The sequence below is a fragment of the Lycorma delicatula genome, chromosome 3 (assembly GCF_047948215.1).
Source record: "Lycorma delicatula isolate Av1 chromosome 3, ASM4794821v1, whole genome shotgun sequence".
Lineage (NCBI taxonomy): Eukaryota > Metazoa > Arthropoda > Insecta > Hemiptera > Fulgoridae > Lycorma > Lycorma delicatula.
In genome coordinates this window covers 126,551,132-126,695,310 of record NC_134457.1, presented here as the reverse complement: position 1 = coordinate 126,695,310, position 144,179 = coordinate 126,551,132, and the positions used below count along the sequence as shown (strand labels likewise).

At 30.2% G+C, this 144,179-nt stretch overlaps 9 protein-coding genes and 1 long non-coding RNA gene across 10 annotated transcripts; 3 read left to right on the top strand and 7 right to left on the bottom strand.

The window, feature by feature from the left end:
- Window positions 1–32,211: 32,211 nt before the first annotated feature.
- On the bottom strand, window positions 32,212–36,654 carry LOC142321984 (uncharacterized). Its single transcript, XM_075360550.1, has 3 exons — window positions 36,498–36,654; window positions 34,973–35,095; window positions 32,212–32,544 (listed from the first exon to the last, which is right to left on the bottom strand). Exons 2-3 carry the CDS (start codon window positions 35,087–35,089, stop codon window positions 32,311–32,313), a joined length of 351 nt encoding a protein of 116 aa, XP_075216665.1. The 5' UTR covers window positions 35,090–35,095; window positions 36,498–36,654; the 3' UTR covers window positions 32,212–32,310.
- Window positions 36,655–47,722: 11,068 nt separating this feature from the next.
- Window positions 47,723–51,693, bottom strand: LOC142321977 (uncharacterized). The gene is made up of 3 exons (XM_075360543.1): window positions 51,538–51,693; window positions 49,709–49,831; window positions 47,723–48,054 (listed from the first exon to the last, which is right to left on the bottom strand). The coding sequence occupies exons 2-3, from the start codon at window positions 49,823–49,825 to the stop codon at window positions 47,827–47,829; spliced, it is 345 nt and encodes a 114-aa protein (XP_075216658.1). The 5' UTR covers window positions 49,826–49,831; window positions 51,538–51,693; the 3' UTR covers window positions 47,723–47,826.
- A 12,131-nt stretch (window positions 51,694–63,824) lies between these two features.
- LOC142321983 (uncharacterized) lies at window positions 63,825–94,079 on the top strand. Its single transcript, XR_012755750.1, has 3 exons — window positions 63,825–63,950; window positions 85,453–85,610; window positions 91,949–94,079. It is a non-coding gene; the product is annotated as an uncharacterized LOC142321983 (long non-coding RNA).
- Window positions 65,953–69,868, bottom strand: LOC142321980 (uncharacterized). Its single transcript, XM_075360546.1, has 3 exons — window positions 69,713–69,868; window positions 68,081–68,203; window positions 65,953–66,265 (listed from the first exon to the last, which is right to left on the bottom strand). The coding sequence occupies exons 2-3, from the start codon at window positions 68,195–68,197 to the stop codon at window positions 66,032–66,034; spliced, it is 351 nt and encodes a 116-aa protein (XP_075216661.1). The 5' UTR covers window positions 68,198–68,203; window positions 69,713–69,868; the 3' UTR covers window positions 65,953–66,031.
- Window positions 87,472–90,187, bottom strand: LOC142321978 (uncharacterized). Its single transcript, XM_075360544.1, has 3 exons — window positions 90,031–90,187; window positions 89,351–89,473; window positions 87,472–87,798 (listed from the first exon to the last, which is right to left on the bottom strand). The coding sequence occupies exons 2-3, from the start codon at window positions 89,465–89,467 to the stop codon at window positions 87,562–87,564; spliced, it is 354 nt and encodes a 117-aa protein (XP_075216659.1). The 5' UTR covers window positions 89,468–89,473; window positions 90,031–90,187; the 3' UTR covers window positions 87,472–87,561.
- Window positions 94,080–96,553: 2,474 nt separating the features above from the next.
- Window positions 96,554–99,238, bottom strand: LOC142321979 (uncharacterized). Its single transcript, XM_075360545.1, has 3 exons — window positions 99,082–99,238; window positions 97,445–97,567; window positions 96,554–96,873 (listed from the first exon to the last, which is right to left on the bottom strand). The coding sequence occupies exons 2-3, from the start codon at window positions 97,559–97,561 to the stop codon at window positions 96,640–96,642; spliced, it is 351 nt and encodes a 116-aa protein (XP_075216660.1). The 5' UTR covers window positions 97,562–97,567; window positions 99,082–99,238; the 3' UTR covers window positions 96,554–96,639.
- Window positions 99,239–106,366: 7,128 nt separating this feature from the next.
- LOC142321982 (uncharacterized) lies at window positions 106,367–110,108 on the top strand. The gene is made up of 3 exons (XM_075360549.1): window positions 106,367–106,525; window positions 107,893–108,015; window positions 109,769–110,108. Exons 2-3 carry the CDS (start codon window positions 107,899–107,901, stop codon window positions 109,994–109,996), a joined length of 345 nt encoding a protein of 114 aa, XP_075216664.1. The 5' UTR covers window positions 106,367–106,525; window positions 107,893–107,898; the 3' UTR covers window positions 109,997–110,108.
- A 3,667-nt stretch (window positions 110,109–113,775) lies between these two features.
- LOC142321981 (uncharacterized) lies at window positions 113,776–117,516 on the bottom strand. Its single transcript, XM_075360548.1, has 3 exons — window positions 117,359–117,516; window positions 115,869–115,991; window positions 113,776–114,115 (listed from the first exon to the last, which is right to left on the bottom strand). The coding sequence occupies exons 2-3, from the start codon at window positions 115,983–115,985 to the stop codon at window positions 113,888–113,890; spliced, it is 345 nt and encodes a 114-aa protein (XP_075216663.1). The 5' UTR covers window positions 115,986–115,991; window positions 117,359–117,516; the 3' UTR covers window positions 113,776–113,887.
- Window positions 117,517–124,646: 7,130 nt separating this feature from the next.
- Window positions 124,647–127,329, top strand: LOC142321975 (uncharacterized). Its single transcript, XM_075360541.1, has 3 exons — window positions 124,647–124,802; window positions 126,316–126,438; window positions 127,010–127,329. Exons 2-3 carry the CDS (start codon window positions 126,322–126,324, stop codon window positions 127,241–127,243), a joined length of 351 nt encoding a protein of 116 aa, XP_075216656.1. The 5' UTR covers window positions 124,647–124,802; window positions 126,316–126,321; the 3' UTR covers window positions 127,244–127,329.
- Window positions 127,330–131,832: 4,503 nt separating this feature from the next.
- On the bottom strand, window positions 131,833–135,733 carry LOC142321976 (uncharacterized). The gene is made up of 3 exons (XM_075360542.1): window positions 135,581–135,733; window positions 134,125–134,247; window positions 131,833–132,162 (listed from the first exon to the last, which is right to left on the bottom strand). Exons 2-3 carry the CDS (start codon window positions 134,239–134,241, stop codon window positions 131,929–131,931), a joined length of 351 nt encoding a protein of 116 aa, XP_075216657.1. The 5' UTR covers window positions 134,242–134,247; window positions 135,581–135,733; the 3' UTR covers window positions 131,833–131,928.
- Window positions 135,734–144,179: the final 8,446 nt, after the last annotated feature.

The following is a 144,179-nucleotide window of genomic DNA, read 5'->3' as shown; positions in this document are numbered from 1 at the left end:
GCACCAGGGTCGGCACTGCAGAAGTAACAGTGCTCTCTCACCTTAAAGCCTCACGTGTTGCTTCCGAACCCCTTCTTTCAATAAACTGACCAAACAAAACAAAACATCTGCACAATATTAAAATATCACACTGCTGGAACTGTGGAGAGCACAGTTCCGCACCAGGGTCGGCACTTCAGAAGTAACAGTTCTCTCACTACCTTACAGCCTCTCGTGTAGCTTCCAAACCCATTCTTTCAATAAACAGACCAAAAAAACAAAACATGTAAAGCACATCAAAATAACACACTGCTGGAACTGTGGAGATCACAGTTCCATACAAAGATTTTTATATATTTTTCTAATAAACTAGGAGATGACTACTGTCATTAGGCTTAAGTATTGTATATAGTACAAGTATAAAGAAAGAATTAAAGAAAAAAAAAGATTTGTTATAGTAAATGTTATCGATAATATCTGGTAGAAGTACGGAGTGTTTCAGATAAGCAGTGACTTCACGTACACCGCCTCCGATTACTGAATAACTTAAAAAACCCTATAGTGTAACAGTTCTTAATTTAAATTTCTAGGTAAGTTTTTACTAATTATTACCTTGTCTTTCACCCTTCCAACACGTTTTCGGATATATTTCAGGTTCATATCGCCCTTGCTTTCCAACATCTTATTTCACAACTGAAAAAAAAACAATAAAACGCTTTAATATTCCTTTTGCCAACTAAACTAAAAATAAAGGGAACGTTCCAAACATGCAGAATAAAAAAAAATAAATCGTTAACCAGGGACGGCACTGCAGAAGTAACAGTTCTCTCACTACCTTACAGCCTCTCGTGTAGCTTCCAAACCCCTTCTTTCAATAAACAGACCAAACAAAACAAAACATCTGCACAATAACAAAATATCACACTGCTGGAACTGTGGAGAGCACAGTTCCGCACCAGGGTCGGCACTGCAGAAGTAACAGTTCTCTCACTACCTTACAGCCTCTCGTGTAGCTTCCAAACCCCTTCTTTCAATAAACAGACCAAACAAAACAAAACATCTGCACAATAACAAAATATCACACTGCTGAAACTGTGGAGAGCACAGTTCCGCACCAGGGTCGGCACTGCAGAAGCAACAGTGCTCTCTCTCCTTAAAGCCTCACGTGTTGCTTCCGAACCCCTTCTTTCAATAAACAGACTAAACAAAACAAAACATCTGCACAATATTAAAATATCACACTGCTGGAACTGCGGAGAGCACAGTTCCGCACCAGGCTCGGCACTGCAGAAGTAACAGTGCTCTCTCTCCTTAAAGCCTCACGTGTTGCTTCCGAACCCCTTCTTTCAATAAACAGACTAAACAAAACAAAACATCTGCACAATATTAAAATATCACACTGCTGGAACTGCGGAGAGCACAGTTCCGCACCAGGGTCGGCACTGCAGAAGTAACATTGCTCTCTCTCCTTAAAGCCTCACGTGTTGCTTCCGAACCCCTTCTTTCAATAAACTGACCAAACAAACAAAACATCTGCACAATATTAAAATATCACACTGCTGGAACTGTGGAGAGCACAGTTCCCCACCAGGGTCGGCACTGCAGAAGTAACAGTGCTCTCTCTCCTTACAGACTCACGTGTTGCTTCCGAACCTCTTCTTTCAATAAACAGACCAAAAAAACAAAACATGTAAAGCACATCAAAATAACACACTGCTGGAACTGTGGAGATCACAGTTCCATACAAAGATTTTTATATATTTTTCTAATAAACTAGGAGATGACTACTGTCATTAGGCTTAAGTATTGTATATAGTACAAGTATAAAGAAAGAATTAAAGAAAAAAAAAGATTTGTTATAGTAAATGTTATCGATAATATCTGGTAGAAGTACGGAGTGTTTCAGATAAACAGTGACTTCACGTACACCGCCTCCGATTACTGAATAACTTAAAAAACCCTATAGTGTAACAGTTCTTAATTTAAATTTCTAGGTAAGTTTTTACTAATTATTACCTTGTCTTTCACCCTTCCAACACGTTTTCGGATATATTTCAGGTTCATATCGCCCTTGCTTTCCAACATCTTCTTTTCACAACTGAAAAAAAAACAATAAAACGCTTTAATATTCCTTTTGCCAACTAAACTAAAAATAAAGGGAACGTTCCAAACATGCAGAATAAAAAAAAATAAATCGTTAACCAGAGACGGCACTGCAGAAGTAACAGTTCTCTCACTACCTTACAGCCTCTCGTGTAGCTTCCAAACCCCTTCTTTCAATAAACAGACCAAACAAAACAAAACATCTGCACAATAACAAAATATCACACTGCTGAAACTGTGGAGAGCACAGTACCGCACCAGGGTCGGCACTGCAGAAGGAACAGTGCTCACTCTCCTTAAAGCCTCACGTGTTGCTTCCGAACCCCTTCTTTCAATAAACAGACCAAACAAAACAAAACATCTGCACAATATTAAAATATCACACTGCTGGAACTGTGGAGAGCACAGTTCCGCACCAGGGTCGGCACTGCAGAAGTAACAGTGCTCTCTCTTCTTATAGCCTCACGGGTTGCTTCCGAACCCCTTCTTTCAATAAACAGACTAAACAAAACAAAACATCAGAACAATATCAAAATATCACACTGCTGGAACTGTGGAGAGCACAGTTCCGCACCAGGGTCGGCACTGCAGAAGTAACAGTGCTCTCTCTCCTTACAGCCTCACGTGTTGCTTCCGAACCCCTTCTTTCAATAAACAGACCAAACAAAACAAAACATCTGCACAATATTAAAATATCACACTGCTGGAACTGTGGAGAGCACAGTTCCGCAGCAGGGTCGGCACTGCAGAAGTAACAGTGCTGTCTCTCCTTAAAGCCTCACGTGTTGCTTCCGAACCCCTTCTTTCAATAAACAGACCAAACAAAACAAAACATCTGCACAATATTGAAATATCACACTGCTGGAACTGTGGAGAGCACAGTTCCGCACCAGGGTCGGCACTTCAGAAGTAACAGTTCTCTCACTACCTTACAGCCTCTCGTGTAGCTTCCAAACCCCTTCTTTCAATAAACAGACCAAACAAAACAAAACATCTGCACAATAACAAAATATCACACTGCTGGAACTGTGGAGAGCACAGTTCCGCACCAGGGTCGGCACATCAGAAGTAACAGTTCTCTCACTACCTTACAGCCTCTCGTGTAGCTTCCAAACCCCTTCTTTCAATAAACAGACCAAAAAAAACAAAACATGTAAACCACATCAAAATAACACACTGCTGGAACTGTGGAGATCACAGTTCCATACAAAGATTTTTATATCTTTTTCTAATAAACTAGGAGATGACTACTGTCATTAGGCTTAAGTATTGTATATTGTACAAGTATAAAGAAAGAATTAAAGAAAAAAAAAGATTTGTTATAGTAAATGTTATCGATAATATCTGGTAGAAGTACGGAGTGTTTCAGATAAACAGTGACATCACGTACACCGCCTCCGATTACTGAATAACTTAAAAAACCTTATAGTGTAACAGTTCTCTATTTAAATTTCTAGGTAAGTTTTTACTAATTATTACCTTGTCTTTCAACATCTTCTTTTCACAACTGAAAAAAAAACAATAAAACGCTTTAATATTCCGTTTGCCAACTAAACTAAAAATAAAGGGAACGTTCCAAACATGCAGAATAAAAAAAAATAAATCGTTAACCAGGGACGGCACTGCAGAAGTAACAGTTCTATCACTACCTTACAGCCTCTCGTGTAGCTTCCAAACCCCTTCTTTCAATAAACAGACCAAACAAAACATCTGCACAATAACAAAATATCACACTGCTGAAACTGTGGAGAGCACAGTTCCGCACCAGGGTCGGCACTGCAGAAGTAACAGTGCTCTCTCTCCTTAAAGCCTCACGTGTTGCTTCCGAACCCCTTCTTTCAATAAACAGACCAAACAAAACAAAACATCTGCACAATATTAAAATATCACACTGCTGGAACTGTGGAGAGCACAGTTCCGCACCAGGGTCGGCACTGCAGAAGTAACAGTGCTCTCTCTTCTTATAGCCTCACGGGTTGCTTCCGAACCCCTTCTTTCAATAAACAGACTAAACAAAACAAAACATCAGAACAATATCAAAATATCACACTGCTGGAACTGTGGAGAGCACAGTTCCGCACCAGGGTCGGCACTGCAGAAGTTACAGTGCTCTCTCTCCTTACAGCCTCACGTGTTGCTTCCGAACCTCTTCTTTCAATAAACAGACCAAAAAAACAAAACATGTAAAGCACATCAAAATAGCACACTGCTGGAACTGTGGAGATCACAGTTCCATAGAAAGATTTTTATATCTTTTTCTAATAAACTAGGAGATGACTACTGTCATTAGGCGTAAGTATTGTATATAGTACAAGTATAAAGAAAGAATTAAAGAAAAAAAAGATTTGTTATAGTAAATGTTATCGATAATATCTGGTAGAAGTACGGAGTGTTTCAGATAAACAGTGACTTCACGTACACCGCCTCCGATTACTGAATAACTTAAAAAACCCTATAGTGTAACAGTTCTTAATTTAAATTTCTAGGTAAGTTTTTACTAATTATTACCTTGTCTTTCACCCTTCCAACACGTTTTCGGATATATTTCAGGTTCATATCGCCCTTGCTTTCCAACATCTTCTTTTCACAACTGAAAAAAAAACAATAAAACGCTTTAATATTCCTTTTGCCAACTAAACTAAAAATAAAGGGAACGTTCCATACATGCAGAATAAAAAAAAATAAATCGTTAACTAGGGACGACAATGCAGAAGTAACAGTGTTCTCTTTCCTTAAAGCCTCACGTGTTGCTTCCGAACCCCTTCTTTCAATAAACAGACCATACAAAACAAAACATCTGCACAATATCAAATTATCACACTGCTGGAACTGTGGAGAGCACAGTTCCGCACCAGGGTCGGCACTGCAGAAGTAACAGTACTCTCTCTTCTTAAAGCCTCACGGGTTGCTTCCGAACCCCTTCTTTCAATAAACAGACCAAACAAAACAAAACATCTGCACAATATCAAAATATCACACTGCTGGAACTGTGGAGTGCACAGTTCCGCACCAGGGTCGGCACTTCAGAAGTAACAGTTCTCTCACTACCTTACAGCCTCTCGTGTAGCTTCCAAACCCCTTCTTTCAATAAACAGACCAAAAAAACAAAACATGTAAACCACATCAAAATAACACACTGCTGGAACTGTGGAGATCACAGTTCCATACAAAGATTTTTACATCTTTTTCTAATAAACTAGGAGATGACTACTGTCATTAGGCTTAAGTATTGTATATTGTACAAGTATAAAGAAAGAATTAAAGAAAAAAAAAGATTTGTTATAGTAAATGTTATCGATAATATCTGGTAGAAGTACGGAGTGTTTCAGATAAACAGTGACATCACGTACACCGCCTCCGATTACTGAATAACTTAAAAAACCTTATAGTGTAACAGTTCTTAATTTAAATTTCTAGGTAAGTTTTTACTAATTATTACCTTGTCTTTCACCCTTCCAACCCGTTTTCGGATATATTTCAGGTTCATATCGCCCTTGCTTTCCACCATCTTCTTTTCACAACTGAAAAAAAAACAATAAAACGCTTTAATATTCCTTTTGCCAACTAAACTAAAAATAAAGGGAACGTTCCAAACATGCAGAATAAAAAAAAATAAATCGTTAACCAGGGACGGCACTGCAGAAGTAACAGTTCTATCACTACCTTACAGCCTCTCGTGTAGCTTCCAAACCCCTTCTTTCAATAAACAGACCAAACAAAACATCTGCACAATAACAAAATATCACACTGCTGAAACTGTGGAGAGCACAGTTCCGCACCAGGGTCGGCACTGCAGAAGTAACAGTGCTCTCTCTCCTTAGAGCCTCACGTGTTGCTTCCGAACCCCATCTTTCAATAAACAGACCAAACAAAACAAAACATCTGCACAATATTAAAATATCACACTGCTGGAACTGTGGAGAGCACAGTTCCGCACCAGGGTCGGCACTGCAGAAGTAACAGTGCTCTCTCTCCTTAAAGCCTCACGTGTTGCTTCCGAACCCCTTCTTTCAATAAACAGACTAAACAAAACAAAACATCTGCACAATTTTAAAATATCACACTGCTGGAACTGCGGAGAGCACAGTTCCGCACCAGTGTCGGCACTGCAGAAGTAACAGTGCTCTCTCTCCTTAAAGCCTCACGTGTTGCTTCCAAACCCCTTCTTTCAATAAACAGACCAAACAAAACAAAACATCTGCACAATATTAAAATATCACACTGCTGGAACTGCGGAGAGCACAGTTCCCCACCAGGGTCGGCACTGCAGAAGTAACAGTGCTCTCTCTCCTTACAGACTCACGTGTTGCTTCCGAACCTCTTCTTTCAATAAACAGACCAAAAAAACAAAACATGTAAAGCACATCAAAATAACACACTGCTGGAACTGTGGAGATCACAGTTCCATACAAAGATTTTTATATATTTTTCTAATACACTAGGAGATGACTACTGTCATTAGGCTTAAGTATTGTATATAGTACAAGTATAAAGAAAGAATTAAAGAAACAAAAAGATTTGTTATAGTAAATGTTATCGATAATATCTGGTAGAAGTACGGAGTGTTTCAGATAAACAGTGACTTCACGTACACCGCCTCCGATTACTGAATAACTTAAAAAACCCTATAGTGTAACAGTTCTTAATTTAAATTTCTAGGTAAGTTTTTACTAATTATTACCTTGTCTTTCACCCTTCCAACACGTTTTCGGATATATTTCAGGTTCATATCGCCCTTGCTTTCCAACATCTTCTTTTCACAACTGAAAAAAAAACAATAAAACGCTTTAATATTCCTTTTGCCAACTAAACTAAAAATAAAGGGAACGTTCCAAACATGCAGAATAAAAAAAAATAAATCGTAAACCAGGGACGGCACTGCAGAAGTAACAGTTCTCTCACTACCTTACAGCCTCTCGTGTAGCTTCCAAACCCCTTCTTTCAATAAACGGACCAAACAAAACAAAACATCTGCACAATAACAAAATATCACACTGCTGAAACTGTGGAGAGCACAGTTCCGCATCAGGGTCGGCACTGCAGAGGTAACAGTGCTCTCTCTTCTTATAGCCTCACGGGTTGCTTCCGAACCCCTTCTTTCAATAAACAGACTTTACAAAACAAAACATCAGAACAATATCAAAATATCACACTGCTGGAACTGTGGAGAGCACAGTTCCGCACCAGGGTCGGCACTGCAGAAGTAACTGTGCTCTCTCTTCTTATAGCCTCACGGGTTGCTTCCGAACCCCTACTTTCAATAAACAGACCAAACAAAACAAAACATCTGCACAATATCAAAATATCACACTGCTGGAACTGTGGAGAGCACAGTTCCCCACCAGGGTAGGCACTGCAGAAGTAACAGTGCTCTCTCTCCTTACAGCCTCACGTGTTGCTTCCGAACCTCTTCTTTCAATAAACAGACCAAAAAAACAAAACATGTAAAGCACATCAAAATAACACACTTCTGGAACTGTGGAGATCACAGTTCCATACAAAGATTTTTATATCTTTTTCTAATAAACTAGGAGATGACTACTGTCATTAGGCTTAAGTATTGTATATAGTACAAGTATAAAGAAAGAATTAAAGAAAAAAAGATTTGTTATAGTAAATGTTATCGATAATATCTGGTAGAAGTACGGAGTGTTTCAGATAAACAGTGACTTCACGTACACCGCCTCCGATTACTGAATAACTTAAAAAACCCTATAGTGTAACAGTTCTTAATTTAAATTTCTAGGTAAGTTTTTACTAATTATTACCTTGTCTTTCACCCTTCCAACACGTTTTCGGATATATTTCAGGTTCATATCGCCCTTGCTTTCCAACATCTTCTTTTCACAACTGAAAAAAAAACAATAAAACGCTTTAATATTCCTTTTGCCAACTAAACTAAAAATAAAGGGAACGTTCCAAACATGCAGAATAAAAAAAAATAAATCGTTAACAAGGGACGGCACTGCAGAAGTAACAGTTCTCTCACTACCTTACAGCCTCTAGTGTAGCTTCCAAACCCCTTCTTTCAATAAACAGACCAAACAAAACAAAACATCTGCACAATAACAAAATATCACACTGCTGAAACTGTGGAGAGCACAGTTCCGCACCAGGGTCGGCACTGCAGAAGCAACAGTGCTCTCTCTCCTTAAAGCCTCACGTGTTGCTTCCGAACCCCTTCTTTCATAAAACAGACCAAACAAAACAAAACATCTGCACAATATTAAAATATCACACCGCTGGAACTGTGGAGAGCACAGTTCCGCACCAGGGTCGGCACTAAAGAAGTAACAGTGCTCTCTCTTCTTATAGCCTCACGGGTTGCTTCCGAACCCCTTCTTTCAATAAACAGACCAAACAAAACATCTGCACAATAACAAAATATCACACTGCTGAAACTATGGAGAGCACAGTTCCGCACCAGGGTCGGCACTGCAGAAGTAACAGTGCTCTCTCTCCTTAAAGCCTCACGTGTTGCTTCCGAACGCCATCTTTCAATAAACAGACCAAACAAAACAAAACATCTGCACAATATCAAAATATCACACTGCTGGAACTGTGGAGAGCACAGTTCCGCACCAGGGTCGGCACTTCAGAAGTAACAGTTCTCTCACTACCTTACAGCCTCTCGTGTAGCTTCCAAACCCATTCTTTCAATAAACAGACCAAACAAAACAAAACATCTGCACAATATCAAAATATCACACTGCTGGAACTGTGGAGAGCACAGTTCCCCACCAGGGTTGGCACTGCAGAAGTAACAGTGCTCTCTCACCTTACAGCCTCACGTGTTGCTTCCGAACCCCTACTTTCAATAAACAGACCAAACAAAACAAAACATCTGCACAATATCAAAATATCACACTGCTGGAACTGTGGAGAGCACAGTTCCGCACCAGGGTCGGCACTGCAGAAGTAACAGGGCTCTCTCTACTTAAAGCCACACGTGTTGCTTCCGAACCCCTTCTTTCAATAAACAGACCAAACAAAACAAAACATCTGCACAATAACAAAATATCACACTGCTGGAACTGTGGAGAGCACAGTTCCGCACCAGGGTCGGCACTGCAGAAGTAACAGTGCTCTCTCTTCTTATAGCGTCACGGGTTGCTTCCGAACCCCTTCTTTCAATAAACAGACTTTACAAAACAAAACATCAGAACAATATCAAAATATCACACTGCTGGAACTGTGGAGAGCACAGTTCCGCACCAGGGTCGGCACTGCAGAAGTAACTGTGCTCTCTCTTCTTATAGCCTCACGGGTTGCTTCCGAACCCCTACTTTCAATAAACAGACCAAACAAAACAAAACATCTGCACAATATCAAAATATCACACTGCTGGAACTGTGGAGAGCACAGTTCCCCACCAGGGTTGGCACTGCAGAAGTAACAGTGCTCTCTCTCCTTACAGCCTCACGTGTTGCTTCCGAACCTCTTCTTTCAATAAACAGACCAAAAAAACAAAACATGTAAAGCACATCAAAATAACACACTGCTGGAACTGTGGAGATCACAGTTCCATACAAAGATTTTTATTTCTTTTTCTAATAAACTAGGAGATGACTACTGTCATTAGGCTTAAGTATTGTATATAGTACAAGTATAAAGAAAGAATTAAAGAAAAAAAAAGATTTGTTATAGGAAATGTTATCGATAATATCTGGTAGAAGTACGGAGTGTTTCAGATAAACAGTGACTTCACGTACACCGCCTCCGATTACTGAATAACTTAAAAAACCCTATAGTGTAACAGTTCTTAATTTAAATTTCTAGGTAAGTATTTACTAATTATTACCTTGTCTTTCACCCTTCCAACACGTTTTCGGATATATTTCAGGTTCATATCGCCCTTGCTTTCCAACATCTTCTTTTCACAACTGAAAAAAAAACAATAAAACGCTTTAATATTCCTTTTGCCAACTAAACTAAAAATAAAGGGAACGTTCCAAACATGCAGAATAAAAAAAAATAAATCGTTAACCAGGGACGGCACTGCAGAAGTAACAGTTCTATCACTACCTTACAGCCTCTCGTGTAGCTTCCAAACCCCTTCTTTCAATAAACAGACCAAACAAAACATCTGCACAATAACAAAATATCACACTGCTGAAACTGTGGAGAGCACAGTTCCGCACCAGGGTCGGCACTGCAGAAGTAACAGTGCTCTCTCTCCTTAGAGCCTCACGTGTTGCTTCCGAACCCCATCTTTCAATAAACAGACCAAACAAAACAAAACATCTGCACAATATTAAAATATCACACTGCTGGAACTGTGGAGAGCACAGTTCCGCACCAGGGTCGGCACTGCAGAAGTAACAGTGCTCTCTCTCCTTAAAGCCTCACGTGTTGCTTCCGAACCCCTTCTTTCAATAAACAGACTAAACAAAACAAAACATCTGCACAATTTTAAAATATCACACTGCTGGAACTGCGGAGAGCACAGTTCCGCACCAGTGTCGGCACTGCAGAAGTAACAGTGCTCTCTCTCCTTAAAGCCTCACGTGTTGCTTCCGAACCCCTTCTTTCAATAAACAGACCAAACAAAACAAAACATCTGCACAATATTAAAATATCACACTGCTGGAACTGCGGAGAGCACAGTTCCCCACCAGGGTCGGCACTGCAGAAGTAACAGTGCTCTCTCTCCTTACAGCCTCACGTGTTGCTTCCGAACCTCTTCTTTCAATAAACAGACCAAAAAAACAAAACATGTAAAGCACATCAAAATAACACACTTCTGGAACTGTGGAGATCACAGTTCCATACAAAGATTTTTATATCTTTTTCTAATAAACTAGGAGATGACTACTGTCATTAGGCTTAAGTATTGTATATAGTACAAGTATAAAGAAAGAATTAAAGAAAAAAAGATTTGTTATAGTAAATGTTATCGATAATATCTGGTAGAAGTACGGAGTGTTTCAGATAAACAGTGACTTCACGTACACCGCCTCCGATTACTGAATAACTTAAAAAACCCTATAGTGTAACAGTTCTTAATTTAAATTTCTAGGTAAGTTTTTACTAATTATTACCTTGTCTTTCACCCTTCCAACACGTTTTCGGATATATTTCAGGTTCATATCGCCCTTGCTTTCCAACATCTTCTTTTCACAACTGAAAAAAAAACAATAAAACGCTTTAATATTCCTTTTGCCAACTAAACTAAAAATAAAGGGAACGTTCCAAAAATGCAGAATAAAAAAAAATAAATCGTTAACAAGGGACGGCACTGCAGAAGTAACAGTTCTCTCACTACCTTACAGCCTCTAGTGTAGCTTCCAAACCCCTTCTTTCAATAAACTGACCAAACAAAACAAAACATCTGCACAATAACATAATATCACACTGCTGAAACTGTGGAGAGCACAGTTCCGCACCAGGGTCGGCACTGCAGAAGCAACAGTGCTCTCTCTCCTTAAAGCCTCACGTGTTGCTTCCGAACCCCTTCTTTCATAAAACAGACCAAACAAAACAAAACATCTGCACAATATTAAAATATCACACTGCTGGAACTGTGGAGAGCACAGTTCCGCACCAGGGTCGGCACTGCAGAAGTAACAGTGCTCTCTCTCCTTAAAGCCTCACGTGTTGCTTCCGAACCCCATCTTTCAATAAACAGACCAAACAAAACAAAACATCTGCACAATATTAAAATATCACACTGCTGGAACTGTGGAGAGCACAGTTCCGCACCAGGGTCGGCACTGCAGAAGTAACAGCGCTCTCTCTCCTTAAAGCCTCACGTGTTGCTTCCGAACCCCATCTTTCAATAAACAGACCAAACAAAACAAAACATCTGCACAATATTAAAATATCACACTGCTGGAACTGTGGAGAGCACAGTTCCGCACCAGGGTCGGCACTGCAGAAGTAACAGTGCTCTCTCTCCTTAAAGCCTCACGTGTTGCTTCCGAACCCCATCTTTCAATAAACAGACCAAACAAAACAAAACATCTGCACAATATTAAAATATCACACTGCTGGAACTGTGGAGAGCAAAGTTCCGCACCAGGGTCGGCACTGCAGAAGTAACAGTGCTCTCTCTCCTTAAAGCCTCACGTGTTGCTTCCGAACCCCTTCTTTCAATAAACTGACCAAACAAAACAAAACATCTGCACAATATTAAAATATCACACTGCTGGAACTGTGGAGAGCACAGTTCCGCACCAGGGTCGGCACTTCAGAAGTAACAGTTCTCTCACTACCTTACGGCCTCTCGTGTAGCTTCCAAACCCCTTCTTTCAATAAACAGACCAAACAAAACATCTGCACAATAACAAAATATCACACTGCTGAAACTGTGGAGAGCACAGTTCCGCACCAGGGTCAGCACTGCAGAAGTAACAGTGCTCTCTCTTCTTATAGCCTCACGGGTTGCTTCCGAACCCCTTCTTTCAATAAACAGACTAAACAAAACAAAACATCTGCACAATATTAAAATATCACACTGCTGGAACTGCGGAGAGCACAGTTCCGCACCAGGGTCGGCACTGCAGAAGTAACAGTGCTCTCTCTCCTTAAAGCCTCACGTGTTGCTTCCGAACCCCTTCTTTCAATAAACTGACCAAACAAAACAAAACATCTGCACAATATTAAAATATCACACTGCTGGAACTGTGGAGAGCACAGTTCCGCACCAGGGTCGGCACTTCAGAAGTAACAGTTCTCTCACTACCTTACAGCCTCTCGTGTAGCTTCCAAACCCATTCTTTCAATAAACAGACCAAACAAAACAAAACATCTGCACAATAACAAAATATCACACTGCTGGAACTGTGGAGAGCACAGTTCCGCACCAGGGTCAGCACTGCAGAAGTAACAGTGCTCTCTCTTCTTATAGCCTCACGGGTTGCTTCCGAACCCCTTCTTTCAATAAACAGACTAAACAAAACAAAACAACTGCACAATATTAAAATATCACACTGCTGGAACTGCGGAGAGCACAGTTCCGCACCAGGGTCGGCACTGCAGAAGTAACAGTGCTCTCTCTCCTTAAAGCCTCACGTGTTGCTTCCGAACCCCTTCTTTCAATAAACTGACCAAACAAAACAAAACATCTGCACAATATTAAAATATCACACTGCTGGAACTGTGGAGAGCACAGTTCCGCACCAGGGTCGGCACTTCAGAAGTAACAGTTCTCTCACTACCTTACAGCCTCTCGTGTAGCTTCCAAACCCATTCTTTCAATAAACAGACCAAACAAAACAAAACATCTGCACAATAACAAAATATCACACTGCTGGAACTGTGGAGAGCACAGTTCCCCACCAGGGTCGGCACTGCAGAAGTAACAGTGCTCTCTCTCCTTACAGACTCACGTGTTGCTTCCGAACCTCTTCTTTCAATAAACAGACCAAAAAAACAACACATGTAAAGCACATCAAAATAACACACTGCTGGAACTGTGGAGATCACAGTTCCATACAAAGATTTTTATATATTTTTCTAATAAACTAGGAGATGACTACTGTCATTAGGCTTAAGTATTGTATATTGTACAAGTATAAAGAAAGAATTAAAGAAAAAAAAAGATTTGTTATAGTAAATGTTATCGATAATATCTGGTAGAAGTACGGAGTGTTTCAGATAAACAGTGACTTCACGTACACCGTCTCCGATTACTGAATAACTTAAAAAACCCTATAGTGTAACAGTTCTTAATTTAATTTTTAGGTAAATTTTTACTAATTATTACCTTGTCTTTCACCCTTCCAACACGTTTTCGGATATATTTCAGGTTCATATCGCCCTTGCTTTCCAACATCTTCTTTTCACAACTGAAAAAAAAACAATAAAACGCTTTAATATTCCTTTTGCCAACAAAACTAAAAATAAAGGGAACGTTCCAAACATGCAGAATAAAAAAAAATAAATCGTTAACCAGGGACGGCACTGCAGAAGTAACAGTTCTCTCACTACCTTACAGCCTCTCGTGTAGCTTCCAAACCCCTTCTTTCAATAAACAGACCAAACAAAACAAAACATCTGCACAATAACAAAATATCACACTGCTGAAACTGTGGAGAGCACAGTTCCGCACCAGGGTCGGCACTGCAGAAGCAACAGTGCTCTCTCTCCTTAAAGCCTCACGTGTTGCTTCCGAACCCCTTCTTTCAATAAACAGACCAAACAAAACAAAACATCTGCACAATATTAAAATATCACACTGCTGGAACTGTGGAGAGCACAGTTCCGCACCAGGGTCGGCACTGCAGAAGTAACAGTGCTCTCTCTTCTTATAGCCTCACGGGTTGCTTCCGAACCCCTTCTTTCAATAAACAGACTAAACAAAACAAAACATCTGCACAATATTAAAATATCACACTGCTGGAACTGCGGAGAGCACAGTTCCGTACCAGGCTCGGCACTGCAGAAGTAACAGTGCTCTCTCTCCTTAAAGCCTCACGTGTTGCTTCCGAACCCCTTCTTTCAATAAACAGACCAAACAAAACAAAACATCTGCACAATATCAAAATATCACACTGCTGGAACTGTGGAGAGCACAGTTCTGCATCAGGGTCGGCACTGCAGAAGTAACAGTGCTCTCTCTTCTTATAGCCTCACGGGTTGCTTCCGAACCCCTTCTTTCAATAAACAGACTAAACAAAACAAAACATCTGCACAATATTAAAATATCACACTGCTGGAACTGCGGAGAGCACAGTTCCGCACCAGGGTCGGCACTGCAGAAGTAACAGTGCTCTCTCTCCTTAAAGCCTCACGTGTTGCTTCCGAACCCCTTCTTTCAATAAACTGACCAAACAAAACAAAACATCTGCACAATATTAAAATATCACACTGCTGGAACTGTGGAGAGCACAGTTCCGCACCAGGGTCGGCACTTCAGAAGTAACAGTTCTCTCACTACCTTACAGCCTCTCGTGTAGCTTCCAAACCCATTCTTTCAATAAACAGACCAAAAAAACAAAACATGTAAAGCACATCAAAATAACACACTGCTGGAACTGTGGAGATCACAGTTCCATACAAAGATTTTTATATATTTTTCTAATAAACTAGGAGATGACTACTGTCATTAGGCTTAAGTATTGTATATAGTACAAGTATAAAGAAAGAATTAAAGAAAAAAAAAGATTTGTTATAGTAAATGTTATCGATAATATCTGGTAGAAGTACGGAGTGTTTCAGATAAACAGTGACTTCACGTACACCGCCTCCGATTACTGAATAACTTAAAAAACCCTATAGTGTAACAGTTCTTAATTTAAATTTCTAGGTAAGTTTTTACTAATTATTACCTTGTCTTTCACCCTTCCAACACGTTTTCGGATATATTTCAGGTTCATATCGCCCTTGCTTTCCAACATCTTATTTCACAACTGAAAAAAAAACAATAAAACGCTTTAATATTCCTTTTGCCAACTAAACTAAAAATAAAGGGAACGTTCCAAACATGCAGAATAAAAAAAAATAAATCGTTAACCAGGGACGGCACTGCAGAAGTAACAGTTCTCTCACTACCTTACAGCCTCTCGTGTAGCTTCCAAACCCCTTCTTTCAATAAACAGACCAAACAAAACAAAACATCTGCACAATAACAAAATATCACACTGCTGAAACTGTGGAGAGCACAGTACCGCACCAGGGTCGGCACTGCAGAAGGAACAGTGCTCACTCTCCTTAAAGCCTCACGTGTTGCTTCCGAACCCCTTCTTTCAATAAACAGACCAAACAAAACAAAACATCTGCACAATATTAAAATATCACACTGCTGGAACTGTGGAGAGCACAGTTCCGCACCAGGGTCGGCACTGCAGAAGAACAAGTGCTCTCTCTTCTTATAACCTCACGGGTTGCTTCCGAACCCCTTCTTTCAATAAACAGACTAAACAAAACAAAACATCAGAACAATATCAAAATATCACACTGCTGGAACTGTGGAGAGCACAGTTCCGCACCAGGGTCGGCACTGCAGAAGTAACAGTGCTCTCTCTCCTTACAGCCTCACGTGTTGCTTCCGAACCCCTTCTTTCAATAAACAGACCAAACAAAACAAAACATCTGCACAATATTAAAATATCACACTGCTGGAACTGTGGAGAGCACAGTTCCGCACCAGGGTCGGCACTGCAGAAGTAACAGTGCTGTCTCTCCTTAAAGCCTCACGTGTTGCTTCCGAACCCCTTCTTTCAATAAACAGACCAAACAAAACAAAACATCTGCACAATATTGAAATATCACACTGCTGGAACTGTGGAGAGCACAGTTCCGCACCAGGGTCGGCACTTCAGAAGTAACAGTTCTCTCACTACCTTACAGCCTCTCGTGTAGCTTCCAAACCCCTTCTTTCAATAAACAGACCAAACAAAACAAAACATCTGCACAATAACAAAATATCACACTGCTGGAACTGTGGAGAGCACAGTTCCGCACCAGGGTCGGCACTGCAGAAGTAACAGTTCTCTCACTACCTTACAGCCTCTCGTGTAGCTTCCAAACCCCTTCTTTCAATAAACAGACCAAACAAAACAAAACATCTGCACAATAACAAAATATCACACTGCTGAAACTGTGGAGAGCACAGTTCCGCACCAGGGTCGGCACTGCAGAAGCAACAGTGCTCTCTCTCCTTAAAGCCTCACGTGTTGCTTCCGAACCCCTTCTTTCAATAAACAGACCAAACAAAACAAAACATCTGCACAATATTAAAATATCACACTGCTGGAACTGTGGAGAGCACAGTTCCGCACCAGGGTCGGCACTGCAGAAGTAACAGTGCTCTCTCTCCTTAAAGCCTCACGTGTTGCTTCCGAACCCCTTCTTTCAATAAACTGACCAAACAAACAAAACATCTGCACAATATTAAAATATCACACTGCTGGAACTGTGGAGAGCACAGTTCCCCACCAGGGTCGGCACTGCAGAAGTAACAGTGCTCTCTCTCCTTACAGACTCACGTGTTGCTTCCGAACCTCTTCTTTCAATAAACAGACCAAAAAAACAAAACATGTAAAGCACATCAAAATAACACACTGCTGGAACTGTGGAGATCACAGTTCCATACAAAGATTTTTATATATTTTTCTAATAAACTAGGAGATGACTACTGTCATTAGGCTTAAGTATTGTATATAGTACAAGTATAAAGAAAGAATTAAAGAAAAAAAAAGATTTGTTATAGTAAATGTTATCGATAATATCTGGTAGAAGTACGGAGTGTTTCAGATAAACAGTGACTTCACGTACACCGCCTCCGATTACTGAATAACTTAAAAAACCCTGTAGTGTAACAGTTCTTAATTTAAATTTCTAGGTAAGTTTTTACTAATTATTACCTTGTCTTTCACCCTTCCAACACGTTTTCGGATATATTTCAGGTTCATATCGCCCTTGCTTTCCAACATCTTCTTTTCACAACTGAAAAAAAAAAATAAAACGCTTTAATATTCCTTTTGCCAACTAAACTAAAAATAAAGGGAACGTTCCAAACATGCAGAATAAAAAAAAATAAATCGTTAACCAGGGACGGCACTGCAGAAGTAACAGTTCTCTCACTACCTTACAGCCTCTCGTGTAGCTTCCAAACCCCTTCTTTCAATAAACAGACCAAACAAAACAAAACATCTGCACAATAACAAAATATCACACTGCTGAAACTGTGGAGAGCACAGTACCGCACCAGGGTCGGCACTGCAGAAGGAACAGTGCTCACTCTCCTTATAGCCTCACGTGTTGCTTCCGAACCCCTTCTTTCAATAAACAGACCAAACAAAACAAAACATCTGCACAATATTAAAATATCACACTGCTGGAACTGTGGAGAGCACAGTTCCGCACCAGGGTCGGCACTGCAGAAGTAACAGTGCTCTCTCTTCTTATAGCCTCACGGGTTGCTTCCGAACCCCTTCTTTCAATAAACAGACTAAACAAAACAAAACATCAGAACAATATCAAAATATCACACTGCTGGAACTGTGGAGAGCACAGTTCCGCACCAGGGTCGGCACTGCAGAAGTAACAGTGCTCTCTCTCCTTACAGCCTCACGTGTTGCTTCCGAACCCCTTCTTTCAATAAACAGACCAAACAAAACAAAACATCTGCACAATATTAAAATATCACACTGCTGGAACTGTGGAGAGCACAGTTCCGCAGCAGGGTCGGCACTGCAGAAGTAACAGTGCTGTCTCTCCTTAAAGCCTCACGTGTTGCTTCCGAACCCCTTCTTTCAATAAACAGACCAAACAAAACAAAACATCTGCACAATATTGAAATATCACACTGCTGGAACTGTGGAGAGCACAGTTCCGCACCAGGGTCGGCACTTCAGAAGTAACAGTTCTCTCACTACCTTACAGCCTCTCGTGTAGCTTCCAAACCCCTTCTTTCAATAAACAGACCAAACAAAACAAAACATCTGCACAATAACAAAATGTCACACTGCTGGAACTGTGGAGAGCACAGTTCCGCACCAGGGTCGGCACTGCAGAAGTAACAATGCTCTCTCTACTTAAAGCCTCACGTGTTGCTTCCGAACCCCTTCTTTCAATAAACAGACCAAACAAAACAAAACATCTGCACAATAACAAAATATCACACTGCTGGAACTGTGGAGAGCACAGTTCCGCACCATGGTCGGCACTGCAGAAGTAACAGTGCTCTCTCTCCTTAAAACCTCACGTGTTGCTTCCGAACCCCTACTTTCAATAAACAGACCAAACAAAACAAAACATCTGCACAATATCAAAATATCACACTGCTGGAACTGTGGAGAGCACAGTTCCGCACCAGGGTCGGCACATCAGAAGTAACAGTTCTCTCACTACCTTACAGCCTCTCGTGTAGCTTCCAAACCCCTTCTTTCAATAAACAGACCAAAAAACACAAAACATGTAAACCACATCAAAATAACACACTGCTGGAACTGTGGAGATCACAGTTCCATACAAAGATTTTTATATCTTTTTCTAATAAACTAGGAGATGACTACTGTCATTAGGCTTAAGTATTGTATATTGTACAAGTATAAAGAAAGAATTAAAGAAAAAAAAAGATTTGTTATAGTAAATGTTATCGATAATATCTGGTAGAAGTACGGAGTGTTTCAGAAAAACAGTGACATCACGTACACCGCCTCCGATTACTGAATAACTTAAAAAACCTTATAGTGTAACAGTTCTCTATTTAAATTTCTAGGTAAGTTTTTACTAATTATTACCTTGTCTTTCAACATCTTCTTTTCACAACTGAAAAAAAAACAATAAAACGCTTTAATATTCCGTTTGCCAACTAAACTAAAAATAAAGGGAACGTTCCAAACATGCAGAATAAAAAAAAATAAATCGTTAACCAGGGACGGCACTGCAGAAGTAACAGTTCTATCACTACCTTACAGCCTCTCGTGTAGCTTCCAAACCCTTCTTTCAATAAACAGACCAAACAAAACATCTGCACAATAACAAAATATCACACTGCTGAAACTGTGGAGAGCACAGTTCCGCACCAGGGTCGGCACTGCAGAAGTAACAGTGCTCTCTCTCCTTAAAGCCTCACGTGTTGCTTCCGAACCCCTTCTTTCAATAAACAGACCAAACAAAACAAAACATCTGCACAATATTAAAATATCACACTGCTGGAACTGTGGAGAGCACAGTTCCGCACCAGGGTCGGCACTGCAGAAGTAACAGTGCTCTCTCTTCTTATAGCCTCACGGGTTGCTTCCGAACCCCTTCTTTCAATAAACAGACTAAACAAAACAAAACATCAGAACAATATCAAAATATCACACTGCTGGAACTGTGGAGAGCACAGTTCCGCACCAGGGTCGGCACTGCAGAAGTTACAGTGCTCTCTCTCCTTACAGCCTCACGTGTTGCTTCCGAACCTCTTCTTTCAATAAACAGACCAAAAAAACAAAACATGTAAAGCACATCAAAATAACACACTGCTGGAACTGTGGAGATCACAGTTCCATAGAAAGATTTTTATATCTTTTTCTAATAAACTAGGAGATGACTACTGTCATTAGGCGTAAGTATTGTATATAGTACAAGTATAAAGAAAGAATTAAAGAAAAAAAAAGATTTGTTATAGTAAATGTTATCGATAATATCTGGTAGAAGTACGGAGTGTTTCAGATAAACAGTGACTTCACGTACACCGCCTCCGATTACTGAATAACTTAAAAAACCCTATAGTGTAACAGTTCTTAATTTAAATTTCTAGGTAAGTTTTTACTAATTATTACCTTGTCTTTCACCCTTCCAACACGTTTTCGGATATATTTCAGGTTCATATCGCCCTTGCTTTCCAACATCTTCTTTTCACAACTGAAAAAAAAACAATAAAACGCTTTAATATTCCTTTTGCCAACTAAACTAAAAATAAAGGGAACGTTCCATACATGCAGAATAAAAAAAAATAAATCGTTAACTAGGGACGACAATGCAGAAGTAACAGTGTTCTCTTTCCTTAAAGCCTCACGTGTTGCTTCCGAACCCCTTCTTTCAATAAACAGACCATACAAAACAAAACATCTGCACAATATCAAATTATCACACTGCTGGAACTGTGGAGAGCACAGTTCCGCACCAGGGTCGGCACTGCAGAAGTAACAGTACTCTCTCTTCTTAAAGCCTCACGGGTTGCTTCCGAACCCCTTCTTTCAATAAACAGACCAAACAAAACAAAACATCTGCACAATATCAAAATATCACACTGCTGGAACTGTGGAGAGCACAGTTCCGCACCAGGGTCGGCACTTCAGAAGTAACAGTTCTCTCACTACCTTACAGCCTCTCGTGTAGCTTCCAAACCCCTTCTTTCAATAAACAGACCAAAAAAACAAAACATGTAAACCACATCAAAATAACACACTGCTGGAACTGTGGAGATCACAGTTCCATACAAAGATTTTTATATCTTTTTCTAATAAACTAGGAGATGACTACTGTCATTAGGCTTAAGTATTGTATATTGTACAAGTATAAAGAAAGAATTAAAGAAAAAAAAAGATTTGTTATAGTAAATGTTATCGATAATATCTGGTAGAAGTACGGAGTGTTTCAGATAAACAGTGACATCACGTACACCGCCTCCGATTACTGAATAACTTAAAAAACCTTATAGTGTAACAGTTCTTAATTTAAATTTCTAGGTAAGTTTTTACTAATTATTACCTTGTCTTTCAACATCTTCTTTTCACAACTGAAAAAAAAACAATAAAACGCTTTAATATTCCTTTTGCCAACTAAACTAAAAATAAAGGGAACGTTCCAAACATGCAGAATAAAAAAAAATAAATCGTTAACCAGGGACGGCACTGCAGAAGTAACAGTTCTATCACTACCTTACAGCCTCTCGTGTAGCTTCCAAACCCCTTCTTTCAATAAACAGACCAAACAAAACATCTGCACAATAACAAAATATCACACTGCTGAAACTGTGGAGAGCACAGTTCCGCACCAGGGTCGGCACTGCAGAAGTAACAGTGCTCTCTCTCCTTAAAGCCTCACGTGTTGCTTCCGAACCCCTTCTTTCAATAAACAGACCAAACAAAACAAAACATCTGCACAATATTAAAATATCACACTGCTGGAACTGTGGAGAGCACAGTTCCGCACCAGGGTCGGCACTGCAGAAGTTACAGTGCTCTCTCTCCTTACAGCCTCACGTGTTGCTTCCGAACCTCTTCTTTCAATAAACAGACCAAAAAAACAAAACATGTAAAGCACATCAAAATAACACACTGCTGGAACTGTGGAGATCACAGTTCCATAGAAAGATTTTTATATCTTTTTCTAATAAACTAGGAGATGACTACTGTCATTAGGCGTAAGTATTGTATATAGTACAAGTATAAAGAAAGAATTAAAGAAAAAAAAAGATTTGTTATAGTAAATGTTATCGATAATATCTGGTAGAAGTACGGAGTGTTTCAGATAAACAGTGACTTCACGTACACCGCCTCCGATTACTGAATAACTTAAAAAACCCTATAGTGTAACAGTTCTTAATTTAAATTTCTAGGTAAGTTTTTACTAATTATTACCTTGTCTTTCACCCTTCCAACACGTTTTCGGATATATTTCAGGTTCATATCGCCCTTGCTTTCCAACATCTTCTTTTCACAACTGAAAAAAAAACAATAAAACGCTTTAATATTCCTTTTGCCAACTAAACTAAAAATAAAGGGAACGTTCCATACATGCAGAATAAAAAAAAATAAATCGTTAACTAGGGACGACAATGCAGAAGTAACAGTGTTCTCTTTCCTTAAAGCCTCACGTGTTGCTTCCGAACCCCTTCTTTCAATAAACAGACCATACAAAACAAAACATCTGCACAATATCAAATTATCACACTGCTGGAACTGTGGAGAGCACAGTTCCGCACCAGGGTCGGCACTGCAGAAGTAACAGTACTCTCTCTTCTTAAAGCCTCACGGGTTGCTTCCGAACCCCTTCTTTCAATAAACAGACCAAACAAAACAAAACATCTGCACAATATCAAAATATCACACTGCTGGAACTGTGGAGAGCACAGTTCCGCACCAGGGTCGGCACTTCAGAAGTAACAGTTCTCTCACTACCTTACAGCCTCTCGTGTAGCTTCCAAACCCCTTCTTTCAATAAACAGACCAAAAAAACAAAACATGTAAACCACATCAAAATAACACACTGCTGGAACTGTGGAGATCACAGTTCCATACAAAGATTTTTATATCTTTTTCTAATAAACTACGAGATGACTACTGTCATTAGGCTTAAGTATTGTATATTGTACAAGTATAAAGAAAGAATTAAAGAAAAAAAAAGATTTGTTATAGTAAATGTTATCGATAATATCTGGTAGAAGTACGGAGTGTTTCAGATAAACAGTGACATCACGTACACCGCCTCCGATTACTGAATAACTTAAAAAACCTTATAGTGTAACAGTTCTTAATTTAAATTTCTAGGTAAGTTTTTACTAATTATTACCTTGTCTTTCAACATCTTCTTTTCACAACTGAAAAAAAAACAATAAAACGCTTTAATATTCCTTTTGCCAACTAAACTAAAAATAAAGGGAACGTTCCAAACATGCAGAATAAAAAAAAATAAATCGTTAACCAGGGACGGCACTGCAGAAGTAACAGTTCTATCACTACCTTACAGCCTCTCGTGTAGCTTCCAAACCCCTTCTTTCAATAAACAGACCAAACAAAACATCTGCACAATAACAAAATATCACACTGCTGAAACTGTGGAGAGCACAGTTCCGCACCAGGGTCGGCACTGCAGAAGTAACAGTGCTCTCTCTCCTTAAAGCCTCACGTGTTGCTTCCGAACCCCTTCTTTCAATAAACAGACCAAACAAAACAAAACATCTGCACAATATTAAAATATCACACTGCTGGAACTGTGGAGAGCACAGTTCCGCACCAGGGTCGGCACTGCAGAAGTAACAGTGCTCTCTCTTCTTATAGCCTCACGGGTTGCTTCCGAACCCCTTCTTTCAATAAACAGACTAAACAAAACAAAACATCAGAACAATATCAAAATATCACACTGCTGGAACTGTGGAGAACACAGTTCCGCACCAGGGTCGGCACTGCAGAAGTTACAGTGCTCTCTCTCCTTACAGCCTCACGTGTTGCTTCCGAACCTCTTCTTTCAATAAACAGACCAAAAAAACAAAACATGTAAAGCACATCAAAATAACACACTGCTGGAACTGTGGAGATCACAGTTCCATAGAAAGATTTTTATATCTTTTTCTAATAAACTAGGAGATGACTACTGTCATTAGGCGTAAGTATTGTATATAGTACAAGTATAAAGAAAGAATTAAAGAAAAAAAAAGATTTGTTATAGTAAATGTTATCGATAATATCTGGTAGAAGTACGGAGTGTTTCAGATAAACAGTGACTTCACGTACACCGCCTCCGATTACTGAATAACTTAAAAAACCCTATAGTGTAACAGTTCTTAATTTAAATTTCTAGGTAAGTTTTTACTAATTATTACCTTGTCTTTCACCCTTCCAACACGTTTTCGGATATATTTCAGGTTCATATCGCCCTTGCTTTCCAACATCTTCTTTTCACAACTGAAAAAAAAACAATAAAACGCTTTAATATTCCTTTTGCCAACTAAACTTAAAATAAAGGGAACGTTCCATACATGCAGAATAAAAAAAAATAAATCGTTAACTAGGGACGACAATGCAGAAGTAACAGTGTTCTCTTTCCTTAAAGACTCACGTGTTGCTTCCGAACCCCTTCTTTCAATAAACAGACCATACAAAACAAAACATCTGCACAATATCAAATTATCACACTGCTGGAACTGTGGAGAGCACAGTTCCGCACCAGGGTCGGCACTGCAGAAGTAACAGTACTCTCTCTTCTTAAAGCCTCACGGGTTGCTTCCGAACCCCTTCTTTCAATAAACAGACCAAACAAAACAAAACATCAGATTAATATCAAAATATCACACCGCTGGAACTGTGGAGAATACAGTTCCGCACCAGGGTCGGCACTGCAGAAGTAACAATGCTCTCTCTCCTTAAAACCTCACGTGTTGCTTCCGAACCCCTTCTTTCAATAAACAGACCAAAAAAACAAAACATGTAAACAACATCAAAATAACACACTGCTGGAACTGTGGAGATCACAGTTCCATATGAAGATTTTTATATCTTTTTCTAATAAACTAGGAGATGACTACTGTCATTAGGCTTAAGGATTGTATATTGTACAAGTATAAAGAGAGAATTAAAGAAAAAAAAAGATTTGTTATAGTAAATGTTATCGATAATATCTCGCAGAAGTACGGAGTGTTTCTGATAAACAGTGCCTTCACGTACACCGCCTCCGATTACTGAATAACTTAAAAAACCCTATAGTGTAACAGTTCTTAATTTAAATTTCTAGGTAAGTTTTTACTAATTATTACCTTGTCTTTCACCCTTCCAACCCGTTTTCGGATATATTTCAGGTTCATATCGCCCTTGCTTTCCACCATCTTCTTTTCACAACTGAAAAAAAAACAATAAAACGCTTTAATATTCCTTTTGCCAACTAAACTAAAAATAAAGGGAACGTTCCAAACATGCAGAATAAAAAAAAATAAATCGTTAACCAGGGACGGCACTGCAGAAGTAACAGTGCTCTCAATACCTTACAGCCTCTCGTGTAGCTTGCAAACCCCTTCTTTCAATAAACAGACCAAAAAAAAAAAAAACATCTGAACAACATCCAAATATCACACTGCTGGAACTGTGGAGGGCACAGTTCCATACCAGGGTCGGCACTGCCGAAGTAACAGTGCTCTCTCTCCTTAAAGCCTCACGTGTTGCTTCCAAACCCCTTCTTTCAATAAACAGACTAAACAAAACAAAACATCTGCACAATATCAAAATATCACACTGCTGGAACTGTGGAGAGTACAGTTCCGCACCAGGGTCGGCACTGCAGAAGTAACAGTGCTCCCTCTCCTTACAGCCTCACGTGTAGCTTCCGAAAACCTTCTTTCAATAAACAGACCAAAAAAAACAAAACATCTGAACAACATCAAAATATCACACTGCTGGAACTGTGGAGGGCACAGTTCCATACCAGGGACGGCACTGCAGAAGTAACAGTGCTCTCTCTCCTTACAGCCTCACGTGTTGCTTCCGAAACCCTTCTTTCAATAAACAGACTTTACAAAACAAAACATCGGAACAATATCAAAATATCACACTGCTGGAACTGTGGAGAGCACAGTTCCACACCAGGGTCGGCACTGCAGAAGTAACTGTGCTCTCTCTTCTTATAGCCTCACGGGTTGCTTCCGAACCTCTTCTTTCAATAAACAGACCAAAAAAACAAAACATGTAAAGCACATCAAAATAACACACTGCTGGAACTGTGGAGATCACAGTTCCATACAAAGATTTTTATATCTTTTTCTAATAAACTAGGAGATGACTACTGTCATTAGGCTTAAGTATTGTATATAGTACAAGTATAAAGAAAGAATTAAAGAAAAAAAAAGATTTGTTATAGTAAATGTTATCGATAATATCTGGTAGAAGTACGGAGTGTTTCAGATAAACAGTGCCTTCACGTACACCGCCTCCGATTACTGAATAACTTAAGAAACCCTATAGTGTAACAGTTCTTAATTTAAATTTCTAGGTTTGTTGTTACTAATTATTACCTTGTCTTTCACCCTTCCAACACGTTTTCGGATAGATTTCAGGTTCATACAGCCCTTGCTTTCCACCATCTTCTTTTCACAACTGAAAAAAAAACAATAAAACGCTTTAATATTCCTTTTACCAACTAAACTAAAAATAAAGGGAACGTTCCATACATGCAGAATAAAAAAAAATAAATCGTTAACTAGGGACGACAATGCAGAAGTAACAGTGTTCTCTTTCCTTAAAGCCTCACGTGTTGCTTCCGAACCCCTTCTTTCAATAAACAGACCATACAAAACAAAACATCTGCACAATATCAAATTATCACACTGCTGGAACTGTGGAGAGCAGTGTGTTATTTTGAAGTTGTTCACATGTTTTGTTTTTTGGTCTGTTTATTGAAAGAAGGGGTTCGGATGCTACACGTGAGGCTGTAAGGCAGAGAGAGCACTTTTACTTCTGCAGTGCCGTACCTGGTTAAAGATTTTTTTTTTTTATTCTGCATGTATGGAACGTCCCCTTTATTTTTAGTTTAGTTGGTAAACGGAATATTAAAGCGTTTTGTTGTTTTTTTTTTCAGTTGTGAAAAGAAGATTGTGGAAAGCAAGGGCTGTATGAACCTAAAATCTATCCGAAAACGTGTTGGAAGGGTGAAAAACAAGGTAATAATTAGTAAAAACTTACCTAGAAATTTAAATTAAGAACTGTTACACTATAGGGTTTTTTTAAGTTATTCAGTAATCGCAGGCGGTGTACGTGAAGGCACTGTTTAACTGAAACACCCCGTACTTCTACCAGATATTATCGATAACATTTACAATAACAAATTTTTTTTTTCTTTAATTCTTTCTTTATACTTGTACAATATACAATCCTTAAACCTAATGACAGTAGTCATCTTCTAGTTTATTAGAAAAAGATATAAAAATGTTTGTATGGAACTGTGCCCTCCACAGTTCCAGCAGTGTGTTATTTTGATGTTGTTCACATGTTTTTTTTTTTGTCTGTTTATTGAAAGAAGGGTTTCGGAAGCAACACGTGAGGCTGTAAGGAGAGAGAGCACTGTTACTTCTGCAGTGCCGTCCCTGGTATGGAACTGTGCCCTCCACAGTTCCAGCAGTGTGATATTTTGATGTTGTTCAGATGTTTTGTTTTGTTTGGTCTGTTTATTGAAAGAAGGGGTTCGGAAGCAACCCGTGAGGCTTTAAGAAGAGAGAGCACTGTTACTTCTGCAGTGCCGACCCTGGTATGGAACTGTGCCCTCCACAGTTCCAGCAGTGTGATATTTTGATATTGTTCAGATGTTTTGTTTTTTTTGGTCTGTTTATTGAAAGAAGGGGTTCGGATGCTACACGTGAGGCTGTAAGGCAGAGAGAGCACTGTTACTTCTGCAGTGCCGTCCCTGGTTAAAGATTTATTTTTTTTTATTCTGCATGTATGGAACGTTCCCTTTATTTTTAGTTTAGTTGGTAAACGGATTATTAAAGCGTTTTGTTGTTTTTTTTTCAATTGTGAAAAGAAGATGGTGGAAAGCAAGGGCTGTATGAACCTAAAATCTATCCGAAAACGTGTTGGAAGGGTGAAAAACAAGGTAATAATTAGTAAAAACTTACCTAGAAATTTAAATTTTATGAGTGTGACAGATGGATCAGATATAAAAAGAGAACAGGCCTTGGATGGATAATGCCTGAAAACACTGTAAGCTATATGATGCAAAGGATGGTAGAATGGAATGCTATAGGTGGTTTTGCCACGGGAATTCTTCAGAGGAAAGAAATAGAGTTTCATGACTGGAGCAGGAAACAGCAAGTATAAACAAAAAGGAAGAAAGACCAAGACCCAGCTACTAGAGGGGATCTGGGAACAGGCAGACTTGGTTTCCCTTCCTGGAGATTTGAGGCAGGCAAGAGGCAAGACCAAGTCCCAGTTACTGTGGCTGGGCCTGGAAACGGCATAGCTAGGCCTAGTTACTCAGAGATTTGAGGCAGGTAAATGAGGTGAATAAAAGATCCACTCCCTGAGTTGAGTATTGCTTGAATGCTGATTCAACCCAGGGAAGCAGAAAAAAATAAGTATAAATATTCTAAATCAAAAATATTTTACTAAAAATTATAATGAAATTACTAAAACAGTTACAGAAAATCAATCAATGAATAAATAAGATAAACTGAAATTTTATACTAAATATTTATAGATTAAATTGTTTATATAACCCTTGATTTTATAAGTATTGATTTTTTTTTAAATGATTGACAATATATATATATATATATATCTATATATATCTATATATAGTTAAAACTTTGAGGTTCATTGATGTTTGCATTAATAAACATGTAACTGGCATCAGGTGATAATTATTTTCACATAATATTTCATGAATGGTAGTTAGGAAAATTAACTGCTAACAAAGTCTCTGTGTTCTGGTCCTGGAAGGAGAGTGAAAAAGTGAAATTATTAATAGATTATAACACAGAAGTTACATAGATATAAGTTTTTACATTTCTGTTTAAGTTTTAAACATTTTTCTTCAACTATTAATTTTATTTTAAATATATAAAATAAATTAGGAATACATAAAACTATTAATGTATAATTTCAAAATTGACTCTGATAAACTCATGCTCTTTACATCTGCTATCAATTGAGATACTTTGTTTTATATAAAACTTCTTTATGATTAATCTATAAAATTAAAAATTTAAATCCAGAGAAAAAAATTTGTATTCAAAAAAATAAAACTGGAGTGATGCAAATAATTTGTACTTACTGATAGAAGGGTAATGAAAGAGTGATAAAATATTAAACTAACAGATAGGGAGGGTGAAAAAGAGTGAGAGAGATTAAAAAAGGTAGGTTAGATTAGATTAATTATGTCATATGACAGAGTTTGATCCATTTTATTAACCTCTTTTTCACTGAAGCAGAGTTATAAAATTTATTATACATATTAATGATATAAAAACACTAATACTACTTTATAATATTCAAATTATGTAAAGCAAATTTAAAACAACTTATTTACTCATACCAAAACTACTATACTATCTCTTTATTCTACTGACAAAATGAAGAGTGCAATGTTATTCTACATAGACATAAAATATTATTATCTTTTGACAAACAATATGAATAAGTTCATATTCAATTAATATTATTTTTTTACTCCTTTATAATCTAATAGCAACATAAAAACCAATGGATTAAGCTTAATTAAAATGATATGACATAAGTAATATTAATATTAATATAGTGAAACATTAGTCATACTAATACTTTACAAGTCTATAATAATAAACAGTAGTAAAATTGATCGATATAACACTGTTTCACTGATCCACATGTTATGTTAAAACCTAAATTAATCATAGATATAGACATAATAATAATAATATAAAACTATTTTAAGTGAGATAAAGAAAGTAGAAAAAACTGCTCAAAAATCAAGAAGGAATGAATACACTACACGTTTACTGAAAATTTAAATATAAAAATAATTGATATTAATTATTTAACAAATTTTTCACAAGAAAATTTGAATCTCGCTCAGTTTTAAATATTTTAAATGCTGTAAAAAATTTTTCTCTCTTCACCATCTATAAATTTGAATGATTGATCACTTGCAGTTACTTAAAAAATAAATACATATATAATTATATAGCAGTAAGTGGCTGTTAAAAAGTAAATTGTGTATCTTGATTAGTAATTCCTACCAGTAATGACCAAACATATTTGTTAGCCATTTTCATAATTTTTTTTTAACTTTGCTAGTACAATCTTAAAGAGTTTCCAAACAAAGCAAAGACAAGTACAAACAAGTGACCAACTAAATTTCTTCCTGTCATTTTTAATAATTTAACGTGCACAATAATATCCCATCAATGCTATATTTACAAATAGTTATAAAGTCAAGTAATATTTAAAATAGTCAAAAAGTGTAAACTTGTTTAATGCTATATTGAGATTAAATTGCATGGTTTAAAAGAAAAGTAATAACGAAAAAAATTAAAACCATTAATATTATTTTACACCAGTATTATACAGCAAGTTAAAAATTATGTACATTACACTGTATAATACTTATAAAAAAAATTCATTGTTTTCTGAATTGTGTTTATCTTCACTAATTTATCTTGATGATAAAAAGCTTATCAATAAAGTTTTTTTTTGACATTAAAAAGCTTCTATCATTCTACAGTGAAACCAAACAAAAAAATCTATTTTTGCTGAAAATAGATCTGCTATACCAAAGATTTAGAAAATAGAAAGCAATTTTTAAATATAAAACACAGAACAAAAAATTCTTATATCACAACTGGTGGTGTTACATATCACAGCTGATTAAAAAGGATTATTTAACTGAACACAAAATGAGAAGGTTTTAATAAAAGCAGGAGAAAAAAATTTGTTGCTAGATGTAGTACGTACTATGAAAATTGAATCAAAGTATTGAGGGTTAGTGAATATGCTTCTAGAAGAAAGTGGTTCTAGAATAGTATAAATCAGAGTGATAATTATATGAGTCAGATAACTGATGGTAACATGATAGAGATAAATTGGTTATGAATAAAAATGAATGAAGTGAATTTAAATTTGTGAAATGGCAATTAACAAATTGTTTATTTTCATACGCATACTTTATCATAAAACCTAGTCTTTTGATAAAGTGTGTTACTTAAAAAAATGAAGTCTAGTTGGAAGAAGATTATGACAGCTATAACATAAAAGAACTTCTTGACGTTTAATGAAGGATGTCAAAAATATGATTTATATGAAGGATGTCGTGCACCGTATGTCAAAAATATCAGTACATGACAAATTTCAAAAATAAGTATAGCAATAAAAACGTTTAAAGGAAGAAAAATTTATGCACTTTCTTTACCATAATTTTATATTAAATTTATTCTTAATTACAGTTAATTGACGTTAGAAATTGTCTGCCATTGTTAATAAATTATTTTAACATCTACTTTAAATATCATTACACATTTTTTCATTACTTTCCATTAGACTGCAGCTGTTAAAAATTAGTCACTTTCAGTTTTAGTCATTTTCTCTATATACTAATTTTTTGGGTTCATATACCTGCAGATTAGAGTTGGCCCTTTCATTTTAGAAGTAGTGAACTTTGTTCACTTTATATTAATTAGAAATATATTCATAACAAAAATTTTATCGTGAACAGGTTGACACACACGGTTTTCCCTTTAAATATTTTTCAAGATAGAAGAATTTAATAATTTGTTGCTTATACCGATAACATTTAAACATAAAATCAACATTGTAAAATACTTTAAAAATTAAATTTATCAATGAACAAGATAATTATTTTATCAAAAAAAAACAATTTTTATGAGTTCTAAATAAAAAAATACTTGTTATTATGCAAATATAACCCTATTACATTAAATATATATAACTGTGTTATAAATAAATAAATTGATTTATAAAATCAAACATGAACAATAATTAAAGTAAATTTTCTGTATCTGGTGTATGTATAAAAAAATAATCAAGAAAATACAGAAGACTGCATATAACACATTTCAGTGAAACTTCAGACATTTTCATTATGCACTATTACAATGCAGATCAGTTGATTTCTTTTATTAAGTACATTGTTTTATTTTTTAATTTCTAAACAAAAATATAGTTGAAAACTGAAGAAGAAACCAATTGTTTATGAAGCATTACTTTCATGAAAGAAATAATGTTTTCAACATGAAACATTTTTTTTAAAGAAATTAAAGACCATTTCTGTAATGACTCAATTTTAATCACAGCCACATGAAATACAGATTTATTATCACAAAAGTGAACTATTGTAGATTACTTATAGTATTAATGGGTCTCATGATTGTTTGTTCATGTATAAACTAATATGCTTTACAAATGCTGTATTTATAAATACATCTAATCCCCATAAAAGTGCATAAACAATGTATAAATTAACATCAAATGAAAAATTTGAAGAAATAAGACAATAATTTTTAATAAAACTTTATTATAAAAATAAATAATTTTACATTATAAAAAAATAATAAATTAATAACAATAATAATATTAAAATGCAGGAACTTAATTTTTAGCCTCCGAAAGGAACTGAAAACACAACTCCACCTCCTCTGTCATGTTTAGGTCCTTGGCTGTTACCCCAGTTTCTTTGGTAGAAAGCATTAGCATCCAGTTTTGCACCATTCCTTCCGTGCCATAAATTGTAATTGTATTCACCTCTTAGGGAATTACCTTGACCTCGAGTATGTCCCCCTTGTACGACGATGCTTCCTTTCTCCTCCGGCGATCTTCTTTCTCTCAAAACCTTTAACATTAAAATATAATAATAATAGAACAGCTCAATTTATGAGTGTATATCACATGTAATAGTTAAAAGAATTTGTATTTTATAGAAACACTCAGTTATTTCTGCTGAAAACTGTTAAAAACAACACCACATTTTTCATAAGGAGAAAATTAGCTTACCTCCAACAGTATTAAAAATTTAATAATAGAATTTTAGAGCTTTGAAGTTGACTTTATATATATTAATAATTATTTATTCAAAATATACAATAAAAATAGAGCATGTCAAAATCTACCACTTAACAGCGTTATTTTACCTCAGTAAAATGTTAAAATTTAAATGGTTTTAAATTGAAGTAAACTGTTAAATTTTGTCATTTATTTTCTGATAAAGTTTTATTTTGCAAAATGCTTTATGTTTGCTGTATGCTTTATAAACGTTTATTTTAGATGTTTTATGAAATTCACTACTACTAACTTTCGTGCATATTATTTAATATGAAACTGCAACAATCATCCAAGATCGCCAACAATTCTGTCTTTATAAACAGTTGCAAAACAGCAAAAATTCTAAAACATGAAAGGTATTTCTGGTTAAGAAATACTATACTCAATTAATTAAATAATTTATAATAAAATTTGATGAATATGTCGTTTACATTTAAAAATATATAAATAGTAATGATTTTCATACTCAACAAAGATGTATAAAAAGCATACATGGCTTTAATATAAATCGTATGTCCTTATAAAATACTATACTGCAACTAAATTATTTTAATAAATAAAGCAACACTGTCTCTTTTAAACTTTATATATTATGTGACAGATAAATTAACTGAGTTTCAATAGATAGAAAAAACAGATTTTAGTTAAATTCTGAATTTTTTAAATCTTTTCATTATTATAACAACGTTTTAGCCTTTTTATTTCCTTATACGAAGTAAAGGAAGTATTGTGTTCGTGAAAAATTTCGGTTTTCAGGTTTCAACGGAACTATCCATTTTGACCATTTTTATCAATGAATCCAATTTGACTAGTTTCGGCGTGACGCTCTACGTACGTACGTAGTATTTAAGTATGTATGTATGTATGTATCTCACGTAACTCAAAAGCGATTAGCCAAGGATGTTGAAATTTTGGTCTTAGAACTGTTGAAACAACTAGTTGTGCACCTCCCCTTTTGATTGCAATCCAAACTGATTGCATTGACTTTTTCATTGGACCAAAAGTATCTAAAAATCCCAAAATCCAAAACATTTGAATTTTTGACTTTTTTTTAACTGCCGTAACATTGAGAGATTTTCAACGATATATCTTATATATACGTGGTAATTCTTTTCATTGGTTCCAGAGTTATAGCCAAATAAAATTTTAATTAATGAAATATTTGAATCTTACAAGGGGAAGGGGATCGGTTCGAATCCGATTTCATATCCTTTTTTTTAATTTAAATATATTGGTTTATTATTAAAGTCTGACTAAAAAAAAATTCAATAAATAATAATTCAATAATAAAAAAAGTATGAAAAAATATCACAAGTTATTAATGAAATAAAATTTTATGTACTTTTCATGTTAAAAAATGTGTATATCTAATTTAATAGGCGTTCAAGGAAGTCTTGTGGTGTCCACATCAGATTTTTTTAAATGAGAATTTATTTTAACTACAACCTATTTTTATTAGAATTGTGGAGGGATATTCTTGTAGTAGGTTATGTGCATTGATAAAAACATATCAAAATATGTGATCACTTTTTCTTTACACTAACAAAATATGTATATGTATTTAATTATAATTTATGTATATGTATGTATTTATGTGGGAGGTGCTGCGTGCGCACAATGGATGGGTTGATGTATGAACGATCTGCAATTATAAAAAATTATTCAGTTGTAATTTATTAATGTATATCAGTCATTAAAAATATATTGTTCAATATGTTATAGCACAATAATGTATAAAAATAAATAATTTGAAATTTAATTAAGAATACCACTTAGCCTCAATCAAATTTTTTTCACTCAAAATTCTAATAGCCTCAGTAAATTTTTTATTTATTTAAAATATTTGTGTATTTTTAATTAAGTAATAATTGATTTATTTTATATTAATACTCGTTTTTGGTTTCTTTTATCTGTTTACTACTCAACGATATTTGGATCCGTTTGGTCGATTTCTATTTTCCATACTTTCGCCCCGCACCTATCATTTTTTAATACTATAGAAGCTTCTTTGAAAAGGTCACTATCTGAATAAGTAATGATAATCATTTTCAGTTAAAATCTGAAAAGTTTAGAACAAGTATTAAGCGGTAAAATAATTATTAAGTGCTGTTAATCTTCAACTTTCTTGATTAGTAATGATTCTTTATTTGAACACAGAAAGATTAATTAAACATATCAACTAAAATGTTTAATACTATACGTAAAATATTTGAACTTACTGTTTCAAATGTATCCTCAGTCGCATACGGCATTTGTTCTTCGTATAACGGTATAGCTGTCGAAAACGTTGAAATGAGGCATACTAATAATGCTGCAGTGAATATTACCAGCTTCATCTTAACCTTGATTAAAAAAAATAAATAATAATAAGACTTTCGTTTACAAAATTCTACATAATCGAATAAACAAATAAATAAAAGTAAATAATAATAATACATTTTACATGTTAATTTTTGAAAAGAAAACAGAAAATAAATTTAAAAAATTATATTTAACACTGTAGTAATATTGTGTTATCAGTCAATACTATTATTCTAAAGGTCAAAACAAGTTACTTTGATTCTATTAACATTATAATAAAATATAGATAATTTTGTAAAGTATAATATAGCTAAGAATCCAGATGAGCAATGACTGTTTGCTTGGTTATAATAATAATGCATAACACAAAATAGAAAAAAGAGCAATCTGTTACACCAACTTAGCTTCAGGTTAACACAAGGGAATTGTCAATTTTCAGATTAACTATGTTTTAATTTACGATTAATTTGTAGATTAACAGTTAGCTACGTTTTGATAATATAGAATAATTCCCAAAGAAGCTCTGTAAAGTAGTCTAATAATGGAATAATTAAAATATATGGTTAGTTAGATAATATGGTAAATAATATAGATTTTTTTTTACATTTTTTAATACACTATGATTGTTTATTTTACGGCATTATTAATGTTCATAAATTGCAACATGAGACTAAAAAGAATTAAGACTAATGCAAAAATAAATAAGTACAACTAAACATAATACAGTTCCGTACGGCTCTAGGAGAACATAATACGTTCTTTGGATTACCTAGCATGATAATAGCTTATTCAATATTTAAAAGTGATTTTTAAGCAGAAACTACTAATAAATTTTGTTTTTTGTGTTTTTATCTTAATAAATTGTGTCCAATGTTAGATCTAATATCTTTATCATATGTTGTACATCTACATTCCACATTATTGTAAGAAAAAAGTTACAATTTGTATTGTACATCGTCATATTTTTAACAAACAGATATGGTAACACAAGTAGATTGAGTCAATTTAAAAATATACGTACAATATATGATTAATTCGATATAGTTATTTATACAAAGAAGTTCTTAATCATTGTTATTTTTATTTTATTAATAAAAATTTAACAAAACTGCAATCGATACTACCGTGAATATTCACGTTAAAAATAAATAAATTGAAGAATAAAAATCATTTATAGAATATAACACAATGTCAAGGTCGCGTATGTACTTTTGAACTTGATAGAACTGGTTATTTCTCGCAGTATTTTTTTTTCTTTAAATTTCCTTTTTAACCTATTAATAAGCCTACTTAATAAATGAATAAAATAAAATTTTTAATAAATAATAAAATGATATAATCAATACAATTTTTTATTTCAAAATATTTGTTTATTTAATCAGAAATTTTTCAGTTACTTTTAATAATTGTCTACTAATAAAAAATAGTATTTTTGCTACTTACGAAGAGATTTAGAGATGATATACAGATTATTCAATTAATAAAATAATACTGATTCACACAAAATACAAAGATGGAATGATATTAAAGCGTTCATTGCAGCCATTAATATACAAAACCAAAGCTTAAACAGTGATTCCCCGCCCTGTGCCAACCAAAGATCAGCGTCCTCCGTCACAATGCAGCATTGTTTAATATTGTCTGTTATTCCCCTAAACCGTTACAATCGCAGTAATTATTATGCTACCATCTTCTCATCCTAATTCATTAATACAGTAACAGTAGTAAGTTATCATAATAATCATAGTAAAAAAATATTTCCAAGTATTCATTGTCTTCACTTTCAACACAAATTCAGAAAAAAAATTAAATTAAATATAAAAACAAATAAGGTTGATCTTTTTAAATGCGTAATGTATTCTATGAATGGCGGTATTCCCCTTATTTTTTAAGAATAATCAAAGTAAGTTTTTATGCAAAGATATTTTGTTAATAATCAAAGAAGGCAGACGTTATTATTTAATTAAAAATAAAAACAGCAGATAGAAACATATAATAAAATCTACACATACAAATATATTACGTCTTTATTTAAATATAAACAATAAGGGGACATTTTCAAATCATATATCTTAAACCGTTTTTAATACAGACTCTTTCTTATTAAACATTTTCTCATTTTCAACTACTATAAACCTATTGTATTATTATTACACGTGCAACTATCCTCATAAAAACTAAATATAAATTATAGCAAATCCTTTTACTACGAAATTTAACGGTCTGTGGAAGTTGTATCTGTAAATATTCCTCGATAAATTAACTCTATATCCTGAACTTGTATTTCCTGTTTTACAACCCAAACTGCATTACGTGATTCACTATTTTGTTATAGCTCTGAACTAAATTTTTAAGCACGCTTTGATTCTTATGAAACTTTACTGAATATTTATATTGGTTGATAATGTTTAACATTAATCTTTAAGTATTGTGTATCTAAGAAATTAACTATATTTTCTTAAATATTAATTCATCTTTGGACGAATAAAATAAAAATACTTAAAACTTTTGAAAATAAATAACTTTTTCATTTTTTCGTTTTCACATTTATTTTATAAAGTGACAATCTTTTTCCAAAATAAATATCTTCCTTTATCTTCGATACTGTTGCTCTGCATTTCAGAATAACTTTTCTTTTCTTACAATCTTAATTCCTTGAACGATATCAAAGTTACCACGTATCGGTAATCCAATCTCAAATCAAGGTTTCCCTCACATTCCATATATCTTCCATAATACCAAAATACTGAATCAGTCCTCGAAATTTTAGCTTTGCAAGGATATTTGTTAGTTGCAACTCCATTTATCCCTCACAGTACGTTTCGGGCTCAATCAAACTCATTACATTAACAAGAAAAAATTACCTGTTCAAATTAATTTTCATATTTAATGACTTATAATTATTTTTTTCTTTTTTGTCTCAAAGTAAAAATCGGTTACACTATTACAGAAACCATAAGTAAATATGATCACATGCAATCACATATAGAGAGGCTTCCGTCGAAGCTCCTTAAAATTACATACTAATATTCCTACACGGAATGTTTAATTTAATTACACACATAAAGTTAAGTCAGAGAACAGTGCCGTTGTTAGTTTGACACAAAACAAAAACAATCACAAGATTTCCTACACTAGAGAAAAAATAAAAATTAAACTATAACTAATAATGAAAGAATAATAAATATATTGAACGGAGAGAAATGATGATATGATGGGTAACACTAAATTGATAGTTTCACATCATATAAAGTCACTTAGATCCAACAAGTGTAGTCGATTTAGCCATCTAACGTCTTCATTATTGTCTAGAAGGTTAATAGCTAAGTAGTTTACGTGGCTGTTTAACAATAATCTATATTTTGTACCGAATCGATGTATGCCTTCTCGAACATACGGTAAACCCAGATATTCGTGGATTTCACTGTTTCTTACGAACCAAAGAACCTCTGTGATGCTCCTCAGTAATTGGATTTGGAATCGTTGATCCTTGAGGAACTCCCAACTTAGCGTCAAAGAATAGAGAAAACTTCTTATTGTACTTCACGTGAGAAAAACGTCCTTCCAGGAAGCTACGAAAAACCAAGTAATACGGTTGAAGTAGGCTCCCTTCAACTTGTGTAACAGACCAAACAGTCAGACCATGTCAAGCCAGCTGAACATCCAAGAAAGTAGCCGAACTGTATTTCTTCTCTACAAAGCACTTGCTGATAACCTCAAGTCTATGCGTTTGCTCAGTAGTAGAGTGACCTCCTTGGAAGTGAACTGACGATCAAGAATAACATGACTATGTACAAGAACAGGTTACATCTCTGAAGATAAGCTCTCTCAAATATTTTAGAAAAATGGGTAATAAACGTTTTTGTCATTTCGAAGAAACCTCTTGTACGGTTTACCTGGTTTCGGAAGCATAACCATTTGTGAAACATTTTACTCCGTCGGGAAGCACATTGTGCGCAGGATGCCATTAAACAGGTGTATTATGTACATGATGGCGTTGAAAGGAAGCACAAGTAGCATTTTTTTAGTAATGAAGTCAAAGCCTGAAGCCTTCTGCGGATCCTGCTCCTTCCAGATTACTTTCAGAACCTCTGATTATTAAAATGGCTTAACAGGAATACTGAGAGGAATTGGGCTACCCAAAAATTCAAGAATTTGCTTCTCGCCTGTCCCTCGTATGTCGAGTGGCTCAAAGACTTTACTCAGGCAAGCAGCAAACTGGTCAGCCTTCTCTCAGTTGCTCTGATTCTATGGCTCATCCAACGCCTTCAAAGGAGGAAATGAAGGTGGAGGCCGAGGTATTATATGGTTTTGAATTTTATTTTAACTTCTGTTCTGTTTTTTTTATTATTTCAAACAAGTTTGTATAAAATATTCATATAAATAATTATTGTTGTTAAATAATTGATAATAGACGGTGGATATCGGTGTACTTTGGTGGTTGGGGTTCAATTAACCACACATTTCAGGTCGACCTGAATACAACATTACACATCATTTGCAAATCATACATATCATTCTCTTCTCATTGGCCAAGGGAGGGGGTTGTTTATTGTTCACTATTTGAACGTATTGCAACGTACACATTAGAAATAATAATAATAATAATAACAAATTTAAATAATACCAACTGTTGAATTCCGACGAATCATTATTTTTATATCTATTCCATTAAAATTACTGCAGCCATTATGCAACGATAGAGAACAAACGAACATCCACTTAAATACATAACCCTATTCTTAGTGTAGTCGGATAAAAATACTCCAGATTTATTCTAGACTATCAAGATTATAAATTGTATTTTGCAAAAATAATTCAAATTAGCTATTATCCTTAAAAAAAATATTTTAAACTAATTTAAAACATGATATTTTTAACTAACATTTGTATAAAAAGTAGTTAAAAATAACAGTTACAAAAAAAATCAAAGCTCAGTGGTTCCTTAGACAATCGTTCTTTCCAACGAACGTTTTATTACTGATAACTTATTTTTCAGCACAAGTATTTTAATCTATACAATTTTCTCTTTTACCTTTTTTTTTAATTTACATTACGTAATTTAAGAGTAAAGATGGAAGATGAGTGAAGACTGCCAGCTAAGTAACACAAAAGCGTTCCCGAATAGATAATCTATCGATTTATTGAACAATATGTCTAATTATCTGTTTTTTCCTCTGGGCTTAATCATTAGCGATTAACGAGATTTTAAGGATAAATACCCTTCCTGATGTATACCTACAAAAGTGAGTGTGATACGAGCATTATATCTTGTAATTATTTTTTTATTCATTATTCCGTACTATTTTCTACAAATTACTAAAAAGCAACATTAAATAAATCATTAAAACAATTTTTTATCTTGTTTAATATTCAAATGAAATTGATTTCTACTTCCTTTACGAAGTAAAGTATTGTGATCACGAAAAATTTCGGTTTTCAGACTTCAACGGAAATATCCGTTTTGACCATTTTCATCCCTGAACCCATTTTGACTAGTTTCGGCGTAACGTCTGTACGTATGTATAACGTACCTGCATGGTACGTACGTATGTGCGTATGTATCTTGCATAACTCAAAAACGATTAGCCGTAGGATGTTGAAATTTTGGATTTAGGACTGTTTTTGACTTTAGTCAAAAGGTGGTGGTTGTGCACCTCCCCTTTTGATTGCAATCGACTGGACCAAAAGTGACAAAAAAACCCAAAATCCAAATAATTTGGATTTTTGTTAACTGCAGTAATAAGCCCTAATTGAGAGTTTATTAACGATATAACATAAGTGGTACTTATTTTCATTGGTTCCATAGTTATAGCCAAATAAAATTTTAATTAATGGAATATTTGGATCGTGCAAAGGGAAGGCACATAGATTTGAACCCGACTTCATTTCCTCCTTTTTTAAACTTTTTTTTTAACTTAAATATATTGATTTATTAACCTCTGATTGTAAAGAAATTTTTACTTTTTTAACTATTTTTTTTTTTTACCTTTTTTTAATTTAAATATATTTATTTATCGATAATTATTAACCTCTGATTGTAAAAAAATGTGTATGTGTAATTTAATAGGCGTGCAAGGAAGTCATGTAGTTCTCACATCAGACTTTTGTGCAATGTAGTAATAAGGAAATATAATGATTTTTAATTTATTAATACTAATTATATTTATTAATAAAATTTAAATATTATTTAGTTGTAGAAGAAAGATATTTCTGGAATGGAATCGGTAGTTAAATTCAGATAGACGGCATGTAGTTGGTTTATTGTGGTGGGTCTGTTCAAATTGACGTTCTTGTAAACGGTTTAATACCGAGCTGATACTGGAAATTCTAGCATGGATCCTAGTATAATAATGAAGAAAACATGCATACTAGCAGTAATGGTAGAATGCTACGGTGATATGAGTAATCTTTATAATAGAATTAGCTTCAGCGGCAGCTTGTTCAAAGAAATGCCTTTGATGACGTCAGAACCACCTCTCTTACCTATCATTAACATCAAATTTCTATTTACATGAATATCTAAGACCGGACGGTTAACACTATCTACAGGTACAATCGCTTAACGTGATGTTTTCACTCGCCTCCCTCTCCTGTCACTCTGCCTTTATCTTTGTTACTTTATTATCGTTATTACCCGATCACAGATCTTTGACACGACTATTATTAGTCAATGTATGTTATAACAATATTCGTTAATTAATCAGTTTAACTTGTAATATAAAATATGTATATCGTCTATAACAGTTTGATGAAAACTCGGTTATCTGTATCAAATAATACGGTAAGATGTTTTCCAGTATACAGTATTTAATGTTTAGAATAAAAAAGTTACGATCATATAACATTAATTTGATTTTGATTTACGTTTAAATTTTGGCTTTAAGTTAACGTTTAAGTTTTTGCCTTATCTTCAGAAGCATGGTTTTAAAAAAGATTTTAAATGAATGCATCTATTCTCACAATTCTGTTATCAAATGATTAAAAAAACAACATGAATTCCATTTTTTTTAAATATATATAACTAATTAAAATTTTCGAAAACCGTTTACAAAAATATTATTTAAAATTTAAAGTAGATGACAATTATGATTGTTAACAATCATCATCTAAGAATACTTGGAAATTAACGAGAGAGATAACTCTGTAAGAATATAAGTAAATAAATAAGTCAAGAAAGAAGAAATAATAATTATAATAAAAATTAGTAATTTTCAGATATGTAGTTGTTGACCGGGTTGGTCTAATGGTGAACGAGTCTTCGCAAATCAGCTGATTTCGAATTTCAGAGTTCCAAAGTTCAAATTCTATTAAAGGCATTTACTTAAATACGGATTTGATTACTAGATCGTGGATATTGGTGTTCTTTGGTGGTTGGATTTCAATTAACCACACATCTTAGAAATGGTCGAGTGAGACTGTACAAGATTATACTTCACTTACACTCATAAATATCGTTCTGATTCATTCTATAAAGTAATACCTGACGGTGATTCCCGGAGGCTAAACAGGAAAAAAGATATGTAGTTGTTAATAAACTTTCGGTAGAGATAGCGCATCCGGTGGTTTATGTGGTTTATATTCTGTTGGAATGGCCCGAAACAGTTACTTTTTTACTGTTATTTTTAAACACTGTAATAAAGTTCCTTTTAAAAAGGAATAGTAAAAGTCCCAGTAATAATGTAAAGTTTATTATTTCATTCTTTCGAATGTCCTTTTTTCCGCCTACTTGTCCATGTTTTTCTAAACAAATTTTAAATATTTTCTTATTGTTCTATTATTGTCCATTCAGTAGTTTTAATCAAAGATTATTAAATGTCTTCTTTCTTATATATTTTTTCCGTGATTTTTTCTGTTTTGATAAATTTTCTTATTTAAATTTAATTTATATTTCCCATATTTTTGTTTTAGTCCGAGAAGCTTTCTTAAAATTGTTCTTTCTATTGTTTCAGTTTTGTTAACTTTAATGTTGCTAACACACTAACAAAAAACCACAAAAAAATTACTAAATACCATTAAAAAAATAAAAAGAAGGATAAATAGTAAAAATAAAAATTAAATTAATAGTAAACTTTAACAAAAAGATAAATATCAAATTAATCTTTTCTAGATCGAATTTCTTCTACTATGAATAAAAACATTCCAGTCGTATTATTGTTTAATAATGTTTTGTGGTAATAATGTAAATTAATTGAATGTAGATTACGTTAATGGTAGGTAATAATGTATTTTAATCTGTATGTTTACAGATATTGATTCTTTATTGTAGATGTTTTGGCAAAGTGTAAATACCATTGTTATTTTTCTCTATCTTCCTTACAACGCTAATTTTCAAAAAAAGATTTTCCAATAATTTCACATAAGTATTTAAAATGCTTCAACTTTATTGTGTTTTCAGTTTCTAATTTGTTCTGGGACATTTTTCCCAGGACTTGTTTTGCTTAAGGACGATGATTGGGAGGGGATTGTATAAGGCAAGAAAATAAGGAGTGTATCAACAACTACTATATCTGTTGAGTTCGCATAGTTATTGTAATACTGATCGGTTGTTAAGCGCTGCAAACTCTAAGACATTTCAGCCAAAGCAGAATCTGTATAGGAGATGTAATTTCGCCTCCCAGACTACCACTAAGAAAAGAACAAAAAGAAGAAGGAAGAAGTCCCCTTACCGGCCCAACGTGGGAACGCTCTGCGGATGCCAACTTCTCCGCCGGAGCAGTAGCCCCGACACTTCGTGTCGGGGTTTTTTTGCCGCGCCGACAAAAAACGAGCTAAACTGCAGAAGTCTGGGGCTATCACTGCCATGCGACAGTGAATACATCTGCTGAGGGGAAGTTCAGCTCAATTCCAACGGATGAGACAAGCCAAAATCTCCGGAGACCAGTGACAAGACATGACAGCCCTTTTCAGAGCTACCTTATAAAACGCACAAACGGTCCTGTTTAGGGCCACCACTATAGAACCCCGAACAGCCCTTTTCAGGGCTACCGTGTCGTTCATAAGGTTCATCGTGCCGTCGGAGCAATCCAGCGACATTTGATATTGATATATGCAGAAACAAACCTCACAATTGAATAATAGGGAATTTAAATGTAACAGAAGGAATATTTCTAAAAATAAGGGACTATTTTAGAAACAAATGTAAAGTTAGAATCAAAAATTTATAGAAGAAAGATAAGAAAAAATAGCAGTAGAGAAAAAAGGTTGTAGTTTTTACAAGAAATGGCTATAATAAATAAAGAAACTCAACGAGAGCAAAGCTTCTGTAAAGTAACACAGTGAGACAAAGATGTATCATATCTATATTCCTTTTGAATCTTTACGTAAATAAGAAGTAAACAAACTAAAGAAAAATTAGTGGAAGTAACAATATTGGGGGAAGAAATAGTTAAAATTAATTTTTTATATTATTAATTTGGTTGAAACTAAGAACGAAGAAATAATGAATGACATGGATTCATTTATGAAGAACAAATTATTTTGGAAGTGAATAATAGGAAAACAAATGTCATGAATTATGACAGAAAAGAAGATAATAAGAAAATAAATGTTAAGATAGACGAATTCAATGTACCAGAAGCTGCAGAATCTTATTATTTAGGTAGCAAAATACAAATAATAGAAATAATCAGACTGGTGTAAGAGCAAAGTTCTCTTTTCGCTAAAAATAGATATGCTGGTACCCAAATTATTTTTTTTTATTTTTTATTTTTTTGTTTAACTTCCAGGTCCACCATTAGGTATTGCTGCAGAGAATGAGATGAATGTTTTATAGCATGTGAAAATTCCCTGCCTGACCCGGAAAAAAACCAGGGACCGACGGATGGAAGGCCAAGATGCTACTACTCGTGCCACCAGAGGCCGGCACCCAAATTATTTAGAAAATAAAAAGAAAACTTTAATTGTAAAACAAATAATAAAATATCTTATATGGGATGTAACACACCAACACCGATTAAAAAGTTTATTTGATAGAACACAAAATTAGAAGGTTTAAAAAGGTTTTACAAAATGACAATGCAAAACAGAAGAAAAGTCTGTTCTTAGATGTAGTATATACCATGAAAAATTGAACTGAATCAAAGTATCCAGTAGGGTTAATGAATATGGTTCTAAAAGAAAGTAATTTTAGAATAGGGTAATACAGTTAGATGAATATAATGACAGAAACTGATATTACAGCATGCAAGAGATAGATGGGTTATGACTAAGAACCATTGCAGAAGTGAATTAAATTAGTAAAATGGCAGATAAATTGTACGTTTAAGTACTTTATCTTTTAATAATGTATATTAGGTAAAAAATAAAGTCTAGTTGCAAGAAATCTATGACATTACAAAAAAAAGTAGAATTTCTTTGACAAACAAAACTACTGTATGTCAAAGAAAATCATTAGTATATCAAATTTCAAAAATAAATATACCAATAAAAGAAAGTTATGAGGAAGAAAATATTCAATGTTTCTTTTTTTTTTTAATTTTGTAGTATATTTATTTTAGTTTTAATTAATTGATATTTGGAAATTATCTGCCAATATTAATAAGCTAATTTTAATAAGAACTACTGAAGATGTTAATCAATTTTTTTTTTCATTACTTTTCATTATTCTGCAAATGTTATAAATATAATTTTAGTTAAGTATGTAAAACATATATGCTGATGTACAGCTTATAAGAAATGTATTGGTTCTGAATAAAAACGAATGGAGTAATGAACTAAACTGGTAGGATGTCAAATAACAAACTTTACATTTTCATACTTTATCTTTTGATTAATTATATGACACTAAAATTTATGTTTAGCTGAATGAAGTCTACGACAGTTACAAAACAAAAGAGCTTCTTGATGTTTATTGCAGTTATTGTATGTCAAAGAAAATCATTTTTATTTATAAAACAAAGATTAAAAGCTTCTTATTTGTTATTTTACATACCACAACTGATTAAAAAGTTTATCTGTTAGAAAAGAAAATAAGAAGATTTTATTTAAAGCAGGAAAAAGGTTTGTAGCAAGATGTAGCACATAAAATGAAAAATTGTACTGAATCAAAGAATCCAAGATTAGTGTCTAGAGAAATAAGGTTCTAAAATAGATTAAATATAGAGACGAGTATATGAATGAATAGCTGATGGTAAGTATGTAAGAAATAGACTGGTTCTAAGTAAGAATGAATGGAGAAGTGAATCAGAACACATGGCATATAAATTGCACATTTTCGTACTTTATCCAAAACATATTTTATTATGTTTTGATAAAAAAAAAAATTACACTAAAAAATTACATCTAGTTGGAGGAAGTCTACGACAGTTATAAAACAAAAGAGATTCTTGATGTTAAATGAATGATCATGTATGTCAAAGACAATTATTGATATGTGACAAATTTCAAAAATAAATATACCAATAAAAAAAAGCTAAAAGGAAGTACTTTCAATACTTTTTTTTATATAATTTTGTATTAAATTTATTTTTAGTTTGGAAATTATCTGTCTATATTAATAAAATAACCCTCCCCCCTCTATTTTAACATCTACTTAAGATGTCATTTCGCTCTTTTCATTTCGTTCCATCAGATTATAGATGTGATAAATATAATTTTAGTCATTTCCCCTGATTAATTTTTTAGTTCATACACCAGGAGATTAGACTTGACCCTTTCATTTTAGAAAAAAATGAACTTCTTAGACTTTATTTAATAATAAATGTTAATAATAAAAATCTTATCTTGAATAGATTGACATGAAGGCCTTTTAATTTAAATAACATTTTTTCCAGATAGCAGAATTTAATAATAATTAGTTGCTTACACCGATAAATCTAAAATTTACAAAGCAAAATACTTTGAAAAATAAATTTATCATTGAACAAGATTTTATCAAAAAAATAGTAAATTTTATGGGTACTAAAGAAATAAAATACACATTATTATCCAAAGTTAAACTTATTTTCAAAAAATTGTAAATTTTGTATGTTAATATATGTATCAATAAAGAAAACTAACCATTAAAGCTTATTTCCCAAGTCTGCATTTTGAAAATACTTTATAAAGCATTCTAAAGCTTTTTATAAAAATTATGAAACTCATTTCAGAGAAGCTTCACTGAAATATTTCAAAGAAATATCTAATTTCTTTGTGCAGTTGAAGTCAAGAAGATCAATTAATTTCTTTTACAAGATACATTTGTTTTATTTTTATTATAAATAGAAGCTTTGTTTAAAATTGCAGAAGGAGAATCTGGTTGTTTATGAAGCATCACTTTCATAAAAGAGATTAACATTTTTAAAATAAACATTTTTTTAAAATTAAGATAAGATTTTAATCCAACCAACCAAATGAAGATTCCAAATCCAAAGATTTATATAATTACCATATGAAAATCAATAAATTCATTTCTGTACTAAGTTAATAATTTTGTTGATCATCAGACGTACATAAATTTAAGAAGAGTTTCATGAAAGATCAAGTAGTATCACAAAAAGGAAATTATTGTAGATAATGTGTAAGATTAGATGGTCTCAAACATGTTAGACCATGTATGAAACAGTAATATATGACACAAATACTACAAGTCGTCATCTGATTCCCCATAAAATGGTTCTATCTACGTGAAAATTTACACCACCATATAAAATAATATCAAAAAAAGAATATGAAGAAATAAGACTCAGTCATTTTTAATAAACTTTTATTATAAAAATATATAATTTTTCATTATAAATAAATAAATAAATAACAATAATAATATTAAAATGCAGGAATTTAATTTTTAGCCTCAAATAGGAACTGAAAACACAACTCCACCTCCTCTGTCATGTTTAGGTCCTTGGTTGTTGCCCCAGTTTCTTTGGTAGAAAGCATTAGCATCCAGTTTTGCACCACTCCTTCCTTGCCATAAATTATAATTGTATTCACCTCTTAAAGAATTACCTTGACCACGTGTATGTCCTCCTTGTAAAACAATACTTCCTTTCTCCTCTGGCGATCGCCTTTCTCTCAAAACCTATAACATCAAAAATGGTATTAAATTATAATAATAATAGAATTTACTTGTATGAGTATGCATTAAATATTATATGTGAAAGACTGGATGTTTATACAGTCCCTCAAATATTTTTGTTTAAAATCTTAAAAATAAATACCTCATTTTTCCTAAGAAGAAAATTACCATAACCCCAATAATATTAAATATCACATTAAAAATTTTACAATAAATTTTCATAACTTTGAATTTATAAAGTTTCAAACATCAGAAATCAAACATTCACTTTTAATATATTAGTTATTACGTATTCAAAATAGTATTAAATACTGGACATGTTACCAATTTTATGATGCCGTTAAGGCCCTATAAAATGTTAAACTTAAAATGTTTTTATATTGAAGTTAACCATTCAATTTTCTTATTTATTTTTTGATAAAGTTTGATTATACAATCTGTCATGGTTGTTGTACGTTAAACAAATATTTATTTCAGTTAATTTGGTTAGCCTATCACTTACTATAATTTAATCATATAATATTTTTAAATAAGCTTTGGCGATGCAAAATAGCTGAAAATTCTAAATTTTGGCATGTATTTTAGGTTATTAACAAATACTGCCCTCAGTTACTTAACTTATACCAAATTTGATGATCACATTCTTTATCTATAAAATATCTGAATAGGCTGTCGTGATTTGGTGATTTTTTTCAACAAAAAATATCTATATTTGTAAAAAGCATATAAAATATAAAATCGTATAAAATATTATACTGCAGCAAAATAATACCAATAAACAATGCATCACTATCTCTTCCAAACTTTATATTATTATGAAACTGATAATTAAATGTTTTAAAGGATAAATTAAAAATGATTGTAGTTTATAAACTATCATTTTTCCATTATTATAACAATTGTAAGCTTTGTTTAATGAGAATCTAGGTTAAATAGAACCCATTTTTGTTTGAAACATATTAGCTGGAAATTTCTGTAGCAGGTTACTTGTAATGAGAAAAAAAATCGTAGTAAAATAAGTTATGGATTTAGGTATCACAAATTAATATAGTTGTGTAATTACGTTTTGTTCAAACTAACAAACTGTATTATGTATTTTTATTGAGGAGGAGAGGCTGCGCGCGCTCGGTTGATGGGCAATCTACAGTTATAATATTTTTATTCATTTGTAATTTATGAATATATATATATCAATCATTAAAAATATCTTATTACACAAGAATGTATTAAAATAAGTTATTTTGAAATTTAATTAAGAATCACACTCTGCCTGATTCAAATATTTTTTCACTCAAAATTTTAAGTCTCAGTGAATCTTTTTATTTATTTAAAATATTTGTTCTATTTTCATATAAATACTCCTTTTTCGTTGCTTTTATCTGTTTACTACTCAGCGACATTTCTATTCGTTTTATTGATTGCTTGTTTGATAATTTCACCCCGTTCCTACCAGTTTTTAAGATTTCAGAGACTTTTTTGAAATGATCACAATCTGAATAAAGAGAGATAATCATTTTCAGTCAAAATTTAAAACAATTATTACAATTAATAAAAGAAATTAGAGAATATACTGTAATCTTGAAGTTTCTTGATAAAATTAAACACATCCACTGAAATTTGTAATATTATTTATAAAATATTATTTATTAGATCTTACAGTTTCAAATGTATCTTCAGTTTCATAAGGCAGTTGTTCTTCGTATAACGGTACAGCCGCTGATAGTGTTGAAATGATGCACACTAATAATGCTGCAGTGAATATTACAAACTTCATCTTAACCTTGATTAAAAAAAATAATAATAAGACGTTCATTTACAAAATTTTACATCATTAAATTAAACAACTAAATAAATATTAAATAATAATATATTTTAAACGTTCAAAAATTATATGAAATAAATTATTAAAATCTTCTTTATTACCACTGCTTGCATAATACTCGTACTTTTTTACATGTACAGTCTGGTCATATTATTATCAGAATTTTGTCAAAAGTCAAACAAAATCTTACTGGTATTCTTACAATCGTTTAAAACATTTTCCTACCTACTGTGCGCTAACCATATAACCAAAATAATATACTCCCCCACATAATAATTTTCATCTTTAAATATTCTCTTATATTTTCTGTTGATTTCGAATATATTTTTTACTTTTTAAAAATTCAGTAAACTCTTTCATTTCCTGGTTAAAAGCATAGTATATTTAATAATTAATTAAAATAAGATATAAGACAAAATCTACTTCGATTTGCATTGTATTAAGTATATAGATGATTTTAGAATTTAAACTCTACCTAAGAATCTAGCTGATCAATAGTTTTTTGTAGGTTACAAAAAAATGTAATTAAATTTCATATTAAAAATGTATTTTTTTAAAATTGGAAATACTCTTTATAATGGTATTCCCATCCTTTGTGAACAATGAATTGTGAATATACCCACATCATAGAAAGAGCGAGGTATCGGCCACACAACTTAGCTTCAGTTTTACACAAGGAAAATGTTACATTTAATTTTGATTTGGATTAATTTTGTTTTAACTTACAAATAATTTACAGATTAATAGTTTTGTTTTGTTAACATGGAATAAATTCCAAAGAAGTAACAGTAAGTACTCCGACCTTGTAATAAATAAAATATCTGGCTACTTAGATTATGTGGTAAATAATTTAGCTTTCCTTCATTTTATTAATACACTATATTTGTTTCTTTATGACATTATTTTTGTTCGTAAATTGCAATATAAATACTAAAACGAATTAAGACCGCATAAAAATGGAAAAATAAACAGGTAAAACTACACTTATTACAGTTCTGTACATTTCTGGACGAACGTAATGCAACACATTCGTGAGTTGCATACCATAAGTAAATTACTTAAACAATAATTTATTAGTGATTCTTAAGCAGAGATTTCTACTAAATTTTGTTTTTCGTATGCTTATCTTAGTAAATAGTGTGTAATGTTAAATTTAATATATTTATCACGTATTGTTTATTTGTTATACACCTTTATCATACATTCGTTAATACGTCGAAAACTAAGACAATTCTAAAATATACCTACGACATTCGAGATTTAGTTATATGCACTTTATATACCGTATTTTTAATCATTATTATTTTTTTTTATTATATTATTCCAAATTTAACAAAACTACAACCGATAAAATTTTGAGTAATCAAATAAAAAAATTGAATTGTAAAAAGAATTGATAGAATATATCGTATCAAGGTCGTGTATGTACCCTTGAACTAGACAGTACTGATTGTTTCTCGCAGTATTTTTTTTTTTTTTCTTTTAACTAGAATTCCTAGTTACAAATAAATAAAATTAAAGTTTTAATAAGTAATAAAACGATGTATTAAATTCTATTTTATTTTTCAAATATTTGTTAATTATTCAAATATTTGTTTATTTGATCAGTAATTATTATCGTTTATACCATTCAAAAAATAAAAAAATTATATTTTGGTACTTACAGAGAGATTTAGAGATGATATACAGATAAATTAATGTATAAAATAATACTGGTTCACACAAAATATAAAGATGCAATGATAGTAAAGTGTTCATTGCAGTTCATTAATATATGAAACCAAAAGCTTAAACAGTGATTCCCCGCCCTGCGACTACTATAGATCGCGACCTCCGTCACCAACCAGCATTGTTTATTATTGTCTGTTATTCCCCTAAAGTATCACAATCACAATAAATACCACGCTACCATTTCCTCATCCTATTTCATTAATACATTATTAGTATTAAGTTATCAAAAAACAGAAAAAAATATTTCCAAGTAATTGTTGCCAGTACTTTCATCACCAAAACACAAAAAAAATTAATTAAATTTCATATTAAAAATGTATTTTTTAAAAATTGGAAATACCTTTATAATGGTATTCCCATTCTTTGTGAACAATAATCAAACTACGTTTTTATATGAATATCTTTTATTAATATAATCAAAGAAGGCATTTTTCTTATTATTTAATGAAATAATAAAATCACAAATGTAAATACATAATAAAATTTAATATATATTTAATTAACTATTACGCCTTTATTTAAATATAAAAAACAAGCGATGTTTACATATCATATTTTTAAATGTTTTTAATCTAAACTTGTTTTTGTTAATTTTTGTCCCATTTTTATCTATTGCTACCCTTTTCATCGGTACTACTACTTTTCATACTACTACTATCTTTTATTAATAATACTGGGAAACAAAAAATAATTTTTTTTGTCTCAGGAAGAAAAATATGTGATTCTGATAGAAAGTTTTCTCCTGAATTAAAATATGATATCGGTTTTTTCCCATGACGCAAGGTTTCCAAGAGACAGGCATTTATAATTTCAAACATTTTAATATTTTCTGCATTCTTAATTACACAATATTCAAATATTTGACTCACCTAGGAAGTATTTTCTGCTATATTTCGCCTGTGGAAAATCCCTCTTGATGGTCCAACAATAATTGGCCAGCATATTAGGATTCCATTTGCCTTGATACCTCTTTTCCATAGCTGAAATCACCTGATGAAAGTGTTTCCCGTACTCATCGCTCACTGTGCTAAGATTTTCCAGGAAGAAATCTAGGTGTGAGTGCAGGAAGTGTACTTTTAAGGACATATAATTACCCAAATTTTCATAACATGTTATAAGATCCTTGACAATATCACGGTAATTTTCCTTCTTTTGATTTCCCAAAAAACTCCGAGTAAAATTTTTGAATGCTTGTCAAGGCGCTTTCTTCAGTGGATTCAATAGTTCCTCAAACTTTTCATCATGCATTAGTGATCGTATTTGTGGATCCACGAATATTTCTTCATTAATTTTTGCAACACTAATTTTAAAAACTTCTGTTTTAAGTACATGAAACCAGGAGTATTGTCCATGGCCTTGATGAAATTCTTCATTAATCCTAGTTTGATATGTAACAGAGGTAGATACACATTTTTAGGATTACACAGTGGGTCATGTTTCACATTTTTCTGTTCAGGAATGAATTATTCGGGTTTAGACCATTGTTTTCTAATGAAATGGTTTTTTCTGTTCCTACTATCCCATTCGCACAAAAAAAAACAACAGTACTTTGTGTAACCAAGCTGCAGATCAAGAATAAGTGCAATTACCTTCAAATCACCACAAATATTCCACTCATACACTGCATATTGAAGCTTTTCCAATATAAATTTAAAGTTTTTATATGTATTTTTCATACTAGCAGAGTGAGCTACAAGTACTGATGGGAATTTATTGCCATTATGCAGAAGCACAACAGCTTTTAAACTAACTTTAGAGGAATCAATGAACAAACGCCATTCTGTTGAATTATCTTCATTAAAAAGTGTCTCCATAAGAGAAGAAATTCATTACAAAACACTTAGCCATTTTCTTCAGAAAAATAGTTTTTTGAAGAGGATTCCATCCTTTTAGCCGGGAAGTAAGCATTTCAGACTGTTTTTTTAGATAATTTTAAATCTCGTATGAGTTAGTTAAGATTTTCTTGAGTCAGTAAATGAGGCTCAGATAAACTGCTTTATTCAAATCTTGTATTACCAGAATATGTTTATTTTTCTTCTTACTTCCGTCAGACTCTGAGCTCTCTCCATCTAATGTTACATGTTCTGGAGGCTTTGGTATGGCCAATTCTTCGCAGTGTGAAACTGGTCTCATTGTGGATTGCAAGTTAGGGTACACCACTGTATGTTTTTTTTTGACGTAATCCCTTTAATGTTTGTTTAACAGTCAAAAGAATGATCTTTGGGTTCCCTTCAAATCATAGGGATAGCAAATAGAATGTGGCATGTGCCATTTTTCCATGCATTAAGAACCCTACAACACGATAAACAACAGATATGTGAGGCCCAGGCCCTTGTTTGGTATCCGACTTTACACCCAAAATAAAGTTCATAACACTTTTTTACTAATGGAGTAAGGTTTCGCCTTTGGGACTTGAGCGTCCCCTCACCACATGCATAAAAACAATTGCTAGGATGATTTAATAAAACTCTAGGCATTTTGTACCTAACGACTAATTAAAAGAAATAAAGTTGTAAATATGTAATATATAATAATTCAGACACGCAAAGCACTCACAATGATATGTTTACTAGTTCACTACTATCTCACAACTGGAATCGTTCTGATGAATGTGTGTTACATTAGATCACGCTTGTACATGTCTATACACGTCTGAACCTGCACAAAAGTAGCAACGCTACCTTTTAAGTTAGCTCATTTGGTTCCATCATATTTACAATACTTTAAAAGCTTTGATTTAACAATGGACGAATGGACGAAAAACGTTCTAAAATATTTAAAAAGATTAAAATTACGAAAACATAGTGGCTGATGGAGAAATTCCTAAAACATATTTGAAAACAAGATAAAAACTGCATTAAGTACATCTATTGGTACTCGTGAGACAAAATAATGTTGACCAGTGTAATCAAAGAAGGCAGTTTTCTTATAATTTAATGAAGTAATAAAATCAAATGGAAATGCATAATAAAATTTAATATATATTTAATTAATTATTACGCCTTTATTTAAATATAAAAAATAAGCGACGTTTATAAATCATATTTAAAAATTTGTTTAATCTAAACTAGTTTTTGTTAATTCTTGTCGCATTTTCTTGTCGCATTTTTGCGACAAGAATGCTATCCTATCTAATGTTATTACCGATGAAACTTTTCTCATAAAAATGAAAATTAAACTTACAAAATTTAACTGTCTATGAAATTCGTATTTGTAAATATTCCTTGATAAATTAACGACATATCCTGAACTTGTATTGTCTGATTTACGTTCTAAATTACACTACACACTTCGCATTTTTATTACAGCTCTGAACTAAGTTTGTAATCTTAGTATCTTGATTTTTATCTAAATTTCCTGATTAAATCTTTAAGAATTGTATTTCTAAGAAATGAAATATATTTTCTTAAATACTAATTCATCTTTGGACGTATAAAATAAAAATACTTGAAACTTTTTAAAATAAATAACTTTTCCATTTTTTCATTCTCATATTTATTTTATAAAGTGACAATCTTTTTCCAAAATAAATATCCTTCTTAATCTTCAATATTGGTGCTCTGCATCTCAGAATAATTTTTTTTTTTCTTATAATTTATAATTTCTTGAACGATATCAATGTAATCATGTATCGATAATCCAATTTTAAATCAAAGTTCCCCTCCCTCAAACTCGATATATCTTCCAAAAATAACAAAATACCGAATCAATCCCCAAATTCCCATTTCTTCCCCACGGAAGGTTTCAGGCTCAATTAAACTATATTGAAAGATTAAATTACCTGCTGAAATTAATTTTCATTTTTGTAACTTAATATATTTATTTTTTTTTTCAAAGTAAAATTTACAATCTGTCACACTATTACAAAAATCATTAATGAACATGATCAATACAATATCATGTAGAGAGGCTTCCATCGAAGTTCCTTAAACATTACATATTAATCACGGAGTTCGTTAGAACTTCGTCGGTAAGAGGCGACGAAGTCAACGAACTACGTTTACAGTTCTAAACATGACCTAACCTAACAGTGAAATGAAAATGGGGGAAAAAATAAGCGTGGAAACATTATATTTCAGTTCAGTTAGGTTAGTAATAAAGAATACTTTCAAAATATACATCAAATTTTCTAAGGCAACTTTTTTTTCCATTTGATGAACCGCGGGACTCGAATATGTCATTTTATTCATTTTTTTACGGTGACTACGAATCGCTCCGCTAGGTAGCAGCACTTCATAGTACTGCTATCTAGCGCTAGCTTTGGTAGTTTTTGCTATCTAGTAGTTTTTGTAGGTAGCGTACAAAAACTTAATAATGTACTGAAAATAATAAAATTTAAAACAAAATTTACTGCAGCATGTTTTAGTAATAAATGCTGTTATGTAAATGAAAGTACTGAAGATGAAAAATTTTTTTTAATCCCCATCACTTCTTTAAAAAAAATAAAAGTATCAGTTTACAAGAGATTATACTAGTTTTATAAAAAAGGGAAAAATACGGTATGAAGTGAATGATATGACTATCAAAAAAACAAATTGGCCGTGAAATTCAATTTGTTCTAGAAAGGCAATAAATTTTAATAATAAATCCATAAGATAACAATCAGTAATTCATAAAAAATAATCTAACAAAACGCAGTGATATCCAAAAAAATTACAATGAAATTGTAAACCGTGCGGTAAGAGTCTCGCAGATACAATTTCTTCCGTTCAAAGAACAAAAATTTCTGTAATATAAATAAAACTGTTTTTAACAAAACGATACTGATATCAAAAAAGTAACGACACTATATTCCTATTATCAAAATCTGTTATAATTTAGAATTTTATTTTAAAATATACATGGTAAATATATGTAATAGACAAATATATACAATAATAAATAATAAACAATGTTTAAGCGTTCTACATAATAAGCAAAAAATATAAAAATTTGTTGCAAAACTCTTACTGGCCCGATTTCATTTATGAAACGACGAATAATACATATCACATTTACAGAAATAATACAATTCTTATGATTATTCGTTGTTCAGTAAGCATCATACTACCTGAAAATAGGAATGGTAGTTACAATAAAACTAAGCCAGATAGTAGAATTCTGATTTCATATTTAAAATCAGCATGAACAATGCTGTATTATTCTCTCTCATTTAGCAAAATCATTATTGGTCATTGTAACTGACTGCACGCCATTAAATGTTCCACTCATATGTGAAACTCCGTCATTTCCTTGCCCAATAAGATAATTCAAGTTAACTCCGTAATTCTGTTTCCAAAAGTTTCCATAAACTTTGGCCAAATTTTTTCCTGTTGTATTAATCACAGGGACAAATTGTAATAATTGTTCACATATATTTAAACTATCACAGTCAACCTAGCGGACACATAAAGAAAATTGTTCAGTATTAGAAAAATCGCAAGTTTCATCACCCATTAACTGGAATATTGTGACTCATTGATGTTTTGCACAATACCACCTTGTACAATTATTTTATTGCAAACACTAATTATCTGGTTTTGGAATTTCCAACTTATATACGTTGCAGTCTTAGCACATTGTTGAAAATGTTTAATCAAATTTTGATCACTAGACTGACTCTACTGTTCTCAAGATAGCTCTAAAATTTCCTTCTTTAAACCTGAGTGCGTTAGGTAAAGAAAATTCTCCATAATCTTTGTGCTCTCTTAAGGGGATGCATTGTCGGTTACAAAGTATAATTTTTGTTATTGGTTCCAACGTTTTTCTATTTTCGGCAGCCTGTTGAGGATTATTTGTGACAGTCTGATCAAGTACAGATTTATTTTTTTTTACTTTTGATGTCTCGAAGATTTTCAAATGTTAAAATAGAATTTTTATGATACTGAGTTACTTGATGACTTTCTAAATATTGAAGAGCATGCTTCCAATTTTAATATCCATATTCTACTAAACACCCAGCAGATTGTAGCTTTGTTTCTCCCACTCCAGTAAACGGAAATAAAAAATAATATTTACAGTAAACGCTGTTGTCTATTGTCGAATATGTTAGCCAATTAAATTTTGAAAACCAGGAATATTGAAAGGGATTTCTTTTGTTTTTTGGATTTGTCGGAAATTAAAACTGAAGATTTGATTTCCAACACTTATAAAATAAATTCAGTTTTTCGTCTGAAGTCAAATATTTTGTTTTATATGATCCAATATCGTGTAAATGTTTTGGTATTTCGGCGTCGTTAGTTAATGACGTTAAAGGAGCTGAAGAAACAGTTACAGCTGCGACATTATCATCATCCTCTTTATTCGTTCTTTTGCAGAAACTAAAAATTGAACTTTGTTTTCTTTTATCTGCCACTATTAGGGATACCTAAAACATATTAGAAATTTGAATAGTATATTGTTCAATAATTTCTGTGGCGTTTTTATGTTTTATGTTATTATGTCTGTGGTGTGTTTTTGTGTTGTAACACTGTAAACTGATGAATTGTTAAATGTACATACTACAATGTAAGTAAACTACACTCCTAAAAGTACTAAGGAAAATTAACTCTGGGTAAAATTATAAACTGTTTGACGCTTGATAGCTTAAACCAAACAGAGATCTACAGTTCGTATTTTACAGCGTTGTCAGATCTGGTTTAAGGACTGTCATACAAAACATTAAATATTATCCTACATTGCTACAAAACTATCGTACGCCAAGTGATGGACTGATTTTGAGAAATCTTGTCATTACAAGATTTCTCAAAATCTTGTAATGATAATATTTCAGATTTCAATTATATTTAAACATTTTTTTATGAATTATTCTTGGGGGACTCAAGGCCCAGAAGCTCCCCATGGGTGCGCGCCTTATCGAGGTAGGCTCTCATTCAACTTGTATAACAGGACAGGCAGCCAGACCTTGTCGAAGGCCTACTGAACATCCAAGAAAGTAGACGATCAGTATTTTCTTCTAATCAAGGGACTTGCTGATAAACTCAACAAGTCTATGCGTTTGCTCAGTAGTAGAGTGACCACCTCGGAAGTCGAACTGATGATTAGGAATAACATGATCATGTTCAAGATTAGGTCACAGTCTCTGAAATATTAAATAAATAAAATATTAAAAAAATAAAATAAAGCTTCTCAAATATTTTAGACAAAATGAGGTAACAAACTTATTGGCCTTTACAAAGATATCCCATATCAGGTTTATCTGGTTTCAGGATCATAACCATTGGAAATATGAAACTTTCCACTCCGTTAGGAAGCACTTGGGACATAGGATGCCATTAAAGAGTTGTGTTATATACAGGATGGCTTTGAAAGGAAACATAAGTAGCATTTTGTTAGTAATTAAGTCAAAGCCTGGGGCCTTCTGTGAATCCTGCTCCTTCCACATTACTTTCAGAACCTGAAAATTACTTTCAGATGAAAGTAATTCATTAGAAGGAAAGTAATTTCCTTCCATTACTTTCAGATGAAAATGGCTTAACAGGAAGACTTAGAGGAATCGGGCTGCTGAAGAATACAAGAATTTCCTCTTCGCCAGCCCCTCGTATGTTAACTGGCTATAATGTTAACTTATTCTGAGTTATTATGTGGTATTAAACTTTATTTTAACTTTGGTTTTATTTTCTTGATAATTTCAAAAATGTTTTTGTCAAATATCTATTCGTTTATATAATAATTATTATTAAATAATTAATAATAAACAGTGGATACTGGTGTACTTTGGTGGCTGGGGTTCAATTAACCACACATCTCAGGAATTTTTGGCCTGAGTCTGCACAAAACTACACCTCATTTATATCATCATAATACTCCTCTTCTCATTGCAGGTCAGATATATTTTTTCTCATTGGGCCATTGGAGGGATTGTTTATTGTTTACTGTTTGAACAAATTGTAACGTATACATTAGAAATAATAATTATTTATTTATTTGTTCAGCAGAGCAGCTACTTAAGTCTTGGTCTCATTGCAATTGTACATTGAACACAAAACAAAAAAATAACAAATTACCACAAATCAATATAATTGTCAAGTTACGCAAATAGTTACTTGAGGCTTTTAATGAATAATTATTCATTTTATACAAAGAAGTCAACCCTCCCATTATACTCATTAGCAATATCTGTGCATCTTGCATTCGGAGACAAATCAGATTTTCACTCAATTACAAAAGTTTGAAATTTCTTATTTTCATACAAGGAACGCGCAGCACCAAGCCAGAGCAGCCATCAAACTATGAAAGTGCAACAAGTTAAAAAATTTCTTTGTCATTTAAGCAAGGATAGCCAAGTTGTCTGCAAACTTCATTAGATAAAACTTCAAAAATTGACTTCAAAATTTATTTACAAAACTTCATTAGTAAAATTGACAGGAAAATGGAATTTGCACAAGAGCCGGATAAATTTTTCTTTTACAACCTCGATCATTGCAGATGTAAAATCTCTGCCTCAGTTCCGCACTACTGTAAGGTACTCCAGATGACAACGTACCAACGATTTATACAGAGTGAGACAGGTGAATACCCCTCTAAAATTCCTTGCCAACCATCAAACGAGACCAAGAATACGTCTTGCCTTGCTGACCATCCCCTCAACATGCCTGACCATAGAAAGTTTTTGACCCAAAAGTTATGCCGAGACCAACTTGCAATTGTAACCGCATTAATAGTGTATTGGAAATATGAAGAGACTGTCTGTCTTGAGAACAACAAGATTTTTTTTTTGTCAATAATAATAGGCAGCAAGTTGGTTTGGGCCCAAGAATACACTGTACAGATATTATCCTGAAGTTTTAAATGATCAGCATGACTTCCAATAACAATATACAGTTTTAAGTCACCTGCGTACAGTAGAAAATTATCATCAATCACATGAGAAATTTCATTAATAAATAACAGGAATAACAGAGGGCCAAGGTTTGAGCCTTGAGGAACTTCCGAAGAAATAAAACAAGGCTGATAGAGCCACCAGAACATACTCTAAATATTCTGATATGCAGATAGGAGTCAAACCAACCAATGTAACTCATATCAAAGCCAAAATTTTATCATTTGTGTAGCAGTAGATGAAACGGCACTTTGTCGAAGGCTTTTTGCAGGTTAAAATAGATAATGTTGACTTACTTTCGTTGTTGAATGGAGGGGCCAGTAGTTGACAAAAAACCCGCTCATAATATTTAAATGACAATACTAGTAATATCAATATTCCAGTTGATGGCAATGTAATCCGAATGTACAAAGTTGTATTAATTTCAATTGACGAGGATTCTCCTATAGGTAAGAGTATAACGCCTGATAATGATATGAATAGTTGGGCTAAAGTGACTGGCAGAAAGAAAACAAGTGTCCGCCTTGAACTTGTAAGTGGTAATCAATCCTCTCGGATTAGGAAGCCAATATGGTTTAGTTGGTTCAGTCGATGACTGAACCAACTGGGTCGCAGTTGGTTCTAGTGGTACGGTAACAGATTTAGCTTCTCCAAAGAAGTGCCTTTTTGTATCCAGATTTGCTTCTACAGTTTCTTCACAGGATGTGCAAGGTCTACAAAATCACTAAATCTTCCATACGTAAAGTGTCGACGATTAAAATGAAATACAATCATATAAGTCGTTCCATATCGATGTACTTGATGTTGATTTTACAAGGTCATGAATCCAGTTATTTGGCCTAGTGGTATACTACTTGCGCCTTTTTATGGAAGGTTTAATGAGAAGTTATTGTGGAGAAGTATCTTGGAATGCCTACGGAGAATGGTTCTACTAAGGCTAATGACCCTTTCGGTATACTATCAGAATGTGAGGAGGTCGTCGGACTAAATGAGAAGAGTTTGCCTCAATGGCTTTTGAAGAGTTTTCTGTTGTTGGCCTAAAAAAACCTGGTTGTCAGACCAGCATGTAGATGTCGATTTCTTTCCTGATATCTAAACCATTTTTAGAGCAGACAGCCACTATGTTGGCTCGGCGGCTTGTGGTGGTGGTGGTGGTGGTTCTGTTATCGCTGTTGACAGTAGAATCAGTTGTTGTTGAAGACATGACTTGGAGCTTTTCAATGAAGTGGTATGGGTTGAAGTGCCACGTCCTGGTGAAAGGAGTCTCCTGATCTCTGTATTATACTTTCCTCAGATTTTACCGCATTGTATTGTTGAGAATTATTTTAAATTGTTATTGGTTGTTCTTGACGCCCTAAATTATGATGTTGATATAATGGGTGATTTCAATTCTGCAGGTGTTTTTTGGACAGACAGATCTTTTAACTGATACGTAAATTATTATTCTAAACAGAAAGCTAAATCTATCTTTTAGTTTGTTGATTTGGCAAAGTTAAATATTGTATGCAATGATAATCATGAATTTTTTGATAATCATTCTGCGCTTGACTTAGTTCTTACAAATTGTGTCCTGAACTTTAATTCTGATGTTTCTCCTTTGGTTCTGTCGGACTTGTATCATCCGCCGTTTATTAGTCTTATAAAGAATTTTGCATTTTTAAAATCAAATACTTCGAGAACTAAAAGAAATTTTTTAAAAGGAAATTACCTTCAACGTTTTACTTCCTTAAACGAAGTAAAGGAATTATTGTGATTGTGAAAAATATTTCGGTTTTCAGATTTTAACAGAAATATCCATTTTGACTAGTTTCGGGGTGATGTCTTTACGTACATATCTCGCATTTCAAAAACGATTAGCCGTAGGTTATTGAAATTTTTAATTTAGGACTGTTGTAACATCTAGCTGTGCATCTCCTTTTATGGTTGCAATCGACTGGACCAAAAGTGCCCAAAAAACCCAAAATCCAAAACATTTGGATTTTGAACTTTTTCTTAACTGAAGTAATGAGCCCTCATTAAAAACTTTTCAACAATATATTATAAGTGGTCCTTATTTTCATTAGTTCTAGAGTTATAGCCAAATGAAATTTTAATTAATGAAATATTTGGATCTTATAAGGGGAAGGCACATCGGTTCGAATGAGACGTCATCTTTTTTTTAACTTTTTTTTTAATTTAAATTTATTGATTTATTTATATTAATTATCAACCTCTGATTGTAAAAAAAATTACGATAAATAATAATTTATTAATAACTATAAAAAAAATTATGAAAAATATCAGAAGTTAATGAAATAAAATTTATATAATTGTATGTACTTTTTTAATTTATAAAAATGTGAATTCCTTGTGATATCATATGATATCTATACTCAGATTTTTTTAAATTTATATTATATAATTTAATAGTAAAGTTGGAAGATGAGTGAAGGATAACGGCAAAATAACACGAAAACTTCCCCGAATAGATAATCTAATAGTCGATTTATTAAATAATATGTCTAATTATCTGGTTTTTATAAGTTCTTTTCTGGGCTTAATTATAAGGGATTAACGACATTTAATGATGAATGTCCTTTCTGATGTATAGCTACAATAGTGAGTATGGTATAAACATTATATCTTGTAATAATTTTTTTATTCATAATTCCATACTTTTTTCTACAAATTACTAAACAAGCAACATTAAATATGTCATTAAAACTTTTTTTATCGTGTTTGTTGATATCCAAATTAAACTGATTTTTCTATAATGTAGTAATAAAGAAATATAATTACAGGTATATTTTAAACTATTAAACACTAATTATATTTATTAATGAAATTTAAGGATTAGTTAGTTGTAGAAGAAATATATTTCTGTAGTAAGTAGATTGGATTCATTAAATAACTAAATACTAATTTCATCACAATTTCTTGCAAATTATAGCCGTCTATTTTCAGAAAAGAGAAAACAATATTGGGGTAATCAAATCGGTATTTAAATTCAGATAGATGACATGTTGTTTTTGGTTTATTGTGATGGATATTAATTTGTTCAAATTCACGCTCTTGTATAAACGGTTCAATACCGGGCTGATACTGGAAGTTGAGGTATGGAACTCTTAGTATAACGATGAAGGAAACATGCGTAACAGCAGTAGTAATAAGAATGCTACGGTAGTTTGTGTAATCTTTATAGTGGAGTTAGGTTCAGCGGCAGCTTATTCAAGGAAATGTATTGTGTGACGTCAGAACCACCTCTGTTATCTCTCATTAGCATTACATTTCTATTTACATGAATATCTGAGATCGGACGGTTAATAATATCTATTATGCGATAACGTGATGTTATGCCCCTCCAATCTCATGTTACTTCTGTCTCTATCTTAGTTATTTTATTATCTTTTGACCTGGTCACGGTTCTTTGATAGGACAATTATTAATCAGCGTACTTCATAACAATATTCTAACAGTCGTTAATTTTCAGTTTAACTAATACTGTAAAATATGTAAATCGTTTATAATAGTTTCATGAAAATTCGATTATCTATATCAAATAATACGGTAAGATGGTTTCTAGTATACAGTATTTAATATTTAGAATAAAAAAGTTACGATCATGTAATACTAATTTTATTTTCATTTACATTTAAATTTTGCCTATAGGTTTACGATCTTTGCCTTACGTTCTAAAACATGGTTCAAAAAAAAATTCTAAATGAATGCATCTATGGTCACAATTCCGTTACCGTATTAAAAAATAACATAATTCCATATTATTTTATATATAATTATCATTTTTAAATCAGTTTACAAAAATATTATTTAAAATCTAAAAACTGCCGGTCTGCGTGACGCGAGTGGTAACGTCTCGACTTTTCATCCAGAGGTCCCGGGTTCGAATCCAAGTCAGGCATGGCATTTTCACACACGCTACACATCATTCATCTCCATCCTCTGAAGAATGCTTAACGGTGGATCCGGAGGTTAAAAAATTCTAAAACTAAATAACAATTACGATTGTCACACAATCATCATCTGCAGAAAACTTGGAAATTGAGGAAAGAGATACATCTGTAAAAATATAAGTAAATAATTCATGAAAGAATAATTAATTGTAATAAAAATTAGTAATTCCCAGATAAATTGTTGTTAAGACAGTTTTGGTAGAGATGGCGGTTTTAAAGGTATGGTTTTTGGCACTTGGTTGGCAAAATTGACACTTTTTGTTGAAATGGCCCGAAGCAGTTACGTTTCCCTCTTATTTTAAAAACACTATAATAAAATCCCTATTGAAAAGGAATAGTAATAGTCCCAAGAAGAATAATAATTCTAGAAATTCTTCCCAATCAAAATAATCTTTTCTAAATCGAATAATTAATTCTACGATGCATACAAGTATTCCAATTGTATTGTTAAATTAATGATAATAGTGTCTTTTAATCTGTATGTTTATAGATATTGATTTTTTATGGTAGATGTTTTGGCAAAGATTGTTTGCTATTGTCAATTTTCTCTATCTTCCTTACAACGCAAATTAAAAAAAAAAATTCCTTTAGTCTCATGTATTTAAATTTCTCAACTTTATTGTTTTTCAGTTTCTTATTTAATTGTTTTGGGACATTTTTAGTATTTGTAATAAATGCAGTTTTTCAAAAAATATTTGTAAGCCTGTTTTTCTTGCAATTTAAGCCAGTTTTTAAATTTGGGTCATCTATGCAGGTATCCCTGTTAATCTTTTTAAATTTAAAGTCAATGCTTGCGACACATTTTCTATCCCTAGATTTATATTTATATTCTATTTCGTGCTTTGATTTATTTTTTTTTAATGTTGGTACCTATAAATCTTTTTAAATATATTTCTCATTTGTTTACTCCACGTTTTAAACACTGTCCAGTTGGTTTGTGTTGCTTTCGAAAACTCTTATACAAATAAAGAATACTGTTACTCACAATTGTCGCCGTTTAATTTGCAATAAACTAAACTTGTAATTTTATAACTGTTTTCACTAAAAAAATTGAATTTAGTGACTTTATTATTAAGGAAAATATTACTTAAAAACGTCGTAAACTGTTGTTTGTTCATTTTATTAGTTCAAATAACACTGAATAACAGCTTATCTGGTTGTTAATGAAGCATCCGTTTTGTAAAATACATTAACATTTTCAAACTGGAACATTTTTTTTTAAATTACAAGTAAAGAAGATTTCAATAATAACAACCAAATGAGGATTCATCAATCCAAATATTTATATAAGGTCTGTACAATAATAACCATATGAAAATTCATAAATGCATTTCTGTTCTAAGTTTATAATTTTGTTGATCATCAGTCTCATACAGTTTTAAAAATACTTTCATTCGAATGAAAGTGTTTTTTGAATTGATTACTATTCAAAAAAGGTGAATTATTGTAGATATTACCATAAATAAAAATGCAATATACTTTAAAAATACTATATCTATATGTCTAATTCACCATAAAAGTGCATAAGCAATGTATAAATTTATAGCGCCTTATAAATTAACATCAAATAGGAAATATGGAGAAATAATTCGAGGGAGTAAATTTTAATAAAAGTTTATTGTAAAAATAATAATAAATTAATAACAATAATATTATTAAAATACAAGAATTTAATTTTTAGCCTCCTAAAGGAACTGAAAACGAAACTCCGCCTCCTCTGTCGTGTTTTGGTCCTGGGAGGTTACCAGAGTTTCTTTGGTAGAAAGCGTTAGCATCCAATTTTGCACCACTCCTTCCTTGCCATAAATTGTAATTGTACTCCCCTCTTAGAGTATTACCTTTACCGGGAATATGTCCTCCTTGTAGGACAAAACTTCCTTTCTCCTCCGGTGATCTCCTTTCTCTTAAAACCTATAATGTGGAAAACCGTATTAAAATGCAATAATAATAGAATAGTTCAATTTACGAGTGTACATTACATTTTAAATGTAAAAGCACTTGGATGTTTGTACAATCCCTTAAGTATTTCTATTTAAAATTATTAGAAATAAATACTTCACTTTTCCTAAGAAAAAAATTAGCACAACTCGAAAATAATATTAAATAGCGTATTAAAATTTTACTAAAAAATTTTTAAACTTTGAAGTTGTGAAGTTTAAAAACGTAAGAAAAAACCATTGCCTTTTTATATGTAAATGATTATTTATTCGAAATATGCAACAATAATAAAAATAGTGCATGTCAAAATATACCATTTTACATCGCCATTATGGCCCTGTAAAATATTTAAATTAAAATGGTTTTAAATTGAAGTTGACCGCTTGATTTTGTTCTTAATGTTGATAAATTTCTTTTAGATATGTGATGATTCCAGTATGTTGAATAAATATTTATTTCAGCTGCTTTAAAAAACTATAACTAGTAATTATTAAGTACTGATTTTCTTACGTAATATGCAATATGAAACTGCTATAATCGTCTGTTTGATTACAATTTTGTATTTATATACAGCAAAGAATATATCAATTTAATATATACTTTAATTGTATTTTTGAAATGAGTTTTAGCGATACGGCGATACGATACAAAACTTGAAAGGTACTTAAAGGTTTTTAAAAAATAATATCCTCAATTTAATAATTTTATAATCAAATTTGATGAGTACACCTTTTATATATGAAAATATACAAATAGGCTGTAAAGATTTTTTAGTCAACAGAAAAATTTATGCACTTGTATAATCTACAATACTGCAATAAAATAATAACAATATCTGTTGCAAATAATATTTGAAACAGATAATTAAATGATTTTCAATAGTTAAATTGAAAACAGATTTTGGTTAAAAAACTGAATTTAAAAAAGCAACTTTTTCATTAATATAACAAAATTGTAATCTTTTTTTTAATGAGAATCTACTAAAACCCATTTTTATATGAAATATAAAAATGTACAACCTTGAAATTTCTGTGGTAGTCATTTGTTTTGATTAAAAAAATCATAATAAATTAAGTGATCAATTTAGGTATAATAATTTGTTGTAGACGGACAATTATTTTTTCTTAATATTAACAAACTTTAGATGTATTTAAAGCGGCGGAGGTGCTGCGCACTCCCGGTGCATGGGTTGATGTTTGGGCAACCTGGAATTATTACATTTTATTCATTTGTAATTTATGAATACATATAAATCCTTACATAAATCCTTTTCTATATCTTGTAACAGAAGAACATACAAAAATAAATTAATTTGGATTTTAAATAAGAATTCTACTCAGCCTCCACTCAGATTTTTCCTCACGCAAAATCCTATAATAACTCAGTGAATTTTTTATTTATACAAAATATTTTTGCATTTTAAATTAAGCTACTATTGTTATATTTTCATATATAATAATTACTCCTTTTTGTTGCGCTAATCTGTTTACTGCTCAACGATATTTGTATCCGTTTAGTGACTTTCTATTTTCCGTATTTTAACCAAACAAGTACATTTTTTTAAATATTTCTGCTGCTGCTTTGCAATAGTCACTGACTGAATAAATGAAAAGAACAATTTTTAGTCGAAATTTGAAAATTTTATTACAAATAATAAGGGATAAATGAAAATTACTATGTATTTTTAATCTTGAACTCTCTTGATAGTAATAATTCTTTATTTGAATATAAAAAATTAAACATATCCGCTAAAATTTGTAATATTATGTATAAAATATTTGATCTTACAGTTTCAAGTGTATCTTCAGTTTCATACGGTAGTTGTTCTTCGTATAATGGTATAGCTGTTGATAATGTTGAAATGATGCATACTAATAATGCTGCAGTGAATATTACCAACTTCATCTTAACCTTGATTAAAAATTAATGATAAAAGAAATTAATTTACAAAATTACACATTATTAAATTAAGAAATTAAATAATTTTTAAGCTTAATTTTTGAAAAGGAAAATTATACAAAATACATTTTAATAATTATGTTTTTATTGTCATTGTTATTGTTATGGTAAATAATTTAGCATTTTTTTACATTCTATTAATACAACGTGATTGTTTATTTTATGACATTATTAACGTTCCTAAATTTTAATAGGAGACTAAAAAGAATTAAGACCGCGTAACAACGCAGAAATAAATAGGTAAAACTACACATTTACAATTCTTTACGACTCCAGGAGAACGAAATAAATGCAATATTTAGGCTATATAGCGTTATTATTTATAAAATAATTCAAAAGTCGAGGCTTCTCACAAATTTTGTTTTTCATATTTATTAAGTTTATTAATGTTTTTAATGTTAAATTTAATATTTTATCGTAATATATTGTACATATACATTTTATAATAGTGTAAGTATATTTATCCTCATATTTTTAACAGATTCGGTAACACATCGAAGATTAGGCTTAGTAGTTTTAAAATATACCTATTCCAGATATATATTCGATATACATATTATTTATATATCTTATTTTTAAACACTGTTATTTTTATTTCATTATTCAAAATTTATCTGAACTACAATCGATATAATTTTGAATAATCAAACATAAAAAAAGATAAATAAAAACGGTTATAAAGCGTAATAATTTGAATTAATTTACACCACATCAAGGTCGGGTATTTACCATAGAACTTGACATTACCCTGTGGTTGTTTCTCGCAATATTTATTTATTTTCAACGAACAAACAGTTCGTTATTTTAAATTCCATATGAATGTGTATGAAAATTTTTTGTCTCGGATTTCGATTTTGGATTCAGATTAAGCATTGTTAAAGGATTAAAAAAAAACACACGAATGGCCGCAACTGGGAACGTTGAGTTCACCTCAAAATGAATTCAGAATTAAAATGTTATAATAATCATTACGCAATAACAGTATAAGCTATAAAACTGTATCAAGTGCACTAAAGGTTTACTAAAATGCATAAAATATATATATCAAACATAAGACCCTAAATTGGCGGAAAAATTAAAAAATGTGTAATATGAGAATACCGTTTCAAAGCATGTAATATGAAAACTAAAAAAATCATATAATATCTAATAATCTGAGTTAATTAGAAGTTAGAGATAATAACTTTGTTAGAAATGAATTAATAACTGAGAGAACAGTAATAACATTAAGAATATTCGTTTGGAAAAGTCTTACTAAACGTTTCATTGATTGTTTTTTTTTTGTATTTTCCTTTTAACTAGGTTTCCTACTTATTAAATTAATAAAATTAAAGTTTGAATAAGTAATAAAACAATATATTACATTCTATTTTATGTCTCAAATAATTGTTTATTTGGTCAGTAATTATTTAGTTTTTTAATACTAGTCAACAAATAAAAAATTATATTTTTTGTACTTACAAAGAGATTTACAGATGATACACAGATTATTCAATGAATAAAATAATACTGATCCACTCAAAATAAAGTTGTAATGATAATAAAGGGTTCAGTGCAGCCATTAATATACAAAACCAGACGCCTAACAGTGATTCCCCGCCATGCGCTTACCTCAGATCAGCGATCTCCGTCACAATACAGCATTGTTTGTTATCGTGTGTTATTCCCGCAAACAGTTATAATTAACATAATTACCATGTTATCGTCTCATTACTAGAAATTTATCAAAAATATCACAGAAAGAAAATACTTCCAAGTATTTTTTGCCATTATTTTCATCACCGATGTATAAAAAACAAAAATTAAATTAAGTAATGTAGAAAGAGATTTATCGTTTTAATGCGTAATGTACTCTGTGAATGATGGGTTATTCCCAGTCTTTGAACAGTAATCACAGTACGTTCTTATACGAAGGCCTTTTGATAATAATCAAAGAAAACAGTTTTATTACTATTTAACGAAGTAATAAAATCACAGATGAAAAAATTGAATAAAATTCCATATATATCATTAATTATTACGCCTTTATTTAAATATAAAAAATAAAAGGATATTTACAAATCATATAATATATTTAAAAAGTTCTTAATCTAAACTCTTTCTTGTTAAATATTGCCACATTTTTATTTATAGCTATCCTACTGTAATATTATTACAGACGAAACTAACCTCGTAAAAATCAAAACAAAATTATAACATATTCTTTTATTATGATATTTAACGGTATATGGAAGTCGTCCCTCTAAATATTCCTTGATAAATTAACTTCATTTCCTGGACTGGTATTTCCTGATATACGTCCCAAATTACATTACACAATTCAGTTTTTTATTACAGTTCTGAAATAAATTTTTAAATATGCTTTGTTTGATTTTTTATCAAATTTTTCTGAATATTTTTATTGGGTGATAATTTGTGGATTTGTAAGGATTGTATATCTAAGAAAAAATATATTTTCATAAATATTAATTTAACTTAGGACGTTTAAAATAGAAATAATTGAAAGTTTTTTGATTAACTGAATGTTTTACTTTCTCGTTTTCATATTTATTTCACGAGTTAAAGAATATTTTCTCAAAATAAATATCTTTATTGATCTTCAATATTTCAGCTGCATTTTCGAGTAAAAATTTTATCTCTATTTTTGTAAGTCTATAGTTTCTAGAACGGTATCAAATATTATTAATTCACATATCGGTAAATCAATTTCTAAACAAAGTTACACTCACACTCCATATAACTTTAAAAAAATACGGAAATACAAAATCAATCCTGGAATTTTTAACTTCACGAGAATATTTGTCGGGTAGCAGTTCCAAATTCTTGCCTACAGTAGGTATCTGGCCCAATCAAACTCATCACACTGACAAAATTAAATTACCTGCTCAAATAAATTTTCATATTTAATAACTTATTACGTGGTCTTAAATTTTATTTTAGATTTTATTATCGTGATTATTTTATATAAACTTGTTTCATATAACCATTCATTTAAATAATTCCAACTGTTGAATTGCGACGAATCATTAATTTGTATCTGTTTCACTAAAATTGGTGACCACACCATTATGGTGTGATAGAGCACAAACGAACATCCACTTAAATACTTAATCTATTCTTAGTGTAGTCGGATAAAAATACTACATTATTATTACAGACTAATAAAATTATATATTATATTCCAAAAGTTGTTTAACTTAAATAAATTACCAATTAATATAGTCCACCTTACCAGCACGTTGATATGTTCTCTAGATCTTTCGGCTTACTTGGAAGCCATCATCAGGAGTTAAAATTAATGCATTAATGTCAAAGTTTAAAAATTATAGTTAAAATTTAAAAACAGTCATGACTGTCCCGGTCCTACTAGTATACTGAAGGAATATACCTATACTTAGGTGGATTAAAATGATCAAACGGAACCACGTTATCAGAGATAATTATTAGATTAAATTATTACTTCTTTATATTTATATTTACATAGTATGTTTTTAAATAATATGTCGTCTTTAAAAAAATTTTGTTCATTAATTAAATTTTTATTATTACAATATATATGATATTTTTCCAAATTAGTAGATTATAATATTTGTAAGAAATATCTCAGATTCCCATGAAATTATTATTTTTGTATGAATGAGCGTATTCTATAATATGTTTGGCAAAGTTAGAATTTTCTGGTTTATTATTTTTAATACTATTTATACGCATCTGATAGCAAAGATAGAACATGAGTGAAGAGTAACTGTGTTGTCAAACAAAAACGTTCTCGAAATCATAATTTTATTATCTATTTATTAAATAATTTTAAAATTGTCTAATCACATGCTTTTTATCTTTAATCCTCCATTTATTTTGACAAAACAATAACAAACGAAATAAAAAGTCAGTAAAACAATTTTTTTCTTTTTTTATCGTGTTTATTAGAATCCAAATGAAATTGATTTTTATATAATTTTATAAATAAGGAAATAATTAAAATTACAGGGGGTTTTTAAACTATTAAATATTAAACATATTCATTAATAAAATTTAAGCATTGGTTTCGATATCAATGAAAGATATTTCTGTATTCATTAGGCTGGATTCTGTAAATAACTGAAATACAAATTTTATCACAATTCCATACAAATAATAACGTTTCTATTCAGAAAACAATTTCGAGATAATCGAGTCGCTAATTAAATTCAGACATATGGCATATTGTTGGTTTATTGTACTTAATATTAGTTTGTTTAAATTGACGCTTTTGTATACACGGTTCAATACCGAGATGATACTGGAAGATCCAGAATGGAACTCTTAGTACAATGATGAAGAAAACATGCATAACAGCAGCAGTAATAGAATCCTACGGCAGTATGAATAATCTTTATAAAGGAATTCAGCGAAAGCATCTCAGGGAAATCCCCTGTGTGACGTCATACCACCTCTCTTACCTCTCATTAACATCAAATTTCTACTCACATGAATATCTAACACCGGGCGGTTAGTACTATCTACTATGCGCTTACCGTAATGTTTTCATTCGCCTCCCTCTAACGACACCTCTGCCACTATCTTTGTTACTTTATTATCGTTTTGACCCGGTCACGGTTATTTGACACTACTATTATTAGCCAATGTAATTCATACTAATATCCTAGTAGTCTTTAATTAATCAGTCAAACCTGTAACGTAAAATACTATATGTATATCGTCTATAACAGTTTCATGATAATTCCATTTATTTGTATAAAACAGTACGGTAAAATGCTTACCGGTACACAGTATCTAATATTTAGAAAAAAGAATTACGATTATATATATTAGTAATTTGATTTTGATTTACGTTCAAATTTTAAGTGCCTTACGTTCAAAAACATAGTTTTTAGGAAAAATTGTAAATGGATCTATTTTGCATCAATTATTTATCATACGATTAAAAACAAAAAAAAACACATGTTTTATATAAAAAACAACGTGTTTTGTATAAAAAGAAGAAAAGTTTTTATATAAAATTAACATTTTCGAAAACCGCTTACAAAAATATTACTTAAAATCTAAAACTAGATGATAATTTCGAAATGTTAAACAATCATCATCGCCAGAATACTTGAAAATCGAAGAAAAGATAGGCGTGTAAGAAAATAAGTAAATAAATAAAACAACAAAGAAGAAATAACAGTTATAATAAAACGCATAATTTAAAGATTAACAGTATTTAAATTTTTGTAAGAATGGCGCTTTCAGTGGTTTATATGTTTCTTTTTTGTTAAACTTGCACTTTAAAAACCTTTAAAGTTTTTATTTCCTTTTACGAAGTAAAGAAAGTATTGTTATCGCGAAAAATTTCGGTTTTTCAGATTTCAATAAAACTATACATTTTGACCATCCCTGAATCCATTTTGTCTAGTTTCGGCGTGACGTCTGTACGTACGTATGTATCTCGCATAACTCAAAAACGATTAGCCGTAGGATGTTAAAATTTTGGATTTAGAACTGTTGTAACATCTAGTTGTGCACCTCCCCTTTTGATTGCAATCGACTAAACGAAAAGTGTCCAAAAAATCCCAAAAGCAAAAAAAAATTGGATTTGGACTTTTTCTTCCGAGTTTTAACCAAATAAAATTTTAATTAATGAAATATTTGGATGTGTAAGGGAAAGCCACATCGGTCCAATCAGATTTCATCTCCTTTTTTATTTCTTTAACTTTTCTTTTAATTTATTATTTTTTTTAATTAAGTATATTGATTTATTAATAATTAATAAAACCCGTGGTTGTAAAAAAAGTTTACAATAAATAATGATTCAATAAAAAAAATGAAAAATAATTATTAAAAAAAAAAACTTTTTTTAAATCAGAAGTTATTAGTGAAATAAATGTTTATGTACTATTAAAAATGTTAATATATAATTTAACAGGCATTATTACATACGTGTATATGTAATAGAGTTGGTGAAACATCTGATTATTTAATATTAATTGAAAATTATAATTTAGAATCGTATTATTTTTGGGTTTTCTACTTTAATTTCTGTTTAATATTATTTAATTATTCTGGAATTTCTATTTCATTTTATTTATATTAAAGTTAACTATGGAGTGACTAAAAAATAGAACCTCAGAAGAACACATACACTGAGGCTATATGCCCGATCTTTAATAAACTGCAAAGATTTATTATCTTTTAGTACATTACTTCTCTGATATTGTCGGACAATATTCTCCCTAAGTCGGAGTTGATCATCATTTCGTTTATTTGTTTTTTGTTGCCAATCATTTAATCGCTCTTTGGTGTGGTCTGATATTACTTTGTGTACACGTTCTCTAGTTTCCAAATGTTCTCTGCCTTTATATTTATCATCTTCTTTTAAAGTTTTTATTCTTTCTTTAGTTTTAACATTTTTTTCCTCTTTATATTTATCATCTCTTAATTTTTTTATTCTTCCCTTGTTCTTAACATTTTCTTCCTCTTCACATTCAACTTGTCGTTTGTTTGAGATATATTTCTTCATGTTATCTTTCTTTTTCCTGTATGATTGTTTCTTTTTCATTTTTGATTATTCACCAAATAATCCAATAATAAAAACTGAATATTTTACACCGTAAGGTCGAAATTAACATTTGTAACCAGTATACAGGAGTTCACTAAACGGAATAGTTTAATTATTATTAACTTTTATTTATACGACACACCAGAAATCTGAAACGTTTGTTATTCAGCAACTCACGAAGATACGAATAATACTTTTTTTTTTAGGGGCCACTACTTTGGTCATTAGCCCCATCCCACTTCAACAAAAAAAAATAAAAAAAAAAGGTTCAATTATTCACATTTCTATGAATCAAAAATGTTCAAAAATTTACGTTCTTCTAACTTCGAATCCAGAATATTACTTTCTAGGCTTTCCTTTCGGCCATCCTTTCTTGCACCGTTTCTCTATTCTTCTGACGGCCTCAACCTCTGATGACAGCGTATCTGAGGCCTCAGACATGACATCGTCTTCCTCTATTTCGGATGCCAGTGACGTTCTGCGGCTGACGTCAGTTGATGAAAGTTTCGTCGGTGCTGTTAACATCTTTGCTAGGGAATCTAAACTAATAAGCGATGATGTCTCCGCGGCGGATGAGCCGGACTCTATCTCTACTGTAGTACTGGGTCCAGCTGAAATAGATGCTCTCACCGAAGCTGATCTTTGCGCTTTTGGAGGCTCTATTGGTACAGGTTTTATATTCTCTACGTCTGGTGGTTTCTCAATAATAACTTGTACCTCCATTTCCGTAGATTCAGATTTTCTTGTCACAATTTCTTTAAGCTTGTGACTAGACGACGGAGTGATCCGTTTCTCTTTGCTAGATAAGTCAAGATTTTTTATTCTTACTTCAGTTGGTGGCTTAGTAATCGCAGGTTTAGCTGGTGATTTAAACTGTGCTGGTGGGTCTCTCATGTCAACGGCGTCAGTCCGGGGATGAGCCTTCTCATCTTTACTTTGTTTACTCTGATGAGTCGACTCAATCTTTGAATCAATGATTCTTTCAATCATCGTCGCAAGACTTGGAGCCATCGTGTTAAGCAACTGCTCCACATTAATTTCAGATGTGGAAGGGGCAGCCGCTGCTTCTGCGTAAGAAGTCGATGGTCGTGGTGTACGTTGATTAAAAATTTTCTTCGCTTCAGGATAACTGACCTTCTGAAGCGTTTTAACTTCCTGAATCGCTGTTTCTAGTTTATATGTAGGGCAGTTTCTTGAACGACAATTGTGATGCCCTTTAAAGTTAACGCAGGTTGGAGGGTCTTTACATGGGTCCCCCTCATGTGTTTTCTCTCCACATATACATATTTCCTGCGCTTCACATCTTGCTGCTGTGTGTCCGAATCGTTGACACTTAAAACATCTCATCGGCTGCGGAATGAAAGCTCGTACATCAAGCCGATGGATGCCAGCTCGTACCTTTTCAGGAAGATTCGGCCTATTAAATGTCAAAACATGCGAGGCCGAAGGAAGAATCTCACCATTTCTTCTCATAGTAAGTCTGCGACTCTGAGTCACTCCCTGACTCGACATTTCTTGTACAATTTCTTCTTCTGCACAATTAAGAAGATCGCGACAAACAACAACTCCTCTGGATGAGTTCAGTGTGCTATGCGGTTGGACAGAAACCGCAAATTCACCGATCTTCTTCAACGCCTGAACTTTCTGGCTTTGCATGTCGTTGATGGTTTCGACATGCAATTCATTAAAAGTTTTACGAATTTCTTTGACAGGACCACCAGCACAATTAGTAATTTCTCTTACGATTAAGAATGGACTAACTTTTTAAAAGTTTCCATTCTCCTTTGAAATAATTAAAAATCTTGGCTTAGGTACACTATAGCCAAATAAGCTTTTACGTAAATCTTTACTGATTATATCAGCATCTTTCTTGATTTTGTCACACTCTTTGCTCTTTTTCCTCTTCGCTTGTGGCGAATCGGAGGATTCTAAACGAGGGTGTTTACGTGCACCCTCTGCCACGTTTGATTGTTCAATATTCATGAACGGTTGATCCCTTCTGTAGAAAGGCTAGCTGCCGGGGTACACCCCCACTCCAGGGCTACTAACCTTGGAGGTCCGATCCGGTACTCCGGTGGAACCGGCATATGTCCTGGCAGAGAGCGGATGCGCAGTCTCTGCACTAACTCCAGGCTCCTACTCACCGAAGCTTTCAGAGCTCCCATGCACCGACATACATGGTCACCATTGCTACATGCTTGCCATCGCAGGGGGCATGTGGACAACGGAAGGGTCTCCGTTACACCTGCAATAACATTGACCCTGGCCGCCACATCGCCAGCTCTAAGAGTGGTTTGAGTCCATTTCCAAAATCGTTTATTATTCAATTTCCTGCAGATAGCCGAAAAATCCAGTCCGTTTAGTGACCTGAAGTTAGAAACAGGTCAAACGTAAAAAAGCATAACCGAGGAATTTACTCGGAACCCCGTTAGCCAGCTTTATGTGATGTACGTAAGTACAGCTGTTGCCGCCCTGGACGTGGAACACAGATGTTGTGTTCCGGACGTGGGGATTATCTACCTCAGGACACGAATAATGCTGATCTAGTAATATGAGTAATAAAGGGACTGATTTTTACTCTATCCTAATATTTAACGTAAGACTGTTGAATTAATAATTGCATAGATATTTGATGTTAATAAAAACTAACATATCAGCAATTGTTATTACTTACTGTGTCTTCGATTTTTTTTAATTTCCTTATTTGAATACAATTTATATTTCTCATATTTTTGTTTTAATTTGAGGTCATTTAATTTTCTTTTTATTATTTCAATTTTGTTAATTCTAATGTAGTCAAGAATAATAATATTTTTTTTTAATAAACCAACAAAATACGTAAATTAATTATTTAAAAAGTAAAAAGAATGATCAAAGAAATTAAATAAAAAATGTACTTTAAAAAAATTAATTATCAAAATAATTTCTTCAAGATTGAATAATCTCTTGTCTGATGCATACAATCATTCCGGTCGAATTACTATTACTATTTAATAGTGACATTGTCGGACTTATTTGTATAGAATTATTTGTATATTTACAGATATTGATATTTTATTGTTCATGTTTTAGCAAAGTTTGTGTGCTATTCCCATTTTTCATTGCCTTCTTGGAATGCTAACTTTTCTAAAAACTTTTATCGGATAATTTTACCTAAACAATTAAATTTTTCGACTTTATTGATTTTTTTTTCAATTTCTAATTTAATTGCTTTAGAGTATTTTTAATATCTGTCATAAATTCTATTTTTTCAAAGGAGATATGTAAACCTATTTTTTGGAGATTTAAGCAAGTATTCTAATTTTAGTTTTTATTTTTTTAAGTCTTTAGAAAGGATTACTAGATCATCTGCGAATACTAATCGGTTATTGAAAATATTTTCACTTTTTTGTTAAATAAATTTGTCGATTTAATTTTTCTGTTCTTTTCTTGTTTTTTTTTTTTTACAATTCTTTTATGCATGCTTTTCCAATATACAGTTAAAGAAAATTGGTGAGACCATCACCTTTTCTAGCAGCCGCCTTTATTCCGAATGTGCAGGACAATTCGCCCATAAATTTATTTAACTCGGGCCACGGGGATTTGGGGCGTACCTAAACATTTGAATGCAGTCAGGTTCAATAAAAGATTCACCTAACTGTATATATTGTGGAGCGGAAGATACTCCGGAACATGTGTTCTTTGTTTGTGACAGATGGAATGCTTTTAGGGTCTCGCCTGAACTAGCCAGCTTGACACCGGAAAATGGTGATAGAATTTATGTTGAAAGAAACTAGACAATGGGAACCGGTATCAAGTACGGTAGCAAATATTCTCAGTACAAAGGAATAGAAGAGAGAACTGGAATACTGGCTGACTGAGCTGGGTCGTGTTAAGCATTACCACGGCCCGCGGGGCCGTGGTAATGCTTCAATGCCGGTATGGCCCCGGACAGGGGGAAGTTGGTGAGGGGGTTTAGGTTTAGTCGGTAGGGCGCAGAAACGCAGGAACACATACGCACTTTAATTAACACCTTGCAGAACCTGTGGCGAGTCCGACACTGCCCCTTATAGGACGTACGTAACTAGTATTCCCTCACCTCACCAAAAAAAAAAATTATTTTTGAGGTCGTGTTTGTTAATATTTGTTTGATTAAATTTTTTAATCTTGTCATCTATTACAAATTCTTCCAAGATTTTTTCTACGTATGGAGTCATAATCCTTCTTTGAAATCTACGGAAATTGCAACATATTCTTGATTTATAACAATTTTTGTATTAACGGGGTTTTAAATGGAATATTTATTTGGCACATGATCCTCCTACTCGATAATCATCAATTTATTTTTTAAATTATTTTATTAAGTTTAAACTTTTGAATAAATACTTTCATTAATATTTTTTCTAAAAATAATTTTTTTAACTTGGAAGTAGTCAAAATTTTAACAACAATCAAAATAAACTTACTCTTACGTGATCATAAGTTTTTTCTAAGTATTATATACTATGTTTTAAGAAAGTAATAAATCGTTTTTCCGTTAAAATATTTAGAAAATTTTGTTCTTCAACGAAGACATTCAAATGCAATCAGGGGGTATTTGACTGCTCTTTTTTTGATCAGAGCGTGAATCACTATACAACAAAAAAATTTTAATGCTTTTTTATGATCAACTAATAAGTATACCTGCACAATGCATTAGCCATTCTTCTGCCATTACATTTCATCTATAGAAACAATACCATGATAACAACAATAATAAACATGGAAATTCCATGTATGGTGAATTTAAGAAAGAAATAAAGAAAATTGTAAGGTAGAATATTTTCTTCAGTAATAAAATAAAATATTATTTTTGTTAGCATATTATTTTTTCAGTAATGGAATAACGTATTTTATTTGGATTTAATTCACGTCTTTACATGAGTTAAGTTCGCTTTTCTGAATCAAAGTAAACACAAAGAAATACATTATAAATAGGAAATCTAATTGATTATCTTTAAATACATTGTATGAAATCTTTTTCTTTTTCATGCTGAATATTATTTCTTATGTTTTTATTTTTCACTCTTCATGAGGTATATTATTATACGTTTCACAATTTTTTTACAAATTTCTAATTATTTTTACAGTATTTTTTCATAATTTTTGCACAGCCATGTAGATTAGCAAAATCTTTGGGTAAAGTACATTTTACCCACTTAACTAACTACACAGTAGAAGGTTGGCATTACAGGCATATTACTGAAAGACTTAATTGTTCGGTATAAAATGATTTTATAAATTTTGTTTTTAGGTTGTTTCCTCCTTTTGTCTTGGCAGTAAGTTCCTGTATCAGTTTTATTCTTGAGAGTAACAATTACTTTTTCTGGAATATCCAAAATTACAAGAAAATACCTTACAAACCCACAATTTTTTCATTATTTAAAAAAAATTGCAAAAGATAATAACTAGTTTTTTATATGTTGCTGTACATTTTCCCCCACAAATTCAATATTATTAATAATGAAATTACTCGTATTTTTTCCTGAATAATCTCCTACACTGAAAAGGTTACAGCCAATTCCTTGCCTCCTTTCTTCTGGTAAATTAATTTTATAAAAACAAGATAATTGCATAATTCTTATCACAGTGAAATTAGATCATATGTTTTTCTATAACAAAACATTTAAAAAAAAAAAAAAAACTAAAAATCAATGGATTCAAATAATCAACTAATCATAATAACAAACAAAAGGCAAAAAGATCATAAGCCTATACCGTATTTAGATAAGGTATAATAACCTTTTACCAGCTGACACTTGGAAAGAGGGTTAATTCCATAGTTATGAATGATTTGTACAATATTAAGTACAGAAATGTCATTTTGCCATGAACACTTTTCAAAATGTTGCAATCCCAAATAGTCAGTGTGTTTTTTGTTTTATTGCTCGTTTTAATTTTAGAATTTTTTTTGGAGTTGCATCAATTTTTATTTATTTTCTTGTGCTAAGTGCATTACGTCCTTCTGCCAGAATATGTTTTAGGATCCCAAACTTGCTATACAACAAAAACTCAGATTTGTAAAATTTGTGGGCAACATCCTTTTGCCAAAACACAATTGATATAATATATATGTGGTATACATAATTTTTTTAGTTTTCATCTATTATGCTTGCATTAAGTTAGCAACTCTATATATTAATTCATGTTTTTAAGCATTGCATTTGCACTACTTCTACAACTGAGTAAAATTATAGGCTTACAAGATGGTTGGAAAGTGACTGTCGGGGAATGAACCACTGGGAACCACTGGTTCATTCTTTACCAAACAGGTTTGATGAAATTAGCAAGAGTTATTTAATTTAACCTAATTCAGTTCTAGGTATAGTGTAAGAATCTATCTGTGTTTATATGACAATTATTGTGATTCCATCCCCTTCTCAAATGTACTTACATATGATTCCAGTGTCTTTCTAATTAGGGTAATTATCTGTACTTTCTGGAAAAGTTACAACTTCCAAGCAATCAACTTTCAAGAACATTGAGAAATATACTTTCTGAACTGGACAGAATAATTAGATTCTGCTTATTATATATGTCCCAATAAACAAACAACATGAAGTATATTTTAGCAAAGTAACAAATAATGTTGAGTAAATAAAAATAAAATAACAATGAACCAGTAAGAAACTGTTTTTAAAGACAGTAACTTTGAAACATTTCTCTACTGGAAACCAAACACTATAACAAACTGTGCTTGAAAACAAACCAGAAGGTTAAGTACTTTTGATTTATCAAGACTCATATTATGTTATCCCTTATGAAACACAAAAAAAAAATTAGTTAAAAGTTAAATTTATGAATTAAACTGGGTGGAAAATAAAAACAGAAGACAAGATTTTCACTAGATGAATCAAAATACACCAAGTATTTTTTTTAGTTTAATTCTGAAGATTTACCTGCTCATTCAAAAAGAAGTATTAAGACATACGCTGCTGTAAAAAGTAATTAAACTTTAGAAGTTCACCTTAGTTAATCTTTTAATAGAACTAAAAGTTAACTTTTTTTCTATAAACCATTGATTCCTTCTAGAAGTATTGTTAATAGAAATAACACTATATATTGAGTTGGATAAAACTGTACTATATGTTTTCCTTTAGTTTCTTTTAATTGCTCAAGTATATTATCTATTATAGTTTTTAAAAAGAGCAAATAAAAATTAAAGAATTAATAGGAAAGCTTATTACTTGTTAAGACCAACTATTATATTATCAATGATCAGCCACAAATAGAAAATGGATGATAAATATGCAATATTAATCCAGTATTGACTGCTAATAACATTTTTTAATCCTTTCCTTTGGTGCTTTTTTTTATGACTTATTCTTCCAACAAAGTAAAAAAAGAGTTATTAAGTAAAGTTATTTCTACACTAACAACCTTGAAATTGCATTTAATTAGAACTAATTCATAAAACCTTGTAGCTACTCATTAAATCTTTTTTTTCTAATTCTTTGGAAAATGTTTTATGAATTTTATTGTCTTATTTTTTCAAATATAGTTTTTTTAATTAATCCTAATTGAAGAAACAAAGATTTTTTTTAAAATTGGAATCTTTTCAGAAACAGATTTAAAAAAGTATTAAGAATTAAAAGAACATTATTTCATTCAAAGTACAAATAAAGTTTTAGATAAAACAACCTGCATTTTTTTAAGTTAGTTATTTTACAGTTTCCTCTTCATAACTACAACTGAATAAAGGATAGTGTACACATGATGGAGTTATTCCTAGAGTACAATCTAACTAATTTATTTATTCACACTTTTTCTACATTAAAAAAGGTAAAACCAACCAGCAATTAAAGAAGTTTTTATGAAATTTGCCCAGACATATCTCACTCCTTTAAAGAAAATATTGTTTGAATGTAATAAATATTCCATTCTTGCAAATGGATCTACAGTATATATTGTAATTTGCCTGATATTTCTGTCATCAAGCGATTTTTTCATAGGGAAATAACAATTTATTATAAATCATATGGCTTGTTTCTAAGACTGGTAATCTCATCATAGTTTCTCAATATCATGTACAATTACAATTATTTCACAAAATCAGAAGTTTAAAGAATATTGAAAATATGCCAAATGAAAATATTTTCAAGCTTCTGAAATTTTCAATTGTCTCAACAAAAAAAAACAACTAATATTTTCCTGTTCTCCATCTGATAAGCATTAAGTCCATTTACATAAATTTAAAATAATCTGTATTATTTTGATAGGTGGTAAAGTATAAATGTATTTATTTAATTTAAATTATCAGAGAAAAAGTAAAATAATAAATAATATTTTTTAATAAAAAAAAAGTTTCAATATCGTGATTGCATAAATCTTCTACTATAAACTTTTAAAAATAATAAAATCTAACCATTTTATCTATGCCACATTCCACATTATTCTTCTTTTACAATGATTTTCATGTCCCACAATTCTTGACATAAACAATTTGCATTATCACAATGACATCTAGCTTACATGCTTCCCACAAAAAAATCGTAGACTGACTGAAAACACTGAATATTTTATAAAATTGTAATAAATATATCAAAATATACAAGAGATAATTATAAAAATATGTTAACATAATTATTGTCTCACTGTTCTATTTTTTAATAGATTATTTATTTTATTTTAAGGTTATTTAATTTTAAAAGTATGTGCTCACCTGACAACAGTATTTTTTTGTATACATCAGCAACATCAGTCTCCTGATATAAAATACGCTTACTCAATATAACCTACAAATTTTTATTATTTTTTTTATTTCAGAAAGAGGATAGAAATCATGTTACTGTAAACAATGAAAGCTCAACTGTGAAGTGGGTTTCATCAGTTTATAAACATCATCTTAATTGAAAAAAAAATGTAACAGATATTATTATAAAAATGTACAACATAGCCAGTCCATATTTAATTAAAACTACAACACAGTTATAAAAATCTCAATTCATACACTCCTTATAAATAAGCTACAAATTCATCACCAGTATCCTTGACACAGAATATTGAACAATTTAAGAGAAATAACAGTTAAAACATTTATTTTAATTTCAAAATATTATTTTTTAACAAGTCATGTTATAAAGACAATCAAAGTTTGGCTGGGTCATGTTTAGAATCCTAGGCTAATATTCCTGATTATAATTGAAAGCCAACACAAATTAAACCAATGAAAAAATTGCAGAAGTTTTTTTACCAAGAGTACTGCAGTATCACAAAACAACTCTTAAAAGACAGATTAACAATGAGTCTAACCAGAAAATCAATTAATTTGTTTTATAAATTCATTAACGTACAATCAAGTAAATTATTTTAAGATATTATCAAGTGTAAATTATTTGTAAAATTTAACTAATTCATAAACTACTACTAACACATTAACCACTATTGTCACATTTTCAATCAAATTATTTGGATCTCTATTCTTCAACAGAATATATAAACTTTTGATTTACTGAGTGGTTTAAGCTTATTTAACTAATACACAAAACACATACTATTTATCCATTCATGTAAGAAACTGTAGATGTTGCCCCAATTATAGTTATCATTAATGATAAGAAATTAATTTTTTGTAGCATCTGAAAAATGCCTAGCCTGACCAGGGGTTTGAACTCAGAAACTTCCAGATGAAAGACAAAGAAGCTATCACCCTACCATGGAATTTAGCTATAGTATAACATGAATGTGTATATTTTATTTATATTTAATGATTTATCCAATTTTAAATTTATTAAAATTCAATAAAAGAAAAAAATAATATGTTAGTCTGATTTAAAAATGTATTTTACACAATAAAAAATTGTTATTTATGAAAATAGTTGTGATAGGCTAAAGTGTATACAAACTGTTACTCCAATTATCATTGCTGTTAATATTAAGAGATAATAGTTTTTTTATGAGAGAGAACCTAACTACACACAAGCAGTAAAGGTGATTGTTTCACTCTTAATAAGCCTACTGTTTTCTGTTGTAGTATAAACAGAACAAGTGCCACTTCATTGTGTTTATAAATGGTGGCTAGTACAATTATTTTAATCCTTGACAAAGCTACATATTTTTGTACAAAGGTTACATATTTTTATCTATGTGCTTTTTGAACAAAACTGAGGATGGAGAAAAAAGAATACTGAAATGCGCTTTTCACCTTTCTCTCACCCCCTCTATACATACATATATATTTTTTTTTATTTATTTTAGTTGAACTAATGAAATAGATAAATAAGTATATATATGAACATATATGTATATATATATATATATATATATATATATATATATATATGAACATATATGTATGCAATTTAAATCCTATTACAAGAAGGAAATTGAAATATGTATTTAAAAAATGAAATATATAGTACAAAATTTGGAAACTCCATTATTAAGTGGGAAAGAAAATATCACCATTTAAATAAGTAGAAGAAAGAAATAGTTAGCACTCTTTTAAATATCAAATTGTTTACTAACTTCTTCTGAAGTTGAAATACAAACCATATCCTGCATACAGTATAAAGGAAAAAATACTGTATCCATTTGCAATCAGAGGAATGCAATCCTTAAGATCCTTCAAGGTTGGTTCATGGAAGAATAGGTTCCATTATTAATATATATATATATATTTTTTTTTTTTTTGTTTAACTTCCAGGTCCACCATTAGGCATGCTTCAGAGGATGAGATGAATGATTTGTAGCATGTATGAAAATGCCATGCCTGATCTGGATTCGAACCCAGGACCTCCAGTGAAAGGTGGAGATGCTACCACTGCATCATGGAAGCTGGCACATCATTAATATAATTGAAGGGTAGGATTATAATCACCTATTGATAATACCTAAAAAAATCTAAACAAACTCGTCTATAAAAAACTGAATTTCTTTTTTCTTTCTTTGGAAAAAGCAATGCTGCAAATCTCAGAAAGAGATGAAAGACTATAACACCCATGACTTAAAATCTTAAGTCATGGGGTCTGGGTTCTTCATTATAGTAGCTTCATTTTCATGAAGCTACTATATGTCAAAGAAAACCAGTTTTAATTATAAAACAAAGAATAAAAACTTCTTATCTGTGATGGTACATACATCTGATTAAAGGTTATTTAATGGAACAAACAAATAAAGAGGTTTTAATAATAACAAAGAAAAATTTTTGTTGCTAAATGTAGGAAATAAAATGAAAAAATTGTACTGTATCACAGTATCCAGGGTTAGTGAATATGGTTCAGGAAGAAAGTAGTTCTAGAATAAGTTAAAACAGAGAGACAAATATATGAAAGAGGTAGCTGATGGTACAGCTTGTCGGAGGCCGATTGATTCTGAATAAGAATGAATAAAGTACATTAAACCATGGCATATAAACTGTACATTTCCATACTTTATCAAAACATACCAATTGGAAGTCTATAACAGTTACAAAATAAAATAATATTTTTGACATACAAAATATGTCTGTGTGTGTATATATATGTCTGTATATATGTATATCTGTATGTCAGATAAAATTACCAGTATGTGATGAATTACAAAAATTAGTATAACAACAAAAGTGCTATGGGAAAAAATGTTTTTGTAATTTTTTTTCAATAATTTTGTATTAAATTTATTTTTTGTTACATTTATTTGGAAATCATCAACTAATCATAGTAAACTATTTTAACTTCTACTTAAGATATTATTCCACATTCCTTCTTCATTACTTTCAATTAGACTGCAGCTGTCATATATGTATTTTAGGCAGTTTTTCCTTATTAATTTTTTGAATTCATATTCCAGCAGATTAGAGTTGATGCTTTTTATTTTATAATAATGAACTTCTTCCACCTTTTTTTAATTAGTAATATTTTTGTAATATAAATTTTGTTTGGAACAGATTGACACCCAGAACTTTTCATTTAGATAAGATTTTTTCCAGACTGAAAGAAATTTAATAATTTTGTTGCTTATATCATAATAAAATTAACATATAAAATACTATGCAAAATAAATTTATCAACAAATAAATAATTGTTTTTTCAAAATTCTAATTTTATCGGTACTAAAGAAATAAATGATACATTATTGTGCAAATTTAAATTCATTGTATTCAAATAATCATAAAACTGAGAGAAATAAAATTTATAAAATTAAACAATTAGTAAATTTATGCTTTTGGTGTATGTATCGAGAAAATAATTAATCATTAATTTTATTTTTTTATAAACTTTATATTTTGAAGAAAAACATAAATAGTGTAGAAAATTGCATACAACACAATTCAGTGAAGCTTTAGACATTTTTATTGTTTTTGAAACATCACTTTCATGAAAGGAATAAAATTTTAACATGAAACAGTTTGTTTGAAAGAATTATGGAAGATTTATACCATAATAACCCAATAAAAATCCATCAAATCATTTCTAAGTATGTAATTGTGTTGATCATCAATCTCACTAAATTTTAAACATAACGAAATAAAAGACTGATTATTATTTCAGAAGTGAAGTAGATGATGTGTAGGATTAATTGGACTAATGGTCTAATTGTTAGGCCAAATATAAAAAAATAATACACCTTACAAATACAGTATGTATACATCTTTTAATTCCTCCCAAAAAGACATAAGTAATCTGTAGATTCATACCATCAGATAAATTAACACTAACAGGAAATATGAAGAAATAAGACTCAGTCATTTTTAATAAACTTTTATTATAAAAATAAATAATTTTTCATAATAAATAAATAACAATAATAATATTAAAATGCAGGAATTTAATTTTTAGCCTCCGAAAGGAACTGAAAACACAACTCCGCCTCGTCTATCATGTTTAGGTCCTTGATGGTTACCACCCCAGTTTCTTTGGTAGAAAGCATTAGCATCCAGTTTTGCACCATTCCTTCCGTGCCATAAATTGTAATTGTATTCACCTCTTAGGGAATTACCTTGACCAGGGGTATGTCCCCCTTGTACGACGATACTTCCTTTCTCCTCCGGTGATCTCCTTTCTCTCAAAACCTATAACATCAAAAACCATATTAAAATTTAATAATAATAGAATAGTTCAACTTATGAAGGTATATTGCATATTATACATAAAAGAATTTCTATGTTTATACAATCCCTCAAGTATTTCTGTTTAAAATAATTAAAAAATAAATGTCATTTTTCCTATAGAAAAAATTAGCTAACTCCAATAATATTAAAGTGTATTAAAAATTTACTAATAATTTTTTAGAATTTTGAAGTTGTAAAGTTTCAAACAGAAAACAAGAATTGACTTTTTGTATATTAATAATTATTTATCCTAAATTTATAGTTGTAATAAAAATAGAACATATATAACAGATGGAATGTGATTCAATTTAATATATATTTTAACTATACTTGTGAAATGAACTAAAGCAACACAAAACAGCTGAAAATCCTAAAACTTTAAAGGTGTTACAGTTTGTTAATAAACACTATCCCTAATTAATGAATTATAACCAAATTTTATGAGTATATTTTTTATGTATGGAATTATATAGATAAGCTGAAATGATTTTTAATAGTTAACAGAAAAACATATACTCTAATATAAAGCTGACCTTATAAAACGTTATACTGCAATAAAATAATTGTATAAAACAACAGAATCTTGCAAACTGTATTATTTTAAAACAGATAATTAAATGAGTTTCAATTGGTAGATTAAAATTAAATTTTGATTAATAAACTGAATTTCCTTATATTTTTTCCACAATTATAAGGAAGCTGTAAGTTCTTTTTTTTAATGAGAATCTATGTAAACTAGGACCCATTTTTATTAGAAAACATATAAGAGGGAAATCACTGTAGATGGTATTTGTATCAATTAAAAGAAAAATCATAATAAAATAAGAGATTGATTTAGGTATAACAAATTTATATAGTTACATAATTACTTTTTCTCCATCCTAACAAACTCTATGTGTATAATAGTGGGTGGATGTGAAATGCGTATTTTGTGTGTATGCGGAAGTTGCGCGATGTATGGACAAACTGCAATTATTTTACCGTTTTATATACTTATGATTTATGAAAGTATATAATTCTTTAATAGAACTTGTTCTACGTTTTTTAACACAAGAATATATAAAAAAAAAATTAATTTGAAATTTCATTAAGAATCCCACTCAGCCTCATTAAATATTTTATCCTCGGTCAAAATCATAAATCTTGATTGAATTTTTCATTTGTATAAAATATTTTGTATTTTAAATTAAATTGCAATAATTGTTTTATTATAATTTAATTTCGTTATTTTTAACTGTTTACTACTTAACGATATTTATATCCGTTTAGCTGATTTCTATTTTCCGTACTTTTGCCGTAAAAAAATTTTAAGATTTCAGAAACTTCTTGAAATAGTCACTATTTGAATAAATAATGATTTTCAGTTGATATTTGAATCGTTTAGCACAACTAAGGTTGAAAGATTACTATTAATTTTGAAATTACTTGATCAGTAATGATTCTTTATTTGACATAAAAAATTAAACATATCCACTAAAATTTGTAATATTACTTATAAAATATTTTATCTTACTGTTTCAAATGTATCTTCCGTTTCATACGGCAGTTGTTCTTCGTATAATGGTACAACCGCTGATAGTGTTGAAATGATGCATACCAATAATGCTGCAGTGAATATTATCAACTTCATGTTAACCTTGATTAAAACAAAATAATACTAATAATATGTTCATTACAATATTTTACAGCATTAAATTTAGCAACTAAATATGAGGGTTGAAATAAGTTTTTTTTTTGCAAACGATCAACAAAATATTATAAATTTAAATAATTATTTAAATTACAGACATTTATTTAATTATAGATATTAAATTATCTGTATTTAAACATAAACGGCATAAAGGGATTACTAAAACCCTTTAGCCCCTATTAGAAAAAAATTATATAAGATAGAAACTAACCAGGCTCACGCCGGCTTGAAAGCAGATCATGTAAAATTTTACAGTTTTTTTTTCTGATACACATATATACAATTCCTAACATTATTTTATTTTATTTATCTCATAGTTATTATTATTTTATTTTTTTTTATCTAGAAAGTCTACTTCCGTAGTTAATGAAATTAAAGTTTTAATAAGTGATAAAGCGATGTATTAAATCCTATTTTAATTTTGAAAACATATTTTTGTTAAATCAGTAATTATTTAGTTTTAATAATAATCTACAAAAAAATATTACATTTTTGGTACTTACAAAGAGATTTATAGGTGATATACAGACTGATTAATGAATAAAATAATACTGATTCTTACAAAGTACAAAGATGCAATGATAGTAAAGCGTTCATTGCAGTTCATTTATGTACAAAACCAAAAGTTTAAATAGTGATTCCCCGCCATGCGCATACCACAGATCAGCGACTGTCACCGTCAGTAGTGTTTGTTATTGTCTGTTATTTCCCTAACCAGCGATTCTCAAAGTTTGTTTACCAGTCATGTGAATTACAGATCAGTAGCGTACCACTGAACTATTAAATATGTAATACGTCATTAGGATAACGATAGTTATATTTAATAATGGAACGCAATAAAAGTTTTCAATTTTTTTTGTATATATTAATTAAAAAAAAAAATCAAGCGTTATAATTTTATTATTTATTACAAATTCTTTAATCATTTTTACTTTCTTGTACGAAGTAATGGAAGTATTGTGATCGCGAAAATTTTCAAATTTCAACGGAAATATCCATTTTAACCATCCCTGAATCCATTTTGACTAGTTGGTACGTACAGACGGCGTTACGTCTGTACGTACATAAGTATGTATCTCGCGTAACTCAAAAACGATTAGCCGTAGGATGTTGAAATTTTGGATTTAGGATTGTTATAACATCTAGTTGTGCACCTCCCCTTTTGATTACAATCGACTGAACCAAAAGTTTCCAAAAAAGCCCAAAATTAAAAAAAAATTGAATTTTATACTTTTTCTTAACTGCAGTAATAAGCCCTCATTGTGCGCTTTTCAACGATGTATCGTAAGTGGTAGTTATTTTCATTGGTTCCAGAGTTATAGCCAAATAAAATTTTAATTAATGAAATATTTGGATATTACAACGGGCAGGCACATTGGTTCGATTCAGACTTCATATTATTTTTTATTACATTTTTTTTTTTTTTAATTTAAATATATTGATTTAATAATAATTATTAACCTATGATTGTAAAAAAATTTACAATAAATATTAACAATAAAAAATTAAAATTTTTTTAAAAAATCAGAAGTTATTAGTGAAATAAAAGTTTATATATTTTCAAAAATATGGATATATAATTTAATAGGCGTACAGGAAAATAATACGGTGTCCACATCAGATTTTTATATGAGTTATTAATTAAATTACTACAATAGTTACAATTCTAAATTTTTTGTTTCTAATTATTTTTTTAAATGTTAGTAGAGTGGCAAGTAGGAACTTAGTATGATTGCATGATATTTTTTTTATTGTTATCATTAAGCTGTTCTGTGGTTGTCACCAGGTTAGGTTGTTTTATTGATTTAAGATATTTTAAATTTTGTGAAAAGATGCTTAGATTTTAAGCTTGAATAGGGCTTACTAAGATTCATTATGAATGTGTAATTGAATTTATAAAATTTTGTGCAAGTTATAAAATGTGTACATGTATGCGAAAGGTCTTTGAGGTTAATTTGAAGAGCTAAGTCATCGAAGAACATTGTTTGTGAAATTCATTGTTCATAAAATTTGTTTTATTATTAAACTTAAGTATAATAGCAATAAACTATTATATATGGGATAACTGATTCTGTGTTATGAAATGTGGATATAACTTTAAAAAAAACCTGAAAAGAAATTTGTAAATATTGAGGCATTAAGAATATAGTAGCAATCTTCATAAAAAGATTTCAAAAATTTTTGAAGCATAGATGGTTGTTAGAACTATTGGAATGGAAAAAATAAAATAAAAATTAAGTTTAGGCGAAAGCATGAACAGAATGTTTGTATGCATCTGAGAACAGAATTTACAGGAATTTATATTGATATTTTTCCTTTTTTTAAAGGCCTTTTTTTAAATTTATTTTGTTGATCCTTTTTATTTTTAAAAAATTGAAAAGTTTTTCTTGATTTAATTTTTTTCGTTTTTTTTTCTTTTAGTGTATTGGCAGCAATAGAATTAACAGATTGAATATTTTGAACTATGTTCAGAATGAAGAGAATTAATATTTGATGTTAATGAAAGGCAAGAGGTGGTTCTGATGTCACAAAATAGATTTCCTTGAACATGTTACTGCTGAACCTAACTCAGTTATAAAGATTACTCATACTACCTGTAGCATTCCATTATTTCTGCTGTTATGCATGGTTTCTTTATCATTATACTATAAGTTCCAAATTGGAACTTCCAGTATCAACCAGTATTGAACCGTTTATACAAGAATGTCAACTTGAACAAAAACACAAATAAACCAACAAGCAATCTGACTAAATTTAATCACCAACTCTATTATTACCTGGAAATTATTTTCTGAACAGAAACCTGTTATTTGTGTGGAATTGAGGAAGTTCATATCTTTGTTATTTACAGACTCTAATTTACTGACTATAGAAATCTTTCTTTGATAACTAAGTAACCCTTAAATAACATTAATGATGTTTAGTGTTTAACAGTTTAAAAGTATTTCTTTTTTTTACTGCATTGAGAAATGCAGTAAATGATTTTATTTAATATTGATAGATAGTATCTAGAAAAAAATAATAGAATTACAAATTACCAGTTAACATTTGTACATAATCATCAAGAAGGGCATTCATCTGTAGAATCCTGCAAATCCCTCATGATTAAGATCAGAAAAAATGTTGCAACAGGATGAAAATCCTGTTACCGGTTAAATTTATCAAGCAGTTTTGGAAATTTGAGTCAATGTTATATATAAGCCTGGTATTACTATGAAAGTAATACTACACTTTCATTTGAAAAGTTGTTATGAAAAGGTAAAAACAGAAATGTATACATGTAGTGAGAAATTCCCAGTAACAAAACTTCGGTAAGGATGGTTTTCCCTAGAACCCTAATTTTTTATTTTTTGTATATATTTTGATTTTATATACTTCACCCATTGTTGTGCATGAACAGAATGTGATAAGAATTAAGGCATGTAAAATATGCCTGTAATAATTTAAAATAAGAGAGGATAAAATGAGGCAGAGTGGGATTCTTAATTTATTTTCATATATTCTTGTATACTTAAAATTAATTTTCATATATTGTCATTAAGGCATGATATATATATATATATATATATATATTCATAAATCACAAATATATAAAAATTACTCCAGTTTGCCCATACATCAATGCAACCACTGCACATGCATTCACATTCACCCACAATAATACAGTTTGATTAGTATGAAGTAAAGAAATAACACCCACCAAGTTGATCTAGTGGTGAACTCGCCATTACAAATCACTTGATTTCGAAGTAGTTCTAAAGAATCAGATTCTAGTAAGGCAAGTTACTTTATATGGATTTGAATACTAGATTGTGGATACTGTTCTTCGGTGGTTGGGTTTCCAATTGTCTGAAGACTGTATACACTTCTTTTACATTCATACACATCATCCTCTTCATCCTCTGAAGTAACCACCTTAATGCTGGAGAGGGAGAGGAAAACGGGGAGAGATAGAGAGAGAGAGAGATTTAAGAAATAAAGCCTTCTACACGAATTTCCCTCTTGTACGTTTCTAATAAAATTTGATCATAGTTTATGGTATAAGTTTAAACTTATATTAATCCAATCTTGGATGATTATCGTTCATACTGGATACAGTGATAAGTTTCATAAAATAGCTGAGATATTAATTCAACATATAACAAACTGTAAAATAAATAAACGTATATTTATTACATGTTATATTACATCGTATATTTTGACATGTTTAAATAAATTTTGCTATTTTAAATAATTTTATTAATGTATAAAGTCTGTACTTGTTTTCTGTTATTGGAAACTTTACAACTTCAAAGCTAGTTAACATGCTATTTAGTATTTTAGTTACGCCAATTTTCTTCTCTACAGATAAAATTGGGTACTTTCTTCTTTCTCTGAGGCAAATACAGTTACAATTTATGGCAAGGAAGGAATGGTGCAAAAGTGGATTTTATTTCTTTCTACTAAAGACACTGGGGCGGTAACAGTCTAAACATGATAGGCTAAAAATGTAATGTAATGTAATTTATAATGTAAAATTAATTTATTTTTACTTTAATAAAGTTTTATTAAAATTTAGTACCTGGTCTTTTTCCTGCATGTTTGTGTTAATCAAATGGTATGAATCCTATAAATGTCCTTTTAGGATGAATAATGTATACATCGAGTATTTGTAAAATATAATTTTTCCACACATTCTAACAAGCATAATTTAATTTTCAGATAATTCAGTTTTTCTTGTGCTATGTTTAAAATTGTCTGAAACACAATTATGAACTTTATTAAGTTCATAATAAACTTTCATTATGGTATAAATATAACTACTTCATAAACAATCAGTGTGAAATGAAACTATACATAATTATATAATAAAAAAAAGGTGATTCAAAGATCATAAAAAAATGTGATGCAATGTGGTGTCCACCACAGTGCAATTGTACAGTTGTCATTTTCAAATGAAATGTAGCAAAAAAATGTGTATGTAGTAGGAATGCAAGGAACTCAGTTGTGTCTACATCCAATTTTTTTTTTATACATGCAGTATATGGTGAAAATTTACTTCACTTATTATTGTTGTATTATTAACTGAAAATAATGAATGAATTTTTAAAGCTTCATTAAAATTTTGAATGCAGTCTTCTGTACTGATTTTGGTGCATATACCAAAGAAAATTTACTTTGAATAAAGTAAATTTTCTAGTTTTATTTAGTACTGATCAAAATAACTTTTGATATAACTAACAGTTACCCTGTTCATTGATACTTTATTCTGAAAAGTATTTTATACTGTAATTTTATATTTGGTTTTTGTGGTATTAGAAAAAACCATTAATTTGTTCCTACCTGAATAAATGTTCATAATAAAATTTTTATTATAAAAATAAGGTTACTTTAAAATAAGGTGGGAAGGTATTCAAAATGAAAGGACAACTCTAATATGCTGGTGTATGAACTTAAGTGAAGATGACTAATAGGTGTAATCTAATGATAAGTAATAAAAAAGAGAATGGAATAACATGTTAGTGAATGTTTATAATAGCTTGGTAATGTTGGCAGATAATTTTGAAACATCAAATAATTGTATCTAGAAGTAAATTTAATTATAGTAAAAACGTACAAAAAATTAATTTGTATATATATCAAATGTTAATTACATATAAACAATAGCACTATGCATATGCAATTCACATGCATTTGATTTCAACATTCTTTTCATAGTTCTAAGTAAATATCAATAAACACACAGATAATATGTAACCATGTAAACTTTGTCATGGATTAGAAAAACTGCACTACCTGGCATTTATCACACATGGAAGTAACATAAGTGAGTGTTACTCACTTTTACTGCATGTGTATGGTTATTCTCTTATAAATCATCCGTTAATCATTATTTTACTCCAGACTATCACAATATTTCAATAAATAACAACTATTGTGCAAAATACACTTTTAAACTGTACTAAGGTTTTTCTTATTTCATTGAATTTGATTTTTAATAAACTGAAAATTGCATAAATTTAAACAAAAACAAAATATTCATGTTGTAATAGTAGTAATACACTATTACTATATTCTGTGGTGGAGTAATAGTTCCTCTGTCCCTTATTCTGGGTTTGAATCTTGGTCAGATAAGCATTTTCATATGATACACATGTGATATTTTCACATGATGAAAATTCATCCCTCATCATTAATAAACATCTACAGTTTCTTTCACAAATTAATATAGTATGTGTAACCTGTATTGGAAATATTCTAAGAAAATAATTCTTAGGTTAATATGTAGTTTAAATACCTCAATAAATTAAAATTTATATTTCTACTGAATAATAAAACTCCGAATGTTAGTGTGTATGTCAGTAGTTAAATTCTTACAGTAATGAACACTTTATTGTATTATAAATAAATTAATATAACCTGTTAATTGATTTTTTGGTCAGCACCATTGTTGATCAGTCTTATTAGAGTAGTTTAGTAAAAGCTGGTGGAAACTTTTCATTGGTTTAATGGCTGTATTATTGGTGTGTTGGTTTTCAATTTTGCATTCCTTCAGGAATATTAGCCTAGGACTGAATAAGACCCAACACTTTAAATTTAATTGTCTTTATAATCAGTTGTAACAGAATATTTTGTTATAAAAGAGTTGTTGTATTTTGAATTGTTATAAAAGAATATTTTGAAATTCAAGATAAATGTTTTATTTATCTTTCATAAATTGTTCAATATTTTGTGTCAAGGATTCAAGTGTTGAACTTATGGTAATGATAACCATATGAAAATTCATAGATGAGTTCTGTACTAAGTACATAATTTTATTGATCATAGTCTTACACAATTTTAAGTATAGCTGCAGTGAATTATTGTAGATATTGTGTAAGACTAGTCTGTCTCAAGTTTGTTAAACCATGTATAAAAAGGTAATATAGTTTACAAATACTATATGTACACATCTAATTCATTATAAAAGGCATAAGCAAGGTATAAATTTATACCATCGTATAAACTAATATCAAACAGGAAATATGGAGAAATAATTTGAGGAAGTAGATTTTAATAAAAGTTTATTATGTAAATAAATAACAAAAATAATAAGTTAATAAAAATAATATTAAACTATAGGAATTTCATTTTTAGCCTCCAAAGGGAACTGAAAACGAAACTCCGCCTCCTCTGTCATGTTTTGGTCCTGGGAAGTTACCAGAGTTTCTTTGGTAGAAAGCATTAGCATCCAGTTTTGCACCATTCCTTCCTTGCCACAAATTGTAATTGTACTCCCCTCTTAGAGTATTACCTTGACCAGGAGTATGTTTTCCTGTTAGGACAATACTTCCTTTCTCCTCCGGTGATCTCCTTTCTCTCAAAACCTATAATGTAGAAAACCATATTAAAATATACCAAAAATATACTATTTTTAAGGTAAAATATACCATTTTAAGGTACCATTAGTTTTAAGGCCCTGTAAAATGTTAAAATTAAAAATGTTTTGAGTTTGATGTTATGAGATGTGATGTTCACTGTATGTTGAATAAATACGTATTTCAACTACTTGAATCCCATCACTTTTAATTTTCTTACGTAGTATTCAGTACGAAAATACAATAATCATCCAAGTTTGCTTACAATTCTGTTTATAAACACCACAGAGTGTGACTTCAATTTAATATATACTTTTATTGTACTTTTGAAATAAGCTTTGGCGATATTTTTGCAAACAGTTTTAGAGATAAAGATCCTAAGGTATCTGAATCTATCTGAATCAATAAAGATAATCATTTTCAGTAAAAATTTGAAATGTTTATAAGAATTGATATACATAATTCAAAAATATAAGTTAACCTTGAACTTTCTTTATCAGTAATGATTCTTTTTTGAATATGAAAAATTAATCATATCAACTAAACATTGAAATATTATTCATAAAATATTTGATCTTACCGTTTCAAATGTATCTTCAGTTTCATACGGTAGTTGTTCTTCGTATAATGGTATAGCTGTTGATAAAGTTGAAATAATGCATACTAATAATGCTGCAGTGAATATTACCAACTTCATCTTAACCTTTATTTAAAAAAAAAAAAAGAAAGTAATATTAATAAGATGTTCATTTACAAAATTTTACAGCATTAAATTTAACAACTAAATAAATATTAAACAATAATATTTTTTAAATGTTAATTTCTGTAAAGGAAAACTATACAAAAAAATTATTTTTTACTTCTAAATCTGGTAATTTTGTTATCAGTTAGTTAAGTATTTTTCTAATTACAAAAAAAAGTTGATACTTGTATGATCGTTTAAGATATTCTTCTAGTTTTCTATTTATTTAGTACACTCGCTTTTTAAAATTACAGCAAACTCTTTAAGTTTCTGTTGAAATTAATAGATTTTTATTTTTTAATTAAAATAACATAAAACAAAACCCACTTCAATTTGTATTTTATTAAATACATAAATAATTTTAGAATGTAAGCTCTAGCTAAAAATCAGGCAGATTAATGACTTTTGCGTAGATTATGATAAAATAAATAAAGAGCAAGGTATAGTCTACACTATCTTAGCTTCAACACAAATGAAATGCCATTTTTTGGAGTAATTATGTTTTAATTTACGATTAATTTATAGATTAACAGTTAGCTATATTTTGGTAACATTAATAATTCCCAAAGAATTTTCATAAAGTAGTCGAATAATGGAATAAATAAAATATATGGTTACTATCCCGTTAAGTTATTTGTCAATGTTTCTTTAATTTTTATTATTACACGGTGTTTTTTTTTATGGCATTACTAACATTCATAAATTGAATCTGTGGCTAAGAGAAATTACGACAGGGTAACAATGCAAAAATAAATAAATAAAACTAAAGTTATTACAGTTCTGTACAATTCCGGGTGGGACATAATATAATATATTACTTAGGTTTAGGTTACATAGCATCAGAAATTACTTGTAAAAAAAATAAACAGTGATTCATTTATAAACTAGAGATTTCTCGTAAATTTCGTTGTTCGTATTTAAAGCATTAATAATATAAATATTTTTTTTTATATTAAACGGTTGGTTATATTTTTAAACAAATATTATACATTTATATTTTTAATTAAATAAGTACAAAAATCATATATTATTCATTTTCATATTTTTAACGGGTATTCTGTAAAACGTCGTAGATTAATACAATTCTAAAATATACCAGCGAAATATTTCGCTGGTATATATTTATATTTTATTATATAATTATTTTGATATATATTTTTACATATCATATTTGTTAATGATTGTTACTTTTATTCCAATTTAATTATTCAAAATTAAAAAAATACTATCTACAATTCTGACAATTCGAATATTGAATTTACCAATAGTCAAGTTAAAGTTTTGTTTTTGTGGTTGTTTCTCGCAATATTTTTTTTTTTAATTTTTCTTTTAACTAGAAGGCGTACTTATTAAGTAAATAAAATTGAAAGCTATTAAATTCTATTTTATGTTTGAAAACTTTATTTGATTAGTGATTATTTAGTTAATTTTAATATCTGTCTATAAATTAACAAAAATATTATTTTGGTACTTACAAAGATATTTATAGATGACACAGATTATTCAATAAATAAAATATTACTGATTCACACAAAATGTAAAGATGCAATGATAGTAAAGCATTCATTGCAGCCATTAATATACAAAACCAGGAGCTTTAGTGGTGATTCCCCGACCTGTGCCTATCATAGATCAGCGACCTCCGTCACAGTGCATCAAAATAATCACAGAAAATGTTTCCAAGTATTTATTTCCTTTACTTTCATCACAAATTCACAAAAAAACAATTAAATATAAAAAAGTAATAACGTTGATCTTTTTAAATGCGTAATGTATTTTATGAATGGCGGTATTCCCCGTATTTTTTAACAGTAATCAAAGTAGATTTTTTCGTGTGAAAGTACAAAGTACGTCTTTTGTTAATAATCCAAGCAGCCAGTTTTCTTACTTATTAAAATAAAAAAAATTACAGATGGAAATACAATTTAATATATATTTAATAATTTAATATGACTTTACTTAAATAAAAAAAATTTGGGGACGCCTACAAAATCGTATAATATATTTTAAAACAATCGTAATCATCGCACCTGGAAATACTCCGTTATAAATTAATTTCATATCCTGATCTCTATTGCCTTAGTTACTCCCAAATTACATTACACAATTCACTTTTCTATTATACCTCTGAAATAAACTTTATAAGTGTGCCTTGATTGTTATCAAAATTCGCTGAATATTTTTATTGGGTGATAATGTTTATGATCTTCAAGGATTGTACATGCAAAAAATTAAATATTTTTCTTAAGCATTAATTCATCCTGAGACCTTGCCAATTTTAAAATTTAGCAATTTTATAATAAGTATTTTTCTTAATCATCAATACTGCACTGTATTTCAAAGTAAAATTTCTATTATTTTTATCTATGAAATATGAAAGAAAGAAGTAAAATTTACAATGATTGAAAGCAATCAATATTAGATATTTTTATTTTTCGTATTTTTATTTATTTTTTTTATCAGTCTCCTTCCCAGAACAATATCAAATTTATTACTTCATCTAACTTCAATTTCAAATTTCCCCACACCCTCGATATACCACCCAAAAATATCCGAATACGCAAGAAAAAGGATTCTTAATTACGCAGAAATATTTTTCGGATGCGATCCTATAGTAACCTCACAGGAAGTCTCGGGTTCAATCAAACTCATGATACTGACAAAAATTAAATTATCTGCTCAAATTAGATTTGCATGTTTAAAAACTTATTATACGACCTTCAATTTTATTTTCATAATTAATTTAAATAATTTTTTTTTCAATAACTATTTATTTAAATAAAACTAACTGTGGAAATGAAAGGAATTATTTGATAGTGATAGCACAAACGTAGATCCACTTAACTTTTCTTTTTCCTGTTTAGCTTCCGGAAATTACCGTTCAGGTATTACTCAGAGGACGAATTAGAATGATATGTATGAGTGTAAATGAAGTGCAGTGTTTTACAGTCTCAGTTCGACCATTCCTGAAATGTGTGGTTAATTGAAACCCAACCACCGAAGAACACCGGTATCCACGATCTAGTATTCAAATCCGTAAAAATAACTGACTTTACTTGGACTTGAACGCTGGAACTCTCGGCTTCCAAGTCAGCTGATTTGGGAAGACGCGTTCACTACTAGATCAACCCGGTGGGTTACATCCACTAATGTATTAATACATAACCCTATTTGTAGTATTGTCGGATAAAAATACTTCATTCTATAAAATCAAGATTATAAGTGTATTTTGCAATAGTTATTTTACTTATATACTTTAAAAAAACTTTAAACTAATTTAAAACATGATACATTAAAATAAGTTTTATAAAAAGTAGTTATTACAAAGTATAACAGTTACACAAAAACTAAAAGATCCAATAGTTCCTGGGATAATCATCCTTACAAAATAATATTTTTTTACTGCCTTTTTTACCGAGTTTTCAAAGAAAAGTACGGTATTACTTTTGGTCGCTCGTTGGGTTGGGGAGGTGAAATTAAGTTTTCTTTACGTTTTATAGATATGAAGAATACGAAAATACTACTCACTTAAAATGTAATTTCGTTACATACAAGTGTAAAATTTATGGCTCGAAAAATTCCAAAACTACTAAATCATTAAAATTAAAATATGCTGAAGTAGTATGTCTGATGTGCATGTGAAAATTTGATGACGATCGGTTGAATCGTTCTTAAGTTGCATTCAATGTAAGGTCGACAACATAACCTCAGTTTGAGGTTATGTTGATTTTATATTGGTGTATATTTCAAATGCGCTAATGCAGTTAGTCTCAATGGTGAGTAAGTTTAAATTTAATCCTTGTGTTGTAGAGCCTACTCATTATTTTTAATTATTTAATCAAATTATGGTTATAATAATTTAATTTTCTAATAAAAAGAAAATATATTTTAGGTTAAAATATAAAATAAAAGTTTATTTTATACAGATTTGAATGTTAGACAGTGGATACCGGTGTACTTTGGTGGTTGGAGTTGAATTAACCACATGTTTCAGGAATGGTCGGCTTGAGTCTGTACAAAACTAATTCAGCTGTTAAAAATGAACTCCAAAATTACCTTACTTTAATATTTTAAATCACTATAACGCCAACAGCTGGCTTAAGATTTAGTAGTTTTGTTTTTATTCTTTCGAATGAAAATCCTTTAAATTCCTATCTAGATTATTTCAGATGAATTTTTTATGCTATCATTAGATTTTCATTTTTAGCTGTCATTGTAATTTTCTTTGTAAACTTCAAAATAGAACAGTAGGAACTGATGATTTACATGGCATTGAAATTTCTTGATTATATCTTTGGGATATTAGATGTTTATTGCATAAATTCTGAAAATTTATAAATCTAGCTACTGGCAAAGTTATTTTATCTGAAGGTAGAGAGTAATATCTTATCTTCTAGTTTAGAGTAATAACTGTTCTTTTTTTCTGAGAATTCATGTTTTACAGAATCGGGATTCATGTTTTACAAGTCTCAAAATTTAGTAATTACATCTGATGTCTTACTACATCCCATTCTTTGGACATCCTACAATTTCACTAACTGATCATTACTTGGTACATTTGAAATAACAGGTATCAGTTTGTCTTGATTATTGTACTAAAGCACAGGTACTTTGTATGATTTATATTTATTTCTGGAATTTGTAATTATGGTTTGCTCTTCAGAAGATGATCACAAAGTTTTACTTTTCAGTTTATGTTACTGGCATAAATGTATCAGTTACAGTACTGGCATAAATAGAAAATACAAGAATCACTGCGTGTCTCTAAAAGAAATGTCTGATAGTTAAATAGTTATATATTTAAAATTTTATAAATTTATTTCATTCTTAGTTTTCCTTAGGGGTTTGGAAAACGCCTTATTTTTTAAGATCAAAATATTTGTATATCCAAGGTTTCAAGAAATATCTTACAAACCCATAATTTTTTCATTATTTAAAAACGTTTGCAGTAGACCAGTTTGGAATAAAAATAGCTACTATGTTTGGTGATGAATGTTATCAGTTTACTGTAACTATATATTGCAAAACAATTCATAAGAGAATGGAAAAGAGTAATAAAATAAAAATTAAATCGGCAAGTTTATTAGGTAAAAAAGTAAAATTGTTTTCGATAACCTTTTAGCTGTCGCAGACGATCTGTAATCCACTATAAATTCTAGAAAGTGCAAAACTAAAATTAGAATTCTTGTTTAACATCTCCAGAATGTTTCTAATTAAATTAAAAACAGGAAAAAACGGAATTTATTACAAACATTAAACATTTTCCAAAAACAGTTAAACTAGAAACTGGAAAAATCAATCAAGTTGAACAATTTAAATACTTAGGAGAAATTATGCGACGGTATTGTTTAGAAAAAATTAGCGATAAAAGGGAGATAAAGAAAAGTATTAAAACAACTACTTAGAAAACAAAACGGCTGTATAGTTTAAATTAAAAAAAGAAAATTTGGAACAACTAAAACTAAAAATGGAAGACTAAACAGACAGGAACAAAACAAAAGATATAATATAAAATACAGAATTCGAAGAAAAACACAAACTAAAAAAAGGAAAAATATGAAAAGTCGAGTGGAAAAAAGAAAATTCCTCCAGAATGAAATAATACTGGGGCAAGATCAAAGCCAAAAAATATAATATTTGGTTTTTAGTTAGTCCAATCGGAAAAAAGAAGACATAAAATTTAATTAATTTACATAAAAACAATATTAAAAAGTTAACCCACCGTGTTGGTCCAATGGTAAACTCGTTGTCATAAATCAGTTGAATTCTCAGTCCTAATAACGGAAGCTGCTTTTATTTGGATTTGAATATTTGATCGTGGATACCATTGTTCTTTGGTGATTGGGTTTCAATTAATCACACTTCTCAGGAATGGTCGGCCTGAATTTGTTCAAGACTACGCATCTACGGGTGCAATTATATTACACTGATAAGGCGTTAATGACGTTAATTGTTGATGTGAATATAAACTAAAATATTTAAAAAAGTATTAACAAATCTTTTTAAAACAAGTTTAATAACAGTCTTCTTTTTAAACAGATGATTTAAAAAAGGTTGGTTTGAAGATGATTTAAAAATGTAAACGGATGGTTCAAAATTTCCACTTTTTAAGTGGAAATTAAAAAAAAAACCCATCTAATTTAGCGGAACCGCCATCTCTGCCAAATATTTCCTATGTTTAAGTTTCGTTAAGTGAATTATACATTTTGTAATAATTGTTACGTTTTCTTTCTTGATTTATTTATTAATTTACTTATCCTCTTATAGACCTATCTTTTCCTCAGTTTCCAAGTATTCTGTTGATGATGATTGTTTAACTTCGAAGTTTTCATCTAATTTTAGATTTTAACTGAAATTTTACTATGTTTTCGAAATGTTAATTAGTTTTATAAAAAAAAGATTATGGAATCCATGATGTTTTTTTTTTTTAACTTAAGATAGATTTATAATTTATGAAATAATTGCGAGAATAGATGCATTCATTTAGAATTATTTCTAAAAATCATGTTTTTGGACGCATAGACCAGGAACATTAGACATTGATTTCGAAAAAATTCGTATCACTCTGTAACTTGCCATTATGATGTAATCGAAAACTAATGTTTCTAACAAAAATAACATGATCACGTTTTGGAAGGGTGAAAGGGGGAAATTGAAACGATAGCTCGAGTGACCGGTGAAAATCGCGTACAGCTCAGCCAAAAATCACTTTAGAAAAAATTCAAAGAAAAAATTTTAGATTATTACTAACCTATAAAATGAGACGTTGTAGATAACAATTCCATACTTAGGTCACATACAGTACGCAAAAAGTACAAAAAGCGCGAAAAATTGACCCTGACATTTGAGACTCGGTAGTTTTTTATTTTTTTTTCAAAATACTTAAAATTTTGGGGAACAAATTATTTTGGTTAAAATTATTTTGGACAAAATTTCGAGGTAAAAATTACAATATCAGTAACATTGGATTCCATCGTACAAAGAGTAAGTACAATACATGGTGCAATTCGATTGTTATACTCATTAATGCATATTTTATAGTTTTATAAACAAAAATACATTTTTAAACATATCTATTAATCGGTCTAAATGCTAACAGTATAAGAAACAACGCAATGGTAAAGTTTTCAGCCGATTATAACGCTATGATATAGCAAATATTACGAATGCATACCGCAAAAATGATTTTTTGTGGTGAAAATATTGTAGGTCACGTGTTTTTTTCTGTTTATCTCAACGTACTATTTCATTAAAAAAAAGAATCATCAACTATCAGTGATTAGAACCAGTTATTTTATTAGAAATTTGAACGTAAATTATAATCTTATTACTATTATATGATCGTAACAATTTTTTCTAAATATTAGAAATGCTGAATATTAGAAATGCATTAGATGCTGTGTTCTGGAAAGCATCTTACCGTACTGTTTGATATAACTGAATTTTCATAAAACTAGACGATATACAAATTTTATATTAGACTCATTAATTAAAGACTATTAGAGTATTGTTATGAAATACACTGACTAATAATAGTTGTTTTAAAACGATAATAAACTAACAAATAGGTGACGTGGTAAAGGTGACATGCGAGGGAGTCGAATGAAAACATTACGGTAAGCGTATAGTAGATAGTATTAACCGTCCAATCCTACACATTTATGTAATTAGAAACTTGAAGTTATACGAAGATAGAGAGGTGGTTCTGACGTCACACAAGGGATTCCCTGAACATGCTGCCACTGAACCTAATTCCATTATAAAGATTACTCAAATTACCTTAGCATTCTTAATACTACTACTGTTATGCATGTTTTCTTTATCATTATATTAAGAGTTCCACATTGGAAGTTCTACTATCAGCTGGTATTAAACCGTTTTTACAAGAATATCAATTTGAACAAACAAAATCCACACAATAAACCGACAACAAGCCATCTATCCAAATTTAATTGCCGATTCGATTACCTTGAAATTGTTTTCTGAATAGAAACTGTTATTATTTGAATGAAATTACGATTAAGTTCGTATCTCGGTTATTTACTATTTGTACTATTTGCCTGTCTCTTGGAAACCTTGCGACATGGGAAAAAACCGATATCATATTTTAATTCAGGAGAAAACTTACTATCAGAATAACATATTTTTCTTCCTGAGACAAAAAAAAATATTTTTTGTTTCCCAGTATTATTAATGAAAGATATTCTTTTAATCGGTAATAACATTACGATAGGGTAGCAATAGATGAAAATGCGACAAAAATTAACAAAAACAAGTTTAGATTAAAAACATTTTAAAATATGATATGTAAACATCGCTTATTTTTTATATTTAAATAAAGGCGTAATAGTTAATTAAATATATATTAAATTTTATTATGTATTTACATTTGTGATTTTATTATTTCATTAAATAATAAGAAAAATGCCTTCTTTGATTATATTAATAAAAGATATTCATATAAAAACGTAGTTTGATTATTGTTCACAAAGAATGGGAATACCATTATAAAGGTATTTCCAATTTTAAAAAAATAAATTTTTAATATGAAATTTAATTAATTTTTTTTGTGTTGTGGTGATGAAAGTACTGGCTACAATACTTGGAAATATTTTTTTCTGTGTTTTGATAACTTAATACTAATAATGTATTAATGAAATAGGATGAGGAAATGGTAGCATGGTATTTATTGTGATTGTGATACTTTAGGGGAATAACAGACAATAATAAACAATGCTGGTTGGTGACGGAGGTCGCGATCTGTAGTAGTCGCAGGGCGGGGAATCACTGTTTAAGCTTTTGGTTTCGTATATTAATGAACTGCAATGAACGCTTTACTGTCATTGCATCTTTATATTTTGTGTGAACCAGTATTATTTTATACATTAATTTATCTGTATATCATCTCTAAATCTCTCTGTAAGTACCAAAATATATTTTTTTTATTTTTTGAATGGTATAAACGATAATAATTACTGATCAAATAAACAAATGTTTGAAAAATAAAATAGAATTTAATACATCGTTTTATTACTTAAAACTTTAATTTCATTTATTTGTAAGTAGGAATTGTAGTTAAAAGAAAAAAAAAAATACTGCGAGCAACAATCAGTACTGTCTAGTTCAAGGGTACATACACGACCTTGATACGATATATTCTATCATTTCTTTTTACAATTCAATTTTTTTATTTGATTACTCAAAATTTTATCGGTTGTAGTTTTGTTAAATTTGGAATAATATAATAAAAAAAAAATAATGATTAAAAATACGGTATATAAAGTGCATATAACTAAATCTCAAATGTCGTAGGTATATTTTAGAATTGTCTTAGTTTCCGACGTATTAACGAATGTACGATAAAGGTGTACAATAAATAAACAATACGTGATAAATATATTAAATTTAACGTTACACACTATTTACTAAGATAAGAATACGAAAAACAAAATTTAGTAGAAATTTCTGCTTAAGAATCACTAATAAATTATTGTTTAAGTAATTTACTTATGGTATGCAACTCAAGAATGTGTTACATTACGTTCGTCCAGAAATGTACAGAACTGTAATATGTGTAGTTTTACCTGTTTATTTTTCCATTTTTATGCGGTCTTAATTCGTTTTAGTATTTATATTGCAATTTACGAACAAAAATAATGTCATAAAGAAACAAATACAGTGTATTAATAAAATGCAGGAAAGCTAAATTATTTACCACATAATCTAAGTAGCCACATATTTTATTTATTACAAGGTCGGAGTACTTACTGTTACTTCTTTGGAATTTATTCCATGTTAACAAAACAAAACTATTAATCTGTAAATTATTTGTAAGTTAAAACAAAATTAATCCAAATCAAAATGGTTAAAAGCATAACCAGGAAATGAAAGAGTTTACTGAATTTTTAAAAAGTAAAAAATATATTCGAAATCAACAGAAAATATAAGATAATATTTAAAGATGAAAATTATTATGTGGGGGAGTATATTATTTTGGTTATATGGTTAGCTCACAGTAGGTAGGAAAATGTTTTAAACGATTGTAAGAATACCAGTAAGATTTTGTTTGACTTTTGACAAAATTCTGATAATAATACGACCAGACTGTACATGTAAAAAAAGTACGAGTATTATGCAAGCAGTGGTAATAAAGAAGATTTTAAAAATTTATTTCATATAATTTTAAACGTTTAAAATATATTATTATTTAATATTTATTTAGTTGTTTAATTTAATGATGTAAAATTTTGTAAATGAACGTCTTATTATTATTTTTTTTAATCAAGGTTAAGATGAAGTTTGTAATATTCACTGCAGCATTATTAGTGTGCATCATTTCAACACTATCAGCGGCTGTACCGTTATACGAAGAACAACTGCCTTATGAAACTGAAGATACATTTGAAACTGTAAGATCTAATAAATAATATTTTATAAATGATATTACAAATTTCAGTGGATGTGTTTAATTTTATCAAGAAACTTCAAGATTACAGTATATTCTCTAATTTCTTTTATTAATTGTAATAATTGTTTTAAATTTTGACTGAAAATGATTATCTCTCTTTATTCAGATTGTGATCATTTCAAAAAAGTCTCTGAAATCTTAAAAACTGGTAGGAACGGGGTGAAATTATCAAACAAGCAATCAATAAAACGAATAGAAATGCCGCTGAGTAGTAAACAGATAAAAGCAACGAAAAAGGAGTATTAATATGAAAATAGAACAAATATTTTAAATAAATAAAAAAATTCACTGAGACTTAAAATTTTGAGTGAAAAAATATTTGAATCAGGCAAAGTGCGATTCTTAATTAAATTTCAAAATAACTTATTTTTATACATTCTTGTGTAATAAGATATTTTTAATGATTGATATATATATTCATAAATTACAAATGAATAAAAATATTATAACCTTAGATTGCCCATCAACGGAGCGCGCGCAGCCCCTCCTCCTCAATAAAAATACATAATACAGTTTGTTAGTTTGAACAAAACGTAATTACACAACTATATTAATTTGTGATACCTAAATCCATCACTTATTTTACTATGATTTTTTTTTCTCATTACAAATAACCTGCTACAGAAATTTCCAGGTATAATATGTTTCAAACAAAAATGGGTTCTATTTAACCTAGATTCTCATTAAACAAAGCTTACAATTGTTATAATAATGGAAAAATGATAGTTTATAAACTACAATCACTTTTAATTTATCCTTTAAAACATTTAATTATCAGTTTCATAATAATATAAAGTTTGGAAGAGATAGTGATGCATTGTTTATTAGTATTATTTTGCTGCAGTATAATATTTTATATGATTATATGTTTTTACGAATATACATATTTTTTGTTGAAAAAAATCACCAAATCACGACAGCCTATTCAGATATTTTATAGATAAAGAATGTGATCATCAAATTTGGTATAAGTTAAGTAATTGAGGACAGTATTTGTTAATAACCTAAAATACATGCCAAAATTTAGAATTTTCAGCTATTTTGCATCGCCAAAGCTTATTTAAAAATATTATATGATTAAAGTATGCATAAAATTGACGTCACATTCTATAGTGTTTATAAACTTGTAGGAAATCTAGGATGATTATTGCAGTTTCATACTAAATACTGTATATGAAAATTAGAAGAGATAGGCTAACCAAAATAACTGAAATAAATATTTGTTTAACGTACAACAACCATGACAGATTGTATAATCAAACTTTATCAAAAAATAAATAAGAAAATTGAATGGTTAACTTCAATATAAAAACATTTTAAGTTTAACATTTTATAGGGCCTTAACGGCATCATAAAATTGGTAACATGTCCAGTATTTAATACTATTTTGAATACGTAATAACTAATATATGAAAAGTGAATGTTTGATTTCTGATGTTTGAAACTTTATAAATTCAAAGTTATGAAAATTTATTGTTAAATTTTTAATGTGATATTTAATATTATTGGGGTTATGGTAATTTTCTTGTTAGGAAAAATGAGGTATTTATTTTTAAGATTTTAAACAAAAATATTTGAGGGACTGTATAAACATCCAGTCTTTCACATATAATATTTAATGCATACTCATACAAGTAAATTGAATTAGTAAATTCTATTATTATTATAATTTAATACCATTTTTTATGTTATAGGTTTTGAGAGAAAGGCGATCGCCAGAGGAGAAAGGAAGTATTGTTTTACAAGGAGGACATACACGTGGTCAAGGTAATTCTTTAAGAGGTGAATACAATTATAATTTATGGCAAGGAAGGAGTGGTGCAAAACTGGATGCTAATGCTTTCTACCAAAGAAACTGGGGCAACAACCAAGGACCTAAACATGACAGAGGAGGTGGAGTTGTGTTTTCAGTTCCTATTTGAGGCTAAAAATTAAATTCCTGCATTTTAATATTATTATTGTTATTTATTTATTTTTTTATTTATTTATAATGAAAAATTATATATTTTTATAATAAAAGTTTATTAAAAATGACTGAGTCTTATTTCTTCATAACCTTTTTTTGATATTATTTTATATGGTGGTGTAAATTTTCACGTAGATAGAACCATTTTATGGGGAATCAGATGACGACTTGTAGTATTTGTGTCATATAGTACTGTTTCATACATGGTCTAACATGCTTGAGATCATCTAATCTTACACATTATCTACAATAATTTCCTTTTTGTGATACTACTTGATCTTTCATGAAACTCTTCTTAAATTTATGTAAGTCTGATGATCAACAAAATTATTAACTTGGTACAGAAATGAATTGATTGATTTTCATATGGTAATTATATAAATCTTTGGATTTGGAATCTTCATTTGGTAATTATTAAAATCTTATCTTAATTTTAAAAAAATGTTTCATTTTAAAAATGTTAATCTCTTTTATGAAAGTGATGCTTCATAAGCAACCAGATTCTCCTTCTGCAATTTTAAACAAAGCTTCTATTTATAATAAAAATAAAACAAATGTATCTTGTAAAAGAAATTAATTGATCTTCTTGACTTCAACTGCACAAAGAAATTAGATATTTCTTTGAAATATTTCAGTGAAGCTTCTCTGAAATGAGTTTCATAATTTTTATAAAAAGCTTTAGAATGTTTTATAAAGTATTTTCATAATGCAGACTTGGGAAATAAGCTTTAATGGTTAGTTTTCATTATTGATACATATATTAAACATAAAAAATTTACAATTTTTTGAAAATAAGTTTAACTTTGGATAATAATGTGTATTTTATTTCTTTAGTACCCATAAAATTTACTATTTTTTTGATAAAATAATTATCTTGTTCAATGATAAATTTATTTTTCAAAGTATATTGCTGTGTAAATTTTATTTTTAGATTTATTGGTGTAAGCAACTAAGTATTATTAAATTCTGCTATCTGAAAAAAATGTTATTTAAATTAAAAAGCCTTCATGTCAATTTATTCAAGATAAGATTTTTATTATCAACATTTATAATTAAATAAAGTCTAAGAAGTTCATTTTTTTCTAAAATGAAAGGGTCAAGTCTAATCTCCTGGTGTATGAACTAAAAAATTAATCAAGGGAAATGACTAAAATTATATTTATCACATTATAATCTAATGGAAAGAAATGAAAAGAGCGAAATGACATCTTAAGTAGATGTTAAAATAGGGGTTATTTTATTAATATAGATAGATAATTTCCAAACTAAAAATAAATTTAATACAAAATTATATAAAAAAAAGTATTGAAAGTACTTCCTTTTAGCTTTTTTTTTATTGGTATATTTATTTTTGAAATTTGTCACATATCAATAATTGTCTTTGACATACATGATCATTCATTTAACATCAAGAAGCTCTTTTGTTTTATAACTGTCATAGACTTCCTCCAACTAGAAATAATTTTTTAGTGTAATTTTTTTTTTTATCAAAACATATTTTATTATGTTTTGATAAAGTACGAAAATGTGCAATTTATATGCCATGTGTTTTGATTCACTTCTCCATTCATTCTTACTTAGGACCAGTCTATTATTTACATACTTACCATCAGCTATTCTTTCATATACTCGTCTCTCTTTTTAATCTATTCTAGAACCTTATTTCTCTAGACACTAATCTTGGATTCTTTGATTCAGTACAATTTTTCATTTTATGTGCTACATCTTGCTACAAACCTTTTTCCTGCTTTAAATAAAATCTTATTTTCTTTTCTATCAGATAAACTTTTTAATCAGTTGTGGTATGTAAAATAACAAATAAGAAGCTTTTAATCTTTGTTTTATAAATAAAAATGATTTTCTTTGACATACAATAACTGCAATAAACATCAAGAAGCTCTTTTGTTTTGTAACTGTCGTAGACTTCATTCAGCTAAACATAAATTTTAGTGTCGTATACTTAATCAAAAGATAAAGTATGAAAATGTAAAGTTTGTTATTTGACATCCTACTAGTTTAGTTCATTACTCCATTCGTTTTTATTCAGAACCAATACATTTCTTATAAGCTGTACATCAGCATATATGTTTTACATACTTAACTAAAATTATATTTATAACATTTGCAGAATAATGAAAAGTAATGAAAAAAAATTGATTAACATCTTCAGTAGTTCTTATTAAAATTAGCTTATTAATATTGGCAGATAATTTCCAAATATCAATTAATTAAAACTAAAATAAATATAATACAAAATTTAAAAAAAAGAAACATTGAATATTTTCTTCCTCATAACTTTCTTTTATTGGTATATTTATTTTTGAATTTTGATATACTAATGATTTTCTTTGACATACAGTAGTTTTGTTTGTCAAAGAAATTCTTCTTTTTTTTGTAATGTCATAGATTTCTTGCAACTAGACTTATTTTTTACCTAATATACATTATTAAAAGATAAAGTATTTAAATGTACAATTTATCTGCCATTTTACTAATTTAATTCATTTCTGCAATGGTTCTTAGTCATGCTGTAATATCAGTTTCTGTCATTATATTCATCTAACTGTATTACCCTATTCTAAAATTACTTTCTTTTAGAATAATATTCACTAACCCTACTGGATACTTTGATTCAGTTCAATTTTTCATGGTATATACTACATCTAAGAACAGACTTTTCTTCTGTTTTGCATTGTCATTTTGTAAAACCTTTTTAAACCTTCTAATTTTGTGTTCTTAGACTTTATTTAATTATAAATGTTGATAATAAAAATCTTATCTTGAATAAATTGACATGAAGGCTTTTTAATTTAAATAACATTTTTTTCAGATAGCAGAATTTAATAATACTTAGTTGCTTACACCAATAAATCTAAAAATAAAATTTACACAGCAATATACTTTGAAAAATAAATTTATCATTGAACAAGATAATTATTTTATCAAAAAAATAGTAAATTTTATGGGTACTAAAGAAATAAAATACACATTATTATCCAAAGTTAAACTTATTTTCAAAAAATTGTAAATTTTTTATGTTTAATATATGTATCAATAATGAAAACTAACCATTAAAGCTTATTTCCCAAGTCTGCATTATGAAAATACTTTATAAAACATTCTAAAGCTTTTTATAAAAATTATGAAACTCATTTCAGAGAAGCTTCACTGAAATATTTCAAAGAAATATCTAATTTCTTTGTGCAGTTGAAGTCAAGAAGATCAATTAATTTCTTTTACAAGATACATTTGTTTTATTTTTATTATAAATAGAAGCTTTGTTTAAAATTGCAGAAGGAGAATCTGGTTGCTTATGAAGCATCACTTTCATAAAAGAGATTAACATTTTTAAAATGAAACATTTTTTTAAAATTAAGATAAGATTTTAATAATTACCAAATGAAGATTCCAAATCCAAAGATTTATATAATTACCATATGAAAATCAATCAATTCATTTCTGTACCAAGTTAATAATTTTGTTGATCATCAGACTTACATAAATTTAAGAAGAGTTTCATGAAAGATCAAGTAGTATCACAAAAAGGAAATTATTGTAGATAATGTGTAAGATTAGATGATCTCAAGCATGTTAGACCATGTATGAAACAGTACTATATGACACAAATACTACAAGTCGTCATCTGATTCCCCATAAAATGGTTCTATCTACGTGAAAATTTACACCACCATATAAAATAATATCAAAAAAAGGTTATGAAGAAATAAGACTCAGTCATTTTTAATAAACTTTTATTATAAAAATATATAATTTTTCATTATAAATAAATAAAAAAATAAATAAATAACAATAATAATATTAAAATGCAGGAATTTAATTTTTAGCCTCAAATAGGAACTGAAAACACAACTCCACCTCCTCTGTCATGTTTAGGTCCTTGGTTGTTGCCCCAGTTTCTTTGGTAGAAAGCATTAGCATCCAGTTTTGCACCACTCCTTCCTTGCCATAAATTATAATTGTATTCACCTCTTAAAGAATTACCTTGACCACGTGTATGTCCTCCTTGTAAAACAATACTTCCTTTCTCCTCTGGCGATCGCCTTTCTCTCAAAACCTATAACATAAAAAATGGTATTAAATTATAATAATAATAGAATTTACTAATTCAATTTACTTGTATGAGTATGCATTAAATATTATATGTGAAAGACTGGATGTTTATACAGTCCCTCAAATATTTTTGTTTAAAATCTTAAAAATAAATACCTCATTTTTCCTAACAAGAAAATTACCATAACCCCAATAATATTAAATATCACATTAAAAATTTAACAATAAATTTTCATAACTTTGAATTTATAAAGTTTCAAACATCAGAAATCAAACATTCACTTTTCATATATTAGTTATTACGTATTCAAAATAGTATTAAATACTGGACATGTTACCAATTTTATGATGCCGTTAAGGCCCTATAAAATGTTAAACTTAAAATGTTTTTATATTGAAGTTAACCATTCAATTTTCTTATTTATTTTTTGATAAAGTTTGATTATACAATCTGTCATGGTTGTTGTACGTTAAACAAATATTTATTTCAGTTATTTTGGTTAGCCTATCTCTTCTAATTTTCATATACAGTATTTAGTATGAAACTGCAATAATCATCCTAGATTTCCTACAAGTTTATAAACACTATAGAATGTGACGTCAATTTTATGCATACTTTAATCATATAATATTTTTAAATAAGCTTTGGCGATGCAAAATAGCTGAAAATTCTAAATTTTGGCATGTATTTTAGGTTATTAACAAATACTGTCCTCAATTACTTAACTTATACCAAATTTGATGATCACATTCTTTATCTATAAAATATCTGAATAGGCTGTCGTGATTTGGTGATTTTTTTCAACAAAAAATATGTATATTCGTAAAAACATATAATCATATAAAATATTATACTGCAGCAAAATAATACTAATAAACAATGCATCACTATCTCTTCCAAACTTTATATTATTATGAAACTGATAATTAAATGTTTTAAAGGATAAATTAAAAGTGATTGTAGTTTATAAACTATCATTTTTCCATTATTATAACAATTGTAAGCTTTGTTTAATGAGAATCTAGGTTAAATAGAACCCATTTTTGTTTGAAACATATTATACCTGGAAATTTCTGTAGCAGGTTATTTGTAATGAGAAAAAAAAATCATAGTAAAATAAGTGATGGATTTAGGTATCACAAATTAATATAGTTGTGTAATTACGTTTTGTTCAAACTAACAAACTGTATTATGTATTTTTATTGAGGAGGAGGGGCTGCGCGCGCTCCGTTGATGGGCAATCTAAGGTTATAATATTTTTATTCATTTGTAATTTATGAATATATATATCAATCATTAAAAATATCTTATTACACAAGAATGTATAAAAATAAGTTATTTTGAAATTTAATTAAGAATCGCACTTTGCCTGATTCAAATATTTTTTCACTCAAAATTTTAAGTCTCAGTGAATTTTTTTATTTATTTAAAATATTTGTTCTATTTTCATATTAATACTCCTTTTTCGTTGCTTTTATCTGTTTACTACTCAGCGGCATTTCTATTCGTTTTATTGATTGCTTGTTTGATAATTTCACCCCGTTCCTACCAGTTTTTAAGATTTCAGAGACTTTTTTGAAATGATCACAATCTGAATAAAGAGAGATAATCATTTTCAGTCAAAATTTAAAACAATTATTACAATTAATAAAAGAAATTAGAGAATATACTGTAATCTTGAAGTTTCTTGATAAAATTAAACACATCCACTGAAATTTGTAATATCATTTATAAAATATTATTTATTAGATCTTACAGTTTCAAATGTATCTTCAGTTTCATAAGGCAGTTGTTCTTCGTATAACGGTACAGCCGCTGATAGTGTTGAAATGATGCACACTAATAATGCTGCAGTGAATATTACAAACTTCATCTTAACCTTGATTAAAAAAAATAATAATAAGACGTTCATTTACAAAATTTTACATCATTAAATTAAACAACTAAATAAATATTAAATAATAATATATTTTAAACGTTTAAAATTATATGAAATAAATTTTTAAAATCTTCTTTATTACCACTGCTTGCATAATACTCGTACTTTTTTTACATGTACAGTCTGGTCGTATTATTATCAGAATTTTGTCAAAAGTCAAACAAAATCTTACTGGTATTCTTACAATCGTTTAAAACATTTTCCTACCTACTGTGAGCTAACCATATAACCAAAATAATATACTCCCCCACATAATAATTTTCATCTTTAAATATTATCTTATATTTTCTGTTGATTTCGAATATATTTTTTACTTTTTAAAAATTCAGTAAACTCTTTCATTTCCTGGTTATGCTTTTAACCATTTTGATTTGGATTAATTTTGTTTTAACTTACAAATAATTTACAGATTAATAGTTTTGTTTTGTTAACATGGAATAAATTCCAAAGAAGTAACAGTAAGTACTCCGACCTTGTAATAAATAAAATATGTGGCTACTTAGATTATGTGGTAAATAATTTAGCTTTCCTGCATTTTATTAATACACTGTATTTGTTTCTTTATGACATTATTTTTGTTCGTAAATTGCAATATAAATACTAAAACGAATTAAGACCGCATAAAAATGGAAAAATAAACAGGTAAAACTACACATATTACAGTTCTGTACATTTCTGGACGAACGTAATGTAACACATTCTTGAGTTGCATACCATAAGTAAATTACTTAAACAATAATTTATTAGTGATTCTTAAGCAGAAATTTCTACTAAATTTTGTTTTTCGTATTCTTATCTTAGTAAATAGTGTGTAACGTTAAATTTAATATATTTATCACGTATTGTTTATTTATTGTACACCTTTATCGTACATTCGTTAATACGTCGGAAACTAAGACAATTCTAAAATATACCTACGACATTTGAGATTTAGTTATATGCACTTTATATACCGTATTTTTAATCATTATTTTTTTTTTATTATATTATTCCAAATTTAACAAAACTACAACCGATAAAATTTTGAGTAATCAAATAAAAAAATTGAATTGTAAAAAGAAATGATAGAATATATCGTATCAAGGTCGTGTATGTACCCTTGAACTAGACAGTACTGATTGTTGCTCGCAGTATTTTTTTTTTTCTTTTAACTACAATTCCTACTTACAAATAAATGAAATTAAAGTTTTAAGTAATAAAACGATGTATTAAATTCTATTTTATTTTTCAAACATTTGTTTATTTGATCAGTAATTATTATCGTTTATACCATTCAAAAAATAAAAAAAATATATTTTGGTACTTACAGAGAGATTTAGAGATGATATACAGATAAATTAATGTATAAAATAATACTGGTTCACACAAAATATAAAGATGCAATGACAGTAAAGCGTTCATTGCAGTTCATTAATATACGAAACCAAAAGCTTAAACAGTGATTCCCCGCCCTGCGACTACTACAGATCGCGACCTCCGTCACCAACCAGCATTGTTTATTATTGTCTGTTATTCCCCTAAAGTATCACAATCACAATAAATACCATGCTACCATTTCCTCATCCTATTTCATTAATACATTATTAGTATTAAGTTATCAAAACACAGAAAAAAATATTTCCAAGTATTGTAGCCAGTACTTTCATCACCACAACACAAAAAAAATTAATTAAATTTCATATTAAAAATTTATTTTTTTAAAATTGGAAATACCTTTATAATGGTATTCCCATTCTTTGTGAACAATAATCAAACTACGTTTTTATATGAATATCTTTTATTAATATAATCAAAGAAGGCATTTTTCTTATTATTTAATGAAATAATAAAATCACAAATGTAAATACATAATAAAATTTAATATATATTTAATTAACTATTACGCCTTTATTTAAATATAAAAAATAAGCGATGTTTACATATCATATTTTAAAATGTTTTTAATCTAAACTTGTTTTTGTTAATTTTTGTCGCATTTTCATCTATTGCTACCCTATCGTAATGTTATTACCGATTAAAAGAATATCTTTCATTAATAATACTGGGAAACAAAAAATATTTTTTTTTGTCTCAGGAAGAAAAATATGTTATTCTGATAGTAAGTTTTCTCCTGAATTAAAATATGATATCGGTTTTTTCCCATGTCGCAAGGTTTCCAAGAGACAGGCAAATAGTACAAATAGTAAATAACCGAGATACGAACTTAATCGTAATTTCATTCAAATAATAACAGTTTCTATTCAGAAAACAATTTCAAGGTAATCGAATCGGCAATTAAATTTGGATAGATGGCTTGTTGTCGGTTTATTGTGTGGATTTTGTTTGTTCAAATTGATATTCTTGTAAAAACGGTTTAATACCAGCTGATAGTAGAACTTCCAATGTGGAACTCTTAATATAATGATAAAGAAAACATGCATAACAGTAGTAGTATTAAGAATGCTAAGGTAATTTGAGTAATCTTTATAATGGAATTAGGTTCAGTGGCAGCATGTTCAGGGAATCCCTTGTGTGACGTCAGAACCACCTCTCTATCTTCGTATAACTTCAAGTTTCTAATTACATAAATGTGTAGGATTGGACGGTTAATACTATCTACTATACGCTTACCGTAATGTTTTCATTCGACTCCCTCGCATGTCACCTTTACCACGTCACCTATTTGTTAGTTTATTATCGTTTTAAAACAACTATTATTAGTCAGTGTATTTCATAACAATACTCTAATAGTCTTTAATTAATGAGTCTAATATAAAATTTGTATATCGTCTAGTTTTATGAAAATTCAGTTATATCAAACAGTACGGTAAGATGCTTTCCAGAACACAGCATCTAATGCATTTCTAATATTCAGCATTTCTAATATTTAGAAAAAATTGTTACGATCATATAATAGTAATAAGATTATAATTTACGTTCAAATTTCTAATAAAATAACTGGTTCTAATCACTGATAGTTGATGATTCTTTTTTTTAATGAAATAGTACGTTGAGATAAACAGAAAAAAACACGTGACCTACAATATTTTCACCACAAAAAATCATTTTTGCGGTATGCATTCGTAATATTTGCTATATCATAGCGTTATAATCGGCTGAAAACTTTACCATTGCGTTGTTTCTTATACTGTTAGCATTTAGACCGATTAATAGATATGTTTAAAAATGTATTTTTGTTTATAAAACTATAAAATATGCATTAATGAGTATAACAATCGAATTGCACCATGTATTGTACTTACTCTTTGTACGATGGAATCCAATGTTACTGATATTGTAATTTTTACCTCGAAATTTTGTCCAAAATAATTTTAACCAAAATAATTTGTTCCCCAAAATTTTAAGTATTTTGAAAAAAAAATAAAAAACTACCGAGTCTCAAATGTCAGGGTCAATTTTTCGCGCTTTTTGTACTTTTTGCGTACTGTATGTGACCTAAGTATGGAATTGTTATCTACAACGTCTCATTTTATAGGTTAGTAATAATCTAAAATTTTTTCTTTGAATTTTTTCTAAAGTGATTTTTGGCTGAGCTGTACGCGATTTTCACCGGTCACTCGAGCTATCGTTTCAATTTCCCCCTTTCACCCTTCCAAAACGTGATCATGTTATTTTTGTTAGAAACATTAGTTTTCGATTACATCATAATGGCAAGTTACAGAGTGATACGAATTTTTTCGAAATCAATGTCTAATGTTCCTGGTCTATGCGTCCAAAAACATGATTTTTAGAAATAATTCTAAATGAATGCATCTATTCTCGCAATTATTTCATAAATTATAAATCTATCTTAAGTTAAAAAAAAAAAACATCATGGATTCCATAATCTTTTTTTTATAAAACTAATTAACATTTCGAAAACATAGTAAAATTTCAGTTAAAATCTAAAATTAGATGAAAACTTCGAAGTTAAACAATCATCATCAACAGAATACTTGGAAACTGAGGAAAAGATAGGTCTATAAGAGGATAAGTAAATTAATAAATAAATCAAGAAAGAAAACGTAACAATTATTACAAAATGTATAATTCACTTAACGAAACTTAAACATAGGAAATATTTGGCAGAGATGGCGGTTCCGCTAAATTAGATGGGTTTTTTTTTTAATTTCCACTTAAAAAGTGGAAATTTTGAACCATCCGTTTACATTTTTAAATCATCTTCAAACCAACCTTTTTTAAATCATCTGTTTAAAAAGAAGACTGTTATTAAACTTGTTTTAAAAAGATTTGTTAATACTTTTTTAAATATTTTAGTTTATATTCACATCAACAATTAACGTCATTAACGCCTTATCAGTGTAATATAATTGCACCCGTAGATGCGTAGTCTTGAACAAATTCAGGCCGACCATTCCTGAGAAGTGTGATTAATTGAAACCCAATCACCAAAGAACAATGGTATCCACGATCAAATATTCAAATCCAAATAAAAGCAGCTTCCGTTATTAGGACTGAGAATTCAACTGATTTATGACAACGAGTTTACCATTGGACCAACACGGTGGGTTAACTTTTTAATATTGTTTTTATGTAAATTAATTAAATTTTATGTCTTCTTTTTTCCGATTGGACTAACTAAAAACCAAATATTATATTTTTTGGCTTTGATCTTGCCCCAGTATTATTTCATTCTGGAGGAATTTTCTTTTTTCCACTCGACTTTTCATATTTTTCCTTTTTTTAGTTTGTGTTTTTCTTCGAATTCTGTATTTTATATTATATCTTTTGTTTTGTTCCTGTCTGTTTAGTCTTCCATTTTTAGTTTTAGTTGTTCCAAATTTTCTTTTTTTAATTTAAACTATACAGCCGTTTTGTTTTCTAAGTAGTTGTTTTAATACTTTTCTTTATCTCCCTTTTATCGCTAATTTTTTCTAAACAATACCGTCGCATAATTTCTCCTAAGCATTTAAATTGTTCAACTTGATTGATTTTTCCAGTTTCTAGTTTAACTGTTTTTGGAAAATGTTTAATGTTTGTAATAAATTCCGTTTTTTCCTGTTTTTAATTTAATTAGAAACATTCTGGAGATGTTAAACAAGAATTCTAATTTTAGTTTTGCACTTTCTAGAATTTATAGTGGATTACAGATCGTCTGCGACAGCTAAAAGGTTATCGAAAACAATTTTACTTTTTTACCTAATAAACTTGCCGATTTAATTTTTATTTTATTACTCTTTTCCATTCTCTTATGAATTGTTTTGCAATATATAGTTACAGTAAACTGATAACATTCATCACCAAACATAGTAGCTATTTTTATTCCAAACTGGTCTACTGCAAACGTTTTTAAATAATGAAAAAATTATGGGTTTGTAAGATATTTCTTGAAACCTTGGATATACAAATATTTTGATCTTAAAAAATAAGGCGTTTTCCAAACCCCTAAGGAAAACTAAGAATGAAATAAATTTATAAAATTTTAAATATATAACTATTTAACTATCAGACATTTCTTTTAGAGACACGCAGTGATTCTTGTATTTTCTATTTATGCCAGTACTGTAACTGATACATTTATGCCAGTAACATAAACTGAAAAGTAAAACTTTGTGATCATCTTCTGAAGAGCAAACCATAATTACAAATTCCAGAAATAAATATAAATCATACAAAGTACCTGTGCTTTAGTACAATAATCAAGACAAACTGATACCTGTTATTTCAAATGTACCAAGTAATGATCAGTTAGTGAAATTGTAGGATGTCCAAAGAATGGGATGTAGTAAGACATCAGATGTAATTACTAAATTTTGAGACTTGTAAAACATGAATCCCGATTCTGTAAAACATGAATTCTCAGAAAAAAAGAACAGTTATTACTCTAAACTAGAAGATAAGATATTACTCTCTACCTTCAGATAAAATAACTTTGCCAGTAGCTAGATTTATAAATTTTCAGAATTTATGCAATAAACATCTAATATCCCAAAGATATAATCAAGAAATTTCAATGCCATGTAAATCATCAGTTCCTACTGTTCTATTTTGAAGTTTACAAAGAAAATTACAATGACAGCTAAAAATGAAAATCTAATGATAGCATAAAAAATTCATCTGAAATAATCTAGATAGGAATTTAAAGGATTTTCATTCGAAAGAATAAAAACAAAACTACTAAATCTTAAGCCAGCTGTTGGCGTTATAGTGATTTAAAATATTAAAGTAAGGTAATTTTGGAGTTCATTTTTAACAGCTGAATTAGTTTTGTACAGACTCAAGCCGACCATTCCTGAAACATGTGGTTAATTCAACTCCAACCACCAAAGTACACCGGTATCCACTGTCTAACATTCAAATCTGTATAAAATAAACTTTTATTTTATATTTTAACCTAAAATATATTTTCTTTTTATTAGAAAATTAAATTATTATAACCATAATTTGATTAAATAATTAAAAATAATGAGTAGGCTCTACAACACAAGGATTAAATTTAAACTTACTCACCATTGAGACTAACTGCATTAGCGCATTTGAAATATACACCAATATAAAATCAACATAACCTCAAACTGAGGTTATGTTGTCGACCTTACATTGAATGCAACTTAAGAACGATTCAACCGATCGTCATCAAATTTTCACATGCACATCAGACATACTACTTCAGCATATTTTAATTTTAATGATTTAGTAGTTTTGGAATTTTTCGAGCCATAAATTTTACACTTGTATGTAACGAAATTACATTTTAAGTGAGTAGTATTTTCGTATTCTTCATATCTATAAAACGTAAAGAAAACTTAATTTCACCTCCCCAACCCAACGAGCGACCAAAAGTAATACCGTACTTTTCTTTGAAAACTCGGTAAAAAAGGCAGTAAAAAAATATTATTTTGTAAGGATGATTATCCCAGGAACTATTGGATCTTTTAGTTTTTGTGTAACTGTTATACTTTGTAATAACTACTTTTTATAAAACTTATTTTAATGTATCATGTTTTAAATTAGTTTAAAGTTTTTTTAAAGTATATAAGTAAAATAACTATTGCAAAATACACTTATAATCTTGATTTTATAGAATGAAGTATTTTTATCCGACAATACTACAAATAGGGTTATGTATTAATACATTAGTGGATGTAACCCACCGGGTTGATCTAGTAGTGAACGCGTCTTCCCAAATCAGCTGACTTGGAAGCCGAGAGTTCCAGCGTTCAAGTCCAAGTAAAGTCAGTTATTTTTACGGATTTGAATACTAGATCGTGGATACCGGTGTTCTTCGGTGGTTGGGTTTCAATTAACCACACATTTCAGGAATGGTCGAACTGAGACTGTAAAACACTGCACTTCATTTACACTCATACATATCATTCTAATTCGTCCTCTGAGTAATACCTGAACGGTAATTTCCGGAAGCTAAACAGGAAAAAGAAAAGTTAAGTGGATCTACGTTTGTGCTATCACTATCAAATAATTCCTTTCATTTCCACAGTTAGTTTTATTTAAATAAATAGTTATTGAAAAAAAAATTATTTAAATTAATTATGAAAATAAAATTGAAGGTCGTATAATAAGTTTTTAAACATGCAAATCTAATTTGAGCAGATAATTTAATTTTTGTCAGTATCATGAGTTTGATTGAACCCGAGACTTCCTGTGAGGTTACTATAGGATCGCATCCGAAAAATATTTCTGCGTAATTAAGAATCCTTTTTCTTGCGTATTCGGATATTTTTGGGTGGTATATCGAGGGTGTGGGGAAATTTGAAATTGAAGTTAGATGAAGTAATAAATTTGATATTGTTCTGGGAAGGAGACTGATAAAAAAAATAAATAAAAATACGAAAAATAAAAATATCTAATATTGATTGCTTTCAATCATTGTAAATTTTACTTCTTTCTTTCATATTTCATAGATAAAAATAATAGAAATTTTACTTTGAAATACAGTGCAGTATTGATGATTAAGAAAAATACTTATTATAAAATTGCTAAATTTTAAAATTGGCAAGGTCTCAGGATGAATTAATGCTTAAGAAAAATATTTAATTTTTTGCATGTACAATCCTTGAAGATCATAAACATTATCACCCAATAAAAATATTCAGCGAATTTTGATAACAATCAAGGCACACTTATAAAGTTTATTTCAGAGGTATAATAGAAAAGTGAATTGTGTAATGTAATTTGGGAGTAACTAAGGCAATAGAGATCAGGATATGAAATTAATTTATAACGGAGTATTTCCAGGTGCGATGATTACGATTGTTTTAAAATATATTATACGATTTTGTAGGCGTCCCCAAATTTTTTTTATTTAAGTAAAGTCATATTAAATTATTAAATATATATTAAATTGTATTTCCATCTGTAATTTTTTTTATTTTAATAAGTAAGAAAACTGGCTGCTTGGATTATTAACAAAAGACGTACTTTGTACTTTCACACGAAAAAATCTACTTTGATTACTGTTAAAAAATACGGGGAATACCGCCATTCATAAAATACATTACGCATTTAAAAAGATCAACGTTATTACTTTTTTATATTTAATTGTTTTTTTGTGAATTTGTGATGAAAGTAAAGGAAATAAATACTTGGAAACATTTTCTGTGATTATTTTGATGCACTGTGACGGAGGTCGCTGATCTATGATAGGCACAGGTCGGGGAATCACCACTAAAGCTCCTGGTTTTGTATATTAATGGCTGCAATGAATGCTTTACTATCATTGCATCTTTACATTTTGTGTGAATCAGTAATATTTTATTTATTGAATAATCTGTGTCATCTATAAATATCTTTGTAAGTACCAAAATAATATTTTTGTTAATTTATAGACAGATATTAAAATTAACTAAATAATCACTAATCAAATAAAGTTTTCAAACATAAAATAGAATTTAATAGCTTTCAATTTTATTTACTTAATAAGTACGCCTTCTAGTTAAAAGAAAAATTAAAAAAAAAAATATTGCGAGAAACAACCACAAAAACAAAACTTTAACTTGACTATTGGTAAATTCAATATTCGAATTGTCAGAATTGTAGATAGTATTTTTTTAATTTTGAATAATTAAATTGGAATAAAAGTAACAATCATTAACAAATATGATATGTAAAAATATATATCAAAATAATTATATAATAAAATATAAATATATACCAGCGAAATATTTCGCTGGTATATTTTAGAATTGTATTAATCTACGACGTTTTACAGAATACCCGTTAAAAATATGAAAATGAATAATATATGATTTTTGTACTTATTTAATTAAAAATATAAATGTATAATATTTGTTTAAAAATATAACCAACCGTTTAATATAAAAAAAAATATTTATATTATTAATGCTTTAAATACGAACAACGAAATTTACGAGAAATCTCTAGTTTATAAATGAATCACTGTTTATTTTTTTTACAAGTAATTTCTGATGCTATGTAACCTAAACCTAAGTAATATATTATATTATGTCCCACCCGGAATTGTACAGAACTGTAATAACTTTAGTTTTATTTATTTATTTTTGCATTGTTACGCTGTCGTAATTTCTCTTAGCCACAGATTCAATTTATGAATGTTAGTAATGCCATAAAAAAAAACACCGTGTAATAATAAAAATTAAAGAAACATTGACAAATAACTTAACGGGATAGTAACCATATATTTTATTTATTCCATTATTCGACTACTTTATGAAAATTCTTTGGGAATTATTAATGTTACCAAAATATAGCTAACTGTTAATCTATAAATTAATCGTAAATTAAAACATAATTACTCCAAAAAATGGCATTTCACTTGTGTTGAAGCTAAGATAGTGTAGACTATACCTTGCTCTTTATTTATTTTATCATAATCTACGCAAAAGTCATTAATCTGCCTGATTTTTAGCTAGAGCTTACATTCTAAAATTATTTATGTATTTAATAAAATACAAATTGAAGTGGGTTTTGTTTTATGTTATTTTAATTAAAAAATAAAAATCTATTAATTTCAACAGAAACTTAAAGAGTTTGCTGTAATTTTAAAAAGCGAGTGTACTAAATAAATAGAAAACTAGAAGAATATCTTAAACGATCATACAAGTATCAACTTTTTTTTGTAATTAGAAAAATACTTAACTAACTGATAACAAAATTACCAGATTTAGAAGTAAAAAATAATTTTTTTGTATAGTTTTCCTTTACAGAAATTAACATTTAAAAAATATTATTGTTTAATATTTATTTAGTTGTTAAATTTAATGCTGTAAAATTTTGTAAATGAACATCTTATTAATATTACTTTCTTTTTTTTTTTTAAATAAAGGTTAAGATGAAGTTGGTAATATTCACTGCAGCATTATTAGTATGCATTATTTCAACTTTATCAACAGCTATACCATTATACGAAGAACAACTACCGTATGAAACTGAAGATACATTTGAAACGGTAAGATCAAATATTTTATGAATAATATTTCAATGTTTAGTTGATATGATTAATTTTTCATATTCAAAAAAGAATCATTACTGATAAAGAAAGTTCAAGGTTAACTTATATTTTTGAATTATGTATATCAATTCTTATAAACATTTCAAATTTTTACTGAAAATGATTATCTTTATTGATTCAGATAGATTCAGATACCTTAGGATCTTTATCTCTAAAACTGTTTGCAAAAATATCGCCAAAGCTTATTTCAAAAGTACAATAAAAGTATATATTAAATTGAAGTCACACTCTGTGGTGTTTATAAACAGAATTGTAAGCAAACTTGGATGATTATTGTATTTTCGTACTGAATACTACGTAAGAAAATTAAAAGTGATGGGATTCAAGTAGTTGAAATACGTATTTATTCAACATACAGTGAACATCACATCTCATAACATCAAACTCAAAACATTTTTAATTTTAACATTTTACAGGGCCTTAAAACTAATGGTACCTTAAAATGGTATATTTTACCTTAAAAATAGTATATTTTTGGTATATTTTAATATGGTTTTCTACATTATAGGTTTTGAGAGAAAGGAGATCACCGGAGGAGAAAGGAAGTATTGTCCTAACAGGAAAACATACTCCTGGTCAAGGTAATACTCTAAGAGGGGAGTACAATTACAATTTGTGGCAAGGAAGGAATGGTGCAAAACTGGATGCTAATGCTTTCTACCAAAGAAACTCTGGTAACTTCCCAGGACCAAAACATGACAGAGGAGGCGGAGTTTCGTTTTCAGTTCCCTTTGGAGGCTAAAAATGAAATTCCTATAGTTTAATATTATTTTTATTAACTTATTATTTTTGTTATTTATTTACATAATAAACTTTTATTAAAATCTACTTCCTCAAATTATTTCTCCATATTTCCTGTTTGATATTAGTTTATACGATGGTATAAATTTATACCTTGCTTATGCCTTTTATAATGAATTAGATGTGTACATATAGTATTTGTAAACTATATTACCTTTTTATACATGGTTTAACAAACTTGAGACAGACTAGTCTTACACAATATCTACAATAATTCACTGCAGCTATACTTAAAATTGTGTAAGACTATGATCAATAAAATTATGTACTTAGTACAGAACTCATCTATGAATTTTCATATGGTTATCATTACCATAAGTTCAACACTTGAATCCTTGACACAAAATATTGAACAATTTATGAAAGATAAATAAAACATTTATCTTGAATTTCAAAATATTCTTTTATAACAATTCAAAATACAACAACTCTTTTATAACAAAATATTCTGTTACAACTGATTATAAAGACAATTAAATTTAAAGTGTTGGGTCTTATTCAGTCCTAGGCTAATATTCCTGAAGGAATGCAAAATTGAAAACCAACACACCAATAATACAGCCATTAAACCAATGAAAAGTTTCCACCAGCTTTTACTAAACTACTCTAATAAGACTGATCAACAATGGTGCTGACCAAAAAATCAATTAACAGGTTATATTAATTTATTTATAATACAATAAAGTGTTCATTACTGTAAGAATTTAACTACTGACATACACACTAACATTCGGAGTTTTATTATTCAGTAGAAATATAAATTTTAATTTATTGAGGTATTTAAACTACATATTAACCTAAGAATTATTTTCTTAGAATATTTCCAATACAGGTTACACATACTATATTAATTTGTGAAAGAAACTGTAGATGTTTATTAATGATGAGGGATGAATTTTCATCATGTGAAAATATCACATGTGTATCATATGAAAATGCTTATCTGACCAAGATTCAAACCCAGAATAAGGGACAGAGGAACTATTACTCCACCACAGAATATAGTAATAGTGTATTACTACTATTACAACATGAATATTTTGTTTTTGTTTAAATTTATGCAATTTTCAGTTTATTAAAAATCAAATTCAATGAAATAAGAAAAACCTTAGTACAGTTTAAAAGTGTATTTTGCACAATAGTTGTTATTTATTGAAATATTGTGATAGTCTGGAGTAAAATAATGATTAACGGATGATTTATAAGAGAATAACCATACACATGCAGTAAAAGTGAGTAACACTCACTTATGTTACTTCCATGTGTGATAAATGCCAGGTAGTGCAGTTTTTCTAATCCATGACAAAGTTTACATGGTTACATATTATCTGTGTGTTTATTGATATTTACTTAGAACTATGAAAAGAATGTTGAAATCAAATGCATGTGAATTGCATATGCATAGTGCTATTGTTTATATGTAATTAACATTTGATATATATACAAATTAATTTTTTGTACGTTTTTACTATAATTAAATTTACTTCTAGATACAATTATTTGATGTTTCAAAATTATCTGCCAACATTACCAAGCTATTATAAACATTCACTAACATGTTATTCCATTCTCTTTTTTATTACTTATCATTAGATTACACCTATTAGTCATCTTCACTTAAGTTCATACACCAGCATATTAGAGTTGTCCTTTCATTTTGAATACCTTCCCACCTTATTTTAAAGTAACCTTATTTTTATAATAAAAATTTTATTATGAACATTTATTCAGGTAGGAACAAATTAATGGTTTTTTCTAATACCACAAAAACCAAATATAAAATTACAGTATAAAATACTTTTCAGAATAAAGTATCAATGAACAGGGTAACTGTTAGTTATATCAAAAGTTATTTTGATCAGTACTAAATAAAACTAGAAAATTTACTTTATTCAAAGTAAATTTTCTTTGGTATATGCACCAAAATCAGTACAGAAGACTGCATTCAAAATTTTAATGAAGCTTTAAAAATTCATTCATTATTTTCAGTTAATAATACAACAATAATAAGTGAAGTAAATTTTCACCATATACTGCATGTATAAAAAAAAAATTGGATGTAGACACAACTGAGTTCCTTGCATTCCTACTACATACACATTTTTTTGCTACATTTCATTTGAAAATGACAACTGTACAATTGCACTGTGGTGGACACCACATTGCATCACATTTTTTTATGATCTTTGAATCACCTTTTTTTTATTATATAATTATGTATAGTTTCATTTCACACTGATTGTTTATGAAGTAGTTATATTTATACCATAATGAAAGTTTATTATGAACTTAATAAAGTTCATAATTGTGTTTCAGACAATTTTAAACATAGCACAAGAAAAACTGAATTATCTGAAAATTAAATTATGCTTGTTAGAATGTGTGGAAAAATTATATTTTACAAATACTCGATGTATACATTATTCATCCTAAAAGGACATTTATAGGATTCATACCATTTGATTAACACAAACATGCAGGAAAAAGACCAGGTACTAAATTTTAATAAAACTTTATTAAAGTAAAAATAAATTAATTTTACATTATAAATTACATTACATTACATTTTTAGCCTATCATGTTTAGACTGTTACCGCCCCAGTGTCTTTAGTAGAAAGAAATAAAATCCACTTTTGCACCATTCCTTCCTTGCCATAAATTGTAACTGTATTTGCCTCAGAGAAAGAAGAAAGTACCCAATTTTATCTGTAGAGAAGAAAATTGGCGTAACTAAAATACTAAATAGCATGTTAACTAGCTTTGAAGTTGTAAAGTTTCCAATAACAGAAAACAAGTACAGACTTTATACATTAATAAAATTATTTAAAATAGCAAAATTTATTTAAACATGTCAAAATATACGATGTAATATAACATGTAATAAATATACGTTTATTTATTTTACAGTTTGTTATATGTTGAATTAATATCTCAGCTATTTTATGAAACTTATCACTGTATCCAGTATGAACGATAATCATCCAAGATTGGATTAATATAAGTTTAAACTTATACCATAAACTATGATCAAATTTTATTAGAAACGTACAAGAGGGAAATTCGTGTAGAAGGCTTTATTTCTTAAATCTCTCTCTCTCTCTATCTCTCCCCGTTTTCCTCTCCCTCTCCAGCATTAAGGTGGTTACTTCAGAGGATGAAGAGGATGATGTGTATGAATGTAAAAGAAGTGTATACAGTCTTCAGACAATTGGAAACCCAACCACCGAAGAACAGTATCCACAATCTAGTATTCAAATCCATATAAAGTAACTTGCCTTACTAGAATCTGATTCTTTAGAACTACTTCGAAATCAAGTGATTTGTAATGGCGAGTTCACCACTAGATCAACTTGGTGGGTGTTATTTCTTTACTTCATACTAATCAAACTGTATTATTGTGGGTGAATGTGAATGCATGTGCAGTGGTTGCATTGATGTATGGGCAAACTGGAGTAATTTTTATATATTTGTGATTTATGAATATATATATATATATATATATATATATATCATGCCTTAATGACAATATATGAAAATTAATTTTAAGTATACAAGAATATATGAAAATAAATTAAGAATCCCACTCTGCCTCATTTTATCCTCTCTTATTTTAAATTATTACAGGCATATTTTACATGCCTTAATTCTTATCACATTCTGTTCATGCACAACAATGGGTGAAGTATATAAAATCAAAATATATACAAAAAATAAAAAATTAGGGTTCTAGGGAAAACCATCCTTACCGAAGTTTTGTTACTGGGAATTTCTCACTACATGTATACATTTCTGTTTTTACCTTTTCATAACAACTTTTCAAATGAAAGTGTAGTTTTACTTTCATAGTAATACCAGGCTTATATATAACATTGACTCAAATTTCCAAAACTGCTTGATAAATTTAACCGGTAACAGGATTTTCATCCTGTTGCAACATTTTTTCTGATCTTAATCATGAGGGATTTGCAGGATTCTACAGATGAATGCCCTTCTTGATGATTATGTACAAATGTTAATTGAATGTTGAATTGAATGAAATTAATTAACTAATATTTTAAAGCCCAATCGACGTTTGTCGATTTGTCTTTGCGCCATATTTTTATAATTTAATCGGAAAACAAGCGCAGTGAACACTTCTAATAAAATGTTTCGCTGCTATTTGTTTGTGTAATAAATGGAATGTGGTTGGATTTTTTCCATCTTTCAATCACTGCAATGTTTAAGCATTGCAATGAAAAAAAAATCAAATTAAATATTTTTTTAACAGCATTATCTGCTAACAATGAACAAACATGATACTGTTAGTTTTTTTTACCTATAAGCGTCTTTTTTTAAACTATATTAAAAATTCCTTTCTTTTTCCAAGCAGATGTATGCCAAACAGACTTCTAAACGTTACTAAACCTAATCACATGAAATGGAAATAAAATGTTTAATAAAATTTTATCCAATAATAACACTTGGATATGTGATATCTTAATATCAAATAATATAAAATAATAATATCAAATAAATAAGAAATAGTCTGAGTAAAAATCTTTACAAAAATAAATTATTTTAATTTACAAATATGTACAAAAAATTCTTTACAAAATAAATAAATAAACAAAGTGCATAAATTTATATTTAGCCTTTGAAAGGAATTGACAACACAACTCCGCCTCCTCTGTCGTGTTTAGGTCCTTGGTTGTTACCCCAATTTTTTTGGTAGAAAGCGTTAGCATCTACTTTTGCACCATTCTTTCCTTGCCATAAATTGTAATTGTAATCGCCTCTTAAAGAACTACCTTGACCGGGAGTATGTCCCCCTTGTAGGACGACACTTCCTTTCTCATCCGGCGATCTCCTTTCTCTGATAACCTGTCACAAAAAAAAAACTTTTTAAATGCATAAGGATACATATGTTGTATAAAATTTCTCAAATATTTCTTATAAAAATTATTAAAAAATAAATATTTTTACTTGTAAAGTAGCTTAACACTAATCCCCTATTGATATTAAACATGTTAAAATTTATAAATATAAATTGAAATAGTACAATTAAATAGTACAACTCAATTCAATTGTAATTGAATTGAATAGCACAATTTTTAAATATTATAAAACTTTAATGCGTTAATAGTATTTAAGATATGTTATGGGAATTAAAACACAACTTGTCAAAACAGTTTTATGAGCACCATTACAAAATTTTACCAAATTAGAATTAGGCGTTCGGTTTTGCTTTTCTCTTTGTGTTTTCAATTCAATATTCTCATCTTTGTACGATGTTTGATTTTGATCATATTTTGAAAATAGATTTGTTTAGCTATTTTTCGTAAAGCATCACTCGGGTTGTTTGCCTCGGTGAATGAAACGATTGTAATTCTTATCTGGTATCTAATTAGAAAATATAATAATTCAATGTTGCTCACTAATTTGAATATGAAAACAGTATAGAGCAGGGGTCGAAAAGCGAAACCGCGGGTGCCATGTCGCCCTCGATGAAATTTTTATACGCCATCACTATATTACACATCCACTAAGCCCAATAACAGTATTAGCATCCCGCATATATAAGACAATATAATTCCGCAAGCCCACTGTCAGCAAATAGCAGTCAAGATCTTAGATTGACATAGTTGCTACTTAGCACGTAGGAAAATTCTCGCTTCTGATAAATTTAGTGTATGTTACCGTATTCTGAATGTTATTATTATTGACTGTATTTTATTATTTACATATTATTACTAACCATATCACGCAAGATAGTCCCGCTTTTGCCTATCAAATACATATCGTACTGGTTAAACGGATTTTAAAAATAACCTATCATGAATAATTGTAAAAGGAAAAGAATTTATTACTTTAATGTTGACTGGGAAGAGAAATTTTTTTTGTATTAACGTTAAAGGCAAATATATCTGCTTATTGTATTATAATAATAATAATAATAATGTGGGCCCCCAATAAATTTTGAATTTATTTTAAGCCCTTACTGCCAAAAAGGTTACCGACCTCTGGTATAGAGTATATTTTCAAATTTTACTCCAGGTTACATAATTAATTTTAATCTTAATTAATTTAATCTTTATTTTTGGAGATTGTTGCCCTAAGCAAAATTGCTGAAAGACTGAAATGTTTTCCGTACTTCAGTCAGTTTATTGACTGAAATGGAATTCAGTCAATAAATTGCATTTACAATGAATATCTGTCAATAAATTTCTTTCTTTATTATAGCTTGTTATTATAACCGTGTTTTAAGTTTTGTTTGATGGAAATTTAGATCAAGTAAGAATCTCATTTAGAATTCTAAATACGTCTACTGCCAATATGCTGTTATTTATAGTCATAATGAAAAGACACGAAGCGATAGATTTAAACGTATTACAATTATCTGATTTCGGTAAGAAAGTAGTTTGTTGAAAGTTACATATGTGTGTGTGTGAATGTGTGCGCGTGTGCACATTTGACACAACTGTAATGTTAATATAATATTATGTAATTTTAGTTATAATAAAATATATTACATTTATAAATTATATTAAATCACATATCTTTATATAAGTAGGGTAATATGATTATATTATTGTTTTATTTGAATATATTATATATATATATATATATATATATATATATATATATATAATATTGATATAATATATATATATATATATATATTCACACTTGAAATATGAAAAATTTACCGCACAAATATACATAAATTTCAAAGAATACTTAATTTTGTTAATTTTAAAATAATTCGGTCAGTACTTAGTTTAAAAATTTAGTTATTCAGTTAATTTTTAATTGTTTAATCTATTTGTAAAAGTTTGATCTTACCGTTTCGAATGTGGCTTCAGTTTCAAAAGGAAGCTGTTCTTCGTATAATGGTGTAGCTGTAGAAAGCGTTGAAATGATGCATACTAATAATGCTGCAGTAAATATTACCAGATTCATCTTAACCTTGATTAAAATAAAATAACACTTTTATTAACAAAATTGTTTAGTGCACACTTTATAAACTGGGTAAAAAAAATTATTACATTTGATGTTTTAAAGAAATAACTTTATTCATTATCACATTAACTTGACATTAATTTTATGCCGGTTATTATATTAACTATCAATGCAAAACAGTTGGTCTCAAAAAAATTTTCTTCCAGAAGTATTGGAATTTGTTGTGGGTCATTAAATATCTCTCATAATATGCCTTTACGAAGTGAAAAAGGCAGTAAAAATCTTTTGTTAATAATTCTAATATATTAGATTTATGGATAGTGTATATTTATATTACATAAAAATATACACTATCCACAAAATAATTTTAAGCTTTAAATTTTGAAAGTATTATGTACTTTAGAATTATAAACAAATTTTATAAACATGAGCCATAAATTACGGTAAAATATAATAAAACAATTTCCTATTCGTTTAATATTGTATTGAATAAGCAATATAATTAATAAAATTTAAACCTATGAAACATTAAATCTTACTATCAATGATTAATAACATTTACATAAAACAAGGTACATATGAACAATTAACAAACAGAAAGATGTATTCCAATTTCATTGGAGAGAAACGAATGAAATTTCAACGCTTGATTTGTAACGAAAATATATTACCGCATCTTATTCTTCGATCGTATTGCACATCTCCACAATAAGCTGTTAGTCCAATTACAGTTTGACAATTAGTATTGTATTAAATCAAGACGATTTATTAACAGTATAATACTGTTAATTGAATTCCACCGACGAAATTATAATTCGCAATATAAACAATAGAATTTATAGTAAAAGTCTTTAATTAAATTTTTAATTAATTTCAAATAATTTGAGACTATATTTATTATATCAGAATTTATTTACTTCTGATTAAATATGTTGAAGAAAAAATAAAAACTATATTAAATATGCTGAGTAAAATGTATCACTTATTAATCATTTTAAAATTGATCTATTCATGTTTTCTACTGTGCATTGAGAAAAATAAAATTATCTTTCTACTTTTACAATGCTGGCCTTGCCTAATATTACAATTAAACTTAAGATTTTAATAATTTTAACGGTAAACTAAATAATTTCTTTCGACATTTTGTTTTACACCTTTAATTATTATTATTTATTTTTTCTTATTAATAATAATTAGAGGCACATTTACTAAATAATGAATTAATTAAATAACAAAGTTTTATTCAGCGCAAAACTATATCAAAATTCTGTTTTATGTTTAGATTAATAATTTAAAAAAAAATTATTATATAATAAAAAATTGTATTGCTTGTACTTACAGAAAAATTTATAAATTATTCAAAGAATAAAATAGTACTGCTTCAACCGAAGTATAAGTGAGCAATGATAGAAATACCTTCATCGCAGATCATTAATATACTTAACTAGAAACACAGTGATTCCCCGTTCTGAACCCACCGTAGAATACCAATCTCCATCACTTATGCAGCCTTATTTACATGATTCCTCTAAACCGGTATATTCATGATAACTAACAACTTATATTTCTATCTCATTCAGAATACCAAGTATCAAAATAATTACAGAGAGAGAAAAAATATGATTTAGAAGAAAGTGCTGTACTTTTATCTTACCTTTTCATTACACAGTTTAGCAACAAAACAATGTTCGTCTCAGTACGTATAACGAGTTCCATGAAATTCGTTATTCCCCCTGTCTTTGTATATATTTAATGAATGTACCATTATAGTAGTAGGGAGTATAATAAAGTATATTAATATAATATATTAATTACATTATGATTAGATTAATAAAAGTAATCATTTTAATTACTATTGAAAAATTATATAAATGTATGATTTCATACTCGATCTCTTTTTCGATACCCTAATAAGCAGATAAAGCAGTCTTGTTATTTTCAAAATTTTAATGCCGAACAATCAGGAAGTTACATTCACCATACGTGAAAAATGTTTATTTTTAATTAATAATGAAATTATAAATTGAAATAATTGTGTTAATAATGAAATTATACTTTTAATAATGAAACAGATACGTGTTTCATTATTAATAATAATGAAATAGGTAATGCAAGTACATGTGTGGTACTTGCATTACCACACATGCAAGTATTTTTCCTTCTATAAACTATTCTCTCTATATAAAACCGATTTTTGATGAAAAATTTCTGAATAATATTGATAAAGTAATTTCTTTTACTGATATATATGAATGATTTTTTTCTATACCCGTAAACATTTAAAAAAAAATACAACAGTCAAAGATTCAGTCGAAGATTCAGGAAAAAAGAAAGAGAAATGTATATGTTTTAAGATTCCCATTTTTTTGTGTTTAAAGTATTTTAATATGCTATACTTCTTATCTTAATATTCATATATAATAATAATATCCCCTGTAGGAATCCATCGACTTGTCTCTTTTTTTGTTTTTTTTTTTTGTTCACTACTCTTATGCGCGCTTTTTATCATCTACTTACGATTTTGTTTAATATCAAATTATCTTTATTAAATGTACTGCTTTATTATTACAACGTTAATAATATTGTCTTCTTTATTTATAAAGAATAATACTAATAATTATTAAGGTATCGTTTATCATAAAGCTAAAGACAAATTATATAAAATAAATAAATATATAAATTCCCTTCCCTAGTTCAACACACACGTTTATTTTGTCCCTGTTTTGGACCAATCGGACATACCCTAGATATCCTGCACCCTCAATTAATTGTCTATCTCACGTATACAGATCTTTGATTAATCCGTTACACTTCCTTTTAGAAGGAAATTATCTAATCCTGGATATCCGACCTTTTTGTTAGATTCTGCCACAAATTTCTGTTTTCTCCAGTTTATCTCAAACCCCAGTTTGTTTCTTAACTACCGATTTTATCAAATCAGCCTAGCGTTTAAAAATTTCCTGTAACATCACATTTAAAAATAATTTAGTATTCTTTTTTCTTATTTTTCTGTTGTAAAAGTTCTTAAGTGTAAGTTTTATATTTTAGTCTTCGTTTAAATTCCATTGTCATAACTCGTACATCGCATAAAAATATTTAAAAAAGAAATTAATATCTTATAAATATGAGTCAAATATCATCTTCGATGTAAAAGTGTTCCTTGCACGTACCGGTCTGCTTGTTATATCATCTTCATTTGGTTTATAATTTGCTGATTTGCTATTTAAAAAAAATAAATTCGGCAAATCTTGATATCGCTGATTATTTACTTTGACTCATTCCTACTTTCTGCCAAAATTACAATATAATCAGCGATATAATACATATATGTTTTTTATTATTTACAATATTTTTTAAATTATCTAATATGACGATAAATTTAATATTAAGTTTTCTGAAATGTTTTGTATCTTAAAGTTTACACATAATCTTGGCAATATAATCACAAAAAATAGAGACTTATCATCCAGCCTTAGAAAACCTTCAATTAAATGTAACATCCTATGTGCTGAGTAATAAAAAAATAATTTTTCGTGTTCTAACGTCAAATTAAGTTTTTATTCTTATATCTTTAAAAATCATGCATTAAAAGTGAATTTACAGCACTGAGTTATTACAAGAATTTACATAACTAATGTTTCTAACTGTAATATAATATTTAATTTCCTGACTTGCTGTTTTTAATCATTTTTAATTTATATTGTAACCAAATCATATATTGCGTAATTAATTGTTATGTACAATTTCAGAATAAAAAAATGATTAAAGTAAATAAAAACTGCCACAATAATCATGAATAGAATATAAATGTAGCAATACCCCTGAACAGAGTAGATAAAGAGAATACGTACAGTGAAACCTCGATTATCCATGTGCAGCGTAATTGGTCATAACTTGAACTATGTCGACACCACTCAGCTGAATGCGAAATACGTAACCAAATTTTCGAAATTTGGTTTAAGAAGAATCTGTTCCATCATAAGGGGTTTATTGTTATCATCTAATGTTTCCAGTCTTTGTCAGCCAAATGACCAGTGATAAAAGCATCTCTGAACAACGTAAACCGTTTTAATCGAATTAAAAGATTTATTTAAGAAGACACCAATCTTATTAAACTTTGATAGTCAATTACTATCAAAGAAAGAACGATTTTATGCTACATAAAGCAAGAAAAAATAAAGCAAACAGGGTTTGTTCGTGTATAACGTAGGTTATCAAGCGACGATGCTGATAACAGCGATGATTTTGAAAGTTTTGGAAAAAAGGAGACTTGAAGTGTGATCAGTTTTAATACATTCTGATATTGCAGCATTTGATAGTGGTAACAATTACAATATAATGGAAACGAATGAAAAATAACAAAATGGATCGTACATATCATATTTTCTCTAACGATCATATTTTAGAGAAATTAAGTGGGAGATGGAAGATGAAGAGGATTTTATAAATAGGGAAAGAGGAGCGTTTCTCGTAGTATTTCATTAGAATGGATACAACTGTAATAACGTATTTTGGGCGGCACACAAATACATTTTACACAGCCATTATACGTGTATATATCTCAGTCGAATATTCAAGAAAAAATAAAGAGATGTATATGTTTTAAGATTCCCATTTTTTGTGTTTAAACTATTTTAATATGCTATATTTCTTATCTTAATATTCATATATAATAATAGTAATATCCCGTGTAGGGATCTATCGACTTGTCTCAACTGTAATGAACATCACACGGCGAGATCAAAAATTTGTACGAAATACAAGAAAGAAGTGGTAATACAGAAGGTAAAGACCATTCAATAGGCCTCCTTTAAACCAAAGGAGGTGATCTCTGAACTGGCACCAGCTGTAGCAAGCATGGTCGAACGTATCATCGATCACAAATTGAAGAATCGACCAATTAGAGAAATTAATCCAAAGCTGTCACAGAAAAAAAGCAGATATTTCCGCAAAAAAAATTGTGACACAACTGAGGAATGAAAGCAGGAATGAGGCAAGGAAAGCGAAAACAAAATGAAGAAAACTGAAACTAAAGTACAGATAGAAAAAATCCCCACTCAGGGAATTGAGAACCCAAAAGTAAAATTGTTGGAAAAGGAAGATTTCGAACGACCAACAATAGAGCCTTCAAAGGCACAGAGGCCTTTAGGTGAGAGGACAAGCAATTCAACCGCTCCACACGTTTTAGTGGGGAGTGCATCGAGTCTTGACTCTGATGCTTTGCTGACCGATCCATGGGAGCCGGTATCAACTGATGCTGGCAACAAGACATCCTCCGTTATTTACTTCGAAAGATCAGAAGAATCTACCTCCGAGGCCTCAGACATCTTGGAATTTGAAATCGAGGCCTTTAGGAAGATGAAAAAAGAAAAAAGATAAGATGGCCTATGGGTAAACCTAAGCGACACAAATAATAAACGAGATTTTGTTTTTCATGAGCTTATGAAGAATTTTATTCAAAGAATAGTATTTAATTTTTTATATGACATTATGTTTTTTTAACAGTTTTGACATTTCGTAGAAAATGATTAAGTGTTTTTAGTGATTTTAAGGTGTTTTGAACTGTTTTTAGTGAGATAGTTTTAAGTATTTTTAAATGGCAAGAGCTCCTTACACTCTTGTGTTTCCTTAGGGTTTTAATATCCTTTCGCAAGTCTATTTCTGGAAGATCTGTTTTGACAAGACTAGTCTTCTGATTATGTCCCTCGTATTTTTATTAGGATGGAAATGAAATAGTTTTTTTTTAAATTTTTTGTGGAAACAGCTAATGACCATAGTAGTAGATGTTTTTTAAACTTAAAAAAATTAATAATAATATAATGCCAATGCACATTATAATAATATTAATTCACTTTCAATTTATTTTCAAATATTTTATTGTTTAATTAGTACATTTTTTATGACTGCAGAACTTAATTTTTCTTATAGTTTGTTACCGCTTCTATATGACCTATAACTCACTGTAGCATTCATTTTTAATACGGAAAGGTGATGATTATAAGCCTTTGAAAATGTTCACAAAAAGAGTCAATGTATTAACCATATTTTATTAAAATTGTGCTTCATAAATTCAAATTAACCCGGATAATCGGGATTCTACTTATCTAGAGAAAAAGTTAAAAAAAATGTATGTATAAAATAAAAAAAGTTTATGAACATTTGTGCAGGTATTTTTACTTAAAAGAAAATATAAAATTCATTAGAACAGTTATTAAATGATAATAAAAGTTTATTTCATCGGTAATGAATTTTTTACGGGTTTGCGATTACTATTTTTAAAATAAAAATGAGTAAATGTAGACAGTTATAGATTTACTGAGTATGCGGAACAGTTTAAGCGTATGATCTTTCTTTGAATAGTAAATCTATTCGTATTGTCCTTTACCTTTGGATATCTATATGTTTTATAGCTATAATGTTGGCATAATATTCTGCGCCAGATCTAATCAGAACAAAAAAAGAAAAAAGTAAGCCGAGTCATCATCTTCTTCACGTATTGGGTAATACGTGAAGAATCCCGACAAATCACAAATCAAATTCCCGAAGCTGATCTCGCCAACGCTTCCTAGGTCGACCACATTTCTTCTTCCGTGAGGTATATAATTTTAGGGTAGTTCAGGTAACCTTTCACTCCGCATAATAAAAATAACAACGCATCATTACAAACTTGGTTTATTACATCCTTAGTAAAGACGATTTTTGATCTCACAATATCCCTACCGTTGAAAACCATAAGTTTATGGTTTTGGGTCTCATTTACTGCGACTATCATATTATATTATTTTGCGATTTGACCATATTTAACTGCTACCTTCTGCAAAGAGTTTTCACAGTCTGCTACTATTGCCAGGTCATCTGCAAAAAGCAGTGAGAAAACAAATCTCTCTGAATTTAGATCATGAGTATAATTCTTGATCTTGTTTATCCAAAGCCGAAGTAGATCGCCAATATATATATTAAACAGAAGCGGTGATAAGCTACATTCTTATCGTTTCGGTGTAACTACATCCTTGTCGAGCATCCCAACCCCCGAAGGGAAAGACGGAAGACACCAGCCTTATGACGATTCTGGTCGCCACACTCCCCTCCCCATTGATAACTTAACCCTGATGCTCCTTGTCGAACACCTAAATTTACTCTTAATTTACTACTATTCTTATTTCCAATCATGGTTTTTTGTGTATTGCTGTACATTTCCTACACGATCCGTATAAGCCGTCTTGGTATTCCTCTTTTTCCCAATATTTCCCATAACTTTACCCTGTTTGCTTTGTCAAAGGCTTTCTTCAAATCTACAAACAATACATGTGTTTCTCGATTGCGCTCTTGGTGCTTTTCAATGATTTGCTTTAAAGCAAAAACATTGTCGGTACATGACCTTCCTTCCTGAAGCCAGATTGCTCTTCTATCAAAGTTCTTTCAACTAATACCTTTAACCTTTGAGTTGAGTGATGGCACGGGCTAGAGCTGTAAAAAACACAGCCTATGGCGACGCCTGAACGGCAGGAAACCCTAGGGGACGGCCTCCACCCACTCGAACGCCTGCGCCTGGGGCAGATTAATCTGCACCATTCCCGGGCGGCCACGAGTGAGGCCATGAGGCTCCTCGAGGAGTACGACCTCGAGGTCCTCTTGGTCCAGGAGCCGTACGCGGTCGCGGATAGGGTGGTCGGCTTCCACGGGGTGAAAGTAATTCATTCTCGTGGGGGACGGCCGCTATCTGCGATCGTGGTGGGCTCAGACGCTCTGGGTGTGTTCTGGATGCCCCAGTGGTCTGATGAGCGATTCACCGTGGTGCGAATCACGAGGGGTACGCTCGATGTCGTACTCGTGTCGGGATACTTCCAGCTTGGATGGAGTATCGATGACTTGCTGGCAAAGTTGGGCGGGATTCTGGACAGTCTCCCGGGCACCAGAGTGTTGGTTGCCCTGGATGCTAACGCCAAGTCTACCGCCTGGGGTTCTCCACTCACAGACCCCAGAGGCGCTGGTCTCGAACAGTTCGCAGAAGCCAGGAACCTCTACCTCATTAATGATGCGGAGCAGCCACCAACTTTCTCCAGCGAACTGGGAGAGAGTTATATAGACGTCACTTTGGTGACGGGTGACTTGCTTCGAAGGGTAGGTAGTTGGACTGTCTGGCCCGAGGCCAGTGTGAGCGATCATAGGCTTATAACCTATGATATTGCTTACGGAGGCGGTCTAAGGGCACCAAATCCAGGTCGCTACAACCTAAGGGGCCTGGATCAGCGCAGGCTGAGGCGGGTATGCGATGCTGCATTGCAGGGATTGCAGTGGAGCATGGAGTCCAGGGAGGAGGTGGAATTGATGGCGGAGCTAATCGGCCGGGCCATCAAGACTGGCTGCGACGAGGTCCTACGGCGGCCTAGGCCAATGGACGGACCCGTCATAAGCAGCCAGTCCGCTGATCTGAGCGTGCCTGGAGCCGTCATGACCCCATTTTCCGGGGGGTCGTCTGTGGAAGGCAGACGGAGGCCCGGCAAGAAATGGTGGTCCTCTGACCTTAGCGTGCTGCGCGCAAGAGTGAGGTCCGCTCGGGCTAGATACCAGCGTTGCCCCCTAACGGGGATCACTGTCAACGACGTGCGCGCTGAGCGTCTGCGGACCTTCCGGCGTGCCCGTAATAAATATGTTCACGCCATCAAGGAAGCCAAACTCAAGTTTTGGAAGGACTCCATGCGGGAATTGCAACGCGATCCCTGGCAGCTCGCAAAGTCTTGTTACAAGCCAAAGCCATTGCACGTGTTGTCCAGTGTTCGATGCGGGTTAGGTGGTCGTGACCACACTTTAACATCCGTGGCGACCTACCGGGCGTTCCTGGATACTCTGTTTCCAGATGCTCCGGAGGGTGAAGCGGAAATCGGCGTCAGGGCGGGTGAAACACCATTCCCTGGCGTTCGGACCGTGGAACCCGATGATATAGACCGAGTGGTTTCTCGAATGGCATTAAAGAAGGCACCGGGGATTGACCAACTTGACCCGGATATTTTCCATCACTTATTGCCTGTCATAAGGGAGCCTCTCGGCAGGCTGTTCACGGGATGCCTAAGCTGGGGCTGCTTTCCGGGTTGCTGGAAGGTGGCTTTGGTAAGGGTGATCCTGAAACCTGGAAAGGATCCTGGTGAGGTCGGCAGTTATCAACCCATCAGCCTCTTGCCGGTTTTCGGCAAGTTGCTGGAAAGGCTGGTTGTGGAACGGCTCGAGGAAAGCATCGATATGAGCCGTATTCTAAATCGAGGCCAATACGGCTTCATGAAAGGGGTTGGCACCGAGGATTGCATCCTAAATGCTCTTGCCGAGGTGGAAAGCGCCGACTGCAAATATGTTTTGGCTATTTTTATTGATATAGAGGCAGCATTTCCTTCCTTGTGTTGGAGTTCTGTCCTCTATGCTTTGGAACGCCGCAATGTTCCCGAAGCCACACAGGCCGTGGTAAGAGACTATTTGTCTAACCGAACGGCTCTGTTTAAAGATGCGCACCTAGTTGTGGAAAAATCCGTCACCAGGGGAAGCCCGCAGGGTTCCGTTCTCGGTCCCCTGCTGTGGAACCTGGTGTTTGACGGATTTCTGGGATTGACTTTCCCAGAAGGAGTCACGGCCCAGGCTTTCGCCGATGACTGTCTCCTTTTAGTTCGTGGAGATTCACGACCACAGCTAGAAAGCAGAGCGCAGGCGGCTTTGTCAACCGCCGAAGGCTGGATGGACATTCAAAATTTAAAAATTTCTGTGCCCAAAACGAAGTTTATGCTTCTAAAGGGCGCAGACAAATTATCATGCAGTCGAAACCCCCACATTAAATATAAAGGCTGTGTAATCAGCCGAGTAAGGGTTCATAAGTACCTAGGTGTTCTGTTTGATGATAAGTTGCTGTTTAGTAACCATATTAAACAAGTTGCGGCGGACGCCGTCTCTGTGAT

Bases quoted from the DNA above. Each gene is read 5' to 3' on its own strand.
- LOC142321984 (XM_075360550.1), bottom strand. From the start codon at position 35,089: ATGAAGCTGGTAATATTCACTGCAGCATTATTAGTATGCCTCATTTCA. The intron at 32,545-34,972 runs GTAAGTTCAAAT...TTAATGTTAAAG, and splicing joins CTGAGGATACATTTGAAACA to GTTTTGAGAGAAAGAAGATC.
- LOC142321977 (XM_075360543.1), bottom strand. From the start codon at position 49,825: ATGAAGTTTGTAATATTCACTGCAGCATTATTAGTGTGCATCATTTCA. The intron at 48,055-49,708 runs GTAAGATCTAAT...TTGATGTTATAG, and splicing joins CTGAAGATACATTTGAAACT to GTTTTGAGAGAAAGGCGATC.
- LOC142321980 (XM_075360546.1), bottom strand. From the start codon at position 68,197: ATGAAGTTGGTAATATTCACTGCAGCATTATTAGTATGCATCATTTCA. The intron at 66,266-68,080 runs GTAAGATCAAAT...TCCACATTATAG, and splicing joins CTGAAGATACACTTGAAACT to GTTTTAAGAGAAAGGAGATC.
- LOC142321978 (XM_075360544.1), bottom strand. From the start codon at position 89,467: ATGAAGTTGATAATATTCACTGCAGCATTATTGGTATGCATCATTTCA. The intron at 87,799-89,350 runs GTAAGATAAAAT...TTGATGTTATAG, and splicing joins CGGAAGATACATTTGAAACA to GTTTTGAGAGAAAGGAGATC.
- LOC142321979 (XM_075360545.1), bottom strand. From the start codon at position 97,561: ATGAAGTTGGTAATATTCACTGCAGCATTATTAGTATGCATTATTTCA. The intron at 96,874-97,444 runs GTAAGATCAAAT...TCTACATTATAG, and splicing joins CTGAAGATACATTTGAAACG to GTTTTGAGAGAAAGGAGATC.
- LOC142321982 (XM_075360549.1), top strand. From the start codon at position 107,899: ATGAAGTTTGTAATATTCACTGCAGCATTATTAGTGTGCATCATTTCA. The intron at 108,016-109,768 runs GTAAGATCTAAT...TTTATGTTATAG, and splicing joins CTGAAGATACATTTGAAACT to GTTTTGAGAGAAAGGCGATC.
- LOC142321981 (XM_075360548.1), bottom strand. From the start codon at position 115,985: ATGAAGTTTGTAATATTCACTGCAGCATTATTAGTGTGCATCATTTCA. The intron at 114,116-115,868 runs GTAAGATCTAAT...TTTATGTTATAG, and splicing joins CTGAAGATACATTTGAAACT to GTTTTGAGAGAAAGGCGATC.
- LOC142321975 (XM_075360541.1), top strand. From the start codon at position 126,322: ATGAAGTTGGTAATATTCACTGCAGCATTATTAGTATGCATTATTTCA. The intron at 126,439-127,009 runs GTAAGATCAAAT...TCTACATTATAG, and splicing joins CTGAAGATACATTTGAAACG to GTTTTGAGAGAAAGGAGATC.
- LOC142321976 (XM_075360542.1), bottom strand. From the start codon at position 134,241: ATGAATCTGGTAATATTTACTGCAGCATTATTAGTATGCATCATTTCA. The intron at 132,163-134,124 runs GTAAGATCAAAC...TTTTTGTGACAG, and splicing joins CTGAAGCCACATTCGAAACG to GTTATCAGAGAAAGGAGATC.